The sequence below is a fragment of the Microtus oregoni genome, unplaced genomic scaffold, assembly GCF_018167655.1.
Source record: "Microtus oregoni isolate MIOR12 unplaced genomic scaffold, Mior012 000060F_ref0000265, whole genome shotgun sequence".
In the NCBI taxonomy this organism is placed as follows: Eukaryota; Metazoa; Chordata; class Mammalia; order Rodentia; family Cricetidae; genus Microtus; species Microtus oregoni.
Window position 1 is genome coordinate 197,029 of NW_024543870.1, and position 143,100 is coordinate 340,128.

Consider the following 143,100-nt stretch of genomic DNA (forward strand, 5'->3'; position numbering starts at 1 on the left):
AGAAGCCATTTGTTTACTTTTTCGTCTATTTATTTCTTCAACTAATATTTATTGAGTACCCACAAATTGACAGGTTTCCTCCTTGGAATGAGAAAGGAAACGCCCAGGGAAAGGCAGAGGTGAAGGAAGAATGCCAATGGACCGTCTTTTCACAGAAGGCCCGAGAGCGTAGAGGAGCAGAGTGACCCACTAGAATGCCAGGTCTTCACTGAGACAGCTGGCAGGGTGCCATCCCACCTACACCACTCTGTCCCCCGTTCCCATGGGAAGCTCCAAGTTCTCACACGGCCTCAGCCAGGAAGGTCAGGGTGGACGCTTCTGTGTGTGGCAGGGTGTGGCTGATAAGCACCAGCTGCTGGACCCTGCTTAACCCAAAGCACAACCTCCTCCATGTCAGCTACGGCAGCAAAACCGCAGACTGTCCCTGGACCTGACCGGAGCCAGCTCTTGAGAAGAAGAAAGGAGAAGAAGAAGATGGGGTTTCTTGACAACCAGGCTTCCCAGACCTGGTGTTAGCTACCAGAAGTAGTGGAGGAGAGGCTTGGTTCCAAGAGGGAGGAATATCTATAGCTTCTTCTTTTTAAAATTAAAATTATTAACACGTTAGTTCTATAAATGAGACGGACTCACTCTGACACACATTACACTGCATGTTGCTCACGGTGATATTTCATACATGCACATATGTGACACATTGATCATGTCCTTCCCATCCCTCTCCCCCTCCCTTTCCCACTGCCTGCTAATCTCTCTTCTACTCTCAGGTCATCTTTTTGAGGGGTGGAAGAAATACCCATGCTTTCACTAAACAGAGGAAACAATAACAAAACTTGTTATGTGTGTGTGTGTGTGCATGTGTGCATACGTGTGTGTGTGTGTGTGTAATCTGTACATATTAGAATTCCCATTTAAAAACTTTGTTTTTTAATGTCTAGAATTTCTTTCCGAATCTTCTCAGGTTTTATGTGAATTTAGCTAGCACACCACGTTGGAGCGTCAATCTGTTGTAGGAGGCCACTTGTTCATTCCTGGCTGCCCAGACCCCCAAAATAATCACTCAGAAACTATATTATTTAAATCACTACTTGTCCAATCACTTAAGCATATTGTTAGCTAACTCTAACTTCTAGAATTAACCCATTTCCATTATTTTATATTTTACTATGAGGCTCATGGCCTACTGGCAAAGTTCCAGTGGTAGCTTGTATCTTTCTCCTCTGGCAGCTCCATGGCTTCTCCTTGACTCTGCCTTCTTTCTCCCAGGATGCAGTTTAGTTTTCCCCACCTAGCTCTCTATTCTGCCCTGCCAGGCCCAAGACAGATTCTTTACTCATTAAGCAATAAAAGCAACACATATACAGAAGGACTTCCCACACCAGGTACCCAAGCAGCTGGTCCACGGACAATACTTTGAATACTAGGTTCTACTCCAGTCTCTCCTGGGAATGAAAAGTCATCAGGAAACAAGCTGGACCAAGGATAACACCTCCACCTCCCTGTAGAGCAAAGGAAGGTCACATGCATGCCCCTAGGGAGTAGTCATAAGGGTTTTTTGTAGTTGATGTTGTTTGAGGTTTTTTTGTTTTTTTTTTTTTTTTTTGTTATTGTTTTGCCCTCTGCCCCCACCCTTATAGAGGGAGCAGGTTTGAAACTGGGCAGGTATGTCCTCTTTATTCATTAAAGTGTAGGTCAGAGTCGCCACAATGCTTCTGCTCCCGGGGAACTGGTCCAAGATGCAACAGGTCCTTGGGAGAGGTGGAACAGAGGGCATTGACATAGGGAGTGCTTGTGGTCTCTAAGGGCAGCACTATCGGGCCCTTCTAGGGCTTTATTTTCTTTTGGGAAAGCAAATGACACTTCATTGGTTAAATCAGTGGTCCTCATCCTGCTACCGATGCCCCTCAGGTAGGGACTGCAATCCAAGGTTGGACTTAGGTCACTTTTTTTGTTTGTTTGTTTGTTTTAAAATTTTTACTTATTCTTATTTTATGTGCATTGGTGGGTTTCTTTGTTTTTTGTTTGTTTGTTTTTGTTGTTGTTTTGGTTTGGTTTTTTGAGAAAGGGTTCCTCTGTAGCTTTCGAGCCTGTCCTGGAACTCACGCTGTAGACCAGACTAGCCTCGAACTCACAGAGATCCACCTGTCTCTGCCTCCCAGTGTTGGGATTAAAGGCGTGCACCACCACTGCTTGGCATGCTTTGGTGTTTTCCCTGGATGTATGTCTGTGTGGGAGTGGAACCGAAACTGGGGTTATAGACAGCAGTTGAACCCGAGTTCTCTGCAAGAGCAGTCAGCGCCCTTAACCACTGAGCCATCTCTCCAGCCCCGATATAGGTCACTTTTAAAGGTTGGTGGGTGTTTCTAATATGCTGTTGAGATGGATGCCTGCGACTTCAGCTCATTCAAACTAGCAGTCCATTTGAGGACTACGAGGCAATGAGGAGGTCCACAGTGGGTTCTCAGGAACCATTCACACGGGAGAGAGGCAACCTGAGTGGGAAGGCTGGGGTGGAGGAGAGTCGGAGGACAACGTTCCAGCTTCAGCAAATTCTGCTCCCAATACTCTGCCATCAGATGGTAGTTCTCTGTCTTGTTTCGGTTTTTAACTGTTGCAGAGGGGTTAGTTCTTATTCCAGACTCTGTGTCCCTTATGGGCAGGGCTGGTTCAGGTACCGCTTTCATTTCTTTCAAAGCACCAGTCACTGTGCATGCCTCTGTTGGCATCCCCAACCACAAGTGATTGATGGGCATCCAAGCCTGTGCCACAGTGGGTTGGCTTCATCTTTCAGGTCTGAGTCTTTACGCTTCCTCCCAGCCGATAAAAGAATCTTTAAGGCAGCTCACTGGGCGCTCAGCATGTGTTTGGGAGGAGGGGAAGGGAAGATCCACCAACTGCTTATTTTATAGCTCAGAGCCACTTCTTAGTCAAGGGTGGGTGGGACGTGCCAAGAGTGGGGGATCAAGGGGTTTATGAACTCTCTTGCCACTTCAGGGTTAGCAGCTTGTTCTCATGAAAGAGAAATAACTGCCAGTTACTTTTCTCTTCAAGTTCAGGCCCTTTCTCAGAAATGCAGTTGCCTGTGGAAAACTGACACTCCCTAGCGAGTCCTTAACAGCTGTCAGCCCCCAGCGCAACAGTAATCACCCTCAGCCGAATTCCAGCCATGGTCCCTGCCAGGGCCAGGCAACAGATGCACCCAGAGTTGATGGAGCCTCCCCAAGCTCTCTGGGTGGTATCCTCTCCTGTCCCTCAGGAGGACAGGCCCTGGGCCGCTTCCAGGCGTATCTTCTGCCCTGAGTCTGTGTGAGGCATCCCACAGGGCAGGTGGGTGTAGATAGATGGAGTCCAAGGCAAATCACGGGGTTGCTTTCCCAGAGTGCAGAGAGACCCAGGCACAACAAGCAGCGGAGCTGACGGTCAATAGACATTTGCTTTGTCAAGAGAAATATGTACCTGGAAGTTCATCAAGACACAGAAAATCTGCACAACTATAAACTGTTTTAATTTTTTTTCTATGTTTGGCCAAGGTGGGAGCTATCGCTGTCTGTGACAAGTGAGAAACCCAGTTTTACTATGGTCTCCAAGATCTTGTATTGCCACTGTATGTACCCTGGGACGACTCAGTTGGCTTGTCTGGGCCTTCGGTGTCTCACGATTGGGTACCAGCCTTCCTCTAGCAATATTTTTACAGTCTGTCTGTCCGATTATTCATTAGTGAAGGTCAGTAACCCTCAAATGACATTGTGTGGGAACTAATTACAGTTATTGGAAAGAATATAGGGGGCAGTTTCCAAGTGACTTTAGCATACAAAGATGCCAGTTCTTTTATTTCATGGTGATTTGGCAGGAAGAAAAGGTTAATTGGGGAGAAATCGCTGCCTCCTAGGTGTAAGCTTGGTGTATGAAATGACTTTGCCCTCCGCTTAGTGAGATGAGTAAGATAGAGAATTTATTTCCTAACTCACTGGAGGTTTTCTGTTGACCTCTGCTCCTATCCCCATTTTCCCCTGAACATCATCAAAAACATATTATCGATCTGGAGGTCACTTCTGTCCGCACACCTGGAAAGGACACAGGCACAGAGACAGAGATGCACCGGCAAGCCCAGACAAGAGTGTGTACTGCCCTGGCTGAAAGGACAACAGGGCCATGACATGCCTGGCCAGAGTGCCCCTCCCAGGCCATTCCAGAGAGGAAAGATCCAGCCCTTTCTCCCAGCTGGCTCTGAAACCTGTTGCCTCGGTGACTGATCTCGCCATCTGACTCCAGTGGACATGCATGCCAGGGGTAATAGAGACATCTTTCAAGAGTGTGATAATCCCACTTCCTGGAAGGGTTTCCAAGCAGCCCTCGCCACACTTGTACACTTGGCTATAGATCTTCGTGTTGATATTCTGAAAGCATCCCTCCGTGTTATAATAATGTGGGCTTCTACACACACTCTCTAGAATGTGAAGGGTCTAAGAACATGGTTTACCTACATATACCTTGCTTCCTTCCACAGGATTGGCATTTGTGTATGTCTCTCTGTTGCCATGTACCGTAGTATACATATATATTTATTTATTAATGATTTCTTTTAGTTTCTGAAATTACGATTTCATCATTTCTTTTTCCCTTTCCTCCAAGCCCTCCCATATTCCCTCCTTGCTATCTTTCCAGTTCATGACCTCTTTTTCATTGGTTGTCACACACACACAAACACACATACACACACTTATGCACACGCACGCGCACACACAACACACACAAATGGTCAGCCCTGAAAACGTACATATAAGCAACAATATACAGACTGAGCAGGTTTTACTTATGTATATAGCATGTATTTTTTAATTATTATATGTTTAATTACGTAGGTGTGTGTGGGTGTGTGCATGTGAGTGCAGGTACCTGTGGATGCCAGAAGAGGCTGTCAGATTCTTGGAGCTGGAGTTACAGGCGGCTGTGTGCCATCTGACATAGGTGACAGGAACCAGCATGGGTCCTCGGAAACAGCGGTATGCTCCCTTAACTGCTGAGCCATCTGTCCAGCCCCCCACAGTATATTTTACTAGCAGGTAGTCCCTACCCTCCAATGGTTCAACTGCCAATGAGTCTGATCTTCAACTCTAAGGCAGTATGGAAGCATACCTATACATACCATCTGCTTTCAGTTTAATACGATATTTAATAAACCATATTAGATATTCAAAGCCTTGCTATCAAACAGATATTGTGTGGGGTAACTTTGCTCAACTGTAGACTAAGTAAGTGTTCTAGGGACATTAAGCTAGGTGAGGCAAAACTATGCTTCTAGTGAACTGAGCGTATTGGATGCAATTCTGACCTAAAGGCGGCTCAATTTAATGACGGTTTTTGCCGGCACACATCTCCATCGTCAGTGGAGGAACATCTGTTTGTGTTTGTATACTTCTCACTTAGTTACTATCAGAAGGGCCAGAGCAGTGCCTTACTTACCCTCACACACTTGGCAATTAACAGTGTGACATTCTTAGCACGCTGCAGGTGTTGTCTGAATGGTTGCTTGCACAGACAACATTGCAGACAGTCATTTTCCAGCAAAAGTGAGACCCCTGGGAGTCAAAATGTAAAGAACTATGGGAGTAAGAACTTAAGAGAGCAGTAAGAGAAAAATATTTGTACCGTTAGAGCTGGAGGGAGCGCTTGCAGCTAGAAGAACAGCAATTGTGATTAGATTAGCTTTGTGTCTTACAAATAAGTTTTCAAAGTTTTCTGTGTTGAGGTAAGCTGACCATGCTTAAACCGTGTGTGCACTCTTATACATATTTAATTAAAAAAAGTTCCATATTAAATAAATATAAATGCCCTTTAACTTTTTGAATTTTATTATATCAAACAAAGCTGTGTCTTTTTTTTTTTAAAGGTATTTATTATGTATACAGTGTTCTGCTTGGATGACAGAAGAGGGCACCAGATCTCATTCTAGATGGTTGTGAGCCACCATGTGGTTGCTGGGAATTGAACTCAGGACCTCTGGAAGAGCAGTCAGTGCTCTTAATCTCTGAGCCATCTCTCCAGCCCCAAAGCTGTGTTTCTTAATGAGTTGACACACACGTGTGACACCATGTAGCACATGAATGCTAGCGTTTTTGTTTTCCATGTAGATGAGAGTGCCGTTCAACATACATGACAGAAAATGCCAAGAAACCTTCCACCTTCTCCTAAATCAAGCGTGAATAAAAACCAGTCTGTGAAAACTTACCTAGTTAAATAAGCAGAAAACATTCTTGTGTTTCAATGACTTTTTATTTGTAGTCTTTAAAAAAAAAAAAAAACTGTGAATGATACTTGATTTGGTCGTTTTTGTTTATAATCGAAACTCTAGGAATTCAAAACTGATATTCTTTTTTTTTTTGTTTTGTTTTGTTTTTTTTTGGTTTTGGTTTTGGTTTTTCGAGACAGGGTTTCTCTGTGGCTTTGGAGCCTGTCCTGGAACTAGCTCTGTAGACCAGGCTGGTCTCGAACTCACAGAGATCCGCCTGCCTCTGCCTCCCGAGTGCTGGGATTAAAGGCGTGCACCAAAACTGATATTCTTGTATGCACCAGAATATCGACCTTGTGAGCAGTGTTGTTCCATGGTACTCTGTCTGAACCGGCCTTTCTGAGCTGGCTGACATCCGATTTCACAGGGCTCCTCTTACCCACAGTTTCACCTGGGAAGACCAAACTCTCAAGCATGAGGCCCCATGTACTGCAGTCAGCAGGCTCCTTCAGGCACATTTCTGCCTAGTTTTCATGTGGCTTTTTCAAGTTGGCTTCGGTAGACGTTGCCTCAGAGCAACAAAGACTCCATGCTTCCCAATGAACTTTTTCTCCAGTTCCCGTACTAGCTAGACCCAGATTTTTCTGGAAAGATTCCAGCTGGTACAAAAATCACGATAGCTTTCAGATCACCGCTGACTTCAGTTCGCTTGGCCGCAATGATGCTGAGCTCCCGCCAGCTTTGTTTCATAGTCTTTAAATAATTCCTTGATATGGCAAGGCAAGAAATAAGACATTGGCTCGGTGAATAAAGATGCTTCTCACCAACTGTGACGACCTGAGTTCCAGCCCCAGAACCCACAGAAGGGAGATGTCCTCTCTACTGATAACAGAACAAGTGGCAGTGCCTAGCATAGGCTCAGAACTCGGATTCCATCCTGCTGCCCCAGGGTGTGCATATGCTTTGGGAATCCTTCCCACCTTAATTCATACGTGTAATGGATTGTGGGCAGGACATGCCTGCATATGTATCCTCCCCTGATTTGGAAGGGCTGCTCCTTCTTCTGTTAGCCTGGGGCGGGGGGGCGAGGTGTGCACGGGGGAGGGAGAGAGGACTATCTGGGCACCTCATATCTCCTGGCTCACAGTTCTTTGTGAGTGAATTGGTTCATGTCGGTCTCCCCCAGTACCGCGAGTTTCTTCATGCAGGGATGTTGCCCTGCTGTTTCTCCCTAGTACCAAGCAGGTGCCTGGTCTGGGCTTGCTCAATAAATGCTTCTGGAATAAAAGAAGAAGTTGGGCAATGTTTTTTGGCTCAGGTAAAATATTTCTGGAAGACACTTTTTTTTTTTAACAGTGTTTTTGTTAGCATGAACTTTGTGCCAGAAATTCCTTACTAAGCCAAAAAACCAAGTGCTTTCTGTGAAAGCTAACTAGCCCAGTCTTACAATATTCCTATTTGTGAGAATCCAGCATATATAGGATCTGACCATATAAGGAAGTCTTAGTAACCGAATAGAATGCCTGTCACTTGAGACCATTATTTTATTGGCTGAAAGCTTTTGTTGACTTAATCGGGACCTTTGGGACAGACTTCAGCCCTAGCGACAGGAATTAGCTCAAATCGCAGGGAAGTCCAGGAGCCCTTTATTTCTCAGGGAAGGAGACGATAATTGATGGGGCACACATCGACCCACTTTGCAAGCCAGGTAAAGAAGAATGGCCCTGTGGCAGGCAGCTCCACCAGGAGGTCCTGCTGACAACCAACTGGTAGAATTCAAACCACAGGCTCTGCTGTGAGCGCACCATAGGGCTCAAAGAAATAGGGGACCTCCCACAGGCTTGGGTCACCATCCTGCACTGGTGGCCCAGGAAAGAAAAGAAAGCATCACACGTACCTGACCTGTGTATTCTGTCTTTACCCCAGGAAGGAAAGGCTCCCTCCCAGAAGAACGCAGCAAGCTCTTGGGGTGAAGGGGACCTTCAGTTACATAGTTCTGCATCCCTGGTCAGCCTCCCTAACTCAGCGTCACGCATCACTCATGAGAACATCACGGGAGAAGATTTTGTTGTTCAGACTGTAGGGAATCTTTCTGGAAGCCATCTACTTTCTTATTTCTCACCCTCCCCTTGGCTTGCTTTCCCCTTCTTTTTTATCCTCGGCTCCCTCGTTGGTTTTCATCACCCAGGGTGTGTCTCGGACTCCTGGTTAATAACAGCATCAGTGTGTGTGTGTGTGTGTGTGTGTGTGTGTGTGTGTGTGTTCGTGCGTGTCATTTTGAGCTGTGGCTATCTTCACTTGTCACTTCTGTGGGGCCTGCTTCTGATAAGCCCCCTGATGCACGTGACTTGGGTGTCTCCCAGGGGTGTTTGGCCAAGGAATGCCATGTCCCTAGGATGTGTCCAGGACTTTCAAATCATGAAGCATCTGCTTAAGCTGTTATCTCTGTCGGAAATGCCTTTGTCTTTCCAGGTTATACACATTCTCAAGTGTCTAGTCAGGCTTCACTTCCTCCAGGAAGCTCCCTTGTCTTCCACACTGGCCTAGAGACGGACAGGACAGACACTGAGGGGGCTGTGTGTACTGTAGGAGTCAGGACAGTGGACAGTCTTGAATGTTACCTGTGCTTTGAACCTCTGCTCTGAGCCTCATTGTCCCTATATGAATCCCTGTTGGCCATTACCAACATTAATTAATTAATTAATTAATCAGGAAATTGCTTGAAAACGAGGATCTTTCCAGCTCTCTCCCTGGTGTCTGGGATATAGGACGCCTCTAGGGGATGATCTATCCCTGTGCTTTGAGTCGCTGAAGCTTATCCTCGGGTCCCTGCTGTCCCCAGCACACATATCTTTTAGTGACCCATACCATCTGTGGATGTGTCTCACTTCCTCCTTACATTGCTGAGTTCCTGTGGTGACTGGCTGTGCCTTTATTAGTTTCTGTTACCATTTAGTCATCTAATCCAGTGCCTGGCATAGGCGGCTGGTGCTCACTGTACATAGCAAAGACCTGTAAGCTTACATCTCTTTAAAAAGACTTTTGAATGGAAAATTACTCCATGCCCTATTGTTTGTATCTCCCAAAGAGCTCAACTCTTTTTATTCTAATGAAAGCCACATGACTTTTGCCAACACTTGGCTCGGACGTTCTTTAAATATCCTGAGGTTCCAGACGACTAAGTAGCACAACTGAACTTCCTGCTGTTAAGATTAGGAGAACCAACCCGGAGTCGATGAACACAGTCCAGGTGTCTCCTGTATCCCACAGTCCTCTTGTATCCTGAGTTAGGTCTTCTTAGAGACTGGAAGGAGACTTGGAGCCCAAACCTCTGGTGACGCGAGGGAATGGGGCTGGTGTTTGATCCGGGAATGGGGGTCAAGTGGCATTAGGTCCACGCTGGTAGGGAAGAATCAGAAAGGAGTTCAAGAGGAGGGTCCGGATGTGAGAAGAAACCAGAGAGAGCCTGAAAGGGGATGCTAGAAGGGCCACTGCAGATGGAAGATACTGCCAGGGTCTCTGACACCTGAGCTGTGGAAGTGGGGAGAGTATCTGGGACAGAAAGTAGCTGCCCTCTTAGCTACATGCAGTGGCAGGCGGAGGACCAACCTCAGACACACCGCTGGTGTCAGAGGACTTCTGTAGAGAGACACCCTTGGCTGCCCACAGGGTTGTCTTTGTAGGACAAGATGGGGACTCCTCCTCACTTGGGACGGACGAGGCTGAATCCATTTCAAAGACTCTGGTTAAACATGTCCCTTGCCTTAGGGCTAAGGAACCAAGCTGAAGCTCCAGCCATCATCACCTGGCAACCATTCCTGCCCATGGAGTGGCTAGCACTCAAACCTGGCCCGTTACAGGAAGGACTGGGTTGAACTCAAGCAAGGAAGAAACGGGTCCAGGCCTCCACTTCTTTCTCAAGCGCAGTAGATTTAGCAGAAGTCGTAAGTATAGGGAAACCGGACTCAGGCCACCTTCCTCTAGGAAGGGGACACTTTCATTGCCAGGCAGCTGACGTCAGCGCAGAAGATGAGGCTTTGATAAAACAATGTCTTTATTTCCTATGTATATTTCTTTGTTCCAAAAAGAGCACTGATGTGTTTTCATGTTGGATTCAAAGAAGAGATTGTCCTGGAAAAACCGCAGCTCCTTTGGAAGGGCAACCAGGACGTGAAACCCTGCCTCTGCCGCCTGTCTCTGCTAAGCTAAGAGCAGGGCTTCCTGAGCCAGGGCAAGCTCTCCGGCTCAGGTGCTTTTTAATTAAAGCAATTTTGATTCAAAAAATGTGCACACAAGCTCAACCAAAATCAATGAAGCCAAGGGAGGAAACAGAAACGAAAATGTAACCAAGAGGCATTTACATGGAAGGGCAAAATAACTCTAAAATTTAGTTCTTGTTTATGACATTTGTGTATGCAGTGTCATTTTTAGCAAAAACGTGAAATAGGTTGTGCATTGTTTATAATGTCTGTCTCCCCAGTGCTCTTTGCCTACAAAATATTATTTTTCTTTCATTTAAATAAGTGTGCAGTCTGAGTGCCTAAGATTACATAAAGTTATCTACAGCCCAATGGGAGCGAGCGGGTATTAATAGGATTCCCCCAGCTTCCCCCACGCCCTGAACAAGTGCCTTCATCTGGGCATTTCCATGCAGTTTGCTGGCATATAAATATAACCCCACATTCTTTTATGAAATACATAAGTGCAATAAAATAGTTGCTTTGCTTCTTTTCTGGAGGCAGAAGGAGAAAAAAATGCCAAACTCTCATTGTTCAGTGTTTCTAACAGGCCTTCTTTGTGCGGCTGGTATGGCTTTCCCGCACAAAATTCTTAAGTGCAGATAATAGCTTAAAAGGCTATCTGAACTCATTCTGTTGTGTAGATGAAAGAAAGTCTGTAAAATTAATCTATGGCATCTCCGCAGAAAAAAGAGGGCAGTCATCCAACTCGTTTCCTTGGGCCAAAGCAGTGAGCAAGCGGAAGAAGAATGCCTGCGTCCCAGGCTCCCAAAGCCAAGGGTTTGACATGGCACCAGCACAGCAGATTAGGGACCCCATTTCCCGTTCTGACTTGTCGCTGTTCGGAGATAGGCACAGTTCACTGTCATCCAGCGTTATCACTGAACAAAAAGTCAGCAGTGACATTCGATGAAACCAATTCAGCGTAAAGCTTGATAACCAGTCACATGCCTGCTTTGTAGCACAATATTATTTTATGGAATACAAGCATTTAAAGAAAAGAAAATAATTCTTTCTTAAAAATAATAAAAGAAACGAAGAAGAGCGTTAGAGTGTCCTACGCCAAGGGAAACAACCGAGAAACTGTGTGTGTCCAATCAGGATACGTGTTCGGGGATAGAAGCCCGCGTGACACTCCAAGGTAGCACCTGTCAGAGTGTGTCTCCAGATATTTATATTATGACAAATATCACGTTTAAAATATTGAGTGCACGTATTGCCAAAATAAGTGAGTTAAAAACGTTCTTAGCAAATGACGTCATTTAAAATGGCTTTGTCCACTAATGGTGTTGGAGTGAAACGGACCAAAAGTACTCAATTCCCAGAAGGAACAAGCCACCGGAGGGATCAGTTGTGCAATGATTATGCAAATCAATATTGTTTCTATATGATGAAATAAAGTATAATAAAATAAAGACCCATCCATAGAATCTCTCTCTCTCTCTCTCTCTCTCTCTCTCCCTCCCTCCCTCCCCCTCTCCATACTTATTTAGTGTGATGCCCTGGTTTGATAGGGTTAGGTCTGAGAGCCGGGTCATGATGATTGCAGCCTCATGAAAGGGATTAGTGGCCTTAGCAAAGAGACCCCAGGGAACCCGTTAGTCCTTTCTTCTCTGTGAGAAGGTTCTGCCTGAGAGTGACAAGTTCTCACCAGATGTTGAACCTGCTAATGCTTTGGTCTTGAATTTCTGGCTTCTAGAAAAAGAAGTTTCTGCTTTCTGTAAGCACACTCTTGTCTCAGCACTCTATATGAGACCAGGACTAACAAGTGGCTGTGTTAAGCCTACGTGCGAGCAGAAAGCAATTATTTTGTTCATTATTCTGTTAATTAGTTTTGCTTTTTTGGCTGTAATATAAAATTTTAATACATGGGAAAACCATATACTATGGTTTTCACTTGTAAAACTGTAATACTACTAAGTCAACTCCTCAAAATAAGCTTTGGTTGGTTTTTTCTTTTTGTTGTTGTTTGATCTTTTAGACAGGTTCTCACTATATAATCTTGGCTGAACTGGAACTCACAGAGATCCACGTGACTCTGCCTTCTGAGTACAGGGAATGAAAATGTATGTCACCGTGCCCAGTTAAGCTTCGATTTTTAACACCTTGCTGATAAAAACACCCATAAGATTTTAGGAAGAACGCAACAAACATATTCTAGTATGCATTTGAAAAAAAATCCCTATCTAAAAAAGTGCTGAGATTAAACAGAACACCTGGCGCAGGGTGTTCCCAAATTTTACAATACACCATAACATTCCTTTGTTTTTCAACACCCTGTTGTTCTCTCTCTTTTTAAAAATATTTATTTGTTTTCATGCATACAAGTGTTTTGCCTGCATGTATGTCTATGCACCACATGCACGCCTGGTGCACAGGTCCCCTGAAGGAGCCCCCGTGCTCTTAACTGCTGAGCCATCTCTCCAGCCCCTCTCAACATGATGTTCTTACAGAAGTGGATTAACTGGGATGCTCTCCTAACATCTGCACTGTGCCTGGAATGTAAACAGCAGGTACTCAATATTTGATGAGTAAGTCGATGAACGTATGAAATATGTGCATTTAAAAAACTGATATTAGAAAAACCTATAAGCTTTAAATATCTGCTTGAAAGCCATCAAATGCTGCATGTTCTACCTCACATGTGGATTCCAGCTTCTAATTGCTATATATGTGTATTTATGTGGGTGTGAGTGGAGGCCAAGTAACTAGAAAGGGGCCTATGAGATGGAGGGGATCTTAAAAAGAGAGGGGTGGGGAGGATGATAGAACACACAAACACATACAAGCAGAGTAATAAAAATAAATCTTTTTTGAAATTTGCTGAGTTGTGCCTCTAGTCCAGCTACTTGGAAAGAAAGTATCTTTAAGTAGTTAACATAACATCTCTTAAATAAGATTAAATCCCATCCTATAAATCGATTCATTTCTAGAATGCTTTTAATGAAAAAAATCTAATTAATCCACCTAATAACTCAAATTGTTTTATGGATAACATTACTTAAATATAAACATAAAACTAGTTACATACCTCTTGGTTTTTTGGCTCTTGAATATAATACCAAAATCTATCTTAAATATTCGTAATTTTAGAACCAGTGAATTGAAACGAGCAACACATAACTGTGATCTAAGTTCTGTGAGATCTAAGTTGCTGGTGTCTGCGGGGCTGAACAATAGGAAGTCGTGCTGCTCTGTGCTTCAGCTGGTGATGCGATTCTTTTGATCTTGGGTACGATGGGCCATTATGACACCCTCCCTCGTTGTCCATGCTTATATTCTGGTTCTGTCTACCGATCTGCCGTGTTAGTTGTCTGGTCAATTTAGCATGTCCTGTACACAACACTGTGTACAATGTGGCATCAACGGGTTCAACACAATTTCCTTTGAAACACAAACGCAGATAATGAACTCCAGGCAGCATATGGTTACAAGCTGGCCATCCCATGGCCTAGAACGTTCTTGGATCGTTTCTCTCAGATCACAATCCAAAGGAAAGCCCCAGGTTTACATTTTTTCATTCAGAATGTATTTATCTCAGCTTGAGAAACGCCACTCTCCCTTATTTGAAGTAGTAATTGTTTGTTGGCTTTTGTTTAAATATAGTAGCCGAAACTAGGGAACCTTTTGTAGTTGTTCCAAACAAGACTTTGAGATCTGATCTGCATTTCAGTACCAGTCCTTGGCACTGCTCCTCCTGTTGGGACAGGCGCTGCCGGCCCTGTTCTGCAGGTGCATCTATTGCCGCAGACAGCAGTACTCCGGGGCACAGTGAAAGTGGTGATGGAATCCAGGTCAGAGGTCAAAGTTGTGCCCAAGATGGCGAATTGGTACAATAACCAAAAACTGCTCAGCCTTTAACTTGCTATGAACTTTGCCTCTTCTTTCCTTCCTTCCTTCCTTCCTTCCTTCCTCCCTCCCTCCCTCCCTCCCTTCCTCCCTCCCTCCCTCCCTCCGTCTCTCCCTCTCTCCCTTCTTTCCTTCTTTTTTTTCTTCTTCTTCTTTTGGGTAGGACCAAACTCATTTGTTTCTTGGGCCACAGTGAAAAGAGTGTCATCTGTGCTAAAGACACTCTCTCTGCTCCTCACTCCCTATGCCCTGTTCAACAACAGGGATCTGAATGGAAACAGATCATCGGAGATGAGGAGCGCCAAGCCTCCAGCTTGCAAGATGTTACCTCTGCTAATTACAGGCCCACGAGGGGCAAATGCTTACCGTGGGAAGCTTCTGGTTTTTCCCAAGTACAGCTGTCCCTCGGCGGCCTGTGGAGCCCTGCAGATAAATAGCACCTGAGGATACGTTGCCTCAGCTGTGGCATGTGGAGGCACAGCCCTTAGGTATCTGGGTGGGAACTTGTCTTACTCATAGGGAGACTGGAGAGATTGTTTTTCCAGATCACACCAAGTTCTAGGCACCTCCCTAAATAGCAAGAAAACATCGCCTTAGCCATAGCTACAATTCTAATCAAAAGAAGAGTACAGGGCGCCAGAGAGGTTGTGCACAATCAGTCTGTGAGTGTTAAATAAGATAGTAATGAGTACTAAATATATACAGCTTCCCTGGGCTTCAGCCTCCACAGCAACTCAGCAGACCAGAACTGGAAAAACATCTCCATATCTCTTACTAGTAACATCGCCAAGAGCTAGAGGCCTGCTTTTAAATGGTTAGATTTGCGCTGTCTGCAGGGCTGGGTTCACCTGCAGAAGCCTAGCCAGTTCATCCTGTCCTGTACTTGTTGCTTGTATTTTTCGGCTTGCCAAAGTGGGGTTTATTAGTACACTGTCAGGAAGAAGTTTGACTTAGGGTCTCTCGTAAGGAACCTTTGGATGTTGTATTCGTCAAAGCTGGGAAGCCAAATATTTATAAATATGTCCTGACATGTACGAAAGGGAGGGTGCAAACCCAAGCTGCCAACAACGCTTATCTCAAGGAAGTCGTATGGGGCACGGTAGAAAATGTCACTTTCTGTTTCATATACTTCTATTGTCCAGGTTGCCTTGTTTAAAAATGAATATGTGACTCATACCTTACAAAGCAACGTGGTTTTCCTTTAAAGTAATTTTGTTTACTTGTAAAAAATTAAACTGGCTCCACACTCATGCCATCGGCAGATAAGACCCAAGGTGCATTAGAGTAAGCTGATTTGAGTTGACAGATGAGAGCAGGGACCAGAGGAAACAGATGACACCACCCTCTATCTACAAACAGGAAGGCTGGTTTTCACGTTCCTTTTCATCTGAACCCCTGGGTTGAGAAGTATTATGGTACATTGCCTGACAAGGAACTCAGTCACTGCGCCCTGGGAAAGCAGAGAATTCAGTCTTAGTGAAGAGGCCCAAATGTTGACGACGAGTTGCTGCCCCTTCACCAGGCATTGCTTGGCAGCCTTCTGGTTTCTCGGCATACGCGTCCATGGTGATGGTCTACTAAGGACCCAAGGGACTCTAGGGAGTTGGGTTCCCGTTGAGAAGCAGGCATGCTACTTCCATCCTGATTGGGTTTTCTGGGGGAGGCATTTGCTGAGATGACAGAGACGAACTGTCTGGTCCTGACTCTGCTTGTCATTCTTTCTGGGCCTCAGTTTGCCCTCAAGGCAATGCACATGACACTAAGCTTTGGGTTATCTCCACAGCCCCTTGTAGCAGGAAACCTCTCTGACCTCTAAAATCCCTGAGCCAAAAGTTTTAAGCAGTGAGGATCATACAGTTCCTTTGTCATCCTAAAACAAAACCAAAAATAAACAAGCAAAAAACAGCAACAAAACAACCCCCTGAAACTGATTCAATACAATAACTCAGGTAGATAGATAGTTACATGTGTCTATCCTATGTATAGTTACATGTGCCTATCCTAGGCATAGTTACATGTGTCTATACTATGTATAGTTACATGTGTCTGTCCTATGTATAGTTACATGTGTCTATCCTAGGCATAGTTACATGTGTCTATCCTAGGCATAGTTGCATGTGTCTGTCCAATGTATAGTTACATGTGTCCTTACTATGTATAGTTGACGTGTCTGTCCTATGTATAGTTACATGTGTCTATCCTAGGCATAGTTACATGTGTCTATCCTATGTATAGTTACATGTGTCTATCCTATGTATAGTTACATGTGCCTATCCTAGGCATAGTTGCATGTGTCTATACTATGTATAGTTACATGTGTCTGTCCTATGTATAATTACATGTGTCTATCCTAGGCATAGTTATATGTGTCTATCCTAGGCATAGTTACATGTGTCTATCCTAGGCATCGTTACATGTGTCTATCCTACGTATAGTTACATGTGTCTATCCTATGTATAGTTACATGTGTCTATCCTACGTATAGTTGCATGTGTCTGTCCTACGTATAGTTGCATGTGTCTGTCCAATGTATAGTTACATGTGTCTATTCTATGTATAGTTGATGTGTCTATCCTATGTATAGATCTGCCAGAGTCTAACTTTCTTTACAGGGATGTACAAGGGAGAGCTGACAGACATGGTGTACTTTGAGTTTCTCCTGAACAAACACAGACTTTGGTATGGGTTCTGCTTCCTGCTTCATGTGGAGACAGGCTGTCAAGAAGTCTCTCTTCACCATCAGTAGTTGAGAAATAAGGATCCAGTCACTCAGTTTCCTTCAAATTACACCTTAGCTGTATGTGACCTCCAGTACTTCTGAACTGTGTGATTTGGGGGACTTTTAAGCCCCTGATGCTCCTCACTTTTCTAATGTATAGGATGAGACCACCAAGCATATAGTATACAGTACAAGACATTGTGAACACTTTATAAATCCATTATTTTACAATGTGAAGTGTTTTGAACAGCATCTACTCTGCAGAAAATACCCCACAGATATTAGTGTTTATTGTTATAATTGATTTCAAAAGTTTTTCTTTTCTGTAGAGATGGGATTCAAACCCAGGGCTGTGTGTGTGTTCAACCTGCCCTCTAATACTGGGTACCAGGCATATTGCTTAAACTGGTTTTAGATGGAATTCTATAAATGTAATAATATAGTGTTTGTTGAGAAAATACAGACGAATTTCTTGTGCCATTAGAAAAAAAAATAGGGTCTCATTTGTAAAGTCCAGACTCAAAGCCTCCATATTGCTCTCTCAGTCTCCTGGGTTCTGGGTTTGCAAGGATGGAGTGCCACATCTGCTCTCCTGCGCTACCTCCTGTGTGTGCTATGTACTGGTGCATTCAACTGTGTGTGCGTGTGCGTGTGTGTATGTGTGTGTGCGTGTATGCTAGGTACCTGTCTATTCACACATGTGTATGTGCTATATACTGGTGTATTCAACTGTGTGTGTGCGCACGCACGCATATGTATGCTATGTACCTCTTTATGCCCACATATGTGTGTACATGTATGCAATCTACTGTCCATGCCCACATGTGCATGTGCCTATGGAAGTCAACAGCAGGAGTCTGCCTTGATTGCTGTTCGCCTTAGTGTCTGAAACATGGTCTCTCACTGCATCTGGCGCCAACCAAATTGACAAGCACAGCTGGCCAGTAAGCTCTAGGAATCCTCCTGTCTCTGCCTCCGCAGCGCTAGGATCACAGGTGCATGGCACCATGCCGAGGTTCCTAGGTGGGTTTTGAAGATCTGAAGTTAGGCAAGCGTTTTGTCAACTGAGCCATCTCCCCATCCCTTCCGCATCACTTTCTACCAATCTATGTAACCTTTATCCTATTAAGAAAAGAAATGAGACCAGCTATTATGCCAAGGTCTCTACATAATAACACTGATAATTCCTGTCAAATTCATATATCTATTTGTGGCTTTCCTGCTATGATTATTTTCTAATTGGGATCAAATTGGGAGCAATTGTGTGGTTTTTGTTGTCTTCCAGAGTAGTAGAGACTTAATTTAATTTATTCCAGTCAAAATGTCCTTAATTCAATATGAAATATTTTCCAAAGCAAACGTTTTGAACCTTGTAGTGATTTTATTCTTCGTACACACACGCCCTTTACTTTCAGATACAATCACTTGAAACCGTCAGTTTAGTATACTGGTGGGAAAATCTGTGCCAAAATAGATACAGCCTGAATTCTTGGAGTCAAGTTCATGAACTGTCGACAGCCTGCTCGACAATGAAATGTGGTGTATCTGGTGGTCATCTTGGGCTCGGCTGCAAAAGTGCCACTCCCTGGTTCTGCTACACTAAATATATTCGTCTCACAGAGGATACATAACCGGTTCACTGTCTCTATTCAGGCAGCCACTCGAAACCCAGTGGTAAACATTTTGATTAGCGAGAAATATTTTCACATCTGCTTATTTCGAGGACATGTGCTTTCCCCTTTCTCATGGGGGGGGGAATAGACAAGGCAAATATTATCAGCCCCACTCACTTCCACTTGCGGCTTCGGCTAGTGTGTAAATACAAGATGCCCAGGGCCAGAAAATGCCCTACATTAGCACAGCATTCTAAGTGCCTTGCCCGGTGCCAGGGAGTGATGGGAAATTGGCATTCCTGATGGAACTGTGGTGAATATTCATTCATTTTTCCATCTGGAAGCTAAACATGTGCTATTCGAGAGATTGGAAACGAGAAGGATTCCAGCCCCGTAGTCTCCTTAACTTTCCACAGTCTTGAGAGTGAAATTCATACTCTAAACTGAAAGCAAGTCCACTTTTCAGTGGTAATCAGGGTAACACATTAAAAACAAACAACTCACCACTTCAGAGGTGCACAATCCGGCATGATACTTCCATCACTGTTTTAGGGGCTGTAAAAATTTGGGTAAGTTCTTTGTTCGTTTCTCCTTAGTATTCAAATTTCAAAATTTCAGAATCTCCTTAGAAATACAGAATATTGGGGAGATTGAAGGAATTGAAAAACCTAAAGAGGCGCTTTATCAGAATAAGACGCTGAAGTTGGAGCTGGACAGTAACACCCTCTCCCCCACCCCTTCCCTGGGGACCAGCCGCTCATTCCTCTGGTAGAGCTGCTCTCTGGAAATGAATGGGCTTGGCTTTATAGCGCCAACTGTTCCGCACAAATGAACCAAACTGGGAATCAGTTGGAGTCAGTGAAGCTGAACACAGCTCCAGCTATTGTCTCCATGGCTCCCACGAAACCCCTGTGCCAAACTGATTAGATTTACAGTTCATTCGATAAACTTGTCTGCTCATGGCACAGAAGAAGGAGAACCCTTTCATAAAATGAAGCTGGAGCTGGAGAGAGGAAAGCACACAGTTCATTTGACGAAGAGGGAGGCTTCTGTGGGGATCCCTGAGGGTTTGGGATAGTTGTCCCATGCTGGGATCCTTGGTTTCAGTGCTGAAATGACATTGGAGGATTTGCCTTCTTGTTTACTGCAATGTCAACTTAATACTTTGGAATCGTAGTATATGCGTGCATGTGTTCATATGTGCATGTGTGTGTTGCATGTATGTGTTTGTGTGGGTACAAACGTATGTGAATGCACACGGAGAACAGAGTTGGAAGTTAACTGTTTTCCTCTGGCCGCCTGGAACTCATGAGGTAGATCAGGCTGGCCGTAACTCACAGAGGTCCACTTGCACATGCCTCATGAGCACTGGGATTAAACATGTGTGCTAACACACACAGTGTGTCCATTTTACTTGCTGAGACAGGGTTTCTCCCTGGACCTTGAGTTTGGCTGCCTGGGTCCTGGACTTCAGGGATCCACCTGTCCACAGTCTGCTTTGGCGCTGGGATTACAGACAACGTGTCCTAATATCTGGATTTCATGTGAGCGCTGGGAAAATTTAAAACCAGGTCTTGATGCTTCTGCAGCGCGAGCTTTCCTGGCTGCGCCATCTTGCCAGCATGTGATCATGACTGTGTTTGACTTGGAGACAACTAAGGACAAGAAAGGATGCTTTAAAAATGAGGTGGGTTGGGGAGCCCTGTGCGGGGCTGCGGAAATCATCACCAACCACACACTGAGGCACATGGTTGCCTCTGTCTCCAGCCCTCTCACCCAACCTTAAACTAGAAACTGAGGGAAACTGAACAAAGCCTACCCCACTGGCATAGGCTCGGATCTATTAGTCATGCAACCACGAAATCAGCCCCTCCCCCACTCTTTCTAGTCACTTTTAATAAATGATAACATTTCTCAGAGAGCATAGTGCAATAGGTCAGTCTACTAATATAGCACTATGGACTTAATTCCTCTGTGAAAATGGCAGAGGAAAGGGCCAGTACAATAGAGGTTGATACCCTACCACAGAGAGGAGGCCCTTATGGGAACACGGCATACATCTGTTTTGGTTATCTACACCGCTCCATCACAGACAGCCATGGTAATTGGTGGCTTGAAACAACAATTATTTTATTAATACCTATAATTCTGTGGGTCTCAGATTCAGGTAGGGTTTGGCTGGGTAATTCTGCTCCATTTAGTGTTATCCATGGTTACACAGTGGTATTTAGCTGGGGTGGGGTCCAAGATAACTCCAGTTCACTGCCGGGATCCTGTAAGCTATGCTCAGCAGGCTTCCCCCTCTCCATATGGTTCACATCTAGTCAACCATGGGAAGTGGACCTCCTAGATGGGGGTTCAGAGTATAAGAATCAGTGTTTCAGGAGTGCTGGGAGTAAGTTATATAAGCCCTTTGTATATAAGTTATAAGGGACTTTACATTGTGGCTTTGAAAGTCTCTTTCATGAGCCCCGTGTACTGGCACACGTCATTAATCTCAGCACTCAGAAGGTTGAGGCAGGCAGATCTCTGTGAGTTTGAGGCCACACTCGTCTACACAGTGAGTTCCATGACAGCCAGAGCTACATAGTGAGACCCTGTCTTGAAAACAAAAAAAAAAAAAAAAAAAAAGAAAGAAAGAAAAAGGAAAATCTCCTTCATGTTCACTTCTACTGGTCAAGAAAATAACCAATGCCAGTTCAGATTAAAGAAGAGAGGTAGAAACAAAAAACAAAACAAAACAAAAAAAAGAATAAATAAATAGTATCTATGTTTAACTTGATTGTTAACAAATCTCTTCTTGTGGCCTGAGAAAAAGAATTCTGTGCTTTTCAAATCTCTTACCCATTAATGGGAAAAAGATAGAAGGAAATTCCTAAGAATCCTTTACATAGCCCCAAGGGAAAAAGGCATGTTTCTTTTTTCAAAAGATTCTATATTCCTTGCCAGACTTGGTTTAAGTTTCTCTGGGAACAAAAGCTCTAAATTTGGCTCTGCTGAGGCCCCTCTCCTGACATCATGGCTTTTAATCCCGATAAACACTAACTACTTAATAATATTTAGTAACATTTGCAAGAGCCATTAAGAATACATGACTCAGAGTAACCACACAGCTTTCTAATAGATAACATTTGCTTAGAATTGTTACTCTTGGCCTTGAGTAAATCACCAAGAAAACTGAGTCCGGATTAAACTCTGGGGCTAACACACTGCAAGCTCTTGTCACTCTTCTCCTTGTGGGGTACCATTTCATTCCCATGACCACACTCATGGCATGGGTCCCCGGAATTCTGTGTAAACTCCAGGTGTGGCTTTGAACAAGGTATCACACCGTAAGTGTGAACTGAAGGGCCTCTTCTGTCTTGTCGCTACACTAGAAAGTCCTTCAAGTTCAAAAACCTCAGCCACATTGCTCTGAGACTCCGCACATCTCTCCTGGAAGCCCTTTCCACGCTCCTTCCTTCTGCGGCTGTGCAGTGGTGATAGGGACCCGGCAGGATGCAGAGACAGGCCTGATTATTGGCTGTCTGGTAGGGTGACTATCAGGGGATGTCTAGGGAACCATTTCTTTCCTACATTGTGTCTTCTCTGCCGGTGATGAGATAGATGTATGTTGGAACTGGCAGCTTTGTGGGCACTCGGACAACAGACTCAAGATGGAAACACCGGCCCTCCCAAGAGCCTGCCGCTTGGTTCAGCGTCTGGATTTGCAGACATGGTGACCCTTTCTAAAGTACCCTCACCATCTCCACTCTCCTTTCAAACTCCCCAAACTCTGTGCTAAGAATGTCTGCTCCAGACTAGAGGTCCACTTCCGCTTTTTCCTTCCATCGCTGGCTGGATTATAGCTTCAGAGAACTGAGTCCCTAATGGCGCCTAGCAAGTTGGCTGACTTGATGCAGGGGCTTTCCACATCTTCGGGAACTACTGACCTGGGAGGGATGCAATGCCCTTCTGATACAGTGCACTGTTAGCTGTGTTTCATTTTCAGCAACGGTGATGCGTTTCCTAAAGCAGAAAACAGCCTCACCACCAACTTCAAAGAAGTTTTAGTGTAAATATGATTGGTGAAAACTCTTAAGTACCATAGTCTTCAATTTGAAAAGGCTTGTGTGTTATGTGCACATGATGTGTGCGTGGGTACATTGCTGCCACAGAGTCTGTGCAGAGCCAGAAGACAACCCGGGGAACTCTCTTCTTTCCTTCTACCTTTCCCTGGGGTCCAGGGACCAAAACCCCAGGTCATCGGGTTTTTGTAGCAAGCATTGTAACCAGTGAGCCATCTTACCTATCTTGTAGTCACTCCTTCTTAGGTGTAACTTTATGTTCTAGCCTAGCGTTTGGTACTGTGGATACAAAAATGGCTTATGTGATCCCTACAGCCAAAAAACCCAACATTTTTATAGCATGAAGCCACATGACTATATAAATCACACCACTCAATAAGAGGTACCAAGCTTGTCTATGACGACCTGTCTAAGAATGAAGAGTCTGGATAGATGACCTACATAAGGTTTTTCTCTTTGAATTTTTATCCGAGGTGAAAAAATAACTGGACCCTCCCTCCACCATATATATATGTGTACAGTATGTTGACGCTACTTGAATTTTGAAATGCATTTATAAAATAATATAGAAGACTATTTCTGAATTTTTAAAAAAATAATTTATTTATTTTTTATTTTATGTACATTGTGTTCTGTCTGCATGTATGTTTGTGTGAAGGTATCAGATCCCCTGGAACTAGAATTACAGATAGTTGTGAGCTACCATGTGGGTGCCGGGGATTGAACCCAGGTCCTTCAGAAGAGGAGTCAGTGCTCTTCACTGCTGAGCCACCTCTCCAGCCCCACCTCACCCCCTGCCCCTTTTCCTGGATTTTAATTATTTAAAATCTATGGATGGAACCTGGGCATAGTGACAACAGTCCTGTAATTGCAGCACAGGGAAGGTTCAGGAGGATCATAAACTCAGGGGTAACCTGGGCTACATGGTAAAACCCTGTCTCAAAACACTACACAAAGCAAACCCGGATAGGAATTGCTTATGACCACCAAAGCTATTATCCGTTTCCTGTAGCCAGCGCCTTACCCAAAACTCAGAGAAATAGAAGGCATTTGGATTCCTTACCGAGTGTAAATAGGTTTTTGTTTTGTTTTGTGTTTGTTTGTTTTTTGTTTTTTGGGGTTTTGGGGTTTTTTTGTTTGTTTGTTTGTTTGTTTTTCAAGACAGAGTTTCCCTGTAGCTTTGGAGCCTGTCCTCGAACTAGCTCTTGTAGCCCAGGCTGGCCTCAAACTCACAGAGATCCACCTGCCTCTGCCTCCCGAGTGCTGGGATTAAAGGCATGCGCCACCACTGCCTAGCTAAGCCCTTCAAACTCAAAGAGGTCACTGTCTCTGTCTTCAGTACTTTACTCCCATTTCAACAGATGAGTTATTGATCCAACCGTTTCCGCAACTGACAGCAACCAGGGGTGTGGTGGTTACTTAAGGAGGGTAAGGTTCTAGAATGGTGGGGTGGAGACTCCCTTTCCTAAACGGCCCAAGACTGAAAAAGTTCCGGCTTCTAGGATGGTGCACATCCTGTGTAGGCTTGCTTAGTTCACATGCTCCTCTGAGCAGGAAGATGGCTGGGAGAACTTGTGTTTCTATATAAACATTCCAATTTAACATGTTGCTGGTGGCTTTTTTTTTTCCCTGTCAGAAAACACACTGGATCAAGAACACACTTGGGAAGCGGGTACAATTCCATGTTTGGAAGCAGGAAATGGGGTCTCAGTGGACTCTTTGCCTGCCAAGGCTGAAGAGGGGCCTGAGGGAGTGGTCTGGGTTATGAAATCAGAACTCAGGAAATCCTGACTCTTGATTTGGTCAGATATAGGCAGTGTGTCTCTCAACAAAAGTTCCAGTTTCTCCGTCTCCAGACATAAACTGAGGACAATGTCTTTTACCTCACGGAGATGTACTAACCTGATGGCTTCTAGAGAGTATTCCTGATCCCCCCGGCTTCCACTTTCTAAGAGCTAGGGTTGCAGGCATGCACCACCGCACCCTGACTTCTACAGATTTTTCTAAACTCAAATCTGATATAAACATCAGAGAGCCAAGTTCTCTCCTTTGTCTCCAGGGGATGCCCAGAAATGCATCAACCAATACAGAAACATTCGGCCCTTTGCTTCTGGTCATGTGGTCGAGGACAGCACAGCCATTGTCACTGGGACATTCTTAGCTAGTCAGTGGGTCAACTTTCTGCATTCTTCCCCCTTTCCTTTGTTATTTGTTCTGTGTAGTTCGCATTACGGACTCCACTGAGTTGTTTTTGAATGTTTTGTTATCGTGCCTGGAGAAGAGATCCGCTAAGTATCTTCTGAGAACTCAATTGCTCTGGCAGTAAGCAACTGGCTTGCTTTCCAGATTCAATTCCTTTTTTTTTTCTTTAATTCTGGATTTGACAGAGGGTTTCTTATAGCCCAAGTGGCCTCACGCCATGGACTTGAACCCCTGTTCCTCCTGTTTCCAGCACGCAAGCGCTGGGATTTAAGGCCCTGTCTTTAAGCCCAGCTTCAGATTCAAAGGTTTTGACAAAATAGATATAAGGTCTAATCCCTCTGCCCAATAGCATGTTCTTTTAGTAGCATAAGCTTCTTCGATATCCGCAACAATATGTATTACTAACATAAATCTCCAAGGACAATATCGGCTATTTTTCAGTTGACAGCAAACGTCGCATTGTGTAAACTCTCCGCCCTGAGCGACTGGACTATGGAAAGGGGAAGAAGGCTCAGGAGGTACTTAGGAAAGTCCTTCTGCTTTCACCTCCTTCTCCCGGCAGGCCGCCTTGCCAGCTGGTCTCCTGGACCATTAGTCTCTTCTGCAGCTCCGGAGCCAAGTTTAGTGTGCCTTGCTGCTTCTGCAAACACTGGCAAGATGGAAGCGGTCCAAAACTCGAGAGAAACACAAGCTTGTTGCTACTCAACCTCAGGCGCTGAGAGACCATGTTGGACAGGGGCTGTTTGCGAGCTCTAACCACAACGAATGGGTTCTACTTAGAGAAAGTAAGCGTGGGCCTACGTGATCTCATTTCTGTATTCTCTCTGTTTAATGCTTGCAGCCTGAAGTATCTTGTTTTGTTTCCTAGGGTGTTTTCACACTACTGCTTTATTGCATGAGTATTTAAGAGAAGATGCTGGGCTACATATCTCCCATGCACAATCTCACTTATTTCTCTCACAATCTAGTAAGGTGAGCATTCCGAAGATTTTCAGAGCAGAATCCTGAGTCCTTGTGGGCTGGAGTGATGAGGTGGAGGTTAACTCTTCCTGCTCTTGGTGGCTCACAACCACCTGTCACTCCAGTTCCAGGAGATCTGACACTCTCTTCTGGACTCCACAGGCACAGGTGGTGCACATATACTTAAATAAATATAAAGAAAAATTAAACATTTCATCAAAAAGAAAAGAGAATTGAGGCTGAGACATGGCTCAGCAGTTAAGAGCACTAGCTACTGTTCCAGAGGTCCTGGGTTCAATTCCTAGCATCCACATGGCTGCTCACACCTGTCTGTAACTCCAGTTCCAGGGGTTCTGACTCAGGATTCTGCTCTGAAAATCTTCAGAATGCTCACCTTACTAGATTGTGAGAGAACTAAGTGAGATTGTGTATGGGAGATATGTAGCCCAGCATTGTGCAATCAAAATACCAATGAACATAAAACAAAAATAAATTATAGAAAGAAAGAAAGGAAAGAAGGAAAGGAAATAAAACTGGAAGCTAAGCTAAAGAAGTCATTCGTTCCAGGTTTTGAGGTGGGCAGTGGTGACACTGAGCTGCCCTCCGGAACTGACATACTTTACAGTCAGGTGGGCAGTGGTGAGATTTGGCTGTCCTCCCGGAGCTAACGCCGGCCGCAGAGATCGCTGCTTTCAGACTTAACTCACAACATCCTGTCTTTTACTTTTTCACAGCGCACACATTTGTAGACAGCAAGTGTTGGTTTGGCGCTGATCCCAACCCAGAGGCTCAGGTGTTCGAAGGCTTGGTCCCCAGCTCATTCAGTCATTGAGAAGTGAAAGGGACCTGAGACTCTAACTCAGTCACTGGATTAAGCCACTGATGGAGTGTGACAGAGTTCTTTGCAGGTGATGCAATCCTGTGGGGTGGGGTCTACTCAGAAGCAGGTCCCTAGGGACTTGTCCTTGGCACTAGTTCTTGTTCTGGACCCTTGTTTGTCCCACTTCCTGGTAGTCATGAAGTCAAAAGTGCTGCTCCCCATACCCTTCCACCATGACGCTTGGCCTCCTCAGAGCCCAGAAACAATGATGCCAACAAACTGAGGACTGAAACCTCTAAAACAGTGAACCAAGTTAAGTCCTTCTGGAGTTCCTCAAGCTATTTGCTCAAACTGTTTGTCACAGAGACGAAAGGCTGAATGACAGCAGCAAGTGATGTTTCCCTTCAATGAATTAATTTTAATAACTCACTCTTAGCTTTTTCAAGACTGCAATATGTATGACGTGAGATGTGTTTCTTCCTAGTGACGCCAGGGCTGAAGAACCAAGTTTGCCGCCTGAGGATCTCGTCTTGGAGTTGGGAATTCACTGTTACATTGAATATGATTTATTTAAGGCTTAAGTTTGTTCCTGGCTGGCAAAGTGTGGCTTCCTGACTTAGAAAAATTCTCTGGAAAAAAAAAAAAATCTCCCCCTAAAATGGCAGTCTGCAACATTTTAATGACCTCATTGTAAGTGAATTAGAAACATTCAAATGCAATTTACTTTAAAATAGATCTGGGTGTTAAAATAAGGGACAGCTGGCAGTTGGGATTCTTCTGACTTTAATCAACGAGGTATTTGCCCCAGTTAGAGATACACTGTAATTTAGAACACGTAAAATAACCTAAAAAAACGAAAACAAGAATTATTACAATTGCGCATGAGAAGATAACCTCCTAGCACTTATATAAAGAGAAAAACTCGCACCATGGGAAAACTTTCTCACAAACGTGTCATTGAGAATTGTCTCATTTGAAGCCGTTTAATGTCTGTTTTTATTTACAAAGTTATAATATGGGTCAGAATGCCTCGCTCCTGAAAACTGTCAGGTCGGGAATTCTGAGCCGAGTGGAGGTTGGTAGTGCAATGTTATGAACACACTGTGTCTCATCAACTGTTTATCCCCCCCATAGCAAAGCAACTGCGAGGCGGGCCATTCCCTCCGCACGATGAAGGGCCACGTGGTTAGTATAAGGCAGAGGCAGGATGTGAGGCAAGAACAAGGTCCCACAGACTGTGCTGACCTCTGACACTTGACCTCGACTTGAAGAGCTACCAGGAAATGTAAGCCTGGGTTAAGATGTTTCACCAAAATGCAAGGGTTTCTGTGTTGTCTAAAGAAGCAAACTGGATATTCTCTGATAGCAAAATGATTCAAGTTCCCAGGAAGTGGAAACGATATTGGGTATGGCGCAGATTGCCCATACTTTCTCTATGGGTGACCAATACTTTCAAAATATTTGAAAATTCCCCTACTGTGGTGGTTTGAAAGAAAATGCCCAATACTATTAGGAGGCATGGCCTTATTGGAGGAAGTATGTCAGTGTGGGGGCGGGCCTTGAGGTCTGAGTGTGCCCGTCAGTCAACTTCCTGTGGCCTGCATGTTAAGAGGTAGGACTCCCTGCTCCAGCACATCTGGATGCATGCCGCCATGCTCCCTACCATGGTGACAATGGACTGAACCTCTGAAACTGTAAGTGAGCCACCCAGCTTAAATGTTTTCTTTATAAGAGTTGCCATGGTCATGGTATCTCTTCACAGCAATAAAAACCTAACGAAGATGCCTGCTAACTATGAGATATTAAATAAAAACTTTCGTTTGGTAAGTATATGAGTAAAACTAACACACTGGTAAACCTAAGAATTCAAGAACGCTTCTTTGAGTGAACATCTCTACTAATGGCGCTCCCTGCCTTTCCGTGAAGGTTTTCAATTTGTGAAACTTTCTCCTGAGATACTACAATTAGGCTCTCATATTTCTTTGTGTTTTCTAAACCTTTTTTGAGATGAGGAGGGGTTGGGACAGGCTCCTGCTATGTAGCTTAGGCTGGCCTTCAACTCATAGGAATCCTCCTGCCTCAGCCTGTGAGTGCTGAGATTCCAGGTGTGTACCACTATACCCATTTTTTTTTTCTGAGCCTTCATTTAAACAAAGTAGTTTTTTACCAGGTAACAGGGTTTACAGAGTTTCTTCTTGCAATGTGCCCGTCTTGTTTTCTGAAGGCATGTACACACACACACACACACACACACACACACACACACACACTGGGTAGTTAGTAAGCCTTTATAACCAGGTTTGCATTCTTACCCCCCTATCTATCTCTTTTTGTCTCTGTCTCTCTCCTTCAGTCAGCTCTCTCATATAACTCAGGACTACCTGCCTAGGGGATGGCAACACCTGCAGGGGGCTGGGTACTATCACATCAATTAACAGTCAATCAGTGACAGATCTTCCTGCTACTGTCCGTCCGTTTTTACCTCATAATTTTTAGTGACCTCCATTCCTTTCATCCCTTTGATCCTAGAGATTGCCATGTCCTCAGAGGGCACAGAACAATCTCTTGGCCGCTTTATATATAATGCACTTCTATAAAATACCCGACTCAGTTTTTGAATGGAAATAATAATTGAGTCTCAAACTGACTGGAAAACTGGGGAAGAAGCCAGGCGGTGGTGGTGTACACCTTTAATCCACTTGGGAGGCAGATGCAGGCAGATCTCTGAGGCCAGCCTGGTTTACACAGGGAGCTGCAGGACAGCCAGGGCTACACAGAGAAACCCTGTCTTGAAAAATAAAAACAAAACAAAACATCACACTGCTGATACTTCCCACTTTACTAGATGGTCATTTCCAACAGTTTCTAACCCTCATGCAAATGTGTTTGCTCAAACCGTGATCTTAAAGTTCCTCTGCATTTGGATCCATCACCCCCAATGTGGGCTAGATTTGACTGGAGTTACTGACTGGTGAGGAGGTGGAATATCTCCTGAGGGACTCACTCTGGCAGCTGCTGCCACCGTGAAGACCCCTGATGTTGTTCGCACAGCTTCCTAAGCAGCTCTCCTCTGCCCTCTGCTTCCATTGCCAATACCTGGATATTCAGCTCCAAGGAAAGGCCACTCTCCTGCTTCAGGAGAGTCAGCACACTGGGATGTTGCCCTGCCCTGCACAGTTGGGCCTGGCTTCTAGGAGGGAGCTGGCTCTAAAGAGTCAAAGGGAGTACACCGGGAAGCAGCTTTCATCCCTGGTCTCTGCTCCAGGTTCCTGTCCCCAGTTCCCTCAGTGATGGGCCTGGAAATATAAGATAAAATAAACCTTTTCCTCTTCATGTTGCTTTTGGTCAGAATATTTCATTACAAAAACAGGAAGCAGAGTAGACCAAAGCCCCTTCAGTAAATTTCAGAAGACCAAGACCCCCCCCATGCATAACATATATGTTTTTAATTATATATAATGTATAATTAGAAAACTAATTATTTTAAAATATTAATATTAAAAATTAACATATTTTTTTGCAATAGTAATATATGACTTCTTTATTGACATACATCAGGATCTAGCAGGGGGGCTACAGGATAACAATCGCAATTTGAGATATCTGCAACAACCAAATGTCCTGGAGAAAACAATAATTTCTACTGATGATATACTCTCCTGCCTTTGTGGTTTTCTGCCTACATTCATAATGAAAAAAAGTGCTAAACAGCATTGGGAAATAAAGACGGGGCACTAAAATGTACATTATTTTGTTCTCAGTCAAGTTCTGAGTGTCCCAAAGCAAATTTTTCTATCCTAAAATAAGGACGCCTCAAAGCTACCACCTTCCTGGAAGCCCCACCCAATGCCCGGGAGGCAGAAGCCTTCTAGCCACCCACAGGGACTTAGGAGCTGTCTCTAGGCAGTTCTTCTAAACTAAATCAGGAAATTTGGGTAAGAAAAGGGGACAATAGCTGAACTCCAGGGTCCCACATTGAAGAACTTAGAGTCAGTAGGCTGAATTTCCACCCCCCCCCCACTTCATCTGCAAAGAAAATCCCACTTCCTAGGATTAAACGAGTTAGACTACTGTGTTTTTAAGTAGTACGGCCCTATCAAAGTACGCTAGTGTCACGTTGTCGACGCTTGGGTCCCTGGGGAGCCAGCAAGTGAGCAGCAGCGATCCAACCCGAAGAGCTGGGCACGGTGAGACGTGTCTTGAACTCCCGGAGAATGGATGAGCCAAGTAAGACTTCGCACAACGGCCCACAGCTACGAAAACTGCCAGCTTCAGGCGCCCGGGACCGCACTTCGGTGACAGGTAGGAAGACGCCTCGGGTAGCATTCCGGGGCTCCGGGACGCAGGGGGCGCTTCCGGGCAGGTGGCGGGACGGTGGGAGGGCGGCCGCGGGCTCGCCGCTGCGGGGCGGGGCCGGCAGGGAAGGTGCCCAAGGCGGGCCGGGCCTCGGGCGGGGCGGGGCGGGGCGGGGCCGGCGCCCTCGTCACTTGATAAAACGCCGGAGAGTCTCTAGAGAACAACGGGCTCATTGAGCTGCTGCGAGCTGCGGCCGTGGGGGAGCGGCCGGACCGAGAGCGCGAGCCGGCCGGGGGTGGGGCCGCGCGCAGGGGCCACCGAAGCTTAGTGGCCGCAGCGGCGCGCCAGGAAAGCCCGGCCCCGGCCCCGAGCCCGCGCGCACTGCGGCCGCTGCAGCTCGTCGCGTCCCTCCCGCCGCGCGCGCCCATGGCGGTCGCGGGCCAGCTGTGCCTGATCTACCTGTCCGCGGGGCTTCTGGCCCGGCTGGGCGCAGCCTTCAACCTGGACACCCGGGAGGACAACGTGATCCGGAAATCGGGGGATCCCGGGAGCCTCTTCGGCTTCTCGCTCGCCATGCACTGGCAGCTGCAGCCGGAGGACAAGCGGCTGTGAGTTTCCCGACTCTTCCCACCCCCACCGGGGCGCCGCGTTGCGCCGGGAGGAGCGAGGGCGCGTCCTGCTGCCTCCCGTCCCGCGTACCCAGAGCCCATCCGTGGGCCAGCCCTGCCCGGCCCTGCCCTGCCCTGCCTGCCCTGCCCTGCGCGCTTGCACTTCTCCGGTCCAAGACTTGCGGGGCCGGGCAGCCGCGCCCTCCGCGCCCGGTGCTCTGCGTGTTCCAGGAGCGAGGAGAACCGTGGGGAGACCCCAGGCCCGAACCGGGAGGACATCACCCCCCTTACCCCAAGCACTTTCCGCGGTTCTCCTCTCCGGGCTTATTTTGCACAGACCCCGGCAGGTGGCACGCTTTGCTGAGCCTCACGTGTGAGCCAGGGACAGTGGTGGGACGTTGGGTTACGGAAAGTCTTTGAGGGAGACCCAGGCCTTTCTCAGAAACTCTCCAGTCGTCCTGTCCCCTGCCTGGCTCGCGTGCCCCGCGGAAGTTGGGAAGCCACTTTTTCGCTGTCCGTTGTGACTTGTCCTGCAGAGTGGACTCTCCTACTTTCACAGGCTTTTTAAAAAGCACCTGTTCCACAGGGCTAGATCAGCTGTGAAAATAAGCATCTTCAGTGGTGTGCTAGGTCCCTCTCCCAGCTCCCTGGTCGCGCTGCAACACCCAAGAATCCTTGGGCCCCTTTGCTGGGTGGAACCCACCGAGGAATTAGACCACCGTGACCCATCTGAGCTGGGACTTAGCAAAGAAGTGACAGTCATCCCCCGACAAGCACTTCTTCAAGGAGAAAGCGACTGGTTCTCCCTTTTAAACAGTGTTGGCTCCTAAATGACCCAGTTCTTTTGACTGGAGAAGATTTTCTGGAGCTTAGTCGCCTCTGTCGCGGTGAGGCTGCATTCTTGATCCAGGCTCCAGAAGGTCGTTCTGACAACAAAAGGTCCTCCTCCCCTCTGGGGCCTTGAGTTGAACCCCGGTCCTTCTAGGACCAGCAGAGCAGAGAGAGCAGAGTGCAGTCAAGAGGGAAGGAGAGGCCGATATGATTTTAAACTGGAGAAAACCCCGATGTCAGCTAGTTAACAACTCTGGATTTTGTGCATATTGTGGACTTCAGAATTTTAAAGTCAGAGTTTTCTGATAACACCTGCTATGTGAAGCAGAGAAATCTCCTGGGGGTGGGATGGTCCCAGGCGGGGAGGGGGTCTGAGTCGGGGAAAAAAATTGTTGGTAGACTGTAAATCTGAAGTGAAAGGGTTTTGTTTTCTTTTTCTTTTTGTCAACCCAATGGATGACATACACGGCAGACACACATGACCTACATGGAGGATTTGAGCTTGTTCGTATAGAAGTGATCGTTGGTCCAACAGAGGGAAAGCATCCCTTCCCTTTGACATTCTCTGTATCAGAGACCCCAGAGACTGGCTTCCTGGACAGACGTCCTAATGGGGAATAAGTGGAGCAAGCAATGTCCTTGGGATGGAGACAGCACACTGTGCCTGTAGTCAGGAATCTCTGTTGTCATTAAGGCGAGCAGCCTCAGGCTTGCTAAGACTTGTCACTGCTGCTGGGCTGCTCTGCTCTTGCAGCTGCTCCAGGTCCTCCTGGGACTGAGGCCTGATGCCTGCTGAAAACTCCATAGAGGCTGGTGGAAGGGAGTAGCCGGCCAGACCCTCAGATGAGTAGAGACCCACTGTAAGGGATACTGTGGCATATCCTGGAACTTGGAGGCAGAAACGGCATCTGACCCAGGGGGCTGTGAATCGTGTCTAGGTCCTCTGACCCTGACATAAAGTGTCCCGGGTTGAAGAGCAGCATAGACCCTCTAAGGAGAGTCAGCGGAAATAGCCCATGTCATCCCATTGCTTCCTTTCACAGAAAAGGATGTGGGTGTAAATGACAGAGCCAGTGAGACTGATGGGACACTGGGCCCAGTTTCCAAACACTGGGAGCATCTGTCTGTCTCTCTGTCTCTCTCTGTCTCTCTCTCTCTCGTGTGTGTGTGTGTGTGTGTGTGTGTGTGTGTGTGTGTGTGTGTAGAAAGCTGAATTTAGGTTTCTTCTTGACCCTTTAAGCTGCTAACCATTTGCTTTAAACTGTGGTCTCTTCATCTGTAGAGTGGAGAAGTTTCTGCTTAATCGGGTTGATGCTCAGTGTCTGTCCGTCCCATCCCATCCCTCCCCCACTCCGCTCCCCCCCCCACACCCCGCATGGACACCTGCTGGTTAAATGGAACTATCGATGGTAATGCTATTTAAAAGTAGACACTGTGGGCCTCCTACAGTAGGTGTCAGGTACTCGACAGCATTTGTGATCCTATGACTGTCTCGTGTCAAAACCAAAGGCCCTTCCTCGGGTAATTAATATAATATCCTAAACCCTGCGTCATATTTATGAACTCCAAAGCGACTTGTCCCAGGCTTAGAGTCATTGTGGAAGCAAGCTTACTGAACAGGCGACTTTGAGACAAGGTCTGTGGGACTACCAGATAAATGCACAGTTACAGAAAGCCCGAAACCCTTTTCTTACCCCCTCTGTAATTTAAACTTTCTCTAGTGGGTATTGCTGAGCTTTGGATGGTCAGGTTGGTTAGGCCCTCTAGACATCATCCAGGGTTCCAGGAGATAAATTAGACTCCCAGAGGTTATTAAGCAGAGAGCTGAGTGACTGAGGTTGGGTGTGAGCGCCGCCGCAACCTTCAGTCTGTCCTGGGGTTGAGTCACCTCCAGAGGTGGAAGGTGCGTGGTGGGGACTGTGGGTAAAGCCGTCCTGTGACTCACTGGACTCTTTCTGGGCAGGTATGGATCCATGTCTGAGCCTGGGAGGAGGTGCGCTCCTGGAGAGATCCTCTGCCCTCCTAATCTCCCCATTTTCTTCTTGTGGGTTGGTCTTTTGGTCAGCCACTTGCCTCACTTTCCCAGGAGATTCCCAGGCTGACTGTTACTTCCATCTTCTCGGGGTATTGTTGGTTTTACTCCATCATGTTTTCTGAGCTAGATAGAGATTGTCTAATCCATTTGTCCCCTTTATAGATGGAGAAACGGAAGCTGAAGGCCACGAAATGTCTTACCCAGAGTCTCATGTTGATGCGCGTGTTTATGCTATCCATAAGAGGATAAATCAGAAATGTCCTTCAGATGCAGAGAATCTGGCAAGCTGCTGAGTTCTGGAAATGTATTCTAGTGTGTTGATTCATTGAGCTGCTTCCCATATAGGTCAGGGCTATCTATTTAAGTATCAGTACATGGACTTTCTTCCTATTTACCCTTAATTGCAACTGGCTATGGATCAAGCTCCTTCTACCAACCGAATGATGTGGCTGTCTCTACCCAGGGGTCAGAGGATGTATTCCCAAGCGCTGGCTTCCTTGCATTCAGTCCCTCCAACAGAGTGTCCCTGTGGCTCAGGGCCATCTCTAAGAACTGCTGTGTCACCTTGAGGCTGGGGAGAAGCAACCACAGTAGGCAAGGAGACTCAGAGGAACTATTAGGAACAATGCATTACTGTTTACGTTTTTTACAGTTGGGCAGTACTGGAATTCTGTGGTATGTGGATTTAAAGACTCGGAGTTAACATATTTCTGTGACCAATATGGTCAATAAATTCTGCACTTTATTTAGGGACAGTGAGGCGAAAACAAAAAATACTGTTAATTGCTTACCAGGTGTGCACAGCACAGTAATTTGTGCTGAGTCAGCCCATCTTAAGAAAAAGTCAGATGCCAAGAAATATCCTCCCCTCCAGCAGTTTCTTCATCCCTTGAGTGTGGGCAGCACATGTCTGGCAGCTCTGAGGTTTAAAGCTTTCTTCATCTTCAGGGGATGATGTAATCCCTAACTGGGTTATAGGTTCTGTGAGGGCAGGGACCTTAGGCTCCTCTTTGTAAGAGAGCACCTAGCTATGCCTTCCAGATACAAAGAGGTCAAATCATGCACTCAGTTTGACTTGTGAAATCAACTCTTCCTGCTCAAGGTAGAGAGAGGGAGCAATCTACTTTGCTGTCCTTGCTCAGGGCTCAGGGTCTGCAGTCTCTAGGGAAAGGGAAGCTATTGGCATGATATAAAGAGACAGAAAAGTTCTTATTTTCCAGTTTAGTGACCAAATCCCAGCTGAGGGATTTTCAAGACTAATTTTTTTTTAATTATATTTGTCTTTTGCCCTGAAGGCAGACTTTAGAATTTAACTTCCAAAGTCAAGCTGCTCTGGGCTGCCATGGACGTTCAGGGTTTGCTAAGTTGCCTGGTTGTTTGAATCTAGGCAGATGTACAACTAGAATCAACCTCCTGAAAGCAGCCTGAGACCAAATGGGAATGCCCATGGGGACGCTTGGGAATTAATAGTGAGGATAATGAAGCGATCTTGGGTATGTTTTATTAACTCCTTGGGTGCACTGTTGACTACCAGCTCAGTCTTTTTATGGGGCCCAAGAGTGACAGAACAGGAGTCTTGGGGTTGGCTGACACTGCCTTCAGGCTCTGGGGAGGACCGAGTGTTGTGTGAATAGGATATGGGCCAGCCCCGGTCCCTTGGGTTTGGGTACAGCCCTAGAATCAGATAGATAACTTTAAGTCTGGAAGGCACTCGAGGACCCTTACATGTCTGGTCACCAGGGTAACTCCTGGGGGCCCTTCGGTACAAAGTAGTCTTCTGAGATTGTCTCGTAGAAATGGCATCAATTTCCGTACTTGGGACCCTAGTTTCTGCTCCCACAGAACCCTGTGTGTGCGCTAGAGATGCATCCTTCTTTATTTGGAGATGGTTTGTGAAGAAGGGTGAAGAACAGGGCTTAGGGTTAGCTGGAACCACATCCTGTTCTGTCCTTTGCTATCCATGACTGCTCAGAATTTTTGACCTCTGTTCCTTTTCTCTCCTGTAATAGTAGAATCTTGGCCACCTGAGACCAGCGCTGGCCGGAGGAAACACTTTGTGCTTGTTAAATCAAGAAACCCAGGTTGTGAGAGGTGAGCGTGGCAGGTTAGGTAGAGCTGGCCTTAATTCCACGTCTGGGATGAGTAGGCACCCTTTGGGCTTTGGTTTGGCTACTGTTGGTGTGTTTGTGCCCCTTTTCTTCGGCTCGGTTGCCGTTACCGTGTGCTGGACCGCTCTCTCCAAAGAGCCCTATCTTGTAGCTGTGAAGCAGTGAACAGATCCCCGTGAGCTTTCAGGATTTCTAGGAGATGAGGGAGCAGTTGTGTGGGGAAGGTACAGGGCAGCCAGGTGACTACAGAGAACACCCGTGGAGGGTGGATTGGCCAGCAGCAGGGGTGGGCTCATTAGTAAAGGATTGCCAACTGTTTGATGACCAGGACTTAACAGATCTCTGACTGTGAAAGCCCCCTCCCCTGTTCGGTGTGTGGATTCTGGGCCATTTACACACTTCCTTGCCCTGGCCGATTTATGTTTCAAAGTCCTTCATACATCATTAATGTTTCGCAGGAAGGAACTTGTGCAAAAAAAAAAAAAATGCATCTAATTGTTGTCGTCCCAAGGTTGAAGGATGCGTGGGGACACGAGGAAGCAGCATTTTCTGAGATTTGTGGTCGAGCCTGGTATTCAGCCTTCAGACAAACGTGAGAGGCTCCCTGTGAATGAATTAGGAACTGGGGCAGGTGGGTGGGCCTGGTGTCCAGCTCGGCCCCTGGCAGTCTGATTGCAGGATGGAATAACCAGCATTTCATCCGCTGCTGTCTGACTCTTCCGTTTCGATACATAAGGCGAGATAAGCAAACCAACAGGAAAACCCTGTGTGGATGAGTCCATAGGACAGAGGCTTTCGTGGGGGCGGACCCTCCATCTGTCGACGTGGCACTGTGTTCTGCCGTTTGAATCTCTGGTCCTGCCGTTAAATCCCTAATTGACAAAAGCTGTCTAAACCTTCACATGGTTAAAAGACTGCTGAGAAACTTTTCAAACCTGTTAATTAAGAAAACAAGCTGTTCTCAGTTCCGGGGGAGAAATACCATGAAGGTCTGTGCAGAGAGCCAGAGCAGGTGATGGGGAACCAGGAGGGCTGCTTGCTTACATGCTTGCTTACCAACCAGGTGTTTTTGTGTCCTGCAATCTGAAACTTCACACACACAAACACAGATACACAGACCCCTATCAGACACAGTATAAGAAAAACACTTTAGAGAAACACTCTTTCTAAACCTAAGAGAGTAAAAGGGAAAATGATAGCTAGAAGTAATTTGAGAAGGTAAGTCAGGTTGATGACGTGGAGACCTGATACTAAAGAAAGCCTAAGGCATTGCCTATTACCGAAATCTGCCTTGCTTGCTGATGTCCATGGTTTCTTCTTGTTGACAAGCCTGTTCTTTGGTGCTAAGATTGATTGTCTTAACTCCTTGTGTGCTCCCCAGTGTCAAGCAAATCTGATAAGCACTTCAGACCTAGAGGGTGAGATGTCACTAACCTTGAGACTCCCTAGCCAGGTACCCACTTTAACCTTCTCTTTGGGACCTGCGCCTTTGATTAAGATCAGTCTTTGTGTTGTTTTTTTTTTTTTTTTTTTTAAATCATCATGCTGGAGGCCCTCAGTCTAGAGAATACAGATAGGCAGATAGGTGGGATGGGGGTGGGTCTCAGAGTGTGAGGTTCTTCTGTTGATCCTTTGTGTTGAAGCCACTCTGCTGCTTGCATATCCGTCAGATGTAGGCCTAACCTGCTTATGAGGAATACGGTGCTTGTTCTGTAGAACGAAGGTGTTGAAGCAGGTTTTCAAAACTACCAAGAGACTGAGAGGCGAGAGAGATTGGGGCCTATGGACATTTAAGATCCCGACTGTACCGGTCAGGCTGATGATGAGGCGTTACCTGACCTTGGAAATACAGATGGTTCTGACCCTTCTGGGCCCTTCTAGAGGCTCAGGAGCAGTGAGTCTTGGGAAGAGCGGAGTTGTTTCCAGAAATAGATGGTCCAAAGGTCAGCAGAACACCTTCTGGGTATCTGAGAGGCGTCCTGATGCCAAGGACACAAGGACACGGAAAAGCCACCTCAGATCCTGTAAGATAAGGCTCTTTAGAAAAGAAAGGCCTTTCAATTGCTTGTGCTGTGTTTAGAAAGGACTAGGGCTGTTGAGAAAGGATTGTGGGGTTTGGAGAGGCATCCTACTGCTGGGGATGCTCCCAGGAGGGAAGCAGGGACGACATTGGTCCATCCCTCTTAACACTTGCACACACGTGCACATGGGCTCACATCCATACTCATGTTCACACATACACACACATGCACACATTCATACATATACCCACTCACATTCTCTCTCTCTCTCTCTCTCTCTCTCTCTCTCTCACACACACACACACATACACACTGTAACCCTACCTTAGCAGCAACAGCTAAAGACTGACTGAGGAAAAATTTTTTTCAGTGCCATAGGATAAGAAAATAAGCTCTGTAAGGTTGTGTGTCTGTCTGTCTGTCTACACGTATATTGATTTTCATTGGTCTTCTGATTCAGCCTAAAAGTCATAGGGATTTTATCCTCACTGGAACATGAGAATCGGATGTGCTCTGGACCTGTCAGGGACGCCATAGCTAGCTAACCTGTGTGGATCTTTCCCTAGCTGTGGTTCACCCAACAGATGCTGAAAACTTAGGGTGTATCGGACACTGTTTGATTGATGGAGGCTGTAGCAAATGAAACAGGCAAAGGTCCCTGTGTATCTTCTGAGGGAAAAGAGAACCAATAAACATAAGTAGGTGTTTCGTAGGTGGTGATAAATGATAGAGTGGAGAAAGGGGCTGCTAGTCTGCTTGGAAGCCTATTGTGGGGCCTTAGGGATCAGTTTACTCTTTTGTAGGAAATCTTTTAGCATTCTGCTATCCATCTGTCTGTCTGTCTGTCTATCTATCTATCTATCTCCATATACACACACATTCATATAGATATATACATTCATATACACATATATACATTTATACACACATATATACATTCATATACAGTATGCTACATTGAGTATGGGCTGGGCGAAAGCGAGGCTGAAGATAGTGCTGCTGCGGGGTGCTACTACATACCCCTGTAATCCCAGCTCTCCTCTCGGGAGGTTAAGACAGGAACGTCAGGAGTTCAAGGGGCGCCTGGGCTACATAAAGAGACCCTGATTTAAAACAGCAAAAACCAAACAAAAATCAAAAGAAATAATACTAATTAGAAGGTGTCTGTAATAATACATAAGAGATGATAGCTTGGACCAGGGTAGGAGCAGTGAAGACAGTAAGAGACAGTTGTGCAAGGTAAGACATGCCTGTAATCCTGGGACTCAGCAGGCTGAGGCAGGAGGATTGCCAGTTTGGGCTGCATAGCAAGAAAACAAAACAAGCGGTTGGATTCTGACTAAGTTGAAAGTGGAGCTAGCGGGATTTCGGGATTTCATGTGGACGTTGAGTAAGAGACACAGAGGCTGGAAGAGAAGGTGTCCCAGGTTGGTGAGCAGCTGAAGAGTGAGGCTGTAGAAGGGTGTGGGGAGGATGGTGGGAAGGGTGGATTTGAGGGACAGAGCAGGAGTTGGTGTTGGCCGCGGTAGTTTGGGGTTTCTGGGCCCACACTTCCAGGTACTTTTAGGGAAGCAGTTGATGAATCTGAAGGTGGGAGGTTTAGGTGGTGCTCCCTAGAGATGAGGTACATTTGCTGTACAGGGGAGCAGAGGCCAGGAGCCTCTGGGAAATGGCGCCCCAGGGTTTGGTTTTGTGTTTTGAGAAAATTATAGTAAGCAGGGTTGTTGAGGACGATTCAAAAGAAAGGGAAGATGAATGCGGGGGGCAGCTTGCAGGTGTGATGTCTGCCACTAGCAGGGGAACATTCTGGTGTTGGGGCTTGGCCTTGTATTTGAACACCAGTGGCTCATTGTAGTAGGAACACAGAGTAAAAGGCATGGGGCGGGGAGGTGGAGGGCCCGGGATTGCTCAGCAGATAATCAGTTCATGAGCCTGGCTATGCAGTGCTCGCACGGAAATTTGCCTGGTGTGTAGGGTGGTTTTTTTTTTTTTTGTTTGTTTGTTTGTTTTTTTTTTTTTGTCAACTGGACACAGACCTGGATATCCCTGGGAAGAAGAAACCTCAGCTGAGAAATTGCCTCCATCAAACTGTAGGACATCTTCTTGATTAATGATTGATGAGGGAGGGCCCAGCTCACCGTGGGCAGTGCCACCTGTGGCCAGGTGGTCCCGATTCGATTAAGAAAGCAGGCTGAGCAAGCCGTGGGAAGCAAGCTGATAAGCATTGCTCTCCCTGGCTTCTGCTTCCGTTCCTGCATCCAGATCCCTGCCTTGAGTCTCTGCCCTGTATTGTGGACGGCGCTGAAACAAGCCCTTTCCTCCCGTGCTTCTGGCCGTGGTCTTTATCACAGCCAAAGAAGGCAAATTCAGACACTGGTAGGAGTAAGGACACATTGTACAGACCAATGGCCACGGACGCAGTCCTAGCTCCTTGCCCTTCTGTTGGTGTCCGTTGACAGGTCTCATCAATCAATTGTAGTGTGAGTCACCCTGCCTCTAGGATGGTGAATACCAGAGCTCTTTATAGCGTGCCTATCCTGTCCAGTACACAACAGCCTTCTTGTGCCTCCCTTAAAGTATAGATGTAGTCCCTCTAGAGGAGGAAGTTTTGGGAATCAGGTTAAAGATCATGTCGCCTCATGTAGGCTTGTAGCTAGAGGTGGGAGAAGCTCACAGGCAGGTGGGAACCCTCGCATTGTCTGCATGAAGGTACTATGGGACTGGAAAGATGGAAAAAATAGGAACATACTAAAAACATTTGCGGGTCTTCATTTCCTTAGGCTGTATTTGAGATACAGAGAGCCACAGCTTTCATTGTGCTGTTCCTACAAGAATCATTTGAGGTGTAGCAAGAACTTCCCCTGAATGGAGGCAGCTGTGGCCACAGCACCTGGCACTGTCTGGCCGGTATGGTCTGGTAGTTTCTTCAAGCTGAGGTAGTACCAAGGTGTACAATGGGGGCACATGGTGTGTGCATTGTAATGGGTATGGTAACTCTGTGTGGTCAGGCCCTCCAAGCCTTGCTTCCTGAGCTGCATGGCTCAGTTTGTAGTTGGCTTAGCCAATCCTCATCGCTGCCCAGCACATTGAAGGCCTCCCCGCCCCTGCGTGGGGGACTGTATTCTTACTGTTCTTTTAAAATGACATGGGACCTTGCTGAGTTGTCAGAGAGATGGAAAATAAGGACAGACCAGCCCTTGAGTTCTGTCCTGCTGTCATTTTCTTTTCTTTTTTTTTTTCAAAACAGGGTTTCTCTTGTACAGCCCTGGCTGTCCTGGAACTCACTCTGTAGACAGGCTGAGCTCCAACTCAGAGATCCACCTGCCCTCACCTCCTGAATACTGGGATTAAAGGCGTGCAGCACCACGCCCAGCCCTCCTACTGTCATTTTCAATCTCCTCATTGAAGTAAATGGCATGGGCCTTTAGTAATTCAAAAAGAAATAATATCTTCAGATTACACGAATAGTTAGGATATTGGCATCTACATTCCGGGGTATGACACAGGTCAAATATGGAGCATCTTCCTGAAGTGGCATAGTGCTTTGTTGGTTTTTATTTTTTGAAGCCTCTATCATAGTGCAGAACGGAATACGTGAATTTTTAAATGTGAAACATGAAGCTTATATATAACAACATTTCCAGCTTTTGAGAGTCCCTTTTTGCTGTCGCCCATGCATCTTCACCTGTCTTCACCATTGAGTCCTTGAGGGTTTTCATGAATTGAGTTGAGGAGCATTGGCCCGTCTAACCTTTTTCTGAGGACAGAAGACTCAGCCCCCACCCCAAAAGCCCATGGCAGGAGGGGGTAGTAATGAGCCCCCTGACCCAGAAGGCATCTGTCCGTCTTCTGATGGGAAAGCCAATCTTTAGAATTAAGCCTACCCTCTGTAAATCACGCAGTTAGAATAATATCTTAATTCTTCACGTGTCCCCACATAGAAGAGAGCTCAACTCCACAGGCAGTGTCTCCCTTGCCACTGCTGATGGGCGGAATTCAAGTGACCGCAGCCCTTTGCTCTGCTGAGTTGCAGGATTCCTCGGGTTCACACTGGTCAGCTCTGCTGGTGTGGAGAGTTTGCACAGAAGAGAACACTGCCCGCTTGCCCTGGCCAAAACCCTTGTGTGTGAAAAGTGCTCTGAAAATGTCTGCTGGATAGATGCTGTCCCTGTTAGTTTGTGAGCCTCGACAGAGCAAGGCCTGAGGTTGATTTTTGGTTCAAATCTACTAATATATCCTCAACTAGATAGTTCGAGGGCTCTTTGAGTTGGTTTAATTCCTCTCTACATATGTCTATTACTCCTAGAAAATGGGCTGACCAGATTGTCAAACTGATCCTTTTACCCTAGTTAAAAGAGGGATAAATGGAAGCTCATGACAAAAAGGTTTTTCACGTTAACTATTTCTAAGTGCACAGTTTGATAGTGTTGAGGATATTCACACTGTTGTATACTTCGGGTGTGCACGCACACATGGTGTATGTGTATGTGCAGATATGTGTGCTTATGCATGTATGTGTAGAAAAAAGTTGGTGTGGGTGTCTTCTGTCCCTTTGCACCTTACGTTTTGGGTCAAGGTCTTACTGAACCTGGAGTTGGCCATTTAATCCAGACTAGCAAGCCACCAGGATCTGTATCTGCCTGTTTCCACTCCCCCGCCCTTGCTGGTATTACTGGAAAGCACAGCTCCTGGCATGTATGTGAGTGCTGGGGATAGAACTCAGGTCCTCATGGTTGGGCAGCAAGCCTTTTACCCAATGAGCCACCTCCCAGTCCCCCTCCCTGATACTCCCTGTACTGTGATACTGAGAAATGATAAATGGCCACAACATACTAGCAAGTCAACGTTAATTCAGTAGAGGGTGTTGAAATTACCTCTTATCTGCTACTGTGTCTAATGGCGTGGCAGTAAAATTAACCTTGAGACGTTGATGGTAGAAGTTGGAATTCAGTCTCGTGCTTTACAAGGTATTCTGCCAAGCTGGTAAAGGTACCAGTTGAAGCTGACAGCTGGTACCTGGCCCCACCTGTGGAGGAACCCGGCATCCTTAGAGAAATTAGAAGATTTTTGTCTTAAGTTTTTTTTTTTTTTTTTTATTGTGTTAAGAGAATATTGCACTGGTAAAAAGTCTGGCTGTCTTAGCTGGGTGCTCAGATCTTGCTGTTACACTTTCCTCGCTCACGGCAGCTTTAAAATGAAACTGAAATGTGCCTTCAGTTGCACACTGAGTGCTTAGGCTAGGTACAATGTGACAGTGACATTTAGGGGTCAAAGGTCAAGAAAGTACCTGTTTGTTCAGGGATCGTCAGTTGTGCTGGCAGCTGTCCCTCAACAAGGCCATCTTTAGCCGACTAGAAGTACCTCTCTTACTCACCAGCCCCACCCTGCTTCCTTTAGGCTGTTAATTTATTACCTGGGAGGAGCTCTCTCTATTTTTTTTTTTCCCCGTTGGGTTCTCAACAACTGATTTCTCAGAAGTTGTTTGGGGTCTGTTACGAAAAGCATTGAGGGTTCCCAAACTTGAGGCCTCTAAAGACCTGCGGGGCTCGGGCTTTGTTTCTGTGTTTTCTTAGAACTTTAACTCGAGCTTGGCATGTGTGTCTTGCTCTTCAGAAATGAAAATGTAGCTTAAGACACGTTGAAGCCCAAGGTGCAAACCTCAGGTGCCCTTGTATGTTGAGCAGGCAGACTCTAGCACTGTTGCTCAGCTTCGGGGGAATTTGGTTACCTTTAGAAAGAGCCATCTCCTGCTCAGGTTGTGGGTGTAGCTGGGGTCTGCTCTAAGAAACGGCCCCAACACCCTTGTTTTATAGATGAAGAAATGGAGGCATAGATGTCTCCGGGCCATCGGTCTAGCTCACAGCAGACAGAACTGTTCCCACGATCCCCTTCCCACTCAGGCCCCACCCACCTCACTCCTGAGCAGAGGTGTACCCTTTGCCTCTCTGCCCTGTCTTTATGGAATGTCACTGTCCAAGCCCCAGTGAGCTTTTCCTTCTTGAGAGTCATGGAGATGACAGGCGTTTCTTACTCAGGAGGAGCCAGGCTTTTTATTCGCCTTAGGTTGAGACTTGCAGACATCCCGGGTGTGGCCTGTTGGGCACACCCTTTCTGCTACCTTTCTGACCACGGAGCCCCCCCTCCCGCCTTGCTTTAGATTAGATGGAAGGTGGACGAGGCCTCTGACTCAGGTGGTGACTCACCCTGTGCCCAGTAAACTCCGCTCCACCTATGGGAAGTGATGACCCTGGCAGCTTAGGCATGGTTTCCAACGGGAATACTTGGAGCCATGTTTTAGCTCCAAACACTGGGGCTCCCTGAACTGTCTGACTGCCCTGTCGAGGAGAGGTGGGGGAGAGGTGAGGGATGAGGAGTTTGTGTGGGGGATGTTTATCCACAGTTGAGCTGCTCTTCAGAGTGGTGGGGGTGGGGCTCAGACTTTCAGAAAGCCTCTCCTCACTGCCTGCCTGTGCTGCACCTCGCTTTGCTGCGGTGTACCACTGGGGTGCCTGCCCCTTAAAGCAGCTGCAGCTTTTGTATCTCAGTCTTTTCCAAGCTGTGCTTTACCTGTGCACATCACTGTCAGCACAGCGTTTGTGCAGAGTAGGTATGTGTTTATGTGTTCTTTGTTGGCTGTCAGGCCTCTGGATGGGCCATAAAAATTAATCTTTGACTTTTTTTTTTGTCTGTTGGTGACTCTCCAGAGATAACTTGTGTAAGCTTGTCTTATGCAATGACAAGGGTGTTACCTCTATGGCCTGTGCCATTTTTTTTGCAAGATTTCCAGTGACTCCTATGTCTATCAGCGGATGGTATATTTTAATTATATTTTTAATTTATTATGGTTGTGTGGTACAAAGAGTTTGTAAAGTGACAGTCATCCTCCTGTGCTTGGTGTAGAGCCAGTCATCCTCCTGGTGCTAGAGGTAGCCACTGCTTCCTGTTAAACACAGTCTGGATGTGGTTTGCCCCCCAAGGGTGCTGGTATTGAGAGGGTGGTGCTCTGCGGAGTGATTGGGTGTTGTTTCACTTGATCCTTGATGTAGCACGGATTCTAATTGTTCTTAATAAAAAAAAAAAAAAACCAACCCGGAGTCAGATATTAGGGGGTGAAAGCTGAGAGATCAGAGAAGCAAAGTGGGCAGCGACTAAAGAGACCTTTTACCTCTACCGAATCCTCGCGCCAGAAGAGCGATCCTGTCCTCAGACTGCGTCCTCTGACTGCTTCAGACTGCACCTCAGGCTGCAGGTGTCTCCACCAAACCTCAGACTGCCTCCTCAGACTGCATCTGAGCTCCTGTCTCCTCTCTGCCCAGCCACGTCCCTTCCTGTCTCCTCCTCCCTAGTGCTGGGATTAAAGGCATGGGACTGACTCCCAAGTACTGGGATTAAAGGTGTGGGCCACCACCGAGTGGCCTCTTGTGGCTTAGCTCTGCGTCAGACAAGCTTCATTTGTTAAAACAGGAGCAAAACAGCGCCTACTAAAAGTGTAGACCATTTCAGATGACCGCGTTGATCCCTAGCTAGCCGTACACATGCTCCTGGAACTCCTTGGTGATTATGGTCTTGTTCTACCTGGTGCTTATGGAGCTGTTACAGTCATGGACCGCATTATCTCAGTAATAACAGGCCCCCGGACAACGAGCTCGGGATATAGGAGTGAGAGTGAGCAGCACTGGGTGTGAAAATATGAGACTGTGTCCAGCCTAGTAAATATGCCGCAGACAGCCTGAGGGTCTTTCTGCACTGCTCTCTCCACGCTCTGCATAGTAAACCCCAATTCCGTCACCTAGGTCCCCCAACAACCCAGCAGCTAGAGGGGAAATGTCTGTCTGCAGTAGGTACTTGCTGGGTTTCTTAACTCGTTCCCAAACCACTCCGGTCCCTGAATATTTTGTGACTATCCAAGCGCATAGAGTAATGTAATTGTTTAGATACTATATTTGGGTTTTGTCACATTTACGTAGAGTTTAAATTTGCTCCTGTTCACAGTATTCTACTTCTAACTCTCTACGTTTAAGAGAAATGAAAAGGCCCAGCTGGGGATGTGGCAGAGAGGTAGAGCCTTTTTGCCTGCTGTGTGCCAGGCCTGATACCCAGCATAGCAAAAAAGAAAAATCCCGGGTCTTCAGTACTGGGACTCACTATCTAATCATTCCGCCAGTGGGCCTCAGCCTTGTTATCCAAGATGTAGCCTGTGTTATCTGGCCGGGGGTTTGAAAGGGACGAAGAGCAGAACTAGAACACATGCCCACTGTACTGGCTCTTACGGAAGGCTCTCAGAAGCGCCCATGGACTTCCCACTCAGCAGGACCCAATGTGGCGTGTCCGGTGGAAAAGGAGGACTTGGAGAAAGTTGTCCTCTGCGCAGCTTTATGCCCAGCTAAAAAGCCTTTTACCCTGGAAAAAAGAAACCTGTACTTGGCCCAGGCCAGCGGCCTCTGGCGCAGCTGCGAGCCTTGTTGCTTCAGTTACTGCAGTGAGAAAATCAGCTGTGTGATCCTATTAATTTCCTTTTGAAAACACTGAAAAATTTGGATTTCCTCAGCTCCTGGAAGATATTAAAGTGGGCACGGCACTCAGCCGGGTGTGAGCTTGTTACATAGACTTTATCTCTTCCTGGTTTTTCTTAAAAACATTTTACTGAAAAGTGGTAGAACTTAGTTATTTCTTCCTTTGCAAAACGAACTGCGAGCTGTTTGCTAGCATCTAAGAAAGCAGGCATGGACGATATTGCTGCGATGTGCCGGCATATATACAGACTTCCTGGTTACTGTGTACTGAATATAAGATATTAAAATGGTGAGCAATTATAAAAAGTAAATATTCCCTTGGCAGACGATTGCTAGGCTGTATCAAGTGTGAAGGTCACAGGCCCAGTGTCTATAGCTTTCCAGTCTGGCTCCTTGAAAGGAAAATTCAGAGTCTGGACCCATGTACAAAACAAATAGTAGTTACAACAAATAATGTGCTGCAAAGTCAGGCGCCCGATCTCTGGGACGTGATTAAATTCCACATTTGACAAGCTCTGGCAGCCACTTTATGAATGAAGTCCCAGGGTTGCTTGGAGACAGACTTACAACTGGGGACTTTCCGATTTTCCCTTTCCTGACTCCAAGAGACAGCGTTTCTACTGTAGCCCTTGGGTGGCATCTTGTTGCTCTGAGTGGCTTTGTCAGCCGGCCGGAGAACACTTCTTAGAGAATCAGTCAGAATACATATACTTTTAGGTCTGTGCTGAGTCAGAGTGGAAATGGAATTCTTACCACTTTAAGTGTGGCCAGCGGTTAGTGTGATGGTGTGTGCCTTTTCCTAGAGATGACCTCAGTCCCTACTGTCGGGAGATAAGGAGCAGGTGTTGGTGGTCCGAGGTCAGTCGCCTCAAAAACAGATGCGAGGGTAGAACCAGAACCCTGCACCGCCCCCCAGCCCCTTTAGTTGTGAATCACAGCGGTGGTGATCTAACCTTCACTCCCACGCAGGTGTGCGGCAGAGATTTCTGAGCAGGATATTCTTATAGGTAAGAGAAACACATTTGGCCTTGGGTGACCCTTTATGTGGGAGCTCCACAGCTGTTAGCTCAGAGATAATGCCTGTAGGCACCAGAACCGGCAGGCTTCGCTTATACAGTGTTCCATGGTCACTGGCCCCTGGGACGCGTCCCAGCAGGCTCTTTCAGGGAGACAGGGAAAGGGTTCTTAAGAATTTTTGGAAAGGCCACAGCAAAATTACTGGCCTTATGACGCAGTTAAAGACAAGTAACGTCTTGGGGTTCCTGGTGTGTAGGTCATAAAGCACTTAGTAGGCCTTAATTATAATCACCTCTTGTAAATAAATGTTCCTTTAAATGGTTAACTGAGCTTTTGAATGATGCTATCCAACCAAGCAAAAGTAGTCTAGTGATTTAGTGGCTCAGCGCAGGCTCTGAGAGCGAGGGAGTGCTGGGCACAGTATGTGACTGGGTAGGTAGGTTCACGTCCTCTGTAAACTGGGATCTCCTTTAGTGAATCCGTGAAGGTCTAAAGCGGGAGGCGCTAAGGTCCACCGGGTTCAGAGCGGAGCACCATCTGCATTGAAGAGCACGGACAGGATAGCTTGTGTTATTAGTGCAGGAATAGCGTCTTCGCTCTGGTTTGGAGGTGGGCATGTGTTCTCTGGGACGTTCTAGTGTTCTGATATGGGAGGCTGTGGCTCTGTTATCAGCTTCTGTGTAAACCTGAAAGCACACTTGGGGTGGGTAGATCTCCTCTGCCCTAAGTTTTAGCTCAGACTTGTCTAACTAGATCAACCAGTTAATGTAGTTTAAAAGGGCTTTCTTTTTTTTTTTTAATTGTTGTTGTTGGCCCTAGAGGTTATTAAAAACTAAGCCCAGATTCCTGCCCTCAAGGAGGTGATTGTGAGTTAGGAGGGTGGAGTAGGAGAGAGATGAGGGTAGGGTGTGGAAGGCAGGTTTACGGGTAAGGCTAGGAGCTGCAGCCTGGGGATTGTTGGAAGAGGCCACCTCTCTCTCTCTCTCTCTCTCTCTCTCTCTCTCTCTCTCTCTCTGTGTGTGTGTGTGTGTGTGTGTGTGTGTGTGTGTGTGTGTTAGTGGGTAGCGGACATCGGAAGCAGAGGCTCCGCTGCTAGGGTGTGTCTGGGAATTGAAGGGAGCAGGATGCCCCCGTGGATGGTGAGGTGTGGTTCGTGGAGGGACTGTCCCCAGGTGTAACTGGAAGAGTGTGGCTCAGCAGGAAGGGCCTAGGGCTTGAAGGCCTACCCACATCAGGAATGTCTGAGTCTTGGGTTCTTTATCTGTGAGACAGAGATGGCTACCCTCCAGCGGTTTAGAGATAGTCAGATAAAAATGCCGGTGAAAGGGTTTGTTGGTCGAATGTATCTGTGAGACAGAGATGGCTACCCTCCAGCGGTTTAGAGATAGTCAGATAAAAATGCCGGTGAAAGGGTTTGTTGGTCGAATGTTCTACAGATGTGGGTGCTTTGTACATCATTTGGGCTTTCTGCCAGTCATACCCAGGAAAATAGAGGGATGCATGAGCAACATGTACCTGCGTTCATCCCGGATGCCAAGGAAGTGCTCAGGGCCACCCTAGGTACTGTATCCAAGGGGCAAGAGTCCCTATGTTGTGGGACTGGTAGCATTCTAATAGAGGAAAGATGGATCATCTCAGGTATTGGTAAGGCTGGGATGATTATTCAACAGGAAGATAGAAGTACCCGTATGTAGGGGTGGGGGGCGATTGGCCAGAGCCAAGAAGGAGGGATCCCCTCTGAGGAAGGGTTGCTTGAGTTGTCCTGAGGTATCCAAAGGGGGACAGAGGGACACAGCATAGCTCTCCAGTCTAAGGCAAAGATGTTCTCGGCTAGAGGAAACAGTTGCTGAGAACTCAGTGCCCGTGAGGACGGTGGGCTCAGCAGGACAAGGAAAGTCTGCCTGGGTGGCCCGCTCACCTCTGTTCTTCAGAGCTGGAAGGGCAGATGAAGGGCTGCTTGCTTACAGCCTTCTTGAAGCCTCTGTGGAGAGCCTTTGGAGGGCTGTGGACAGAGCCCCAGTGACCAGTGACTGTAGGTGTAGGAAGAATAGAGCAGATTCTCTGTGGATAGTGAGCTAGGGCGGGGCAAAGGCGGGGCAAACTGACCAGTTCAGATCATTCTGCCTGAGTCAGGTTTGAGCTGGTGGCAGCTTGGATCCTTCTCACGGCAAAGCAACCCCTGAGAAAAGGGGGGTGAAATGCCAAACGAGGGGCAGCGAGTCAGAGCTGGCCCCTGGCTCTTGTCCTGAGGCCTGAGTGGATAGTGTGCGTTTGTCACCACAGGAAGACCTGGCTTGAGAAGAAGCCAGACTTCTGTTTTGGACAGCCTGAGGGGTGCCAAATGGGGGTACTACTAGGTTCCTGGGTGTCCGCGTATGGAGAGGAGAGGTTTGGGATGCAAAGAAGGATTGTGGCTGAATGGTTAGTTAGCCACAAGAAGGGCCCAAGGGAGGAGACTGTACAATGGGAGAGAGGCTGCCAGTGCTAGCCAGGGTGAGGGCTAGTCTGGCAAGTATTTAATGTGCACATCAGCCTTAATAGCCTTCCTCCATCACCCAGGCTAGTTTTCTTTTCTTTTCTTTTCTTCTCTTTTTTAAGATTTTCAAGTTCAACTTTTTTTTTTTTTAAGATTTATGAGTCCTCTGCCTGCACATACACCTTTCTTCCATAGAGGGCATCAGATCCCACTATAGATGGTTGTGAGCCATCATGTGGGTGCTGGGAAGCAAACTCAGGACTTCTGGAAGAGCAGCCAATGCTCTTAACCCGTGAGCCGTCTCTCCAGCCCCTGCCCAGTCTAGTTCCTAATTGAATTGTATTGTGAGGTCCAGTTGAACTCGATGGGAAATGCAAGGTTAAACCTGGAGGTCTATTCCCTCTCCAGCGTGGGCTAAATCTCTTCTCGTGGGGTTCAGTGGGAATAATCAAAGGGGACAGGGTATTCTCATGACAGCTAGTTGGGCTTTGCATTGGAGAAGGGGACAGAGAATGGAAAGGGTACTGTGGGTCACCACTTGGAACACCAGCAGTGAAGCCACACCCTGACACTTGTTCCCAGTACCCTCTTCAACCTGGCTTACCTTGTTTGTTCCAGGGGCTTGCCACTGCTCTGAGTGTCAGCAAATGCATAATATGCTAACCTTTTTTTTTATTTTTTAGGGATTAATTTTTTAATTGATTTGTACATAAACTACACAAATGCCTTTCTGTAAGTAAAAGGCAGCGTATTAGATACGGAAAATTAAAACCAAAAATAGAGAGTAGGCATTGCGTCTTCGCTGAACCACTGCCTGTAGCAGGCCGGCCTTGCCCAATTCTGAGACAGTGAAGGGGACTCCCCACCCCACCCCGGTCCAGTATTTGAACATATTCACATAACCAGTTATATAGTCTAGACCTAAAGTCAGTAGGTTTTGAGGTGGGATTTCCATCCTTGTGAAAAGAGAGATATTCTTGTAAAGATCTCTCAGAATTTTAAGTCTGTGAAGTATTAAAAACAACTTTAAAAAAATTGTTTAACTTAATTGGTTTGCTTGCTCACTGAGTGTCCTTGGTGTACCAGACACTCAGCTGTGTGCTGGGGACCCGGGAGTGGGCAGCATAGATGGCCTGTGGCCCATGGACGTGGCCTTCTGGGGAGGGAGGAAGGACAGCGGGCAAGAGTTGTCCCTGGTAATTGCAGCGAAGGGAAGGGAAATGAGAAACAAGAGGCGGGGGAGGGTCAGGAAGGTTTTATACAAAGAACGGGAGGATGCAGGAGGATCCTGGAGGAAGGGGAGCCAGTGCAGAGTCCCGGGCTAGCAGAGAGCTGATGGCCGCAGGAGCCCAGTGTGGTTGGAGGGTGAGGGCCAGGACCACAACCCTAGCATGCCCTTTAGAGGTACTGAACCTGAAATGTCTTCTATTAAGATCATTATCAAAATTCAAGTTCTTGGTATCAGAGTGGAAATCAGTGTGGATCTGAGAAAGGGGCCATTTTAGAAATTTAGGAAGGGTAGGCTGATTCCCACAGTGTCCGTGTCCTGACTCAGCCAAGACAGTGAACATGCTTGGTTAATGCCTTCGGATTAGCTGCCTTCAGTTAGGACAATGACCCAGATAGACTCAGTGATTGCAGGGAAGGACCGTCATAATGGGAAGAAGGGGTCAAAGAGATTTGAAACTGTCCTGCTGGCCCTGAAAATAGGCAAAGAGGGCGGGCAGCTTAGAAAATGGAAAGGACAAGCCAGTGTGTCCTAAGCCACACAGCTCCACGGAAAACAAACTCGGTGTCTCCTTGAATATGCGTGGTCATCTGACTCATCCCAAGGGCGGCAAGGGGGTAGGTCCAGGTCTGCATGCCACACTAACAGAAGTCACTGCTCCATAGCTGAGAACAGCTGTGACTTTTCCCTGGCAGGAAAGCTTGAGGTTTGCAAATACACATGCGGTTAGTCCCCTTTAAGCGGTTTTGAAATGATTTCTTCGGACTGATAAAATAAGGAGAACTAAATGAAATGATGGACATAGGCGCATATCTCTGTGAGCGCAGAGTTCTCAGGTGTACCTTCAGACTTCCAATAGACAGTCACCAAAATATGGGGGTAATCGTTATTCTGTGGCCCTTTCAAAAATAAGAAATGTGGGATTTAGATTTAAAGTAAATATGTGAATATATACATGGATGTAGATGGATGTGTGTGTGTGTGCACACATGCACAATGCCATATAAGCAGGAAGGGGACTATTTTGGCAGTGGAAAGGGACCTAGGAATAGGGAAGGACGGGGGAAAAATATGACAAGATAAAATGACATATGTGTGAAAATGTCAACATGAGACAAGTTCTTAAAGTTAAAAATAATTCAAAAGTAAAAGTTTAATTAAAATATGTGTGATAGCTGGGAAACCTACTGTGTGTGGCTTGGCCAGGGCAGGCTTTAGTGGCTCCTTTACCTCTCCCTAGGTGAGAAAGACTCTGGCGTTACGGACTAAATTAATTCTAGAGAGGGGGCAGTAATGGCAAAATTTCCTGTTGCTCTGGTTAGGCTAGTGTATATACAGACGGACAGTGGCCATGGGTTGGTGAAGAGATGGGGTCTTCCTTGTTAACCCCCGGTCCTTCTTGTGCTGGACTCCTGAGGAGCCCTAGCTGTGGGAGGGCAGATACCTACCAGGTCAGTGGAACTTCGGTGACTGACTAGATAAACCTTGGGTGGGTTGTCTGGTCATGGGAAAGCCTGGCCATAGGACTCCTGGCAGAGCATGGCCAGTGCCTGTGAACCCACAGCCAATTGCTATCACACAGTGCCTGGCCTTGGGCATGGTGCTCACTATAGAATAGATGTGGGGGGTGGCATGTGTCACAGCCAGCTTTATGTCTGAGGCTGGGCTGACGTGACCGTAGCTAGGCTTCGACCTGGTACTTTTTGGAGTGGGGGAAAAGAAGGGGTGGTAAGTATTGAACTTTCAGGTGTGATCAAGGCCTGCCCAGGTAAGACCTGAGCATACAGACAGTCCTGGTAAGGCCTAGGAATAGAACTATTTCACAGGACAGCTTGGTGAGACCACAAAGGAACTCAGTACAATGTGGCCCCTTCCTAACATGCTTGCTCACACATGGAGAGCTTCTAGAAAGGTCTTGGGAAGTGTCTTTCTTTTGCCGTCGAATAGCACATAGAATTTATATTTTACTCCCAAATCTGCTCTAGTGCTTACAGAGTTGTTCTCTTAGGAGAATTGCCCAGGCTGACCACAAAAATCATAATTAAGATCCTCCTGCCTCAACTTTGTAAGAGCAAGAATTACTTTTCTGTGTCATGACTGTCATCTGGATTACTTCACTTTGAATCATGAAGTTCTTTTTGTAATGAACGCATTAGCTCCCAAACATCTCAATCATTTTTAATTGTGTATAGTATAGAGGTTAATTTTAAATAAAAATTAGTGCCTCAGAATTGACTCGGAGGAGACTCATGTTCAGATTTAGTTTGCAACCCATACTAATTCCCAGGGTTTGGACACCATAATTGTGAATCTTGGATATAAGCTGCTCTAGGAAACTGAGCTAGACAATACTCTCTGAAGTGATGTCAAAGAAACTTATGGATTCTGAATAAAATTAATTCATAAGATACAAGTGAAAGTATCAATAAATGAATATGGTTTTAAATGTTTAAGTTGAATGATCAATCAGATGGTCTCCATTGATTATTGTATCTACATTCAGTGTTGGCCAAGATGCCATTCTTGGTATTTTTCCCATCCCTTGGCGTTCATTTAGATGTTTGATTTGCACCTACTGTGAGACAGAAACCGACCTTTAACCTTGGGAAAAGGCTGGAGGGTCAGATTCCTTACAATACGAGTGTATCGTCGCCTGTGGTCTGGTAGCTAACTGGTTGTCCAGATTTGTCCCAGGCTCCTCAAATCCTGCCGAGGCCTCACAAATACTAAAAAGGCAGAAACAGATGGCATCTGGTACCTTCACAGGGAAGAGCCTGGTTAAGTTTGCACCCGTCATGCAGAGCCTGGTTAGAGGATGAGAGTGGTCTGCTCTGCAATGATGCTATAGGAGAGGAGCTGGGAACGAGGAGTCAGAGTCCATGCGTGCCAGATGTCATTGTCCTTCCCACTCTGTGCAAAGTTTAGCTCCTCGTGGTTAACAGCAAAGGCCCCTGTTGCTTTGCTAAGAGTGGGCGCAGCAGGAGAGTATTCATCTATGGGTTCTGCCAGGCGCCGTCTCTTCATTTTCTCTTGCTGCGGGCATTAGTGACAGATGGGCTGTTCTTTCCATACTGGCTTTGTGTGTCCTAGAGGAGGTGTGAGCAGTATCAGCAAAGCTTCGCTGCAGTCAGGAGCACCTCTTGCTCCTTGACACCGTGCAGCTGGACCTTCTGGAAGCTACTGTGCATGCAGCGTGAGCTTTGATTTCTTGTTGGCCCCAGGACCAGGACTGAGCATCAGGACGGGACCCTCGAGGCTTCTTGCACCCTGTGGGCCGTACCTCTTGAGTACTATCACACTTACGATTTATCAGTCTGGTGCCGGATGAACTTCCTGAGAACCTGGGGGTTAGCCATGATGCAACAGGGGCCAGGTGGAGCCTACATGAGTATGGGTGACCAGTGACTGATACTGGGTAGGAGGTGGCCAACAGAAGGTAGGAAGGGCCAGACAATACCAACAAAACCTGCATGCTCTCACGATGCACACGGTGAGAGCTAGGAGCTTTTAGCAGTGGCTATGGGAAAGCGAGGGAAAGGGTAAAGACGCCATCTAGAAGCACAACGGCAGCTGCTTCAGGAGAACTCGCAGATGAAGCTCACAGAATTTTGAGAACATAACACATGTACAAAAAGTAGTTAAGTAAAAAAGCACACTTCAAAGAGAAGGTGCTTCCAGGGGTTACAGGCCTGACTGCAGAAATCTTCAGGTGTCAGTAGAAACTCAGGGAGAATGGTTAGAAGCTGTCTAACCACAGAGAGGAAAGGTTGATTACCCCTGATGCCTAACACCTAAGTAGCAGGGATTCCAGAAAGAGGATGGAAGAGTGGACTGCGGAGTGATTCGGGCACGATAGGGGGCGTGTCCTGAGAGTGAGTATGTTGTCCACAATGTGAGCGAGGCTGTAAGAACTTAGGCTTTGATAAAGGCTTTTATACAGATTACTGCATCCCGGAATGCCCCGGGGTAAACTGGGGAGCTGAAAAGCCACCCTCAAAGGTTTTCAAGAGCCGCATTCTATGCCCTGACTCCATCTGAGGTGAGGGCCCATAGAGACTGTGTATCCATAGTCTTGACTTGTCCTTCATGTACTGTCAGGACAGCAAGAAAGTCCAGCCAAGAGAAAAGCATGGGATCCCAGGTCAGAGTGCATCACCCCAGGCAACAGTGATGGGGAGTCCAGCATATCCTGTGGAGCACGTCTGGACCAGTGACGGGAAAACAGGAAGAGGGGTCTGAGCCAGGGCAAGGTCTTGATTTAATACAAAGCACCATCGGGAGTTTAAGAGATCTAGACTCCAATAATGGTAAATGATGTCAGGAGAAAGAAAGGCGCCGAGAAAGTGCACCGAAAACAGAAGTCGTGGTCTGAACATGAGGCACACCGCACTGATAAAGCAGGGGAAGAGCCAGTCTGTTTGACCTCAGTGTTAGGCACAACTTCCACTGAGGAAACTGACGTCTGATTGTGATACTGGTCCTCCGTCCGTGTGTAGTTTGGTTCAGCACTGGATGGTACTTACCTGGCTATGTGGAAAGGAGGGAATGAATTGGGGCCATAAGAGGTAACTCGGCTTTGCCTGGTTGTGAGAGACAGCAGATGATGGGACTCGGGGAGAGAAGAGGATATTTGGGAGGAAGGGTCAGTATGCTCGTAGCCTCATTGCTCTAACTGGAGAAATTGAGATTTTAGAGGCTTATGAGATTCCCTTTCTGGCCAACATAGCCCAGAGCTGGTTGATTATTCAAGAAAGAAACATCATATTCTAAATTTGAAGAGAAGTTAAATCTAAGAAAAGTAAGAGAGTTGCCCAGTTTCGGGGGCTTGGGATGAGTTTAGAATCTGCTACGACCCGAAGTTCTTTTTTAATTTCTTACCATTGTTATTTATTACTTTACTGTTACTTTGACATTGAATTTGAAGATGGGCATAAATGTTGGTGACACAGGTCCTTGGGTAATGGCCATTGCCTGACTCTTCGGGTCTTCATTGAAACGAACCGAGAAGGCTGTGTTTTCAATTAAGCAATAATAGTGCCCTTGTTCTTATGAAGCAGAAGGTTCACATTTCCCAAGACAGAGCTGAGTAGCTAGAGGCGCAATCTTCAATCCTCAAGGAAATGAATTATTGCCAAAGACAATGAAGCAAAGCTCCAATTGTCTTTAAAGTTTAAAGAGAACCCCACTGTTTAGAACACTTGATTGAAATAGCTGTACGAAAGTGGGCCAGCTGTTGGTGGGGGAGTTGTGAATACGAGTGGCCGTGTGGCTCACTTGGTGGGTTTTAGAATAGCTTGTTCAGACCATGGTAGTGGGTCCAGAGCCCTTTGCCTGGAACCTCCTTTGGAGACCTTGATTTATGTCGTATTCTGAGATACCGGCAGCCTTTTTGGCATTACCTTTCACTATGACAAAGCTTATTTCTTACTGTTAAAGATGATGCTGTGGTTTTTACGTCTTATTTTAAGCTTTTTAAAAAAATTAGTTAATTTTTATGTGTATGAGTATTTTGTCTTCCTCTGTAATATGTATGTGCCTGGTGTCTTTGTGTAATATGTGTGTGGCTGGTGTCTTTGTGTAATATGTGTGTGCCTGGTATCTCTGTGTAATATGTGTGTGCCTGGTGTCTTTAGATTCCCTGGAACTGGCATTATGGATGGTTGTGAGCCCCCAATGTGGGTACTGGGAACCAAACGTGGGTCCTTTGGAAAAGCAGCCAGTGTGATTAACCACTGGGCCATCTCTTTACTTGAGTCTTGTCTTTCAAAGTTTTCCAGTATGATGAAATCTTCAGGGAGTTATTTCAACACAACTTTAGAACTTTGGAGGAAGGTGACCATGGTGGCTCAAGTCTGATCCATCCCTGGGAGGCTGAGGGAAGAAGATGGTAAAGTAGAGGACAACTGTGTCTCAAAAATGTTATACACCCACCTACCTCCCCTCAGAAAAGGGGGAAAATAGTAAAACCCAGTAGAATTAGCCATCTATGGGTTCTGGGGCAAGCAGTTTGAAAAGTGACTTCCTAGTGCCAAACTAAACTCTTGCACAGTGTTTGTAGTCTTTCCTTCTTTGGACCCAATACAGGAATAGACTTCTGGATGCTGGTCTGTCAGTTTCCACCACTTCCCTCCTCCCTACAAGGCTGACTCACTTCCCCACCCCCACCCCCAGCTTCAGCCTGTCTGTCTGAAGGCAGAGCTGTTCCTATAGGTCAGTCCTGCAGCCCTGGCCCTTGGAGTTGACTTGGTCATTGTAGTGGTGCCCAAAGAGCACTTGGTTCTCGCGTTGAACCATCAGGGCAGTTTGGTGCCCAAGCCCTTACTGGGAGAAATCGGGAGGAAGCCGGGATTATTGCAAAAGCCAGATTTTTGGCACAGGTTGAAGGGTTGATTGGAACCGGCTATCCCTCTGACACCTACAGGCACCTGGCAGCTCAAGAATCAACATGTGCTTAGCATTTAACCCACACTGTGACCTAAAAATGACTTAGATTAGCAGTAGGCGGTTGTCCCCTGGTGTCATTGTTTGCATACTGGTCTGGTTTTGCTCATTTATTTGTTCTTCGCGGACATAGCCTTAGCTAATGAACTGTGACCTTCTACGTTTAAAGTTGATTCCAAGAGGGATTAAGATTAGCCTCTTTTGCTAATTTCTGAACCAGGCAGGGACTGTGAAAATGAAGCCAGTTGGGGTGATTATATTCATGAATTTTTGGGAACCATCGCATGAGATTAGCACACTGCAGCCTGGAATACAGAGCGATGCAGAGGGCGCCCTCTGCTGACGAGCGTTCCCTCCTGCAGCCTCCCATGATCATTGCAAGGTCAGCCCCTCTCCATCTCTCCCCGGATGATAGAATGCTATGGACTCACGCGGGCAGAGCTTCGTTTCAGGTGGCATTAGCCTTCATAGACACACATCTCTTATTTTGTGGTTTCTCTTCAGATTCGTCTTTAATTCCCCCCTCTCCCCCAACAGCTCTGTTCCTTCCTTCCTTCTTCCTTCTATGCAGTCCACTTCCTCCTCTGTCCAGGGATGAAGGAGAGAAGGGTTGGAGAAAGCTGGTGGCTGAAGGCAGCCTCTGCAGTGTGTTGTTATTTCTCTGTGTGTCGTATGTGTATAAGCCTCATGTGTGCGGGTGCCCACGGAGGCCAGAGAAGGGCTTTGAATCCCCCGGAACTGGAATTGGAGATGGTTGATTTGGTGCTGAACTCTGAACTCTGGCTCTTCTGGAAGGATAGACTGTGCGCTAGCCCCTGAGCCATCTCTCCAGCCTCGCTACAGCTTTTCACGTTGCAAGAAACCTTGGGGTTCCTGTCCCCTGTCGGAGCCCAGAAAGGCTCAAGAGATGGCTTTCTCCTGAGGCTTTGTAGGACCTCCTGATACCTCTCCCCTGAGCCAGTCTTCCACAGGACCATCTCCTCCAGCTCCACTCACATCCAGACCGCACTCCCCTACAGCTTCTAGCCCAGTGGTTCTCAACCTGTGGATCGCCACCCCTTTTCCACCCCTTTTGAGGGGGGCTCCAAGGACCCTTTCACAGTGGTCATGAACCAGATATCCTGCATATTAGGTATTTGCATTATGATTCATAACAGTAGCAACATTACAGTTATGAAGTAGCAATGAAAATAACGGAATTTAAGGGTGGGTGGGGTCGCCATTACGTGAGGAACCGTATTAAAGGGTCGCAGCGTCAGGCAGGATGAGATCCCTGGAGGCAAAGCGAGTCTGCCTGTGCTGTTCTGCCTTCCCTGTCACTTCCTGGTGGCACTCCTTCCACAGAGCAATTGTCCACTTGATGCCTCTGCCTCCATGTCCTTTTATGAGCTGCTTACGTTATGGATCAGGCGCTCCCACACCTGAGTGTGAGCGGGAGGTCATTGCTTATGTGCTCTGGATGGAGGCAGAGTTTGTTGAAGGAGTCAGGCCCTGAACTGAAATGAAGGAGGAGCGGGGTAAACAGGAAGCAGTCTACCTGCCACACTTAGCCTCCTTGGGTGTGTGTAAGAGGAAGTGGTTAGAGAGGAGGGAAAAAACGGTCCAGGTGGGCTGAGCTGCCCTTCAGATTCTCCGCTTGGCGGTTGGTTACCTTTACCCACCAGCTGTGATTGGGCCTGGGTTCTTTCTCCCTCTGCCTGTTGGGAATCGGTCTTGACTCTGTCAGTATACGGAGCAGGTTTTATCTCAGTGTGTCCACTTTTAAACTTCTCCGGTGTTGAGCTTTGCTTCTTGGGAAGTGTTCTGAAGGATCAGTGACACGGCTGGGTGGTTTTGTCCTGACTGGCACCTAGCTGCGAAACCCAAAGGGTTCATAATTAACCCCTGCCAAGGCCTCTCTTTCCTATCGAATCCGAGAGTGCAGGCTCCTAGCTTCATCTGGGCCTGTAGCTCAGCTCATTGCTCGCTTCTCCTGCTCCCTAGCACGGGGTCCATCCCATCTGGCAAGCATGTAAGGCTGTTCACCACCAGGAGCTGGGACATTACTCAGATAGATATGACTCGCAGTGGGTCCTTACAGACCCCTGCAACTTGGCCTTCCTCATACCCCCTATTGATTGAGACATTCTAGGAACCTGGAACAGTTGCTAAGTCTCTGCTTTCAGTTCTGTGCCTTGGTGTGTGCTGTTCCGCCTTTTCAGGTCTAGGATAGACTTGCAGGTAGGAGCTGGCAGTGCCAGCTGCCTGGGGCTATGGGAGGAAGGGCAGCCGGCTGTCCCCACGGAGGCCACCATTATTCTCCTGGGCGGATGTGAGTCCCTTCACTCTGATTGCACCTGCAGCAGTGGTATCCGCTAGCACATTGGCTCCTTTTCTGGGATCCATCCCAGCTAGGAAGAGGTGGGGGGGCGGGGGGCAGAGGGTGTTTGTTTTGTTCCTTCTGCACCTGGCTCTGCAGGCTTCTTGGGCCAAGTGTGACTTGTGCTCTCTTCACGGGGGTCTGTTGTTTGTATTGGCTTCTGTTCCCAGCCATGTTTTCCACTCCCAGCCTTGTACCCCCAACTTCCAGCCTTTACTTCTCCTTGTGGTCAGGTGTGTGTTCTTTCTCTCTATCTCTCTCGCACTGTGTGTTCCTTTGTCAAGCAGACCCCAGAGGTTGTAAACCTGACACAGGGCCAGCCCCTCTGGGGGTGAAATAGCAGAAATGAGGATGTGAGATTGACTTAGGCGCTGCTCCTTGGGAAATCTGGGGTGAGAAGGAAGCTGCATTTTCATCCCACATCCTGGGTGATAGGGCAGAGCTTGTATCGGGCACCCGTGAGGCGAAAATATTGCCATTTAAGTGACCCAGGATGTCAATCAATAAAGCTGAGGAAGAAAAATAAGGGGAGAGACAGGGTGCAGGAGTCACTGAGTTATGCTTTTGTGAGAAGTTGGATTCTGAATCTGTAGATCAGCCGCTGCAAAGCGAGGTGTAGTCAGAGATACCTCGTGGCTCAGGTTGGAAAGCAACGTGTACTTACAGATGCAACGTGATGGCTGCTTCCCACCCAAGTTGGGAGTGTGAATTGTTTGGCTGCGGTCCGTGTTCCGTGCTTGTTCCTTGAAGAGTGTCTTTGGACACTGGAATCGCACCCAGCTACTGCTGCTGATTCTGGGAGGGACAGGCTCCCTCTCCCTTTGTGGATATGGGGTGTCATTGTGCCCCAGTTGCCAGGCCTTGCTGCCTGTGCTGCAAGAGCGGTTTTGTCCCCAACTCCTCAGCTGCACGGCAGAGGATAGCGCCCGTAGCTCTGGGTTCTGGCTGAAAGTATAGTATGTGCATGTCTCTAAATTCTTTGTTTTATCTCCAGGCTGCTTGTGGGGGCCCCTCGGGCAGAAGCACTTCCACTGCAGAGGGCGAACAGAACAGGGGGTCTGTACAGCTGTGACATCACCTCTCGGGGACCTTGCACGCGGATTGAGTTTGATAATGACGGTATGTTCTCTCTCTCTCCCTTGTTCATTTGGCCAGCCTATCTGTACCGTGCTGGGACAGGAGCCACAAGAATTTATTCTTACAGAAAGGACCACTTTTAGTTTTGTCAGTCTTGACTGTTTTATTTGCCCTGAAAATACTTCTCTAAACCACACTGAAGTGGGCCAGTTTGCTACGTTTGTTTAATCTGGGTTAACTACATTGACGTGTTTATGTTGCCACCTAGTGGTATGTTGAGACGGTTGCAAAATTCAGTTCACAGCTGTGAAGAAAATTAAACGTGCCTATCATGTATTTAAGCAGTCAAAACATCACCTGCTGTTAAATTTTTAGGGGAAAGACTGTTTTGTCTATTTTTATGTATTATTAATTTGATTCATGTGTTTATTTTGTTTGTTTTAGTGATGCTAGGGCTCTAACTCAGTGCCTGTGGGTCCTAAGCGAGCTCTCTACCCCCAGATTGCATCTCTGGTCCTGAAAGGATTTAAATATGAGAAAACTCCAAAATGAGAACTGACCAGCTTGAATAATATCTTCCCTAAAGACCAAGCTACATTCATTGATGAGAGAGGGTTCAGTCAAAATAATTTTCAAAAAACTTTAGGAGCAGCCAGAACCGAAAATGGATATACTTACTAATCATGTAATGTGACCGTTTCCCCACATGGGGTGTTGAAAGGGTCACATGTTCTGCTGTTGAGTCCCATACATTGTCGTTGTTCCATGGACAGGTCTTTGAAACACCAGGCTCTTACCCAACTAAAACCAGTGACTCCAAAAGACAGGGCTATTTCCCTCTTATTTTAATATCCCGTTTTAGAAGCCTCCGCGTAGCGAGAAGATGCCATCATGGAGTCCAGGTGTGTCACCAGCTCATTTACCTGGCTTCCCGTAGATTGAACAGAGCCATTAGTGTTCCGAGAAGCTTCTGAGAAGCCAAATTTGATTATTGGCCTAAGTAGAGACGCAGGCTCGTGCTTCCGTTCTCGTCTGTATCCTTTAGGAATAGCGTGCTGGTCTTCCGATTAGGAAATATTACGTGTTAATCACAGAAAAGTTAAAAAAAGAAAACTTAAAAGTAGAGATATATAAATAAAGAAGGCAAACTGTCTCTGGGAATCTTAGTATCTGGACATCCCCCCTGGCATTTTGGTTCTTGTTTAGAAAGGCAGAAATAAGGGGTTAGCATAGATTGCGGCTGATACTGCAGTGAGCGCATGGTGGTACCTCTGCGCATTTTCTCTCCCTCTTTCCCCGCTAAGAAGAGAACAGTTCGCACTGTCACAATGAATGGGGGGGGAGGCAGAGAGAGCCCACTCCCTGTTCGTTTAGATGCCTTGTCTCACACTGCTGCATCAAAGGGGTTGGCTCCGTCTCAGTTACACAATTTTCAAATGTCTCATTACAAAATTTTTACAAAAGATTCACGCAACTGTTTCTGTTTCCTTGAGATAAGAAATTGATCTGGAGTAACTGAATTTCCTGAGTAGCTAGGCTTGGGATCTATGCTGTTTGAAAATGGCTTCTTACTGGGTTTTTGGTTCGGTGTTGTTACTGTGTGGGTTTGGATAGTCGGTCAGTCATTCAGGCATACTAACTGTCTGCATAACCCATGTCACTTCCCGCAGCTGATCCCATGTCAGAAAGCAAGGAAGATCAGTGGATGGGAGTCACCGTTCAGAGTCAGGGTCCAGGAGGCAAAGTGGTGGTGAGTGTGGGAAAGGGTGTCCTTCTCCGTACTGGTTACGGGGCCTTCCTCGGTGCTGGTTGTGAGGCGCCCTCCTCTGTGCCGGTTACGGGGTGCCCTCTTGGATGCTGGTTACGGGGCACCCTCCTGGGTGCTGGTTACAGAGTGCCCTCCTCGGTGCGGGGGCGCCCTCCTCGGTGCCGGTTACCGGGCACCCTCCTCAGTGCCGGTTATGGGCATAGAGCAGTGGACAAAACACAGAACCCCTGCCTCGGTTTACCTCTGAGAACAAGCCAAACCTTCACTTCTCCTGTGAGGGCTGCTAGACTGTGAGTTGGTCCAGCAACCCGTATGTCTTTAAAACTTCCAGAGCCAAAGAACTTAATAAACATGTTTTGAATATCCCTGAGACTAGCTGCTCCTCAGACAAAAAGAGCAAAGCCAAGTGGACTGTTTTTGCTCTGGGAACTTTTTGGTTTTTATAGACAAAGTTATTGCCAACCATAAAAATGATTATAGACAGTAACATCAATTTTATTCTCATTCACCCCTACCCTCTCCAGATAGGAGGCGGCTTGTTGGGTAGACTGGCCTGGAAGCGCTTTTGATTGGAATATGGTCATCTTTTCTTGCCTCTCTTTCCCAGACTAGTTGCTATAACAGAGTTTATACAGAAACTTAGAAAAAAACGAAAATCTTGATGAACACTGATTCTTACACAGGGGCAGTAAGTGAAATGGACTTGGAGGTACTGTCTCCAGACACCAGACTGGGTTACGTGGGAGGTAGCATGAAGATCCTATAGAAAACGGAGATTATTGTCTCTGCCTTTAATCCCAGCACTTGGGAGGCAGAGGCAGGTGGATCTCTGTGAGTTTGAGCCTGGTCTACAAGAGCTAGTTCCAGGACAGGCTCCAAAGCTACAGAGAAACCCTGTCTTGAAAAAAACAAACAAAAAAGAACCAACCTCTTTATTATCGCTATATTGCTCGGCGCCCCAATTTTGCAAAGGTTTAAACAGCAAGGCTTTGCCGTTTGCACCCGTTTGCAGACATGCGCGCATCGCTATGAAAAGAGACAGCACGTGAACACCAAGCAGGAGTCCAGGGACATCTTCGGGAGGTGCTACGTCCTGAGTCAGAATCTCAAGATAGAGGATGACATGGATGGGGGAGACTGGAGTTTCTGTGATGGCCGACTGAGAGGCCATGAAAAATTCGGCTCTTGTCAGCAAGGGGTAGCCGCTACTTTCACTAAAGACTTCCATTACATTGTGTTTGGAGCCCCGGGTACTTACAACTGGAAAGGTATGGCATCTGTATTTACAGAAGCATATTAAAATGTCAGATAAATTCCTATAATAAGCCCCATGATTTAGTACATTTTAAGTGGGCTATAAGGTGTTTATGAAAGTGGGTGGGATATTAAAATTTCCACTGTGAATTTAACAGTAATGCAAATGTTTTAGGGTTGAGTTTTTTGCTAAGAATATAGTAATTAATATTTTTTTCTGTTTTATGTTTGTTACTTGAAAAACTATTCGTTTTAAGCCAGTGATGTGAACACTGAGTTGGTATAAATGGTATATACAAAGAACTGTGTTAGCATGGACATCCCATTGTGTAGTATCTTAGAAGGCCATGTTCTGCTAATAACATAGTAAGCTCAAAGAACAGATGACTGGCAGATTGGGATTTTTGAGTCAAAAATTAGAGGCAATTTGAGGTAAGGTTGGTTGGCAGTATTATTGTGAGAAAAGGAGACAGAGAAAGAAGAGGGAAAATGACCCACGTTTCGTGATCAGATGAGTCTGGTCAATTCCTTTAATAAACCTAAGTTTCTCTGAAAAATTAATGAGATATATGGCAAACTGCTCTATCACAGGGTAACCTACCTCTAATCCCCGATGGAGAATCCATGATCATTTGGAAATAAAACTTTTTGAGAAATAAAAATAAATTATATTTCCATAAGTCAGGGAAAGATGACTACATGGAAGGTTGAGGCATGAAAACCAAAATTTCAAGGCTAGCCTTGACACTTGATGAAGGGCCTGTCTCAGGAGAAAGCATGGAGGTGGAGGTGGGGTAGGAGCTGAGGATGGCCCGGGGCTTAGGAGCACATACAGGCCCATGTCTTGCAGAGAACTTTCTTAGCACTCACACTGGGCAGCTTCGGGGACCCAGTGCCTTCTTCTGGACTCTTGCTAGCACCTTCAGTTGTGTGAGCATGCATGCCTGCACCATGAGCGAGAGCATGCTTGCATGTGTGTGTGTGAAAAGAATTCTTTTAAAACATTAATTTTGAAAAGAGCAGGGATGTAGCCCAGTGTATAGCATTTGCATAGTGTGTATGAGGTGCCAGGCTCAATCCCTTTCCAGTGTCTCTCATGCACACAAATTCAGCTGTTATTGAAAATGGTTCTTGAGAGCCTTCTGTGTGGCAGTCCTTGTGACACCGGAAGTTATTTCCTTTGTCTCCACTCTGACTCTGGCAGAGTCTTTTCCTAGAACCAAACACATCAGGCTATTTCGACCTCACTGAAAGAACATTTTGTATTTAGAAAGAGTTTTATTCTTAGCAACACTGACTTGAAATGACATGTTTTGTTGTTTGTTGTTTGTTTTCTCCCCAACACAGGGAGAACAGTTACAGCCCTGACTGTCCTGCAACTAGCTCTGTAGACCAGGCTAGCCTCATGGAGATCCGCCTGCCTCTGCCTCCTGAGTGCTGGGATTCAAGGCAAGCACCACCATCGCCCAGTGAAATGTCACTTTTCTTTTTAGTTTTTCAAGACAGGGTTTCTTTGTGTAACAGTCATGACCGCCCTGGAACTAGCTCTTGTAAACCAGGCTGGCCTCGAACACACAGAGATCCACCTGCCTCTGCCTCCCAAGTACTGGGATTAAAGGTGTGTGTCACCACCGCCTGGCGAAATGTCACTTTTGAAAAGTTATATTGTTATTTGGGTTTTAACAGGACAGAAATATTTTTAGGAGGTATAGAATTTTCGAAAGATGAAATTTTGGTTAAAGCAATTAGAAGAGCAGATGGTTATATTAATTTCACTGTACATTACAGGAAAGGAAACCTGATAGGATCAAAGGAAACAAAATAATCATTTATTTCAAGTTCATGTCATTCAAATTTAGGTTTCTGCAGATTTTTGTTGACTAAGCAAACATTCCATTTTCCATCTAGTTTCCTGGTGTTTTAAAGATAGTTCATAAAATGTGTGGGTCATTTTTAGGATTCCTAGAGCAAATCTCTTTCACTTAAGAACTTGCATGCCCGTGTTGAGCAATCTCAACATCACTTCTTCCATGTCTGTCTCATCTAGACTTCTGTTGTCCTGGTAACACGAGGGGTATTTATTAGGTGCCATCTATTTTATTTTGTTTCATCTTCATTTTTTGTTGTTGTTGTTGTTGTTTTCCATTTCATTCCTTTAGGGATTGTTCGTGTAGAACAAAAGAATAACACTTTTTTTGACATGAACATCTTTGAAGACGGGCCCTATGAAGTTGGCGGAGAGACTGACCATGATGAAAGTCTCGTGCCTGTTCCTGCTAACAGTTACCTAGGTAGGAGCCAGCAGAGGCCCCGTACCTGCCCTCTCAGACCCTGCACTGCGCGACTCTCCCTCCGAGGGCCCCCAGGCTGAGAGCAGGCCAGGTGGGAGCCAGGGGCCTCGGCGCATGCTTCAGCTGGACAGTCTGGTGAAGTGACAGCAGACTGCCTGCCGTCTGGCTCCTCTGACCTGAGCTTCCGCAAAGCCAGGGAGAACCTGCCGTCACCTGGAAATTTATCCCTTTTGCAAAGGCGCTGTCTCCTGAGCTGGTGGCAGCCATTGGAGCCTGCAGCAGGCCCTTCATGAAGCCCTGAGGAAATGCCTGGGTGTTCATTGTTGGCTAAGTGGTCCTTCCTCTCCCTTCAGGGCTTCTTTTAGCCACCCACTTAAGAGTTCCACTTGCAAAGTTACTTTTAAGTGGCAGGTCAGGACTTCCAGGTCCTCCCTTGGCGACTGCCACTCTCTAAGGCCTGGCCCTGCGACTGCACTGGGGCTCCATGTCAGAGGGCCCAGTGGGTGGCACAGGGCTCCCAGATGAGGCCAACCAGGACTGCTAACACGCCTTGGAGGACACCCGGATTGGATCTAAGTGCCGGTTCCTTAACTCCCAAGGCTTGTTTGCATTACTAATGGTGTCCTAAATTATTCCTGCACATTATGGTAATTACACAAAGGCTTTTTAAAAGCTTTAATTCTTGGTGTGAGTTGACATAAAGAATAATTACTGTACATTTCTTGGAAAAATGTAAAAAATCTTCTAAACCTACATAGTAACCTATTTTTAAAAATGATGTGGGGGCAAAACACGCGTGTACTAGAGAGTTATTACTGGAACAATGGAAGGTTAAATAAAAAGGAAAAAAGCAGATATGGATAAATAAATAATTCTAAATAGTATGCTAGAGTAAACATACATGTAAGTTATTCTAATTGTGTAAATACACATGAACAGTACTGTTTATTAAGAAAAAGCAACCCTTTCCAATTCATGCACCATGCCCACCCCCTGTACAAACTTGATAAGGCAGCATGGAACAGAACATTTAGAGCAGCTACTTATTAAACACCTGTCGTGTGTGAGTCAGGTACTATGTTCAGTGTACTGGTAAAGGTTGTCACTCCTCCCTGTGTTTACCGAAGGAGCTTAATTTGCTAGTTCAAGGTCACACCGTTAATAATTCCCCAACCAAGAGAGAAATATTCATGGAAGTGATAGGGTCTGGATAGCGGCTGGGTGCATGCGGTTTGTTAGTGGCCTTGCAGGACAAGGAAGGATTTCCATGCAAGGAAAACAGCAACAAACCAGTACTTTCCTTGGGTATATATTAACCAGCAGCTTCTGTTTCTCATATGTGCTGTTTAGGGATTATTTTATGATGGGATATGTTTCATTGCTCTGGCGAATACACCAATAGTTTGGCCTTTAGATGCCCTTGGGGTCTATAAACACAGCCACTGGTAGAGCACAGGGAGCTGGGAAGGGTTTTGTTTGTTTCCTCAAACACCTTTACCTCTTTCAGAATGGGTTTCCTTAAAAGTGGATGTCTGAGAAAGAAGTCAAATGTGTGTTGTTAGTTTTTGCTGATCGGTGCTGTGAGGGTCTCATTTGAGAAGATCAGTGGGCGTGGAGTCTAAAACGATATGCCTATGAAAGCCAGCGAGGGGTGCGGCCCTGCCTCTTACTAAGTGTAATCATTTTTCTCCCATCTCTCCTGTCCCGTGCATGCGTACAGGCCTGCTGTTTTTGACCAGCATTTCCTATACAGATCCCGATCAGTTTGTTTATAAAACACGGCCTCCCAGGGAGCGGCCTGACACATCCCCTGATGTGAGGATGAATAGCTACCTAGGTTTGTGACCTCTGAGATGACAAATAAATTGCCTTGGTCATGGTCATTTAAAAAAAATTTTTTTGATTCATACAGAGCATAAATCTTCCTATTTTCTATTTCATTTCAAATGAAACACATACAAAAAGCATGCCGTGGTCGAGTTCAGGTGCCAGGTGGTTTTCAGCCCTGGGCTCACTTATATTGCCTTGCTCTAAACTTGGGGGCTCATCATATTTTCAATTCACCTCACGATTTGAGAACTGCAACAGTAGTGGTGACACTTTTTTTTTTTTAATAAAACCCAATAAAAGGGGTGAGCTTTATAAAGAGAAAGACTGGCTCATTTGAGGAGTTTTGGCAATGGGTAATTCTGTTTGCTTTTCTAGCAAATCCCAGTGTTTATAACCCGAAGGGCTGCTTCATGCATGACAATTGGACATTCCAATGTTGCCTACCCTTTGAACAGTATGTAACTGATCCAAGTGATACCTGACTCACCTCTATTGTTGAAGTGAGATTCTCAAATAACAGTGAATCACCATGCATGGATTTTTTTTCTTTTTTGCATGTTTGTGTCTGAGAACTGAGTTGATCCAGAATAATTAGATGCTCCCCAGGGTGTGGTAGCAATATTGGCATTTGTTCTTACCTGATTGCCAATAGACTGGTAAGAGTAGGTGCTCTTCATGTAAACTGCGGTCAGCACAGACCCCTGTAACTTGCACTCAGTAACAAGCGTCTATGGCATTCCCAGGAGACTTTGGGGTCTAGCTCGCTCTCCCTTGGCCATAGTTTGAATGCTTCTCCATAGTTCAAGCTATCCAAATACTAAATAGCATAAATTGTTCTTTAAAAGTCTTGATATCCATAGAAAGCGGTAAAATAGCTGTGACTTTGTCCTTCTGTCCTTCCGCTAGCACTCTGACTGTGGCAAATGTGCAAGTAGACAGGAGGACAGGAGGAGAGGTGGGTGGGTCGTCCCCCGAGTACAGGATCCATGTGCGAGACTATGTTTTGTTTTCCTAGGCTTTTCATTGGACTCAGGGAAGGGTATTGTGTCTAAAGATGACATCACTTTTGTGTCTGGTGCTCCACGAGCCAATCACAGCGGGGCTGTAGTCTTGCTCAAAAGAGACATGAAGTCCGCACATCTTCTCCCCGAGTATATATTCGACGGAGAAGGCCTGGCTTCTTCGTTTGGCTATGATGTGGCGGTGGTGGACCTCAATGCAGATGGGTAAGCAAGTCTTTGGTTATCATATGAGGCTGATGTTGCTGTTGGCTGGCTTCTGTAGGTCTAGAGGAGCGCTAACTACAGGTTAGTTGATTCAGAAGTTTACTGTCCGGTGTTGTCTTCCTCACAGCTGACATTTATTATCCTCCCAGTGACACAGGATTACCTTGTAAATGTTATGTTTTTCCCTCGTGTTTGGGGATCACTGTTTCTTGGAAATTTAAATTTGAAAAGCAAAAACATTCAGAAAATGGCATTAGCTCCATGACAGTTCTGTGGTGTCTTGAGGGTGGGGGCTGTTGGAGCCTCCAGAATGTCTTATGAAAAGTAGGAAGTGGTGACCACATCAGTGCATAGAGGACTCAGACCTCTTGGTGCCAGCCGGAAATAGTGCTGGAATAGCAGACCCTTGCTGGCGGTCCTCCTGGGCTTTGGCTCTGACTCTAGAAACTGCCTTTGAATTGCTACCTTCACTATTTTCCTTGGCTTATTAGGGATCTTCTGTTAAGTATTTTAATTGACAAGATGCAAATTCTTGATTTGAGGCCCCTTGTGTTGTGCTTGTATTGAGCCCCGACTGGTGGTCATTTCCCTCAGCCTGCTGGCATTTTCGGCAGAGGTTCCCACCTCTTTCCTTCATTGTGTTTTTAGGTGGCAAGATATAGTTATCGGAGCCCCCCAGTATTTTGACAGGGATGGTGAAGTTGGGGGTGCAGTATATGTCTACATTAACCAGCAAGGCAGATGGAATAATGTGAAGCCAGTTCGTCTTAATGGGACCAAAGATTCTATGTTTGGAATTTCGGTAAAAAATATCGGAGACATTAATCAAGATGGCTATCCAGGTGGGTAGGAGCTTGTGATTGTGATGTGGTTGTTACTATCATAGATCGGTTGGTAGGGATAGACTAATGAGTGTTTGTGACATCTTTGAGACACTGGAGTTTTTAAATGATGGTTTTTTGTTTTGTTTTTTAAATGTGATATCAACAGATATTGCTGTTGGAGCTCCCTATGATGATCTGGGGAAGGTTTTTATCTATCATGGATCCCCAACTGGCATAAATACCAAGCCAACACAGGTAACCAGATCCCTCGCTACAATACTGTCAGCTTTTTGCCTAGTAGCGTGCTATGTAGGTTTAAGTATGTTTTCATGAGTATTTCAGTTCCAAGTATACAATAGTATGAACTTTTAATAATTATTTTTATTTTATGTGCATTTGTGTTTTGCCTGCATGTATGTCTGTGTGGTTCCAGGGCACCAGATCCTCTGGAACGGGGGCTACAGACAGCTGTGAGCCACCATGTGAGTGCTGGGAATTGAACCTGAGTCCTCTTAACCTCTGAGCCATCTCTCTAGCCCTGTCCAATAATATGAATTTTAAAACATATACTTTTAATTATGTGTGTTTGTAAAATGTGTGTGTATGTGCATGCACATGCACAGGTGACCAATAATGCTTCAGGAAGCTAAAGGTGTCAGATCCCCTGGAACTAGAGTTACAGGAGACGTTTGATATGGGTGTTGGGAATGGTACTAGGGTCCTCTGGGAGAGCGGTCCATGCTCTTAGCCACTGAACCATCTCTCAAGCCCAGTGAATTGCAGAGTATCACTGAAGATGGCTTTGACTCACACACACAGATGCAGGGGCCTGATTGTTTCAGCTGTAAAATGTCTTAAATCCTAAGCTGGGAAATCCACATAAACCAGAGCGAAGTCAACTCTTCTCAGCTGGGAGCGGGAGGGGGTGGCCTGTGCTCCGCTTCCCTCAGCCGCGCGCTTACTGGAGTTAGAACTGGGCGAACAAAGTAGAAGATCATAATTACCCAGAGAATTGGGACCCCAAAAGTTCTGACTGGTTTTGAAAATAAGACTTTGGGGGGGGGCAGTTAGATTGGTTTTAAACTACACTGATTAATTTAATAAACAAAATAGGCTTTTATCCTTTGGAATATTGTGTGAATCAGATGGCTTTTATGAATTGTGTGAAGTAATAGATACTATACATTTATACTATATTATAATTTTTATAAGAACTGAAATTTTGACTCAGAATAAACTTTTCTTTGTTTTATTTTCTTTTCCTCTGCTTGGCCTCTCACCCACCGTTTTGTCCATGCTGGGGAAGTGCTCTCCACTGAGCTTCATTCCTCACCCAAAGTGCAGGTGGCCAGCTCACTTAGTGGCCCCGTGTTTACGCTAATGCCCTGTGTTTCAGGTTCTTGAGGGCACCACACCTTACTTTGGCTATTCGATCGCCGGAAACATGGACCTGGATAGGAATTCCTACCCTGATGTTGCTGTCGGTTCCCTCTCAGACTCAGTAACGATATTCAGGTGTGTTGCTATCTTTGACTCCTGTTGAGCAACTTCTTGAGGCGAAGGATTATATGAATTTTGAAGACTTTTCTTTTGATGGGTTATATGATAAAAAATTGTGTAATCTTGCTAATGTTGAACTAATTTGGAGTAAAAATGTGTCAGAATTAATGGAAGGTTTTGTCTCTTTTAAACCTTTGTGAGAGACTTGGGGAGATGACGGAGGGCTTCATGGCACTCGCCCAGCAGAACCAGCCATGTGTGGTGATCCTCCTGGAATCCCCGCCCAGGAAGGAATCCCAGAGCCAGCTAGCTAGTGAGACTACCTGTCGGTTGCTCTGGGTTTAGTCAAAGACCCTGCCTTCATGAATGAGGTGGACGAGAGATCAGGGACTCTCGGGAGTCACTCAGAGTCAGCCGTGGTCCTCCACACGCACAAACACCAGCATACACACACACACACACACACACACACACACACACACGTCATCCGTGCACACACACATAAAAAGAAGCAAAATGGTATTTTTAAAAACAACCTTCGTTCAGATGAAAAAGCAAAACACTTAAAGAAGAAAACCTCTTGTTATTTACCATATTTTCCCCCTTTTGTTTTGTTTGTTTGTTTTACCTTCCACTCTTTAGCTCCGAAAGATGGATTTTTATCTCTGTCCCATGTTCATACTATAAATTCTTCCCAATACACAGAGCGTTTGTAACCTGCTTTGGTCCGTGTGTGGTCTCAGGAGGCTTGTGCCTGCCACTCAGTACTTAGCTGCGGATAAAAGGGTTAGAGTTTTATCTAACCAGCTACCCTATTGTCGGTAGTTTTAAGTGCTCCTGTCCCTCCAACCCATGGTACAAAAAGCAGTGGTAAGCACTGACACTCAGAAGTCCTTCTGAGACTTCCTCCGAGGTGCTTTGATTATAGGAGTACGCCACCACACCTGTTTGGGTTTTGTCTTGAGTTTCTTTTTTCTTCTGTCTTTTAAATTATTTGGCTTTAGAGTAATTTTTATTTCTTAAAATGGCCCATAAGGTGTAGTGAAACTGTATGCTTGGTCCTGCCATTGCCCTAGACCTTCAGAAGAGAGGCCGGTGTAGAGGTGGACTCTATTTCTGACCTTCAGAAGAGAGGCTGGTGTAGAGACAGCCTCTATTTCTGACCTTCAGAAGAGAGGCAGGTGTAGAGACGGCCTCTATTTCTGACCTTCAGAAGAGAGGCAGGTGTAGAGACAGTCTCTGTATCTGACCTTCAGAAGAGAGGCAGGTGTAGAGACGGCCTCTGTATCTGACCTTCAGAAGAGAGGCAGGTGTAGAGACGGCCTCTGTATCTGACCTTCAGAAGAGAGGCAGGTGTAGAGACGGCCTCTATCTCTGACCTTCAGAGAGAGGCAGGTGTAGAGACGGCCTCCGTACCTGACCTTCAGATGTCCTCTAGAGCCCGTGGGAGGGAAACCCATCACTGGAGACTCTCACTGTTGTGACCCGTGCTCACAGGTGCTGCCCAGGCTGGTCTTGAACTCCTCCACTCAAACAGTCCTCTGCCCTGGGCCTCCCAGGCCCTTTGAGTAGAGGTGCTCGCCATTTACCTGGCTCCCAGGACACTGGGCTAGATCTCTGAAAGCCGTCTCACGCAGAAGTTAGTTACAGGGAGATAGCCATGTAAGCGGAGAAGAGTGCCTGCGATGAGCTGTTGATGCGGCCGAAGGAAGAAACTTACGTCAGGTTAAGTTTACCAGGTACTTGGTAGTTGAGCATGTGGTCACCAGGTGACAGTCCCGTTAGTGCTGGTTCTTGCTCTTGGCTGCACTACGGCCCTTGCCTTCTGAGCCACCGCAGGGGGCCGCTGTGAGGCACAGTGACCCTCCCAGGTGACACAGTCAGAGAGGTTTCTACAAACACTGCCTTTGTATATGTTTCAACTCCTTGGTGTTGAAAGTGGTTGGCCATCTGTAAAGGCTACAAACTTTCCATCAAAAGGGAGTTGGGGTTCTAGTTTGAGACACAGCTCTGGAGTATCAAGAAAGCTTGACTGCCCCTACTAAAATATCCGAAATTTTGTCTTTTAAATAAGTGAGTGCTATTTTAATGCCGTGACTTTTCTGTTCTAAGTATGTCTTTAGATTTCACAATCTTGGTAACAAGAAAACCAACTCAGCATTGTTTTACAGATGAGGAAAGTGAGGCCAATTGTGCTGTTAAGGCTAGGTCCCAAGTCCTAGGTTTCCCCCTGAGTCATGACAGACCTTCAGAGTAGCTAGTAAAAGACCAATTTAACCATGAGCAGATAAGCCAGTAAGTACTGCCTTGTGCGCGGAAAGACATTTTCCATCCTGCTCAATACTGTGTCCCTGTATGTGTTATCTGCCGAAAAATGGAAATTCAAGCAGACACACAGCCAAGGGTGTTCAAATGTTTTGAAATGTATGTATTAACAGATTAATACTACAATATGTAAAGCCCCATATGGCAACTTATTTTAAAATGCATAAATAAGTACAATAAGTGAAAAGATACAAATTTTTAACTTTGGGGGTATGTTGTCAAAACTCAAGTTAAAAATGTGTCTACTTAGTGTCCTAGAAATCCACAGCTGTCTAAATATACCTTAGAAGCAGAATGATAAAAAAGTGGGGGATGTGGGGATATTTGCCCTGATACTGGTGCCCACCTTCCCCATGGAGGGGCTTGTATTCTCGCCAACAACTAGTGGATTGGTTCCAGAAGGCTGAGGTCTGGAAGACAGTTTCCTATTAAAAGCATGTTCTTCAAGATGCCAGTGTTTACCATAAGCTCCCCAAAGTACTGGCTGGATCCTCGTGGTCGTGAAACTCTATACCCACTCTCCGTTCTGAAGGGGAGCAGTAGGGGTGAGAGGTGAGCCAGAATCGCCCCACCGTGCCTCCCCGCCCCCCAGCCCCTCCCCCAGCGCATAGCCACCATATACTGGTGTTCTTGTGGCTGTGTCAGGCTCGGGCCAAAGGCCTCTGGTGTCTTCTTTGCCCCAGAACCAGGGAACACATCAGGGAAGAAAAAATGTTTTCATGTAATGAGCAGAGCCAAAGGGTAGGACTTAGAATTTTTTACTTTTTATTTGCTTTATTTATTTATTTATTTATTTATTTTTGTGGGCTTGGAGCACAGCAGCTGGGGAATGGTTAAAGATTCAAGTTTACAGAGACACTGTAGGGGAAAAAAGCCTTACTTTTATTAAAGACACGTATAGAGCAGAGCAGACTTAAGCTTACAGCAACCTCCCTGCCTCTGCTTCCTGAACGCAGTGCTTTGAAGGCACACGTTCGTAGACTCTGAAGCTGTGCTGCTGGGGATTTATTATAAGTAAGCTCGGCTGCCAACATAGATTTCTGTGTGGTGTTGTCAACATGGCTGCTGGTGATGACTGAGTATACGGAGGCCATAACATTGTCACAGTTCAGCAACAAACACTACAGGTGGAGGGTAATGAGTCATATTTCTGTGATAGGAGGAGGAGCCTTCCGAATGTTCAGGAATGAGACATACCTCCCCAGAGAACAGTCGACATAAAAAGCTACTATTTAGTGGAAACTGTAGATACTTGTAACAGAAACATAAAGAGATAACGTGTCTGAAAAGAACATACAAGATTACTTGGCTATGAGTATTTTGTAATGGAGAAAGTATTTGCTTGAAGATATTGCATGCAGTAAGTCTTTTTTTTTTTTTTTTTTTTTTTTTTTTTTTTTTTTTGAGGCAGGGTTTTTCTGTGTAGCCCTGGCTGTCCTTGAACTCACAGAGATCAGCCTGCCTCTGCCTTCCGGAGTGCTGGGATTAAAGGTGTGTGCCATCCCTGCCCTGCAAGTCTGTTGGTTTTTAATATAGTACAATTTTAAATATTGTGTAATTTAAGTGGCGTTAAGTTTCTACCCATTAGTTGTGTGCTTTGTTTGCACAGTGGAGGAAGAAGTTGTAGCTACACACATTCATTTTCCCGTGTTTAAAAAGCTGCTTTGGACTCCTCAAATGCTGCCTACTGTGTGCACGACCTCAATGCTCCAGATAGCAAAAGGCTTAGGTTCTCCATTCCTTTTGTCCTCAGATCCCGGCCAGTGATTAACATTCTGAAGACTGTCACAGTGACCCCCAACAGAATTGACCTGCGCCAGAAGTCCCTGTGTGGGTCACCTAGCGGAATATGGTGAGTTGGCTTTGTGATTCTGGGGGCAGTCTCGGTTCTCAGCTTTGTGATGACCCACTTGACCTGATGGGCCACAGGGAAGGCTAAGGGCGGGCTGGACAAAGGAACCCTGTTATTTACTCATCAGCAGGCAGTGGGGATCTTAGAGGGCTGGGGGACAGGGTGGGAGTTTTCCCCCCACGACAATGCATCTTTTAAGAAATTTGTGTTTAATTTTATGCAGCCTCAAGGTTAAAGCCTGTTTCGAATATACTGCGAAACCCTCTGGTTATAATCCTTCAATATGTAAGTACCTCATACTTTTAAAAAAAACAAAGTTTTCTCTCTGCCAGGTTGAAAGTTTTGCATAAATAACAGGAAAACAAAACCGCAGTGTGGCCAAAGTGAGCTCGTAAATTCTTGTCTAGAGGACGAAGTTTATCCATGCTCTCCCCCTTTAATCAGGAGGGCACACTTGGCTCCACTGGGATTTTCCAGAGCAGATGGTTTGGGACAGGAAGACTTGGAAAAGCACTTATCTCCTGTCACAATGGCTTCTTCCCGTTCCGTCTTTGAAAAGCACTGTGGAAAATTGCTTGTGCAGTTCTGAGGTGGTGGGTGGCGGTTGTGGAGAGACAGCACTGAGAGCCAGTGCACAGCTGCAGCTGGCACGCTCTCTCACTCGCTGGCCAGGTTAACTAGCCTCACTATCCCCCCCCCCCCCCACCACCACCACACACACAGAGGCTCTGGCCCCATCCCCCAAGCCGTGCTCCCAGGTACAGGACCCTGAGCCCCTGAAGGCTCACCCAGAGGGCAGACACCTAGCTGCTACTCCTGGCTTCAGCACAGCTCTGGTTGACCTGCAGCAAAGGACAGGTCCTTGCCCTTTAAGTTTACTGTTCCTGTCTGTTCAAACAATGCCTCTAAGTCATTGTCTAGGGTTGTGACTCTGATCGATGACAAAACCAGATGGAAGGCACTTTGCCTTTTAAATTGTTCTACTTCCTTTCTCTGGTACCCAAAGCAGGATTTCCGTGTGGTGTGTGTGTGTGTGTGTGTACATACTTGTCAAAATGAGTATGTGCACATGTGTATAAGTCTCTATGTGTGTGGTGCCCAGAAGTCAGCTGCAGGTGTTCTCCTTGGTTGCCCACTGTCCTTGAGAGAGGTCTCTTGTTGAAAATGAAGCTCGTTGCTTTGGCAAAGCCGGCTGGTCGGTGAGCCCCAGGGCTAGGGTTATTAGCACAGGCTGCCTGCTTTCTTGGCTTTTCATGTGGATTGTTGGGATCCAAACTCTTGCCCTCAAGATTGTACAGCTAATGCTTTATGGACCAACTGAGCCATCTCTTCATGTCTCCACCTCTGGGATGGCAGGCGTATCCCCACTCCTGGCTTGGCTTTTCATATCAATAGTCTAGAGGTTGAGCTGGTCCCCATTGTCATGTGTGCACAGCACTTTAAAAACTGAGCCATTTACCCAACCCCTTGTTGCATGTCTTTTATTTGTTGTTGTTTGTTTCTGTTTTTGTTTTGTTTTTTGGGTTTTTTTTTTTTTTTGAAATATGTTTTCTCTGTGTAACCCTGGCTAGCTGGCAACCTGGGTGGCCTCGAACTCACAGAGCTCCCCCTGCCTCTGCCTTCCGTAGACCTGGGATTGAAGGCGTGCTCCCAAACCGCAGCTGTTACACGGTTTCTAATGAAAAGAAAGCACACACTGTCCTCACTGGGACGCCAGGCCTTTTATCTGTATTTGTAATGACTTCGAGAAATGAGAGTAGACTGGATTCTTGAGCCTGGAGAAGAACTGTGAAGACGTTTTGTCTCTGTCTGAACTGTTTAAGGTAGATGTCAGGTGTCACTGGCTTGCTCCTTCCACCCACTGCCTTGAGTCGAGAGAATGCGCCATGCATCTCCTTTGTAGTATGTGTACCCAAGTGTTTCTTGATGGCCTCTGATGCGGGGACCTCCTCACCTGGAAGAACTCTTTCATTGTTCATTCCTCTGCAGTACCCGGAACTTTAAAATGAAATAAAATGATTTCCACAAACTTGCCGAAGTTAATACATTCAGACTCGTCTCCCAGTATCCCACAAGTGAGCTGGCTGTGGGGCCAGGCTGTTTTAACCCTGCAGTCCTCACTTGCAGTGTTACGTACACACGGGTATTTCTAATTGGGCCTTAATGAGTCTTCTTGGCTTGCCCCTCCGAAGGCCAGCAGAGGTGACCTGCGAGGATTTTAAGATGATGTGAGTTGTCTGGAGGGTTACAGGAGGTTAGCATGGGTTTGGTAGATAAACGGTTTTAATGTACCCACACCCTCCTGTGTTTCTGCCGTGAGGGGCACTCAGCACGGCAGCCTCCCTCCGCTCCACTGTGAAGCTAGCAGGTCACTGATAAATGGAAGATGTGAAAGCTGCAGAAGGGCCAGCAGAGAGCATTCCATTTGGCAGCTGTGGCATTTGGAATATTTTAGATGGACAGAGAAATTGCGATTGAAACTGTCAGTGCTCCTAAGTTCTGGTCTCGTGTCTCTGAATAACGACCATTTCCATGTAAAAGTTACATCACACCGTGTACATGTGCACACGCATCGCGTCATGCATCCAGCAGCATGGAGCTGGTTACCCATTCATTTCATCCTTCCTGCAGAATGTATGTCTCTCAAGTGTTGTGGTAGTTGCTAGGGATACAGTGGTGAAGGAGGGTGATGCAGTCTTTGTCCTTAGTTCCTCTCTACCCTGTGGAAGACAGGCAGTGCCAGTGCAGTGGCTTCCAAGTGGCTCAGGAGGAGCTAGGACAGGGAGTCTGGATGAAGTGATGTCTGGGTCAGGCTCTGAAGAGGGAATAAGAGGGTCAGAGCTGGGGAAGAGAAAGGACAGCAAGAACAGAACCAGTGCTGAGGGTGAGGGGCAGTGTCTTTTAAGCCATTGTATAAAGCAGTAAAACTCTTGTGTTTTACTTAGGTAGAGTCTTAGGGCTGTGGATACCTCTATGCCTTGCTGTATGGTTCTGAACCTCCTTCATTTACAAAGAGAACGTGGAACAAACATCCTCATGGCTAGGGGTGTAGGTAGCTCAGTTAGTACAGTGCTTGCCGAGTATACACAGAGTCCTGGTCCTGTCCCAGCGCTGTGTCATCATAAAGTGCTGGTCCGATGATAGCACCGTATAGAACCAGGTCTGGTGGTGCATACCTGTAATCTTAGCGTGTGGGGAGTGGAGGCAGGCGGATTCATCCGGGTCATCTCTACTTCATAGCCAGTTCCCATCAACCCGGGCTACATGTAATCTGTCTCAAACAAGCCACAAACTCTCTAAAAGAGTTCTTTCACCCTCACTTGAACAGTGAAGTGTGAGGTGCTCATTTTCTAGAGCGGGGTTTTTCCCCTGTAGGCTGTTTTCTGACCCTCTGTACATGCCTCTGTGTTTGCTTTCCTCTGATGATCTCCGAGTGTGCTTAATGAACATCAGTAATTTAAGAATTGGCCCATGAAAAGCATAGTTAGCAGCCTCATCCAGTGACCCAATGAGGAATGCATTCCGGAGTCCAGAAGTGAGCTTCTGATGGTCCAGGTTTTGGCCGGCCTCCAAGCCGCATTAGCAGAGATAGTCCAGGCTGGAAACTTCCGTATAAAAGCTGTTAGTTAGGCTGGCAAACTGGCTTCCAGCTACGGAGAGGAATGTCAGTCAAATTTATCTATCTTCTATCTGTCTATCTGTCTGCCCATCCATCCTTCCATCCGTCTGTCCATCCATCCACCTGGTGTTTCTGACAGACTCACACTGTAATGGAAGCTGGCCTTGAATTCATGTCAGCCCTTCTTCCCTTTGCTCCCAAATGCTTGGGTTACGAGTCTTTCTTATCTCCCTTTAACGTGTGTAGCCCTTGCTTATCCGCACTAATATCCACATACTGGTTCAGCTGCTGAGACTGCTTTCCCAGACAGACACCTTTTTAGATAACAAAGACCCTACATCACGAAGCACAGGCTGAAAGAGGTCTGAGGGGGCAAGAGCTTTGGGTATTTCCGGCTATCTTTAGTATTCTGTGAGTTCCTGAAATTCAGCCAGAAGCTGATTGATTCCCAGCTGCTGTAGAAGGTTCTAGCTTGTTCTCGAGCTCCCCCAGGTGGCCCAGTGAAAATACAACTTAAAATAGTAACAGCAGTGGGAAGAACAATTGGCTTTAAAACTTCATGGTTAAAGGTCCCTTACCGGAAGTAATAAAAAGATGCACAGGCAAAAGGGGCCAAATGCTGTTGTGTGGACTTTAAAATACCGGAGAAGAACTCATTCTATTTGTCGTTCAGGGGGTGATTAGATGCACTTTTTAAATTAATCCAAGTTTGTTAATTTCAACCTAGCGATTTTGGGCATACTTGAAGCTGAAAAAGAAAGAAGAAAGTCTGGGTTGTCGTCGCGAGTTCAGTTTCGAAACCAAGGTTCTGAGCCAAAGTATACTCAGGAGCTAACCCTGAACAGGCAGAAGCAGCGGGCGTGCATGGAGGAGACCCTCTGGCTGCAGGTGAGCAAGCGTGTGGCCTCTGTCGAAAAGGACGGAACTTGGTGTGTGTGCTCACAACGCTTCGGTTTCTGAACTAGAGCCCGCTCATCAGAGCACTGCCGTTGTCATCTTGGCGGTCTGTCTGCACCTTGGCCACACTCACCTGCATCGCTTCTTGCCTTGCAGGAAAACATCAGAGACAAGCTGCGCCCCATCCCCATTACAGCTTCTGTGGAGATCCAGGAGCCCAGCTCTCGCCGGCGGGTCAATTCACTTCCTGAAGTTCTTCCCATCTTGAATTCGAATGAAGCCAAGACCGTCCAGACAGATGTGAGCCTTCCTGGCTTCTGGTTTACCAGTGTTTGCCATATCTTAACACGGAACCAAGTGTCTCTGAAGGCAATAGAAACAGGGATTTGTTTTACAGGCCACTTACTTATGGCCAGGTGTGGTGGTATCATATATGCCTTTAATCCCAGCACCCAGGAGGCAGAGGCAGGAGGATCTCTGAGATTAAGGCCAGCCTGGTCTACACAGCAAGTCCCAGGCCAACCAGGGTTCATGATGAGACCCTATCTAGGAAAAAAACAAGCTAACAAGCAAACTTATTTCTGCATCCATAATTGACCTATGAGATGGAATTTAGGGGTCAAGAAGTATTTGGGTTCATTGTTTTTGTCCCCTAGACCTTACTGAGAATATAATTAGCCAAACCTTTATTCTCCTATCATTTCCTCCTATAGTTGACATACTTTATTTTACTACTGAGAACAGTACAGTGTGAGAAATAGGTCTTAATGAAACATTAAACTCAAGGAATAGCAACACTTAGCAAAGCAAAAGGCTATTCACGATGACAAACTTTAGTGTCTAATGCAGCCTAGGTCATTGTAGGAAGAAAATGAATATTCTGTAGCCTGCTGGACCTGTCATGTAAGGTGAGATCTGTATGCTGGGACACGGTGGAGAGTCTAGATGAGCCTAGAGAAGTATGACCGCTTGATCTGGAATCAGTGTCATTATTATTTTGTTTGTTTGGTTGGTTTTTTGAGACAGGGTTTCTCTGTGTAGTCCTGGCTGTCCTGGATCTCAATGTAGACCAGGCTGACCTCGAACTCAGCAATCCACCTGCCTCTGCCTCCCGAGTGCTGGGGTGAGAAGCATGCACCACCACCGCCCAGCTATTATTATTACCTTGAATACTGTTTTGGTGTTTGGAATTCTATCCCACTGCCTTGACCTGGTCAAAGTGTCTTGATAGAGGACAGGGTAGGAGCCAGGTGTGTGACGGAGGAGGGTCAAACACCACAGGGAAGCGAACTGTGAAGACCGTTAGGAGCTCACCTCTCTGCTTTTGATTCCTTACAGGTGCACTTCTTAAAGGAGGGCTGTGGAGACGACAATGTCTGTAACAGCAACCTTAAGCTGGAGTATAAATTCTGTACCCGAGAAGGCAGTCAAGACAAATTCTCTTACCTTCCAATGTAAGAATCATGCGAAGTCACTCTGACCTCCAAGTAGTTGGCTAGAAAGGGAATTGCACGTATGTTAAGAGTCTCTTTTTCTTTCTTTCTTTTTTTAATAGTCAAAAAGGCATCCCGGAATTAGTTCTAAAAGATCAGAAGGATATAGCTCTGGAAATAACAGTGACCAACGGCCCTTCTGATCCAAGGAATCCCAGAAAAGATGGTGACGATGCTCACGAGGCCAAACTCGTTGCGACGTTCCCTGATACGCTCACATACTCGGCGTACAGAGAACTAAGGGCTTTCCCTGTGAGTGTTTCTTGAGAACCCAGCAGGGAGGGAAAGAACAGGACCGCTCAGCACATGAACAAACCGTGATCCCATGCCTTTTCTGCCCCCAGGAGAAGCAGCTGAGCTGTGTCGCCAACCAGAACGGCTCCCAAGCTGACTGTGAGCTCGGGAACCCTTTCAAGAGGAATTCCAGTGTAGGTGATACCCCTTCACACTCTGTCATTGTGTGCTAAATACCGGTGCTGTGCCCTGAGGCCTGGCCCTTGGTGACGCCTGTTTATGTGTACCTTTTAGGTTACTTTTTACCTGATTTTGAGTACAACCGAGGTCACCTTTGACACCACAGATCTGGATATTAATCTGAAGTTGGAAACGTAAGAGTTACTTCAACTTCCCATTTATACTTAATTTCGTGAGAACCCTGGAGTCACTGAATTTAGCACTGATCCAACTCATAAAAGAGATGTAATTGTAATGAGAAAACTGACTGTTTAAATAAAACCCCATTGTTTCCCCTTTCATTTTCAGAACAAGCAATCAAGATAATTTGGCTCCAATTACAGCGAAAGCAAAAGTGGTTATTGAACTGCTTTTATCGGTCTCCGGGTAAGTGTTGTATTTGGCATAACAAATCAATGTTTGAAAGAACCATTTATAATTCGCACTAAAATGGGTGTTTTTTTTAATTTGACAGAGTCGCAAAACCTTCGCAGGTGTATTTTGGAGGTACAGTTGTCGGTGAGCAGGCTATGAAGTCTGAAGATGAAGTAGGAAGCTTAATAGAATATGAATTCAGGGTGAGTCGGAGCCATCTGTCCGAGATGCAGTCTTGATATGTCGTTTTCATCAGTGACCAATCACAGGCATCATAAGAAAATGCTCAGTTGTATGTGATTGCCGGTTTTTAACAGTGAAAACTGAAAACTTTATCTCCCAAGTAGAGAGCAACTGTCACTCAGCAGAGACTTGGTTCAGAATCAATCTTTTTACCCTTATCGTGGAACTGTAGTGTGCATGTAGTGTAGACACAAAGTAATACTTTTTTCCTCAGAGTCTAGAAAACAGACTTGCATAATCTGTAGTCGACCTTATAGACTGTGTAGTTTGTTTCCCCTCCGTTAGGAAGTCATTTTCCCAGTGCCCTCGCCAGGCTGAAAGACTGTCCCCATTATTCCTTCCCTCAAGCCCAGTCTGGGGGTGGTGACAGTAGACCTGGTATATGCCTGCAAAGAGGGCCGGCAGTGAGCACACTGCAGTGACTCTGGGTGCAGTTTAACAGACTTGAACACGGACTGTGACGTCTGCCTATGTATTGTGCATATGGGTTTGGTCTCCATGGTGCAAGCTGAAGTCCTGAAATTTGAGCATTGAGGCTAAACCCTGAAAGAGCAAGAATGGGCGTGGACTAAAGAGGCAAGTTCTCTCCAGAAATGCCGGCTGGTCTGAGCTCTGTGCGGCCAGTTGGGTGAGGTTCCGGAGCTGTGCACTGTAAAAACCCTGCACCGTAATACTCTTGGCCCTGTTGTACAAAGTCACTCTGCTCCCAGCGCTCACTCCGAGCTGTCCTGTGGTTCTCCGCAGTCTCCCTGAGTACAGATGGCTGAGACTGCTTCATTTTCAGAGTAGGGAGGTTTTCCAGAAGCAGGATATGGGTACTACTTGCCGAAGCAGAGGCTTTGTCGTCTGCCAGGCAGGACGCTCACTGAGTGGTTCATCGGTGCACCCGGGACTTCCCCTGTGCTGTTGGGAACATGTCATACCTGTGCTGTGGGTTTATTACATATGGTAGTTACTCCTGGATTGAGCTAGAGATCCTTTCTTTTTGACCTTTACTTTTTTCTTTTATTTTTTATGACAAGAATCTTTTTAAAAATTCCAGCTATTTTGCACACCCTATTCCTGATCCGTTTTGGAGACTTACACTGCTGTGGTAGGATTATGCTGGGTATTTAGCCTATAGGCAGTAGGAACTGCTACTTAATTTTATCTTTAAAGGATTATATTGTAGCAAAATGTGCTGTTTCCTGACAGGTGATTAATTTAGGTAAACCTCTGAAAAACCTTGGCACGGCGACTTTGAATATACAGTGGCCCAAGGAAATCAACAACGGCAAATGGTTGCTTTATCTGGTGAAAGTCGAATCCAAAGGTTTGGAGCAGATCATTTGCGAGCCACACGATGAGATAAATTACCTGAAGCTGAAGGTACGTAGATGCGGTTCTTGCTGCCCCCCAGGTGTGAGCTGCTGACCTTTGAGGGGTAAACTTGACTGTGCTAGGGAAGCCGCTGCACTGACATGTTGACTTCTCCTTTGGTTGTTATGGTTTCCTCATCCATAACTGAGTAACTCAGTCTGGCTAAGGCATTTATGCCTCCCAAATGCTGCCGTTACAGCATGTGCCACCGTGTCTGGTCTATACTATGCAATGCCAGAGCTCACACCCAGGACTTCATGCATGCTAGGCAAGCCTTCTACCAATCCAGCTACATCCCCAGCCCTCTTTTATTTTCAGTTCCCAAGTACCTGGGTATCATGGTTGTTCACGTGCTCTATGACTCATTGACATTGAAAAACATGATGACCTGTTATCCTTACTCTTAAAATAAGTCAACCGTCCCTTTCCAACAATCCTAAATCCAAAATGCTCTAAAATCGTAAGCACATTTCTAACAAGGGATGTAGACAGTGACTGCATTTTAGTTTCCCCGGGCACCCAGACCGGAATAATAACACAGAAACTATATTAATTACAGCATTGCTTGACCAATGACTTAGGTGTATTCTTATTTAGTGCTTATATCTTAAATTAACCTATTTCTATTAATCTATGTATCACCATGAGGCTATGACCTACCAGTAAGGTTCCAGCATCTGTCTCCTTCCTCAGCTACATATCGTCTCTTTGACTCCACCTTCTTTCTCTCTTTCTCTCTGTTCTGATTTCCCGCCTGACTTTACTCTGCTAAGCCATTGGCCCAAACAGCTTTATTTGTCAACCAATTAAGGCAACACTTATACAGAAGTACATCCCATATCATCTCCCCTTTTCTGTCTAATTAGAAAGCACAGTCTTCGTTTACAAAGGGAGACTCAACCTGTATAAGGAAGGCCTGTGTTAAAAGTTTTTATCTGGCTTAGTCTTCCGTGTGTCTCTCTGAGTTGGTAATATAAAGGTAATACACTTCCTTTTTGTCCTTCCTGTCTTGTCATCATTCCTGTGTGTCGACTGTCTCCTGTGAGTTAGACACTGAGCTGGTGCTGGGATCGATCTCTGGTCTCAGTCGACCAACAGTTTGATGCCGTGTGTTCGTAGTTCAGCGCAACACAAGAACACAGGAGGTAGCTTTTTCTTTCCCCAAGTTTCAGCATCACACTAGGAATAAACGACTTAAATAAGCAGACTTATGAGTCTATTGGTGAACCTCAAATGTCCATAAGGTTGCTGTTTTAGACTTTCTCTGCTTTGCGGCTGGGAAAGAAGATGTGATGGCTGATTATAGCCTTGGCAGAATTTGGGATCTCTGAGACACTACGCACACCTTGAGGGATTACTTAGCCTCTGGGCAAACCTGTGAAAGATTATTTTGATAAATTTCTTGAGGTGGGAAGACCCACAGTAAAGGCAGGTGGCACCAGTCCCTGGGTTGGGGTCTATATAGGAAGGAGAAAGTGAGCTGAGCTGCGCACCAGCCCTGTTGAGTGTGTGTGCCCTGTGACCAGCTGCCTTCAGCTCCTTAACTTCCTCGCCATGATAGACTGTAACCTGGAACTGAGAACCAGAATAAGCCCTTTCTCCTGTTGGGCTGTGCTATCACAGGGCAAGAAGAGAAGCTAAGACAGAAGTGGATATTAATTGACGGTGTGAATTTGGCTTTATTTGTGAGGCTTATGCAGCAAACGACGGACGTTTGCCTAAAGTGGGTCTGTTTTGGATGTCACTTTTAGGAGTCACACAACTCAAGAAGGAAACGGGAGATTTCTGAAAAACAGATAGACGACAGCAGGAAGTTTTCTTTATTTTCTGAACGAAAATACCAGACCCTCGTGAGTATCTCTCTGGGCTGCGAGTGGGGCTCTGTGTAAACCAGAACCAGCTTCCTGGAGCTGCGGGTTCTCACCCCCACCCGTCTCCTCTCCAGAACTGCAGCGTCAACGTGAGGTGTGTGAACATCAAGTGTCCGCTGCGCGGGCTGGACAGCAAGGCCTCCCTCGTTCTGCGCTCCAGGCTGTGGAACAGTACATTTCTAGAGGTGTGACTCTGCCCCCTGGGAGAATTGGCTACGCCAGGGACACCCACCACTTCCCTGACGCATCTCTCGTCTTCCACAGGAATATTCCAAACTGAACTACTTGGACATTCTCGTGCGGGCCTCCATCGACGTGACGGCTGCCGCTCAGAATATCAAGCTGCCTCATGCGGGCACACAGGTGAGCTCTAGGTCCCCAGAGTCGGAGCTGGCCTTGTCCACTAAACCGTGCCACAACCTGAGGTCACCTTCTTCCCTGTTGTTCCTTAAAGGACGGTTTAGGTCCTGCCGCACAAAGCTCTATTTTAATAGAATTGTTGAAGATAAAAAGTGACCCTGAGCCAGGCCTAGTAATGCAGGCTGTTGATGTGCTAACTACTCTGGAACCTGAAAGAAGGGGGTCTGGTTTAGTCTGTCTGGATTTCAGAGTGAGTTTAAGGCCTGTCTGGGCAGTCTAGTGAGGCCGTGCTCTGAAAGGAAAGGTTTGAAAGGCCTGCTAGGTAGCTCATGCCTCCTACTGCTGCACAAGGTCCTGGGTTCAATCCCAAGGTCAGCATACACACCAGGAAAAGGAAACCTAGATAAAGCCCTCCATTCAGCAGGGCAGTGGACAGGATGAAAAACCACACAGGGGGATAATAGTGTGCAGCCTGGTAGAAAATGAAGCCAGCCCTCCCCTGACGCGGCGACCATTCTCAGGATGCCTGTGCTGTGTGTGGCCGATAGCAGTTACTAAAAGAGATATTTCTCTATAAATCTGGAATGTCGATGTGAGCCAAGCATGGTGGGAGACTGAAGCAGGAGGATTGCTGCAAGTCTGAGGCCAACTGAGCTACATAGTAAGCCCCAGGTTAATATGGACCACAGTGAGACCCTATGTCAAAATCCCTGTGAATGAATGAATCCATCAATCTATCTGTCTAGAATTGAATTTTCTTTTTTTGTTTTTCGAGACAGGGTTTCTCTGTCGCTTTGGAGCCTATTCTGGAACTAGCTCTGTAGACCAGGCTGGTCTCGAACTCACAGAGATCCGCCTGCCTCTGCCTCCCTAGTGCTGGGATTAAAGGCATGTGCTACCACCGCCTGGCTTAGAGTTGAATTCTTTTAAATAAATTCCTGGAACAAGCATTGACCATGTAGCAGCCTTTCCAGTGACAGAGAGGAACTGTCCTGCTCCTTGGATACCTTCAGGAGGAAGGTTGTATCCTCTTAACTGTCCTGTGACTTGCCAGTGGATCTGAGACCAGATCTCAAGTTCTCTTCTTTTTCTGGAAGGTGGTAGACCTGAGGGCCTGATAGCAAGTCTGACTGCTGGTCACAGAGGGAACACCTTGTCTTGGGCGTTCTGTCTCATCCAGACTCCTAATGGAGCTGGGGTCTCCACCTGATCCTGCTTTGCTTAATCCTTCGTAGTCTGGCGAATGGTTTCTAGCCTGCTATCTGGAACCCATTTCTTTTGAAAGCGGAGGCTTTTTCTTGCTGCTAGTCTTCCAGCGCCTCCTGTTTTCTGTGGTTTCTCTGATAGCTCGGACCCCATGCCAGCACTTTTCTTGGGTATCTGAAGGCGCAGGGTTTCAGCCTGAAGACTGGAGCTTAATTTCAGTGTCAGGCTGGAGAGTCTTGATTCCCTCACTTACTGTGGGCTACATTTTCATCTTCATCTCAGCTCCCCCTTTCTAGTCTGAAGATCATTTTCTTTGGCAGTAGAAGCAAAATACATTGTGCAATTCAGTCCTTTAAAAAAAAAAAAACAACTCTAACCTCACTTTTTTTTTTTTTTTGAAAAAAGAAAAGAGAGTAAGTAAAAGCCAGGTAGTGGTGGCACATGCCCTTAATCCCAGCAGGCAGAGGCAGGTGGATCTCTGTGAGTTTGTGGCCAACCTGGTCTACAGAGTGAGTTCCAGGACAAGGCTCCAAAACTACACAGAGAAACCCTGACTCGAAAAACCAAAAAAAAAAAAAAAGCAGCTAAGAAAAATTTATCTGTTTATTTATTGCCCAATTTCAAGAGTTTAGTGTTTCGCACTCAATACGACACTTTTAAATTTAGACTGCATCAAAACAAGTGAAAGCAGAAATCACACAATCGAGGTGTGATTTAAATCTACATGGTAAACCAGTACCTGTTAAAACACATGGATTCCTCACAAACACACACATGCTACAGTGCTGGAAGCAATGCTGAGTAAAGTTTAGTATCAAGAATTTCAGATTAGTCCAGGAAAGAAGGGAATGTTGTTATGTGTGTGCACATGTCTCATCTTAGTCCTAAGAGTCAGGCAGGTAACTATCCAAGTTTCTTGCCTACTGAAGATAAATTATAATGGGTAGAAATAAGTACCCCGTTCTTTGGGGCAGTGAGATTTTTCTGCCTGGGGACTCTAAATGCAGAGAATTTGAGATGTGTGTGCCTTTAGAAGATGACTCTTAGGTGCAGAGCACTCACCGGGTGGGTGATGCCTTTGATCCTGAGTTTCATAAAAGGTGACGGCCCCTTTGCTGAGTGACTTATACTGCTGTTCAGTAAGAGTGGGCTTTATAACGCATAGTAATTTGGGGCAGATGTTTTGGCCGTTGGCAAGCTGCTGTGGTCTCTGCTGGTCACAGGTGATGCAATTGAATGTACCTGTCAAGCCGGAGCCCTTTCTGCCTTTTCCCGCCTGATGAATGAGGTACCTATGGAAAGCCGCCACCTCCATGAAAATGCATGAAGTTTAATGACACCGAAAGGAAACCCTTGTCTTAGGGATTGTAAAGTTCTATGGACATTCTACTGAGTTGTTAGAAGTTGCGGAGGGAACTTGTTAAGTTTTGGAAAAGGCACTTGGCGGCAGCTGTTTGCAGCGATCACATGCTTACAGTTTAGGCTTCTCATTGCTGCAGCTTAAGCTCTGAGCTAAGCTACACTTTCTTGCAGAGTATGGCCACAAGCCATTTCAGGAAATCGTATTCTTATGAGGGTCTGATAACCTAAGAAGAAGAACGAACGGCACCTGTCTGTGATAAAGCTCATCCCTACTTCACCGCCTTTGGACTCTGAGGCTCGTAGAATAATTGTACCTTGTGGAAATTTAACTAAAAGATAGTGTGATCGTTTTCAAAAGGACCTAGGTTGAAGGCTGGAAGTGGAACGTGGAGGTACAATGTTTACTACACATGCACAAGGCTTGAGCCCAGCACAGCAAGGTTAAAAAACAAACAAAACAAATCGTGTAATTGTGGTGAAACATATTTATCTGCTGCTGCTGTTTAGATTGACAAGGGAAGGATGGATACTTGGTGATTCATTGTTTAGTTTTCTCCAATTTTCTTTAAAAGCAAAACAAAACAAAAAAAAACATAGTTTAAGAGTTCAATTTAGCAACAAAGTACAACCTAGACCTTTCCAGTTTCCAGATAAAAAATACGTTGAAGCAGAGTTCTGTTATTGAGAAAAAGGATCTCTCTCAGCAGAAAGTGACTTGTCCATCATGCGCTTTTTCATTCAGAATGTGTTCAGAAGCAAAACTGAGCAGAATTGAAGCCATCCATGCCAGCTGACAGTACCTGGTTTATCATGGTCTCTCTTTTGTACCCTGTAGGTTCGCGTGACAGTGTTTCCCTCCAAGACTGTAGCTCAGTATTCGGGGATAGCTTGGTGGATCATCCTCCTGGCTGTCCTTGCTGGGATTCTGATGCTGGCTCTGTTAGTGTTTTTACTATGGAAGGTAAGTCTCGTCTGTCGATTGAGCTTTCTCATATAAGCTTTACTTCATGTTTTTAAAAAATTGAGGATTGACACTGACATTTGCATTTTCCTTTTTCATTGATCCTTTTCCCCCCGATATTTTATCATGAAACTTTTCCAGTATACACCAAATCTGAGAGAATTTTACAGGGAATTATCTGTTTATCGACCTAATAATTTATATTTAGAGATTCTTTGTTGATATGTATGAAGTGTCTTAAGAAGTAATTTTGAGGTCTTATACATAATTCAGCATGTTTAGTAAATAATAAATCTGAAGATTGCTACCTTGTTTAGCATTTTCTGTACCTAAGATCAACCCCGAAATCTAAGCCAAATGGACAGATCGCAGTTTATTCTGAATGTAAGTTCCTACTAATTCCCCCTTCTGTACAGAAGCCTTCATGACAGCCACTGGGAAGCATTGCCCTTCTAGCTAGGCTGGGAGCAGAATAGGGCACAATGAATACTCTATCTCAAGGGTCCTCGGCCTGTAGCAAGCGTGATGAACATCCGGGTTCAGTATAATGTTCCCATTAGACTTTGGTCTTCTGACTGTGCACAGTGGGTGATACCTTGCCCTGCCTCCTCCCTGTAGAGAGGCCATGTCATCAAAAGACCAGGTGGTAGATGGTTATGAACATTAGTCAACAGAGGACAACCTCTGTAGGTCCAAGGTGAGTCCCAGGGAGTAAGGGAGTCCCGCAGTCTTTATCTGTAATTCCAGACTGCAGAAATCTCTGGGAACTGAAAAGTTTGACTGACTTGGCAGAACTGTGCCGTGGAGAGAGGATATTTACAGTCTCGCTCTTTTAGTTCATGGGTTTCACTGCAGAAATACTAGCATTCCTACCACAGTACCAAATATGTCATTCCAGAGGGTTTGGGGTGAAGTAAGTCAGAATGTGCTAGGCTCAAACCACCCTTCCCCTCCCATCATGTCCTGGAGTACAACAGAGGACCAGTGTTGTTCCCGACATGCAGATTTTAGTCAGCTTTCCTCGGGTGTATCGCAAGCAGAAGGTTTATCTGACAAATGCAGGCAGTTGATATAGAGTTCTTGCCACAGTTATCTGACAGGAATAAAATTAATTTGCGGTTTTGAGACCTGAGGATGAGCTTGCATTCTCTGGAAGAGTTCACAAGGTCAGTCTTTCCCAGAGCAGGTCTTATTGGCAGTCCTGAATCCTTGTGTAGTCATGGCGAGAGGCAGTGTTAAGATACCTGAGCTGTATATAACATTGGGCAAATCGTATCAGCTCCCTGGGGCTCAGCTGCCAATAATAAGATCAGATTAAATTATTATTGGGTTCTTTGACATTCTTCATTTTCATAGTCTGAGGTGGATTCTAAACAGGCCCTCAAACTCCATGTGGAATTCAGCTTTATTACTTCGTATTCTTCTTTATAAATGAAATTATTGGTATTTAAAAATCTCGGAATGTTAGGATCAGAAAGGAGTTTAGGGTCCTCAAGCCGCTTTCTAGAATGGATGAGGCCCTGGATTCGGTCTCCAGCACCGTGGAAGGAGGGAAAGATGGAATCTAGCTCAGCCGTCTTTAAATTGAGCTTTGTCCATCTACAGCCGTGTCAAAGCTGCAGCGGAGAGTTCCACTCTAACCAGAGGAACCCTGCCTTTACCTGCTTTTTAAACAGTGGCTTTTACATAGGGGCTCTTCTGAAATTAAAGGAGAAGTCCTCAGACTCTTATGTCATTTTTGGTGAACTTTTCTTCCTGCCCTGTTTACTAGTTCTCATTAACCGCAGCCTGGCTGTGCGCACTCACTGTGTGTCACCTCGATAGCCACCATGTTTATGAAGTAGGCTGTTTCAGTGCAAACCTGGTAGAGGGCGCTGTAACACGGAAATATTCTCGAGTGGCACTGTCCCACGATCGCCAGGAGTCACCTGGGGCCCGTACAGTGGAACAGTCGCGTTTTCAATGGAAATTTGTCTGAACTTGAATAACCCTGTGGTGGGAGGATCTAGATCTTCTTCCTTCATGAGTTGCCAGACTCGGAGACACAATTTTGCCAGGAGATTTATTTGATCCGATTTTATTTCAAAAGATAGTTCCCACAGCCCATGAACTAGATGAAGGAAAATAGGGAGAGTTCGCCATAGTTGAATGAAGGAAGTAAGAGCAGAGAGTGGGATTACACATTGTCACTCTTTTAGAGTGACCTGAGCTGAGGAGCACGGGTTCCTGCCATTTAGGGGTTGCATGGTGGTTCAGAATTCAGGGGAAAGGACAGCACGTACCCCTTCATTCGAACTTATTCTGTAATTCACATTACCAGTTGCTCGGAGGCCTCCAGGAGAGAACATTGTTCCTTACAACTTAGAGCAACAGCAGATAGATACACTATATCTGTGTTTTATTTTGACTCGGGCTGAATTTTGCAGGGTTTATATTTCTATCCCTTGTCTCAGTAACCTGCAGAAGTGAATGTGTAGACTTTTCAAATCTGTTGTGCAAGAAAAAAAAAAATTCACCGACATTCCAGTCCAATGTGCATGCATTTTCCTTTTAGGGTGACCTCAAGACTTCCGCTACAAATAGAAACGTCAGTCAGCCAGTGTGTGTGTCGTCTTTGTAGAGATGCCACATGACAGTCTGTTAAATGCTGGCCCCGCGCGGCCAGCACAGCAGCTGCTCACTTGGGTTAAAGCCTGAGGTGTGCTTTTCTTTAGCTTCCGAACAAACACAGAACTGTGCAACTGACTGACTACCCTGCTTCCTTGTAGTGTGGTTTCTTCAGGAGAAATAAGAAAGATCATTACGATGCCACCTATCACAAGGCTGAGATCCATGCTCAGCCGTCTGATAAAGAGAGGCTCACTTCCGATGCATAGTGTTGATCTACTTCCGTAATTGGTAATTGATTGGTGTTTTTCCTCGCTAGCTGTGGGACCTGCTGTGGTTGTGGTAGCTAACTTAAGAGCGACAGCTTGCTGTGTGTGTCCCATTAACAGATGTTTCCAAGTGTCCACACTGGCTTGCTTGCTTGGATTTATTCATTTATTTATTTTGTCGTTTTACTTGAACGCTCAGTTGTCTGTTAATGCTCAGAGAATCTTTCGTGCAGGTGAGTTGTTTTGTGTTCTTGTCAAGCAACACCCACAGCAATGAAAACAAGCACACTGTTTGTCTAACTAGGTGTGAGAGCTCAGTAGCAGCCCAGTCTGCCGTGTGTTGTTACTTTGTATCCCACTGGGAATTTCAAAGGTGCATGAGAAATCACTCCAGATTTCTTGTTCATTTTGGAATTTCCCAGGGATAGACGCCTTGTGGACTGCCTGCGTAACCTGTTGCATGTGGGAGAGAGACCTTGGGTTTCTCCTGTGCAGAGGCTTCCTTCTACCTGTCATCATTTTGTTGTCCTGGCTCTGGAGTGATGGGCAGGCTTGGGGTTGCTTCGTACTGCCGCTTGAACGTGATTTCTGCTAGCTGAGCATGCAGCTTCCCTTTTTCCCTTGTATTTCTTCTGGGCCAAAGACCATTACAACAGTAACCCTTGATGTGAAAAAAAAAAATCTAGTCCAAAGTGTCGTGGGTAGTACAGTATGTTGTAATGGAGTTTGCCCGTGTTTCACATTCTAGAGACTTTACTCCACCTTGGTTCTCAATTGATTTGAGTTCATGTTTTCCCCTACAATTTGTAAATCCATGGAAACAGGAATCAGTAGTTGGTGATTCCCTCTTCTTTTCTGTGGGCAAGAGGAGTGCAGTGACTACCGCAGCTCCTTTCCGTGGCGTTGACACAGTGATCCCAACATGGCCATTTTGACTTGACTTCATTGCCTTCTGTTTTTAGATGGGGCAGACCGCAGTCATATTTTATAATTAGCATTGCAAAAGAGTCCGTATAGAAATGGCCTCAACAAAACCTCTTGGCCCATTTGGCCTATTGATTTGTGATTTTTGTCTTGCCTCATGTATTGTTTTAACACAACATTCTTCAGTATAAACGCTCCATTCCTGTTGCTGTCACACAGTAAGGACATTAACCAACCGTTCTATGTAGCTCCTTCTCCTAAGCTGCATTTTTACATTTGAAAAGACTCCTTTTTAAAAAAATAAGAAGGAAAAATGTCTTTCTTATTTATAGATATTTTTTAATCTGGTTCAAAAATTTCTGGTATATTTTTAAAATGTACTCCAGTTCAAATTGAAATTTTTCTCTAAGTAAATAAGCTTTGATAATTTGACTTCTCTTCTCCCTCCCCTCAGCACCTCCCTTCTTTCTTCTCTTTTCTGTTTTCAAATGAAGAGGAGAGATTGGCGAGTGCTCCAGAATTCAGTGTGGTGATGCCGCCCTTGAGTCCTGGGAGGTTCTTGACTCACTGACAGTATTACACAATACAATGAATTACTTTGTAACTTATTAACGAAGCAGTTACATTGGAAGCACCCCAGGGAGTCCGGCCAGTGCAGTGATGCAAAGCCCCTAGAGGAGGGAACAGTCTAACATGGACCCATAAGAACATGGCATGCCAAATAGTATTTGTAAAATGACTTGTGATCTGATTTACAGTTTATTAATGGGAGACGGATAGAAAGTAATTTTTTTAAGCCTTTAGAGAAATGCTCTTAAGCTGAGTGTGGTATACACATGCCTGTCACCCAGAACTAGGGAGGATCAAGCAGGAGGCTGTTGAGTTCGAGGCCATCCTTGGCTATATAGCAAGTTCCTGTTCCTTACACACACATATAAGTTGTTTTTATGATGATCTAGTAATATGAAAATTATATCTTTTATTTATATAATGATTTTTTTTTACATAAAGGCACTGTTTTACAAAATGCTTAAATCGCTAGTCAAGACATAGCTCAAGTTGTGAAAGGTAAAGAAGATGAAATAGACTTTTCTTCCAGTCCCACATCTGTTCCCCTTGTCTATCCCTACTGTTTGTTTCTTTTTCAACCAGTTGTTTTCTTAAAGAAAATAGTGTTTGTTCTCGGCACTCCAGAAGTAGACCTAGCTGAACTGAACGCTTAGATGTTCTGGTTTAGTGCATCTGGTCTTCAGATTAACTAACTTCCGCCTTGTTCTTCTGTTCCCCCTCCCCTTCTCCAGTGTGGATTCTTTAAGCGCTCTAGGTACGATGACAGCGTCCCCCGATACCACGCTGTTCGGATCCGGAAAGAAGAGCGAGAGATCAAAGACGAAAAACACAATGATAACCTCGAAAAGAAACAGTGGATCACAAAGTGGAGTGAAAATGAAAGTTACTCATAGAGACCCAGGAGAGCTTCGCGCTACCCAAAGTCCCTCTTGTTCTTCCCAACTCAGAAATTCAGGTGGGCCCGAAGGCTTCTCAGCACCTGAAGTACGATTCCAGACTGACAGTACACAGTGGGGACCCGCGGTTTCCACTGTGGATATTGTTACACCTGAGGCTCCTGTTTTGCACAGCCAAATTTAAGACTCTCAGAGGGGAATTTTCTTTAACTGCCTTAATTTAACTTTCCAGATTGCCTTTGTTTTTGGTGTGACTGACACATTACATACATGCGCTGGGACAGGGCCTGCCCACCCGCACTCCTGGGACATTCTCTCCTGATAGCGCAGGAAGAAGAAGACCCCCACCGTCACCCTTGCGAATAGAGTGGCCATCCCCGCCTGCCCCGACAAGCGTCCTCATAAGATTGGAGAACCTGCAAGTGACTTGCCCCTTGGCTCAAGACTCTGCCGTTGGATAGCTGTGTCTCTCTTGAGAGTTCTGTCTTAAATGTGCAATAGGAGGTGCTGCTACCATCTTGCCTTCTCCATTTCCCACAAGTGAGGGTCCTTGCCGACGCCAACTCACGCAGGTTCCCGCCTCCCCCGTGACTAAGCACAGGCGCGGCAGACTTGAATGCTAGTTACACCTTTTTATATGTATTTATTTTTTTCCTTCAAGCCATCTTGCTATTGACTAATAAGCCAAAGATGCTTCAGGATGGTTTAAGCAATCAGAGTGAGAACCTAGGAGGTCATTTCTTCTGACCCTGAGTATTTACCGCAAAGAGAACGTTCTTTATAAACACGCAAGGATTGTTTTTTAATAACTTCAACTTCTTCTGTAAATGACACCATCTCCTCACTGGCAGGCTCTCCCTCAACCCAGAGAGTTTAACAAAGGATTAACTGGAAGATGTTTCCTCCTTGCCCGGCCTTGGGTGTTGCATGGTGTTGAGCCCTGTGTGGAACTTCTTTCAGAACTCTGAGAGGAAGTGAGCTTGCTTCTTGAACTCTAGGGTCTGTGTGCTCGCTCACTGCTGTCAGCACAGTGGATTCAGGACTTGACGTGAGTGTGCGTGTGGATCCAGACCAATCCAGTGTGAGACTACTGAAGAGCATCTGTCGCCAAAACAGCCGCACCAAGGCAGATGCAGAGCCATGGCGCTCAGCTTCTTAAACACATCGGAACCATTCAACCAGCGAGTCCATGTTCGATTTTTTTTTTTTTTTAAATTGTTCACCCCAATCTAAATTCCTCCAGATGACTTTGGGCCTAGAGCAGGAGGGTTAACTCATTGCTAAAGTGCTTGCCTAGCAATGCCTGGGGTTTTGTTTGTTAAAATCATAGGAGGGGGGAAACCAGTTATTTTTCTATATATTCAACAGAGATTGGATATATTATCAAAGCTGATTTTTTAATTGTACTTTAAAATAATTAAGTTATATGAAGCAGCAGCAAAGAGGTGCTAATTTGTTTGGAGATTGTAAAAAGCAGTTCTCTGTCTTCTTTTAAGACTGGGTCTCAAGTAACCCAGGCTGGCCTTGAGTTCCTTAGGTAGCTAGGAATAGTCTTGAACTGCTGACCCTCCTGCCTCCCGCCCTGACCCCCCATCCCCAGGGCTGGAATTACAGGTGTTTGCCACCACACTCGGTTTTATGCAGCGCTTGGGACCGAACCTGGGGCTCTGTGCATGCTAGGCCAGCGGTCTGCCAACTGAGCTACATCCGAACCTGGGGCTCTGTGCATGCGGTCTGCCAACTGAGCTTCATCCCAGCCGTTTCTCAGTCTTTTAAAAGAACAAAGCATTGCTCAATGTGCCGTTGTTGCTTTGGAGGTTTAAGCCTTTTTTTTTCCTTTCTTTCATAAAACATTATACCCTTAAGATATTAAAAACTCTTATTCTGGTTCTACTTTGGCATTTTCACTCATAAAATAATTTTACAAATGATACCTTGTTTACAAATGTTCTCTACCACGGGTCCTAATAGCATTTAAAAGTCTCAGTTTCTTGCTTGGGTAACTTGAAGCCGAACATACTGGCTTTGAAGGACACGACGAAGAAGCTGATATCTTGATAGTGTTTGTAGACCTCTGTTATAGAAATGAATGTCCAGAAGAGGGTGGGGAGGGAGCTTGACAACAGAGAAACAAGAATGTCATGTTGCTTAAATTTATAGTTGTTAAAAAAAAAATGTCATCTCAAGTCAAGTCACTGGGCTGTTAGCATTTGGTAGGTTTTTAGACTAACTAGCATTATAAGATTATTTCATAATTGGAAAATACCTGTGGATATTTGTATAAAAGTGTGAAATAAATTTTTTATGAAAGTGCTCATGCTTATTAACCCAGCATTGTGTATGCGAAGCAAACTCTAAATTATAATTGACCACCTGAGTTGCCTTTCTTTGTATTTTATCAAAGCCAAAGTAAAAGTTTGCAATATTTTTTAGTGTCCCATATAATTTCAGAACAGCCAAAGGTACCTGAAGCGGTACAATAGAAATGAGATTGAAGGTTTTTAAATGGATTTGCTTTAATGTGTGTGTGCGCGCGCATGTGTGTGTGTGCATGTGTGTGTCGGTGTGTGCGTGCAGGGTGTGTTCGTGTGTGAATGTGCACATGCTCACACAGGTGTCACAGAGCACGTGCTGAGGTCAGAGGACAAATTTTGGGGGTTGTTGTTCTCTCTCCACCATGCGCTACCCTGCTTCAGGGGAAAGTTTGCCAGGAAATTTGAAGATCTCTTATGCCTGTACTGGCAGAGTTCATCAGTTGCTTTCTTCTGTATCCTGCAAAATGTCTGGCAGTTCTTTCATAAAACAGGAACCCTAAAGGACTCTCTGTGTACTTTCTATCTTTATGTGGCTTATTTTTATTTACTCCTTTAATCTGTGACTGTCTGTACTCTTTTATAGTACTTTACTATCTCTTTAAAAACTTTACTTCTTATAACTATCTATACCCTTTTTCCTCTCTCTCCCAAGCCTTCTAACATTTTTAAACACACTGTGTCTTGCTTGGAGGTCTTTCATGTCTGAATCTGTCCTATTGTGTGTCTGAAATCCTTTTCTGACAAGGAGCATTTTAAAATGGTAAGCAGTGTGGTTGTGGCAGCCCTGGATGCTGGCTCCACTCCTCTTGGCCTTTCAATATGGTGGAGGTACATTTTCCACCAGCTCTGGACTGCTGGGTAGGAGCTGCGCTCACCACCTTAACTGTGGGAACCACCAAGCAAAGAGAAATCTGACTTATAGCACCAGCACCCTCTGCAGAGTAAAATTTCACTACCTAAACACACATATCTCCCCTACTTCTCAGTATAATTACAGTCACAACTCACTTAAAAATCAAAGCTGGAAAAAAAATCAAAGTTGACTTTGAAGTTGGAAAGTGGCTGTCCTCTAAATCCAAGCAAGCGGTTAAAAGAAAAAGTCAGTGTTTCTGTCTCATATCAGGAGCCACCTCTCGACTTTTTGAAGATGGTTCTGTATCATCTGGTATAAATTCAGCTGTTTCAATATGCAAAAACAACTCTTTCTGCATATTGCAAATTAGTAACTATATTGAGAGGTTCTTTAAAATTCCTTAGTACCATGAGAATAGCATATAATTCTGACTTTTGGACAGTATCATAAGGGCCTTGTTCCACCCTACTTAAATATTCTGATTTTGCAACCTGTTTTTCCTGATTTATTTGCATCAGTATAGAATGTAGGGGCTCCGGTTATTGGTGTGTCACGTACAATGCAGGGAAGAGTCTAATTAGTTCTCTTTATAAGGTTAATTCTATCACTTTTGGGATAATTATTATTTAACTCTCCCAAAAAATTAGTACAAGTTCATTGCTAGGGTTTATTGTCTTCCCATAATTTTTTTTAATTTCATCATTAGTAAAAGGTACTATAATTTCTGCTGGGTCTCTTCCTGCTAGATGACAAAGTCTCAATTTTCCTCTTATAATTAATTCAGAGACCTTTTCCACATAAGATTTTAATTTTTTACTCGGTTTATGTGGTAAAAGGATCCATTCTAGGATAGGATAGTATCTTTCCTCTGCATTAAAATTCCTGTAGGGGAATGTTTGGAGGGTAATATGACCAGAAGGTAGTTAAGATCAGGAGCCACATGTTTGGGCAGTCTTTTTGCTTGTATCTTACTCGTCCAGTTTGGCCATTAACACTCTCTCTCTCTCTCTCTCTCTCTCTCTCTCACCTACACACACGCACACGGTACTTGCAATAAGCAAAACGAAAGCTGCAGCATTCTTAGGGACCTGAAACAATGCGTCATCAACAGAAAGCAGTGTCGGATGCAGGGAAAAGACTTCCAGTCTAGGGCTAGCATTATTGTGCACAGCAAATGAGTAACAGATCAAAGCCGGTTAGTAAAGTTAATACAGATTCCTCTGGTACCACCTCCACACTGGTTAGACTGCAAAGCTATTTTTGAATTCACATCTGTTTTGAAGGCTTGACAGGCTGGCTAAGTGGCTAGAACATCCAGACTGGGGAGAGATCGTGGGCTAGTTACCTTGGATGATAGTCAGCCCTTTTAACTTTTTACATGTGTGTGGGTGCATAAGGTGGCCCAGAGTTTATATTGGTGTCTTCTTGGTCTCCCCACCTCCACACCTGCCCAGTGTGCTTTTGGTTGCTATGATAAACACAATAATCATCAGCTGTTTTAGAATATTATTTTAAGATATGTTACATTTGTTAATGCCGTGGAACATTTATTTAATGCTGCAAAGATGTGTTGCATTCTTTTATGCTGCATTTGTTTAACTCTGAAGCTGTGTTACTGTGCCTGTCTAAAACACCTGATAGTCTAATAAAGAGTTGAATGGCCAGTAGCAGGGCAAGAGAAAGGATAGGCAGGGCTGGCAGGCAGACAGAATAAATGGGAGGAGAAATCTGGGAAAGAAGGATCCAGGAACAAGAAAAGGAGGCGAGGAGAAAGGCAGGGGCCAGCCACCCAGAAACATAGCCAGATATGGAGTAAGAAGTAAAGAAAAATGCACAGAAATAGAAAAAGGTAAAAAAAAAAAAAAAGTCCAGAGGCAAAAGGTAGATGGGATAATTTTAGAAAAGCTGGCTAGAAACAAGCCATGCTAAGGCCGGCATTTATAAGTAAGAATAAGCCTCTGTGTGATTTATTTGGGAATTGGGTGTCAGGCCCCCCAAAGAGCCAAAGAGTAAAAACAACCAAACTACAATCAACAACTTGGGGCGGAAAGGGTTTATGTGGCTTGCATGTCCTGATCACAGTCCATCACTGAGTGAAGCTAAGGCAAGAACTTAAACAGAGCAGGAACCTGGAGATAGGAACTGAAGTAGAAACCATGGAGGGATGCTGCCTAATGTCTTGCTCCCTCTGCTTTCTTAGATACCCCAGGACTCCTGCCCAGGATACCTCTGTATATGCCCTTACAGCCTTATAGTACTAGGCAAAACTCCAGAATGTTATTAAACAGCCCCTCTCTAGCTCCTACTACTCTAGAGCCAAGAATGCTATATATTGGGGCTAGAGAGATGGCTCAGTGGTTAAGAGCACGGTCTGATCTTCCAGAAAACCATGGGTTCAACTCCCAGCACCTATATGGCAGCTCACAACTGTCTGTAACTCCAGTTTTTTTTTAATATTTATTTATTTATTATGTATACAATATTCTGTCTGCGTGTATTCCTACAGGCCAGAAGAGGGCACCAGACCTCATTACAGATGGTTGTGAGCCATCATGTGGTTGCTGGGAATTGAACTCAGGACCTTTGGAAGAGCAGGCAATGTTCTTAACTGCTGAGCCATCTCTCCAGCCCCCTGTAACTCCAGTTTTAGAGGACCCAAAAGTTCCCATGGAAAAACACTAATGCACATAAAATAAGCCTGAAAATTTTTATTTTTTTTTTTAAAAGCCAGGCAGTGATTGCACACATCTTTAATCCCCCAGCCCTCGGGGGGCAGAGGCAGATGGATCTCTGTGAGTTTGAGGCCAGCCTGGTCTACAAGAGCTAGTTCAAGGACAGGCTCCAAAGCTACACAGAGAAACCCTATCTTGAAAAGAACAAAAACAACAAAGGAAAAAAGTTGACTGACTGATTTGACTTCCGCGATGGGGACAGGGTGGAAAGTTGTAGGTCCATAGCCAAATATCTTGGGCTATTTTTAGCACCCAAAGAGCCACTTAATTCCCACCTCCGAGCGGCATAGTCACATAATATCCCATGATTAATTCCAATCCTTTTGGAATCTATGAACAGACCTCCTGTCTTCCACCAACTCAAAAGCTGGAATGTCCTCACACAGCATCTGAGGGAGACGGTAGCACAGGTTTCCCATCTCTGCTATAACCCACCTTCCAGATGACTCCACCAATATGTTTTCCTAAATTTATTTTTATTTCATGTGCATTGGTGTTTTGTCTGCATCCGTGTCCGTGGGAGGATGTCAGAATCCCCTGGATATGGAGTTAGACAGTTGTGAGCTGCCATGTGGGTACTGGGAATTGAACCTGGGTTCTCTGTTGTATGTTGTTGCTTTTGCTCTTTTGGCTTTTTTTTGGGGGGGGGGGCGCCACCTAGCTCCCAGATAAATCACACAGAGAGGCTTATTCTTAGTTATAAATGCCCAGCCTTATCTTGGCTTGTTTCTAGCCAGTTTTTCTTATCTTTGGGCTTTTATCTTTCTTACTTCTGCATGCCTTATTTTCCTTCTTACTCCGTGTCTGGCTGGGCGGCTGGATGACTATCGCCCAGCTTCCTCCCCTTCTTCTTCTCTCCTTTCTTCTCCTCTTTCTGGGTTCTCCTATTTATTCTCTCTGCCTGCCAGCCCTGCCTATCCTTGTTCCTGCCTCGCTGTTGGCCGTTCAGCTCTTTATTAGGCCCATTAGGTGTTTTAGACAGACACAGTAATACAGCTTCACAGAGTTGAGCAAATGCAGCTTAAACAAAAGTCACACACCTTAAAATAACATTCCCAACAGTTCTCTGGAAGAACAGTCAGTGCTTTTAACTACTGAGCCATCTCTCCAGCCCTACCAAAACATTTTTTTAAAAGATTTATTTATTTATTATCTTTTTTCTTTTTCTTTTTGGCTTTTCAAGACAGGGTTTCTCTGAGGCTTTGGAGCCTGTCCTGGAACTAGCTCTGTAGACCATTATGTATACAGCGTTTGTGTATGCCTGCAGGCCAGAAGAGGGCAGCAGATCTCATTACAGATGGTTGTGAGCCAACATGCAGTTGCTGGGAATTGAACTCAGGACCTCTGGAAGAGCAGTCACTGCTCTCAACCTCTGAGCCATCTCTCTAGCCCCCAAAACATTTTCTAAAAATATTGATTTATGAGTTTCCTTCTTTTCCTTTTTTTTTATTTTTTATTTTATTTTATTTTTTTTGTCAGTGGAGCTGACCAGGAACTCTCTCTGTAGGCTAGCCTCAAACTCACAGAGATCCACCTGCCTCTGCCTTGAGTGCTGGGATTAAAGGCGTGCGCCCCCACCACCTGGCTTCTGGCTTTCTTTTTTGACAATAAAAAATTTTAGAAAACTTGTTATCATATTGGAACATGGAATTTGGGGTAACTTAAAATCTGTGTTCATAGACCACGATAATTCAATATTTGGCTCTTGAATAAACTCTCTTTTATTTTCTTTGAGGTAAGAACTGCATTTTTACATTGATATTGAGCAGCGGTTGTCAACTTTCCTAATGCTGCAACCCTTTAATACAGTTCCTTAACCATAAAATTATTTTCTTGTTACTTCATAGCTGTAAATTTGCTACTGATGAATCTAATGTAAACATCTATGTTTTCCAATGGTCTTAGGTGACCCCTGTGAAAGGGTCATTCGGCCCCCTAAGGGGCAAGGCTGTGATGCATTTTCTTGATTGATGGGTGATGTTAGAGGGTCCAGCTCATGGTGGGTGGGTAGTACCCCTGCGGGCTGGTGGCCCTGGGTGCTGTAAGAAAGCAGGCTGAGCAATCCACGAGGAACAAACCAATAAGCAGCACCCCTCCAGGGCCTTTACATTAGTTCCTGCCTCTCATTTCCTGCCCTGCTTCAGCTTCTGCCCTGAGTTCCCTCCCTGATAGACTGTGAGACAAACGTGTAAGATGAAATAAACCCTTCCCTCCCTAAGTTACTCGTGGTCATGCTGATTTATCACAGCAATAGAAACCCTAACCAAGTCAACCAGCAAACACAACCCAACCCAGGATAAACAGTAACCCAAAGCATAGGGCCTAGTCAATAAAAAAACTACCGATTGACCTCTAGCTCGGGTCTTCCCACTGGAGTAAACCAAATAAGTCACCGTTCCTCTTCAACCGATGTCTTCTCCCTTCTGTCGCTTCTGTGGAGCCTGGAGCTGCATGTAGAATGGAGCTCATGATCGTTTCATAAGCAATTCATAACCGTTACCTGCTCGAGTCAAAGCTTTACATTTTTAATGTGCCCAAGCTCGTGGGTTATTTATTTTCATTTTTTAAATTGAATTGGCTTCTTTATTTACCTGTTTACTTGTGTGTGTGCGCATGCAGATGCACACGCAAGCACACGTGCCTCAGCAGCTACGAGTAGGCCAGAGGGACAACTCTCAGGTCTCTCCTTCCTCCAAAATTGGTCCTGGGGCTTGAACTCAGGCCAGCAAAGGTGGCAGCAGGCGCCTTCACTCACTAAGTTGTCTGACTCGCTCCCCGGGTTTCTCTTTTACCAGCACCTATCCCAATGTGTCTAAGTGCAGAATGCTCTGGATCTGTGGCCAGCTGTCAATTCTTTTCTTTATTATCCCCCTGCCACACCTTCACTTAGATGCCTGTGCAGATGTCCCTATTGGCTTCAGCTCCTAGGCATGAAGGATCTAGTCCTAACAACTGCTTTTTAAAAATTAAAAAAAAAAATTAACTATTGAATGTTGGCATTAAAGGATTGCTTACAACCCAGCGTGGTGGTACATGCCTTTAATCTCAGCAGAGGCAGGGGGACCTCTATGAGTTCGAGGTCAGCATAGTTCACGTAGCTAGTTTCAGGTCAGCCAACGTTACACAGAGAAAAAAACAAAACAAAACAAAAGGACTTAAGCTGTGAACCAGCCTGTTGGCAGCCTTTTGCTGCCTTTCTTTCCTCTATTGCTTAGCAAAGTGTATTCTTCTCCTGGCTTCCTGCAGGCCTGCTGCTGGTGAACCTTACTGGGAGGAGGATAAAGGGAGGGGAGGAGTGGGAGCTAGGGGTTGTGCGTGGGGCTGAATAAGGAATCTCCCCTCTGCATCAAAGTGCTTTCTCCAAATAAAGAGCGATGTTTCCAAAACCAGTGCGGTAAGGCACGCCTTTAATCCCAGCACTCTGGAGGCAGAGGAAGGTAAGTCTCTGTGAGGCCAGCCTGGTCTACATAGTGAGGTATAGGGCAACTGAACTACATAGAGAGATTCTGTCACAAAACAAAAGCAATGCTTCCCCTGAAACAATTCCTGATAAATGGATAGCCTCCACACCACCATGCTTGCATTTCCTATTAAGAATGCTTATGCTGGCCAGGACTTCTGCAGGTCCGGGTACAAATCTGGAACCGCTGAGAGAGTAGGCCTGAGCCAGGACCTCTGCCAGAGCAGACCCAAGGCAGCAATCTCAGCAGAAAGAGCCCTAAGCAAGCAATCTCTGTGGGTGTAGAGTAAACCCCCGGGTAGCCAAGAGACGTCCAGGAACACGTAGTGACCAACGGGGTGACTGGAACTGTGGCAGTCATGCACCATGAGGAGCAACCATCTGAGCCTTGGATTCACTGGCACCTGGAAGATTGAGCACCAGAGTCACAGACAGCCCCAACTACACCAACCAAAGGAAAAGACCGGTAGTTTAAAACACACACCACACCACAAAGAGCAACACAACACCAGTAAAAATTAGTGACCCTAGAACTGCAAGACTTGAACAACTAAATATATATGAAGCAGAAGAAAATGACCTAAAAAATAACGTTAGGAGAATATTTGAAGCCCTTAAAGAGGAAATGAAAAATTCCTTCAAAAAAATGGAGGAAAAGACAAACAAAAGATTGGAAGACATCAACAAATCCCTTAAAGAAAATCAAGAAAAAGCAGCCAAACATATGAAAAAAACTATTCAAGACTTGAAAACTGAAATAGAGACAATAGAGAAAATACAAGCCAAGGGAATTATAGAAACAGAAATTATGAGAAAATGGTCAGGAACCACAAATACAAGCATAAACAGCAGACTACAAGAGATGAAAGAGAATCTAAAGTTCAGGTTTATTAAGTAACTCTTACATCTTAAATTAACTCATTTCTATTAATTTATATTTTACCACAATATTTGTGGTTTTTTACGTCTTTCTTCTTGAGCTGCTACATGGCTTCTGCCTCCTTCAGCAGCCTTCTTCAGCTGCCTCCTTCAAAGTCTCTTTGACTTTGCCTGCTTTCTCTTCTATCTCTGCTTAGAATTCCCTCCTTTCTCTATTCTGCCCTGCCATAGGTCAAAGTAACTTTATTCATTAGCCATGGTAACAAAACACATTCACAGTGTACAGAGGGGAATCCCACATCATACATGTACTTTACATAATTGATAAACTTCATATTGAAAAGGTTTTGCAGCCCCATAAGACTCTCTGCCAGCGCAATAATCTGAATCAGACCAAATCAAACTGAATTAGAAAAAAACCCAAGTTTAATGGATACCAATGCTCCCGGATGGCTTTCCATTCCCCAAAGAGGAGCCAGTGAAGGAAGACTGGAAAACCATTTATTTGTTCTCTGGTGGGGACACATTAAATACTCTGGAGGAGTGGTCTTGAGCATCTCTAGGGAGGGGTCATCTTTTGGTGAGTTTTCTCGGAGGTGGAGTCTGGATGAGCAACTCCCAGGGGAAGGGGCTTGGGATGGAACTTCCAGAACCCAAACATTCCAGACTCTTTGGATATATGGATGCCAGGGGCTGCGGTGAAGTCTTAATTCAAACATTTCAGACTCTTCAGGTATATGGATGCCAGGGCCTGGAGTGAGGCTTCCACTTAAACACATTCCTGTCAGGGTATTCTGTGTAGTGTGAGTTAGCTGATGAAAGAAGGCACTCCAAGATGATATTTTAAGGCTTATGTGGCAGCAGGAAGGCCCAGCCTCTCTGATGGACTGACCCCCCAACAGTCGTACAAAGGTGTATTTATTGATTGTTACACAAAGTTGTTTTGGGGTAAAGTATTTCCTCATACCAAGGTCCCTAATTTAATCTATATGCCTTTATAAAGGAGAGCATCACACGTCTTCATGACATTAGTCTTTACTGTGTATCCTTTGCAGTGTACAGTAATCCAAGGGCCTCAAGTGTGCCAGAGGGGTTTTGTCATCAAAGTCATGCAAAGGCTGCCACGCCCCTTCAGAAAAACAATTCTTCAAAACGATCCCTGTTTTCCACCAAGATTCTTTACTGTTTACCACAATGATTCTTCAAGGCCAAAGTATTTCCAGAAAACAACTAACGTCTACCCCAGATACAGCGACTCTGCTAAATTCCTACAACACACACCCATGACAGAGTAATTTTCTTGCACCTAATACACAGAAAATGTTGGGGTATTGTATGGGGAAGTAGCCATGGAGAAGACAGAAATTGATTTTTTTTAAATGAGGAACTGCAGACTATGCAGTTTTGTGGGATTAAATGTTAAATATGCTCTAAGCCTATATTCACTACTTCTAGACATTGAAAAGATGGAGCAGGCACACTGACTTTAAGACAATGAGTTAGCAGAAAGGCATAGAGTGGAGAGGTTTTAAGCACTGTACAAAATTGCTCGCAGAAAGTGAGCAAGTTGGGCTGCCAATGTGCTCTTCCGGGGACTGTAGTCGTTGTGATATTTTTTAGAGCCATGTTCCCAAATTCAACTCTTGTTCCACTGTTTGGCAAGGGTGAGCTCTTGTAGCTCTCCGAGACTTCACACACTAATCGCGGGACCTGCATGATGCAGGGGCGTTTCTGGAACAGGCTCACTGCCGGTGACCCCCGCACGTCCTAGAGTCTTTCGGCTGAGACTGGGAGGGCGGAGAAGTAGGGAAGTGGGCGTGCAAGGGATACACCATAGGGCGAGCTGGACTGTAAGATCCGGTTAGCCACTCGCGGGCTTCCTGGGAATTAGCAAAATCTTCACCGAGCCTTGTCTGAGTGCCAGTCAAGACCCTGGCTGCTTGCTCCGGGTGGTTCCAGCGGCCCCATCCTTCTAGGCTGAGCTGCTTTCTTCTTTTCCCTTTCCCCGCCTCCGTCCTCCTCCCGGGGATCCGCCCAAAGGGGTGTGGCTTTAGTGAGGGGCGATGTTTAGCCCGCCCCCTTTTTCCTCTCCCGCCACCATCCTCTCGGGGCCCCGCCTCCGTGGGCGTGGCTACAGCGAGGGGGCGGTGGCCGCGGTGCTGACAGCAGCTCCCCGCCCCCGCGGCCGGCCACGTCCCGCACGTAGCGACCAGGCCGGCGGCACAGAGCTGCAGGCTGGCGCCGGGGCCTCCGGCTCCTCCGGCGGGGCTCGGGATGAGGCTGGCGAGGCTGCTCCGAGGCGGCCGGGGCGTCCGCTGCGCGGTGCCCAGTGCCAGCCGCAGTCTGGCCTCGGGCTTCGGGCCGGAGTCGGAGCGTGGCGTTCCGGGCCAGGTGGACTTCTACGCACGCTTCTCGCCGTCGCCGCTCTCCATGAAGCAGTTCCTGGACTTCGGTGAGGGCGACCGGGCCTTCGTGTGCCGGCCCCGTCCTCCCAGACTCTCCCCCTCCTCCCTCTTGTCGCCTCCCCTGTTGTCTTAGGTGTTTCCTTCCTCCCCGGAGGTTGCGCGCTCTGGCAGGCCGGGCACGTAACCGGGACTTGAGACCAGGGTGTGCGAGAAAAACAAAGCAGGGGCAGCAGCCTTCCGCGCACGTGCGCAGGTGCGCGCTCGGGACCCGGTGTCTTCTGGGGAGCTTTGCTCAGGTTCAAGGCCAGAGCGCACACGGCTTCGAGGGTGGCGTTCTGCCGAGGCGAGATCAGTGCCAGCACAGCGCTGATCCTCTAGAGTGGCGTGATGGCAGGAAAACAAGTTACTACTGGCCCAGTTCTTTCCTCGCTAGTGTTTCCACCGAGAGCAACTTCGTTTCACGAGCTGTCTGCCCCAAGCACGCGTAAAGTGCATGATCTTGTCAGTGTGTTACAGATTGGAGAAGGAACTGTAGAATTAGGCCTTTGACTTCTCATCAGGAGTAATGCGGGGGTGGGGGAGTATGCTTAATATATATTCTAACATTGAAATCCAGAAGTTCTGGAGTAGAAAAAGTCATCTCCGTGTCGTGTTGTCAGATTATAACATGGTTAAAGGGCATAGGAGATAAGTGGCGTGGCTGGATACTTTATCTTAAAATTGTGTTTTGCAGTGTGGTTTCCTTGTATTTCTTTTTTAAGGAGCTGTGAAAGCCCCCCCCCCCGGTGGCTTTATTTATTTATTTATTTATTTGCTTTTATTTTTAAATGCCTGTACTATAGTGTTCATGGATATTCTATTAAACTTTCGCAAGATGTTTTCCTTAATCATATACCTACTGTTGACAAGATAGTTTCTACTAAAGTTTCATCTGCAAGGTTGAATTAGTTTCAAATGGATTGCTGAAATAAAACTTTAGTTCAAGGGAAGCTACTTGTCAAGGGATGGATACTCATCAACTATTCTGCCAGACATCTGGATACAAGAGTGGAGAAGGGGGCAGGTGAATTTCCCAGGCATCAGACAATTGAGTAGGTTCTTCTTGATGGTTGTTGACGCGGTTCTGGTAGTCTTTGCCTCCTGTTGCCAGAAAACCTTGTGTGTACTAACTCTATCCTGGTGATTCATATTTGTATCTAGTCAGTCTTGACATACCTGGGTCAAAATTTACCCAGAGTCAGGGATCAGAATTTCTAAAGGGTAGCGGCAGTGGGGCATATAGAATGGGCTTTTCTCACCTCTACTCATAGACCTCAAGCCTTAAAACAGACCCACTTAGTTTATCTTAATCCTAAAATAAATAGTAAATGTGAATTATAACAAAGTACCTATGTTGTTGTACTGATCCATTGGAATATCAGGAATCGGAAGGTCATTCTGGAGTTAGGGTTACTTTGTAGACCACTTAGCTCAACCTTGCCTGGATATATGTTTGCTTCCCAGTCCCTTTCTCTCAGTGTGATAATTCAACCATCATGACCTTACCTAGTGACTTTCTCCTTTCCCCTTGCTTCCTGCTCCTGGCAGCTTCTGCCTTCTACTTACTGCCTTTCCCACTGTGCTTGGTTTCAGGATCAGTAAATGCTTGTGAAAAAACCTCATTTATGTTTCTGCGACAAGAGTTGCCTGTTAGGTTGGCAAATATAATGAAAGAAATAAGCCTCCTTCCAGACAATCTTCTCCGGACCCCATCCGTACAGTTGGTACAAAGTTGGTAAGAGTCCCATCTTGTGTTTGCAGTTTCAGTGGACTTGTGGACTTGGTTCAAGGTTAAAGAAAATGCTTCTAACTTACTACTTTATTTTTATTTTTTGAGACAGAATCTCATATAGCTCTGCCTGGCCTGGAACTCATTATGTAGACTAGGATGGCCTCATTCAGAGAGGTCATCTCTCTTCCAAGTGTTATAGACTAATTTATTTATTTGAGATAGGGTCCTACTATGTAGTCCTTGATGGCCTGGAACTTTATGTAGGTCAGGCTGGTCTCAGACTCAAAAAGATGTGCTTGATTTTTTTCTTCCCATGTGCTGGGAATGAAGGTTTGTACCACTGTGCCCTGCCTTTATATATGTATGTATGTATGTATGTATGTATGTGTATGTGTGTGTGAGTATAGATGTACCACACATGTGCAGGTGCCTGTGGAGGCCAGAAGAGGGCACAAGATCCCCAGGAACTATAGTTAAAGGCAGTTCTGAACTGCCTTCTGTGGGGGGTAGGAACCCAGTCTGTGTCTCTACTAGAGCAGTAAATGCTCCTAACTATTGGGCACCTCTCTTGCCCTGCACTTGCTCTTCAGTAGAATTTTAAGGCACTCTTCGTCTCCATGTGCCTTGTCTTCTCAACACTGAACTTGATTAAAATTCCTTGGCTTTGAGAAAACCAATCACGCCTGCCCAGAAATACTGATACTAAATTTAAGATTTATGTTACAGTCTCTGCAGGAGTGTTAGGTTCTAACGAGAAAAATATCTACCATTTGCCGATGGCTGCATACTTACATACATTTCTTTTTATTCTTTTAATCATACCTGGTAGGTGTGATTCACTCCTTTTACTGGTGAGGAAGCTAAGATACTATACAGTCCTTTGTCCAGGTGTGAACGCAGACAGTGGAGCCCTTGGAAATGGAATTACGGGTGTTTGCTACCATGGCCAGCTAAAAGCCAATTTTTTTTTTTTTCTGAGACAAGGTCACTATTCCTAGCCATCTTCTTGCCCTTGGTCCTTGTTATTTTGGGACACTGTCCTGTGCAGCCTGGAGTTCACTGTACATACCAGACTGACATTGAACTTTCAGAGATTCTCTTGCCTCTTCCTCCTTGGAAATGGAATTACGGGTGTATGCCACCATGGCCAGCTAAAAGCCAGTTTCTTTCTTTCTTTCTTTCTTTCTTTCTTTCTTTCTTTCTTTCTTTCTTTCTTTCTAGACAGGGTCACTATTCCTAGCTAACAGGGAACTCACTACCAGGCTGACCTTGAACTCTCAGAGATCCTCCTGCCTCTGCCTCTCCGGTGCTAGAATTAAAATTGTGAGCCACCATGCCAGGGTGGAAAATATTAAGCAAAAGTTCTGTTTGTATGCATGGACAGAGTCAAGTATTAAGCAGAAAAAAAAAGTAACTTCAAAACATTTGCCAAATGTGATTAATGGGGTTGCTAATTTTCTATTTGTAGGTATTGTAGTTCTGGTCCCAGTACCCACACTGGGGGTTCCCCATTACCTGTAACGCCAGCTGCAAGGAGTCCAACATCTTCTCTGAGGACCCCTGTACGCACGTGTGCGCATACTCCCCTAACTTATGTGTACACATAATTAAAAATAAGTCATTATCAAAAGATAAGCAGGAGTATGGAAAGTTGGCTCAGTGGTTAAAAGTGTTCACAGCCCTTCCAGAGCACCAAAGTCAGGCCATTCATAACTGCCTGTAACTCCAGCTCCAGGGCATTTGTCAAGGTCGCCCTGCCTCTGAAGGCACACACACACACACACACACACACACACACACACACACTAGAAGAAAAAAATAAAAAAAAGGAGAGTGAGGTCCCCGGAGGTCTGTTAGTTCATGTAGTTGAGTGAGAAAGTGGTTTAGAGAGAATCATGGGATACACAGGAGACAATTTAATCTTCCGAGACAGCCTTTCCGGTTCCCTACAGCTCCTCATGAAAACTAGCTTATCCTGCTTTTTGAAACCTGGTTTTGCCTCACAAGGGGCAGAGATTTAAATATCTTCTAAAAATCATTTTTGTCTAAAAGACTTTTTCTTGCCAGTGCAGAGAAATCTGAGGCTAAATCAGGGTGGTAGCTATGACGATCGCTGGGCTTTGAATGCAGCAAGACCTGTCAAGCTACCACGGGGATTTCCAGATGTGGACGGTCCTTCCCTTGCCCCATCCCTGCACAGCCCTTCCAGGCATGCAGGATTTATACTGTAAGGATAACTGAATGGCTGTGGAGGTGTTTTCAGCCCTGGCCCTCTGGTGCCATTGTGTTTAGCTGTGTGATGCTGAGAAAGTCATTTGAACTTTCTCATTTTGTCTGAAATAAGTACTCTCCTACCTTGAATTGTTGGGTAAATTAAGAAACTTAGATTTTAATTGCTTTTGTGTTTTGTGTATGGTAGATTGTAGGCTTTCAGTAAATGTAAGTACTTGTTGGTTTGACCTAACCATTTGCAATTAAGGTTTTAAAAGTACACTTACACTTAAGTTAGTTCTTAGAGCAAGGTGTACCCCTCTTTTTGCTGTGACTAAGGCAAGCATGTACCCATGATCACAAGAGTGACAGTTCAGTTTTCATGATGAAGTTTTTATAATCTAAGTGCAAAGGGATGTAAAAGATTAAAAACTTGTAGGGTCTAGAATGTAAATCTTAAACTCTTAACTCAAATTTGGCCTACTGATCTGTGTTTGTGTGTGTTGAGGGGCAAATACTGGGCAAATGCTTTACCACCAAACGACACCCTCCAGTTCTTGCCAGTTTGTAGTTGGATTTTTCTTTGGGCCACCAGGTCACAAATAACAACACGGAGATTTATTAATTATGAAAGCTCAGCCTTAGCTTAGGCTTGTTTTCAACTAGCTCTTGTAACTTAAATTAATCATTTATATTGACCCACATTCTGCCATGTGGTGCTATCTATTCTCCTTACTGTACGTCCCGTTCTCCCTGTGTCTTCTGGTGAATCCATGCACCTAGATTCTTCCTTCCAGTTTCTCTCTGCCTGGAAGTCCCGCCTTTTCTCTCCTGTCTAGCTATTTGGCCATTTAACTCTTTGTTAAACCAATCAGAAGGTGCCTTAGGCAGAGACACATCTTTACAGTATAAACAAATATTTCACAACATCTGTTTTTTGTTTTGGGGACGGGGGTCTCACTATTTAGCCCTTGTTGTCCTGGAACTCTCAGTGTAGACCAGACTGGCTTTGAACTCGCAGAGATCTATTTGCTTTCCAAGTGCTGGGGCAAAAGCATGAGCTACCATGTCTAGCCCTTATTTGTGATTTCAATGGTAAAACTATGCATGTACTTTCTTTTATTTTAAAGATTTATTTGTGTGTGTGTCTGTGTGTGTGTATGTTATGTGTATGTCTACATGACTGTATGCAATGTGTGTGAATGCCCATGGAGACCAGAAGAGGGTATTGGGTCACTTGAAGCACTGATGATTGTAAGCCGTCCTCTGTGGGTGCTGGGAACTGAACTTGTGTAGTCTGGAAGAGTAGGAAGTGCCCTTAAACACTGAGCCACCTCAAATGCTAATGGGTGTAAAAATCCTATTTCAGGACTGGCGTGTAGCTCAGCTGCTAGAGCGCTTGTTCAGCATGCACTTGACGCAGGGCTTGGTTTGCATTCTACTCTATCTAAAGAGAGAGAACGAAAACAATAATCCTACTTCAACCATAATTTATAGGAGTATTCTAAATTTAAGACTATAAAATATGAAAAGACCCTTTGTGTTAATTCTACAGTATGAATAAACAGCTCTGATTTGTGTCTTAGGTATATCCAGAGTCTTCAGGAGCTGCTTGATTTTAAGGACAAAAGTGCTGAAGATGCTAAAACTATTTACGAGTAAGTATAATTGTATGATCCTATTCTGAATACAGATTATATATATATATATATAAACATAAACAACAAATATACATTATATATACAGATTATATATATAAAACAATATATAATATAAAAAATATATATATTTGTTGTTTATGTTTGTTTTTGTATTTTGAGGCATGGTTTTTCTGTGTAGCCCTGGCTGTCCTGGAACTCATTTTGTAGACCAGGCTGGTCTTAAACTCAAAAAGATCCACCTGCCTCTGCCCTGATTTTATATTCTTTAAACATCATATAAAAGTGTAAACGTGATTAGCTCAGTTTGCCTGTGCCCACTTTAAGGAGACGGATTAACATCTTTTACTTATAGCACAGTTACTGTATTCATTTATAGCAACCCACACAGGCACTGAAGGCAGCGAGACAGTATAAGCCGCAGAGCTGGCCCAGATGTAAAACACACTCCACATCCCTCTTGACTGTAAGAAGAGGTGGTTCAAATGTGACAAGCAGTGACCATCTAGATGTGACGTGCATGCCACCTGGTCTGTTATCCTGGGGAGGGGATGCCAGTTCCAAAGGGACAGTCACCCTCTGCTCCCAGTGTTCACTGTTGTGTGCAGATGCCACCCAGATAATCAAAAAATTTATTTTTAAGGGAAAGCTTACAAGTCTATTTTCCATGCAAGATCTCTGGTTTTGAAACATGGCAGCTGCTAATGCTGCTTTTGCTTTATAGAGGAGCTGTTAAAACTAGCTCTGGATTCCTGTGGTCTGTGCTTCATAAGATAGCATAAATCCTATGCTCAGTCTCATAGCCCAGACAGCAGAGTTGGTAAACCCAACTGGTTACTTAGGCAGTTATCTGTTTGTAATGAATGTTATTAGAGTATAAAGACCATTGTCCACAGAATCTATATGCTTTTTTTTTTTTTTTTGGACCATCTTTTAAAAGGGTGGCGTAACTGCAGTTCTCAAACATGTTTTTGTTTTGAAAGTAATATTCATCAAAAAAATCACTCTCTGGGTGAGTGATGTCATTTAGTGTTTGAAACAACTCTACTGAGATCTTGCGTTTATGCACAGAGAGGGTTGTGCCTTGGGGTCTTGTAGCCAGTAAATGGCGGGACTAGGAACAAGGCAAAGGGAAATGGTGGAATATATATAATATATAAATGGTGGGCTAGGAACAAGGCAAAGGGAAACGATAGAATATCCTATAAATGCTACTGTGGAGACTTTTGAAGACATCTGTCATCTATTTTTTTCCCCCCTTTGGTGGAAGTTTCTCTGTGTTGCAGCTCTGGTTGTCCTGGAACTCACTTGTAGACCAGGCTGGTCTTGAACTTGGAGAGATCTGCCTGCCTCTGCCTCCCAAATGCTGGGGCTAAAGACGTGCGCCATCTGTATTCTAACAATTATGTTTGCGTGTGCATGTTCATGCATATTCAGGTTCCCGTGCATGTGTGTGAGTCCAGAGGACAACCTCAGGTGCTGGCCTCTAGAGTGCTTGCCATCCGCCTGCTGTGAAATGGGATCCATGGCTTAGTCAGTTCAGCTGAATTGGTTGGACGGCGAACTCCAGGAATCCTATCTTTTTCTCCAGCACTGGGATTACAAACATGTGCTACCATGCTTGGCAGTTTTACACAACTTTGTGCGGACTGAACTTGGGTCATTTATGCTTATACAACAAGCTCTTTACCATCTGAGCTGTCTCCCCAGACCAGTTTTTGTTTTCTGAGACAGGGTCTAATATGTGGCCCAGGCTTTCCTGGAAATCACTCTGTAGCCCAGTCCACAGTGATTTGCCTGCTTCAGCTTCTGCCTGGGACTACAGGTGAATTACTATACCCCGCTCAACAGTTTTTGTTTTAAAGAGAGAAACAAATAAGAAAGGGATTGTAATTTTTGTTGTTTGTTGTTTTGAGGAATTTTCTAAAATTATAATTTGTCTTAATAGCTTGCCTTTGAAGTTTATTACTAAGAATTTCAAAAGTGTTTTTAAGTGATGAAAAAAATCATTGGAGTAAGTTAAATAGTCCTTGGGAAAGCACTCCTTTGGAAGTGTGAGTCCTAATGGCTAGGTTAGGAGATTGGTTTTGTTATATCACAATTAAGACTTCTGTCTTTTATCTTATTCCTTAAATTGACAGAAATAAGAAGATAGTATGATTTGAAAACTCTTTTAATCCAACAGTTGTTTTTTTCTCATCTACTTTGTAAACTCAGGGTAGGTGAAGTCAGAGTTCTTTTCTCACTTTTCTGTACCTAGTGGTTCTTCTTTCTGAACTCTGGGGAGGAGATCCACAGCCGACCTTTTTGGTTTTACCCATCTTGCCTCACTGTGGAATGTTTCTCTAGAAGCAAAGGCCTTTTCATTGGCAGCGTTGGCAGGTGTCTCTGGAATGCTGGCCTCATTAGTGAGCCTCAGATGCTTAGATAACAGTGGATAAGGGAAACCTGTTCACTGTTCATAGTAGTGTGGCTGCCATACGGGTGTTTTACTTGGAGATCCTTGTACCTTGTAGATTCGTGTACCTTATGATCCGAAATGTATTTAACCAAGTATGGGAAAGCCTTCATAGATGCTTCTTTCTCTGAACTAGGACTTTTTGTAACTGCAGCCTGTATCTTAAAGTCACTTGTCAAAATACTTGGATGTTTTGACAGAGAGGTTTGTTTAGATTCACAGACACAGTGATAAGGATCAGAAACCGGCACAATGACGTCATCCCAACCATGGCCCAGGGTGTGACCGAATACAAGGAGAGCTTCGGGGTGGATCCTGTCACCAGTCAAAATGTCCAGTACTTTCTGGATCGATTCTACATGAGTCGAATTTCAATTAGAATGTTACTCAACCAGCACTGTAAGTGTCCCACGGTTGAAAGAGGTACTTAGTTATGTGTGTAGTCCTCTTAAATTTTCCTAGACAGTGTCCCTTTAACACGAACATCACTGCTATACAAAGAAGGCATTTTACTGACTTTAAAATGTCATCTTTACGTGTTAGAAAAATGTTCTGCTGTTTGGTACCGTTTAGAGAAACATCATTTAGATCTGGAAATGTGCTTTCTTTGGCTTTTCACTTTTGATAGCTTTATTGTTTGGTGGAAAAGGAAGCCCATCTCATCGAAAACACATTGGAAGCATAAATCCAAACTGTGATGTAGTCGAAGTTATTAAAGGTAAGTGCATTTGTCTTTTCTAGAAGGATGTGAACGCCACCAAAGTATTGAGTGTCATCTCTTCCCTCATAACCACTGCGTGTGTCATGAGAGAAAAATGTTAGGAGCAAACACGTTTGGTTTGGAAATCACTTCATGACATGGATTATGCAGTGTGTAAGGTAGATGCCCTCCTGATAGAATCCTCTGTTAGTAAAGTTTGGTGCTGTTAGTAAGTATATTTTTCTGTTTTGCTTCAGAAAATTCAAGTCTTTCTCCATCCACCCTTAAAAAGGACCACTGAGATGTCTCAGTGTGTAAAGACACTTGCTGCCAAGTCTTAAAGCCTGACTTTGATCCCCAGAATTCCCTAGTTGTAAGGAGAGTACTAACTCCAGGAAGTTGGCTTCCATATGTGCCCCTTGGCGTGCACATACCCACAGATGTACACACACAGTAAATCAGTATGATAAAATATTCAGGTTCTGACCCTGGCCTGTCAGTGGTAGTAGTGAAAGTTCATAACAGTTTAATTTGCATCTTACCAAGCATTTTTATTGAAATCACGTGCATATGCATATTGTATAAGTTTTTTATGGTTTTTTTTGTTTTTAAATTTTCAAAAAAAGTTTAAGTATATGGGTGATTTGCCTAGAGTTTTGTCTATATATCATGCGTATGTCTGGTGCCCTTGGAGGCTGGAAGGCGGCATGTGAGCTCCTGGGATTAGAACTAATGAGCTGCCATGTGGATACGGGAACTGAACCCAGGTCCTCTGCAAAATCAGCCTGTGCTCTTTTTTTTTCTCACTTGAGGCAGGGTTTCTCTGTGTATCCCCAACTGTCCTGGAACTCAGAGATCCAGCTGCCTCTGCCTCCTGAGTGCTGGTTTTAAAGGCGTGCGCCACCACGCCTGGCTAGCAGCCTGTGTTCTTAACAGTTGAGTCATCTTTTCAGCCCCCGTGTTTGTTGCTTTGAGAAAGTGGAGTGCTTCAGACGTTTTGCTACAAACTCCCAGCCACATGGACATAGCCCACAGCTTTGAGTGGCTCTGTAGACTGTATCACAGGGCTCTAACCTATGCTTCTCGTAATGCACTTAGGTTGTGTGCGTTTTTCTCCTTCTGTTACTCACAGTATCTTAGTGAACATCCTTAAATATATGGTGATTTGCTAGTATAAGGCAGGATTCTTAGAACTGCACACCCTTAATCCCAGCACTCAGGAACAGAGGCAGGTGGATCTCCTTGAGTTCAGGGCCAGTCAAGGAATTCGAGATCAGACCAGCTGGGGTTACACATTAAGGCCATTACCTCAACAACAATAAAAAATCCTGAATTAACAACATTTTTGTGTATTTAAATTTTTAATGGTTCCCAAAAAAGGTATCAAATAATAAAGGTGTCCACTTCCTAAACCCTTACCAACTGTTTTTGAGATGTCTCAAAAACAAACATACAATGTAAATATATATTTAATGTATAAATAATAATCTCTTTAGCCTGCTGTTTTTCTTTTGCTTTGTATATGGTATTTTTTTTTTTCATGCCTACGTTTTCAAGTTTTGTGGTCCTTTTTTGGTCATTATTTTTTCATGGCTCAGAGGGCTTTGTCACACAAAGAGCCTTCCCCTCACTAAGACTGTTAAAGTGTATCTTCTTCTGCAGAGAATTTTAAATTTTCGTTTGTCATTGCTGTTGGCCTCTTGTTGCGTAAGACGGAAGTAAATTTATTTAATGCTTCTTTGTTTTGTTTGATTCACACTAGATGGCTATGAAAATGCTAGGCGGCTTTGTGATTTGTATTATGTTAACTCTCCTGAACTAGAACTTGAAGAACTAAATGGTAAGCCTGCCTGGTGGTGTCTGTCCTCAGTAGTGGGTGTTCTGACGACCAAGGAGTGAGTTGAGATTGGCTCGAACAGTAACGGACTCTTCCATCAACTTGTTCACTAAGTGTGGAGGCAGAAGATACACGTGTGCAATGCACATCATCTACACGTACCGAATTTAGTTTGATTCTTAGGACAGATAGTTTGGTGTTTTGTTTTTGCTCTATTTTAAACTGATAATTTTGATTTGTTGCTATTTTTTTTTCAGAGATAGTGAGATAAATAAATAATACCAAGAAAATTATATTTAATTTTTGTATATTCCTCATAGCAAAGTTTATCCTTTTTCTACTTCCTGAATTGTGAGTCAGTTTTTATTGTTGTAGTCAGAGACCCGGTCCTGTGAAGGACAACGGGAGCCGCTGCCCATCTGTGTGAGAGTCCGGTTCTCTCTGATGGGCTCTTCCTGCCTTTGGATAAAGGGTTCAGGGTTTTGGAAGGAGACTGATGATGGTAGTTTAACAAGGAAAACCTCTCCTGGGTTAAGAAAATTCAGGAAGGTGATGGGAGGAAATACATTTTAATAGGCTTTAGGCCGCATTCTGGATCTCTGAAAGGGGAGTAGTAGCGTAGCTACCCAGTTGAGGGTAGAATTGCTTGTGGTTTCCTGCCACGCTGATTATTCGGATGGGTGCTACCCAGTAAGAAGAATCACACTACAGACAAGAGTTTGGGAACTTAAGCTGTATAGGCAATTTCAAGATATCCCATTCGTGTTTCCAAGTGGGAGGTTTTTAGATGAGAGTTGGCTTATTGTTTGAATTAGAGTCCAGTTACTTATTGGTCAAAGTACTCTAAAAGTATGGTGTCTTACCCCTTTGTTCTCCAGAGTTCTGTGTTACCTATACCCCTTGAGAAAGTTCTAAGACAGTGTTCTACATGGGTGAAACATTTTTTCCCTAAGGTGTCCATCTTAGGAAGTATAACCCTGACTGACATAGGAAAGCGTAGGAGGATGGGTGGTTCTCATTCCGGATTGAGGAATAGCAGCAGGACTCTTGTCTCCTGTGAGTGTGTACAGGGTTCAAACTCTCAGACAGTGAAGAAGTGGTGTGAAAGCCCCGCCCCCCAGTACCGTGCTCCAAAGCTAATGTCTCCCCGCCTCACTCCAGTCTATTCTGAAGGATGCTGTAAGCACATCTCTCTGTACTTTCACATTTTTCTCTTCTGCTCTGTAGCGGTTTCACCAGGACAGACAATACACGTGGTTTATGTACCATCCCATCTCTATCACATGGTGTTTGAACTGTTCAAGGTTTGTAAAATAGTATCGTGTAACCTTTGCTAGTCCCTTCTTATCTTAGGAATCTGTTCTAAGACCCATGTTCCTGTGGACTTCCTAGTTCACTAAGATATGCCATTCCATGTCAGTATTGTGCCGCTTGGCTGGAAGTGAGCCTGTGTCTACACACATGGGTGCCCTCCATACATAGAGCACATAGACCCCAGAGTCAGTCCTGGGGTTGAGTTTTCATTCTGTTGCTTAACATGTGACTTTGGCCCTCTTTGAATCTAAGGTAATTTTCCCCAGGGAAACTTATGAATATTGGGAAAGACATACTATATATAAATGCTCATAATAGCAGAGCATGCGATTGGTGCTTAGTAAAGTTATATACATATTTTCATAAGCCAAAATATTTGGAACAGTAATTTCCAACTTTCTACCCTTGGGCCAGCCCCACTTATATGCCTTTGTTCTGTTTCTTTTCTTTAGAAAGTTGTTTATATTGGACTTAAAGAACTAGCTGCTGATTGTAACAGATTCAGAAAACTCAATAAAAGCATGCTGGTTATGTTGAGAATCCAGTCCCTCACCCCCGACCCCCCACTTGTTAGTGAAAAGAGAGTGGTTGGTAACTGTGTTTGGTTCCTGCAGCTGACCATGACTCTCCTAGCTCAGGCCTGTACCGCCTCCTGCTTTAGCTGCCCAGTTTCCAGCCAGTGGCAGACCAGAGGAGCAGAGAGATGTCTGGCTATTGGATAACACAAAATATCAGCAGGCCGGCCAGGTGTAGCGGCACACACCTGTAGCTCCATAGCCCAGTGCCTTTGAAGTGGAGGCAGGAAGGTTGTGAGCACTAGGCCACCCTGAGCTGCATGGCAAGACCCTGGCGGAAAATCCAAAGGAAAGAAAATAAGAAAGCACAACATACTAAAACACAGAAAGCTAAGAGAGGAAGTGTGGAAGAATGTGCTTTGTTTTGACAAATTAAGAATTCACCTAACACCTACAGAAATCCATTAGTGGCTAAAAGCAGTTGGCCCTTAATGTGTTAGAATGGTGTTTTCCCCTTGAAAATTCAGTCATGTAAAGATATATTTAATAAAGCTTTATATAAGCTGTGACGTGTTTATATAATACCCATGACAGTGGCTTTTGTCTGGAAACTTGGTTTCACAGAAACACCGCAGCCTCCTCTCAGGGCAGCTCAGTCTTAGCGGCCAGGGCTCTCTTAATTCCACGTTCAGTCGCAGCTTCCTGTGGGCGCTCTCAGATCTACTCCAGTGCCCGTGTCCCGTTACTGTCCGTGCTTAGGAGTGCCGGCCTTGTGTGCCTCACCAGCTTTGAGAAACTGATCAAAACATTGTGCTGTAAATTCCCCTAGTGACAAACCAGTGACAAAGAAAACTTAAAATTCAAATAATGTACATATGTTTCAAAATTATAAGTGTATTGTTTTTTTTAATAAGCCGTGCTTTAATGTAATCCTAATGTATTTCAGAATGCGATGAGAGCAACCATGGAGCACCATGCCGACAAAGGTGTCTATCCCCCGATTCAAGTTCATGTCACACTGGGCGAGGAGGACTTGACCGTGAAGGTAATTTTTTTAATGGATGTGTAGGCATACAAAAATAATATAATAAGTCTAATTTCTATAATACTTAATTTATTCTCAAGGGAAAGAATTTCAGTCAGCTAGATAATAACCTCTTTGCTTTGTTTATCTGGCAAATTATAGAATTATCTTTTGAGTCTGTTTCTATTCTGGTCCTTAATCCAGATGATTCCGGTTGAAGGAACACCTGGAGACAGACTTTGATCAGTGCCTGTCTCAAATGCTGTGCACTTTCTGCGTGACGGAGCGTTAATCTCACCTCCGTTTCCAGCAGAGCTTCTCATCTGTTTTATTTCATTTCATCACCGCTTCCCAGGAGCACGTGCACTTTTACTTTATAGTTGTGGAAACTCAAGGGTCAGAGATGAGCTTAGGGTCACACAGAGTCAAAGCTACAGGCCCTGAGATCCAGCCCTCTGGTCCACTGCTCAGCTTTGCTGCCTACCTGCTCTGATAGTGCAGTTTGCTTAGATTAATTTTGTGGACCAGTCAGCTGTCTGATCTGGCCGTTTGTGCTTGCTGCTCGCAGCGTGTCTTAGCTGTTCTGGACTTACTTCTGAGGAGTGTTCAGGCATTGCCAGTTCTGAGGGTTTTACACCATGAATAGCACACACTGGCTTTCTGTGCTGGCTGCTTGAGGCGTTAGCTCTTTCGGATGTAGCTGTAGAACACTGTGCCTTCCGTACTCAGCCCCAAGTGCCTGTGATAGGATCAGCAGGCACCTACAGAACTCTGAAGATAATTGTTTGCAACCTGCAATTCCATGTATGAAACCAACACTGGAAAAAAATGCAAATAATCGTTTTCATAGTTCTCATTTATATGTCACCCAGGTGCCATTCGCCCTCCATCCTTAAACTGCAGTTTCTCAGGGCAAGGTAGTCTGAAAAACCACTGTTTTACACAACATGAAGTAACTTAGCGCAGTGTTTGGGCTGATCTCAGCCCACTATGGTTGATAGCTTAGGCCTTCTGAAGGCTCTCTTGGATGGTGGCTGAGCACTCAGATTATTAGTCTCTCAGGTCCCGTTGGAAACAGTTGTCAGGAACAATTAGAAGTAATGCTCAGAGGGCTTTGACGACGTGGGTAAGCTAGAACAAGTAACAGGCTAGCCAAAGAGTTTAGAAGACAGCGAGGGACTAAGACAGCCATGGGGCTTTGCTAACTCCAACCCTGGAAATCTAGAAGACCATAATCTGAAAACCCCAAGTGAGTGGTACATCACAGTAGACATTCAGATACGGAAGAGAGGTGCTGCAGAGATGGCTCAGAGGCTAAGAGTACTTGTTGATCTTTTGAGAATGTTTATAGTAAATAGAATATAGGCTGGGAAAATAATCCATATTGACTATAAAGGGAACAGTAAAAATAATTTGTAAGTTAATTACTAATTCAGTCTGCCAGATGGTTATTTGACTTGAAAGATGATAGACTAGTACAAAGTTCTGTATCCTTTAACTCGCTAAAATGTTGTCTGGGGTTCTGTGTTACAAAGCTGCATTTATTTATGTATGTATGTATGTATGTATGTATGTATGTCTGAACGTGTTGATGAGCACACAGGTGTGGAGGTCCAGGACAGCTTGCAGGAGGTGATTCTCATTCCACCATGTGCACCCAGGAGTTGAATTCAGGCCATCGAGCTTGGTGGCAAGTGTCTTCCCTCACCGAGCCTTTTCACTGGCCCGTACTTTTGTTTTTTTTTTTTTTTAAAGATTTATTTATTTATTAAGTATACAGGCCAGAAGAGGGCACCAGATCTCATTACAGGTGGTTGTGAGCCACCATGTGGTTGCTGGGAATTGAACTCAGGACCTTTGGAAGAGCAGGCAGTGCTCTTAACCACTGAGCCATCTCTCCAGCCCTGGCCCGTACTTTTGTTTTTCTTTTTTCTTTTTGATTTTTTGGATTTGTTTTTTTTTTTTTTTTTTTTTTTTTGAGATAGGGTATTACATTATAGCACAAGCTGGTCTCTAATTGTGGCAATCCTTCTGCCTCAGCCTCCTATATGCTGAGATTGCAGGTGTGTATGCTCAACTTCTGAAAAACAAAAAAATTTAGTTTTTATGTGTGTGTGTTTATAGGTTATGTGCACTAAGTGCAGTGCCCGTGGAGGCCAGGAGTAGGTGCTGGATTCCTTGGAACTGGAGTTATTGTTTAGAATTATCATGTAGGAGCTGGAAACCAACCAGGTCCTCTGGAAGAGCAGTCAGTGCTCTTAACTGTGAAGCCATCTCTCCAGCCCATTTCAAACTTATGTTGTATATTTACAAAATTAGAATTATTAACATTTCTAACTTGTTCTTTGTTGCCTGAATTTTTTTTTCTTTCTTTTTTTTGGGTAGAGATCTCTCTTGCTAACACATAGAGTTCTACATAATAGTTAAACCACTATGTAGTATTCTGTTTTAGAATGTACTTTACCTAATTCACTATGTGGGCACTCTCTGATTTTTCTTAAAACTAAAATGGATACTCTCATGTATACTTTTGTTTTTATTGAGCTATATGCTTTTCTCTGCTCCCCATCCCTCTATCCTCTCCCAAGGTCCCCATTCTCCCAATTTATTTACTCAGGAGATCTTGTCTTTTTTTACTTCCCGTGTATTAAATCCATGTATGTCTCTCTTAGGGTCCTCTTTGTTGTCTAGGTTCTCTGGGATTATGGATTGTAGGCTGGTTTTTCTTTGCTTTATTTCTAAAAGCCACTTATGAGTGAGTGCATATGATATTTGTCTTTCTGGGTCTGGGTTACCTCATTCAATATGATGTTTTCTAGATCCATCCATTTGCCCGCAAATTTCAAAATGTCATTAATTTATTCCCCTGTGTAGTACCCCATTGTGTAAATATGCCTGCCACATTTTCTTTATCCATCCTTCAGCCAAGGGGCATATAGGTTGCTTCCAGGTTTTGGCTATGACAAATACTGCTGCTATGAACATAGTTTGAGCACATGTCCTTGTGGTCTCTCATGTATACTTTGCATACTTTGGTTTCTTAGGGGATAAGCTTAGGAGATGGCATTGCTGTGTAGCATGTCCTTGCCTTTTATATTTATTTTTCTCCTGATTATCATATTGCCCACCAAGAAGGATTAACCTTGTGTTAGCTGCAGCGTTGAGGGCAGGGTTTGCGCTCACAGCCTGGACTGACTTCCGAAAGCAACCTTCTCCCTGAAGCACTTGAGTCGTGATACTGTGATGTGTGGGACTTGCTCAGAGTGTGATCTTTTTCCTCTCAGATGAGTGACCGGGGAGGTGGTGTTCCCCTGAGGAAGATTGACAGACTCTTCAACTACATGTACTCGACTGCACCCCGGCCTCGTGTTGAGACGTCCCGTGCGGTGCCGCTGGTACGTGAGGCAGGAAGGCCATGAGTTGGGCAGCTGTCATCCGACTGTGGCTTCCCAAAACCTGTCAAGCCAATTTCAGAGGAGCTCACGGGAAAGGAAAAGGCTTTGAAACTTCAGAGACAAACACTTCTGTCTAAATTTAAACAGCCCTGGGATTAGTTTTTAATTGAAATAGGCACAAAACAGATTATAGTTTAAGAATCTTTTTCCCTGCTACTCTTAGTAGTGACGTCACAGCAGTTTCTCTGTGGTAAACCATGTGATAGTCTATTTCAATATGAAAATTAAAGTAGGGATTGTAGTAATAGTTGATTTTTTGATATTTTAACATCATCGACTTTGATATTTACCCTGAAGTATTCGTATTTAGAAAGACCTCATTATGAGGCACAGGCTGGCTGGCCTTCAGTTCGCAGGGAGCTGCCTACCTTTGCCTCCAGTGTTCTGGGGTTAGAGTCTTAAGTCACCATGCCCACCCAGTGTTTTACATTTTTTTAAAAAAATATTTTTATGATTGTATGTGTATGAATGTTTTGGTTGCATGTATGTAAGCACACCAGTGTACAGCACCTACAGAGAACAGAAAAGGGTGTTGAAGCTCCTGGAACTGGAGTCACACCCATGGCTGTTAGGCACTCGCTGGGGACTGGGAACCAAACTTGGATCACCCTTAACTGCTGAGTCATCTCCCCAGCATTCAGGGTTTAATCTCTTAATTTCACTGGTCCGAACCTCAAGTTATAGTTGTTTAGGTGCTGTTTACTCTCAGAGGCTCCCCTTGAACAAGGGTGAAGACATGGGGGTGACTGCCTTGACTTCCCCTGCAGTCCTCTGGCTCCCAGTGCAGGTCCCTCTGAGAGCTGAAAAACTCAGTTGCAGCTCAGCCCTGGGCAGGGAGGAAGTTGGAACTTGGGTAGTTGACTTGGGACACACACAGAGTTTAGGATATAAAATATTTAGAATTAGTGGGATGGCTCAGGGGAAACACGCTTGCCTTAGCACCCTGATGATGTCGTTTGGTCCCCAGATCCCATATGGCAGGAGAGAGCCAACTCCTGGAAGTTGTCCTCAGCAGCACACATACAACATTGTGCGCACATGCCCGCACTCGTAGACACACAAATAACAATATAATAATCAGCGGGAGAAGAGGCCAGAGCCTCTGCGTGTGAGCGCAGTCAGTGACTCTTCTGTTCACACAAACACCGAAGAGCAAGCCCACTGTGAGGAACGCCATTGAAGGCGTGATGTGGAGAGGGAAGCCATTTAACTTCCCAAGTGTTTGTGGGATTTTATCCAGGTAAAGAAGGACCAGATACTGGAAACGGGTTGAACAAAGACCCAGGAGTTCTGTGTTTAAGGAGCTGAGGGTGGGAGGTTGGTTCTGCTAGGCAGGAGAGCAGTGGGCAGAGACCTGCTTTGGTTTTCTGTCTCTAGGGCGGGGTGGGTGGTGGAGCAGTGGCTGGCTTTGAAGACTCTGGAGCAGGGAAGTGATCTGTCGGCGAGCACTAACAAAGTGGACTGTTGTAGGTTATCTCCAGGTTCAGAACAAAGAGAGGCTGGTCATCCATGGTGTGAAGTCCTGAGCTTCCTGTCTATTGCTATTAAAGCTACAGCGAGGCATTTCCTCGTCTGGCTCCTAACAAAGCAGTGTGCTTTATATGCAATTGCCAAGAGCTGTATTGGGAGCCTTGGAGCACGACAGCGAAGGAAAGCAATGTGTCTTCTCCAGATACCACAGTCATTTTATAGACAGAATTGATGCACTAATGGGCTCAGCCGAATTCCAGCTTAACCCTTCCTTGTGATTGAGTTTTACAAGCTCTCTTGGATGCGTAGGTTGGTGGGTCTGCAGTACTTGGTGGCATTACCTTAGTCAGAAAAGTGTTTAAAGATGTGGGGCTCTGAACAGAACTTTGTTTTTCATTGAACAGGCTGGTTTTGGTTATGGATTGCCCATATCACGCCTCTATGCACAGTACTTCCAGGGAGACCTAAAGCTGTATTCCTTGGAGGGCTATGGGACTGATGCTGTTATTTATATTAAGGTAATAACTGAAGCTTCCTGGTTTAACTGTATATGTATGTATGTGTATGTGTGTGTATATATATTTAATTTTTATATGTATGTCTATGCACAGTGATTACCTAGTACCCTCAGAAACCAGAAGAGGGCATTGGATCCCCTCGAACTTGAATGACAAGACAGTTGTAAGCCACCATGTAGGTGCTGGGAACTTAACCTAGGTCCTCTGTAAGAGCAACCAGTGCTCTGGACAACTGAGCTATTTCCTCAGCCCCTTGCCCAGTTTGAAAAAGTATAATGGGAATTTACTAAACCTCATACTAGTTAATAAATGTAGTGATAGTTACACGGGTATGCACCCATTTGGGTAGCTGAGGGCAGTAGGGAAAGAAATAGAAAATTAGGTTAAAGTAGAAAATCCTGAATGTAATAGAAAGACCCTGGGTTCACTCTACAGCACTGTAAAAAAGGGAAAAAAAAGTGAATTTAGTTTTAATGTGAAACATATGACCAGTCATTGATCTGCTTTTTAAAAAACAAAAGCCCACGTTTGTTTGTTTGCTTGTTACATGTGTGTTCATGGGCTTGTGCATGCATGGTGGTCAGAGGACAGCCTTCCAGAACTAGTTCTTCCCTTTCACCATGTGGGTTCTGGAGTTTGACCATGGTTGTCGGGCTTGGTGACAGCTGCCTTTAACTGCCAAGCCATTTTGCCAAGCAATAATAGCACCCAGCCTTCGTGTGTGTGACCCCGCGGCTTGCACATGTTGGGTTAGTGCTTCCCATCTGCCAGCACATAATTATCCTGTTTCTAATAAAGACATTTATGTTTGTTTTATGTGCATGGGTGTTTTACGTGCATGTATGTGGACCGCATATGTGTCTGGTGCTCATAGAGAAGACAGCATCAGATCCACAGATGATTGTGGGCCACCATGTATGTGCTGGGAATAAGCCCAGGTCTTCTGCAAGAGCAGCAAATGCTCTTCACTGCTGGGCCATCTCCCCAGCCTCCTAAACTATTTACAGTGTGTTGTGTGGGGGTCAGAGGGCAATGCTGGAGATCCTTCCTCTGACCATGTGGGTCTTGGAGATTAAATTCAGTTCTTAACTTGATGACAAGCATCTTTACCTGCTTGAACCATGCACACAACCCAAATAAACAGCAATACTTTAAAAGCACTGATTACGTAGTTGGTGCGCTAGTTTCTTGTTCTGGCCACTAGATGGCACCCACTTTACAGGCTATGCTTAAGAGTGTTGTGAGTTAGCCTGAAGAGACTAAGTGCTTTATAGCCATGTTATTCTTTAACATGTCTTGGTGAGGAACTTAGATATGACAATATTTGTGCAGTATTTTTTATTTAAATAACATTTTTTATTTATTTTACAAACCGACCACAGTTCCCTCCCTCCTCTTCTCCCAGTCCTCCCATTGCAGTCTTTTTAACACTAAATGGAGCATTCTGATAGATGTTTAGACTATTTAGAGCACAGAGATGGAAAGTTTTTCTATATGGGAAAACCTAGAATACAAGCATTTTAATGGGGTCATCACACCTAGTCCCTTAAAGACCATATTCAGAATCATCAGGAAATTCCTAATTCTGGATTGTCGACATCTTGGAATACCAGTGGCCTGTTGTCAAAATAATAAGAAAGTGTCCACCGTTTACAGGAAGCTGTAGAACAGTGAACGGTGTGTACAGGAAGCAGAAATTCATTTCCAGCGGGAGAAGCAAACACGGTATTTGGATTGTAATGTTGCTCAGTGACAGAGTGCTTGCTTCACCTACAAATGAGGCCCTGTGTTCAGTCTCCAGCACTGGGTGCAGGGAGGGGAAGACATGAGGTCAGACAAGGGCCGCGCACTGCTCGGGTAAAAGCCAACATGTCTTAACTTCAGCTTGATATTTATTGGTGATAATATTGGTATGTCCAGTTTTTAATTTTTTTAAAGATTATTTTATGTGTATGAGTGTTTGCCTGCATGTATGTCTGAGTACTACATGCCTGCTTGATATGAGTGGTGCTCGGAAGAGTGCGTTAGGTTCTTAGAGTCACAGGTGGTGGTGAGCCATCATGTGGGTGCTGGGCCTGAACTTGGGTCCTCTGCAAGAACAAGTGCTCTTAACTCTGAGCCATCTCTGTCCCTGCGCACTAATGTTTCCAGTAATACATTGCTATACAGTGAAGAAGACTGGGGTTCTCTAATTAAGTCTCTGTACACACATTAGGGTGGATACCTGATTATTATGCTCTTACACTTAGCCAGCTTTTTGAGCGGCTGACTCCTGGCTGGGTGTGTACTTTGCAAGAGGTGTTTGTTCTGTCTTGGTAAGTGTTTCTGGGCTGGTTAGGGGGGTGGCCGAAGCATCAAATCCAGTCACTGTGCTATTGGTGCCACACACAGATGTAGCAAATAGCACATTTCAAATATGTCCGCCCTGAAGACGATGTGTGGTTAGTAATTAGTTGATTAGACGCCAGTAGAATGCTGTGGACTTGTAGTTATGGTTTGCCGCCGTATATTATCTCAGATAATGAATTCTTAAAAGTGGCCAACTTAGAGGACTTCTTTTCGACTCCAGGCCCTGTCAACAGAATCCATCGAGAGACTCCCCGTGTATAACAAAGCTGCTTGGAAGCATTACAGAGCGAACCACGAGGCCGACGACTGGTGTGTCCCCAGCAGAGAGCCGAAAGACATGACCACATTCCGAAGCTCTTAGATGCACATGGGACGGCTGGAAAATCCAAATGTGGTTTATGCCGAGTTTGGAAGAGATGTGGTTGGAGCCACATTGTACCAAATATGTCACGTGTGATTTTCACAGTTCCTGTTTGCTAAAGCTCCCGAAGGATCAGTTACACCAACTTTATTCTGATATGTTTGGTTAATTGGACCTATTTTTAAACACTCATAGTTTTGGTCAACTTCCCTCTGTGCGGTAGACGTATGGAGTGTGAAGTCTCTGGGTTTCTGTAGGAAGTTGAGTATTTTTTTTCAAGTTTTCATTTATGTCTGCTAGAAACATCTAAAGGTTAGCCGCCTGCTTTGGAGTTCTGTCATCTGTTAGTGGTAACACCTAGTCAGATGGTTTTCTCATCCCCCACAAAAGCAGAACACAGTGGTACCAGTAGCACCTTTCGGCGTTTATGCATTGTCTACTGAAATTAACTGATCATGGCATAGTTTTATTGCGGTGCATGGTAATGGCTGGTTCCTCACAGAGCTAAGTCCGGATCATGGGTAGTGGGCTCAGGATCAGTGCAAGGGTTTCCTTTGAAAACAGTGTCTCGCCTGTAGCCCTAGCTGGCCTTGAACATAATGCCCTTCCTTAGCCTCCTGAGTGTTGCAACAAGAAGGGTGTGTCTGGCTTATAAGAGAGATGTTTATTTCCCAAGCAAGCAAACTAGCAGAGAGAATAAACTAGGGCAAAGGCACCAAGTGCCCTGACTGAGCCAACGGGCTGTTGAGATTATCTGATGGAGCTTCTGAAGAACTGGTTTCTCTGGGTCCTACTCCAGGGCATCCAGGGGCTGAAGACCAGAGATGAGCTTCTCCAAGTAGGTGAGGCTCACGGCGGGTCTGGCTAAAACCACAGTTCAGAGTGAAGAATGACACCACTGCTGTTGCCAAAGTGACAGAATGGATCGGTAGAACCTTTGGTTCCCTGTTTCTGGACTTTAGGGGACATAATCCAAACCTCAGGCCCGGTACAATGGAAAGCAGAATCATGAACAGGGAGACTAGGGTGACCCCAGTCACCTTGGTTTTAAGTGGTGACTACAGATACGTATTGTTCAAAAAGTGCCCGGTTTTTTTGTTGTTTGTTTGTTTTGTTTTGTTTTTTAATCAGAGAAAAGTCAACTTAGATTGGCTACAAAAATCTTTCACGTCTGTGTGGTCATTTAAAGTTTGCGAATGCTTTGAAATATTAGGACGTTATTTGTGTTACAACACAGAGCCATGGAGCAAGTAGTGACACCTTGGTTCTCACTCAGAGTGACCCGAAGTCACACAGGATCGGAGCCACAGCCTGAGCTATCCCTGCTCATCGCTGTCATCTGTCAGGATGTCCTTACTGGATCTGAGTGATGAGAAAATACTGTGAGAATGTGCTTTCCCACTTAAGCTGGAGGGATTTGGGGATTTGGTTTGGAAAATGCTGTGACAGGATTTATCAAATTTCACTGTGTCCCATAAATATATACAATTTAATACAAAAGCCAAATCATGCAACACGGCACAAAATAGGATTTTTGTACCAAACGATAGAAACGTTGTAGATTGAGGATCTCCATGGTGGTCAGCCCAGAACCCTCATGGGAGGGGTGAGGGCCTGAACTCAGGTCCTGTTGGCCCAGGGCTTAGCTAATATGACCAAATGTTGGAAAAGACACACCTCCTAGTGTTCTAATTGAGGACTTTGTAAGAAATAGACTGCGTTCCTGAGTGACATTTACTCCATGTGTTACACTTACTAGCTTTAAATTACATTTTCCTGCAACGCTGAAGTATTTTGGAATCTTTTGTACAATTGTCAATAAACGTACTATTTTTACTTGTGAAATACTTTTCCCTCTCCAAGGAATTAAAAAGTTCCCCCTCTGACTTAAGAGCTAAGAAATGTTTTCAGACAAGAAGTAGAATTATTTTACTTCAGCCCCCCTTTTTAAGGCGTAGCACCTTTTTGCTTTGTTGTCATGGTGATGGATAGAAAAGCGTGTGTGGAAATGTTCTGGGGAGGGGGTGCTTTCTCAGACTGGCTTTTAAAGATACCTAAAAGGCTTTTAGATTCTTAAGGTGAGCTGGTTTGTCCGCCTGCATTAATTTTATGTGGTATAGGTATAAAAATAGATTGATGGTCGGGGAGTTGATAGCAAGGGATTTTTATAACCTGGGAAGTTAATGAGTGTGCCAGTGCATTGTAGGAAAGGGATTGTAAGAATATTCCACACTGAAGTTTAAAATGCTACTTGGTTTCCATGTCTTTATACTTAAAAATGGTCAGTGCCTTCCACTGTGTAGTTTCTACATGGAGATAGTGAAGCAGAATTTTATTGTATTTTAAGAGGCTTTCCCAGTGACAGTGAGCTGAAAACTTGGATCAGACCTTTTTAAATAAATTTGAGTCACGGGATACACTCATGTCTTTTAAAGAGTGATCTCTCTCATCATCAAGGCTCAACATTCTATAAACATCCCGGAAATTGTAAGTAGGTGTCAGCACACCGACTCGGCAGGTAAAAGCAGTGGCCGCCAAGCCTGGCAACCTGATTCTTTTCTCAGAACACACATGGTAGAGTAGAGAACCAACTAACCCATCAGCTGTCTTCTACATGTGTGTGGCAAGGCAGGCATCCCCTATACATACCACACAAAATAAAATGAAGCCGGTTGTAGCTAGGTGTCCTATACTCTGTTACCTATCTAATAGTCAAGAGGGGTTTGAGGCAGGTTTCCACTGTGTGTGGTCTAGTGGGGAAGCAGGTGGTAGAGTTTGTGTGGTTTGAGTGACTCTAGGTTCTCGTTATCTGATACACTGCCAATGATTGATGTTTACTGCATCAGTGGAGAACTGATGTAAAATTTGAAAAACCATATAAATAAATCCAGGTAACTTTCTGTAGTACAAACAGTTGTAGGAAAGGGCTTAATTTAACCAGCACTACCTTCCACCTAATACTAATGGAGTGTCTAAACTCTTATTGTCAAGATAGATCACATCCTAGTCCTCACAGATAGCACGGAAGTACCGCATCTTCCCCTCACTGTTAAAATTAGTAAGTTCCAGCCAGCATGATGGCATATGTGTGAAGGGATCTCTTCAGTGTGAGCCAGCCTGGTCAGCAGAGGGAGTTCGGGCCAGCCAACTCTACATAGTCCCTGTGTTTTTTGTATGTTTTAAAATCAATAAGGTCCGGAGCAATTACAGAGGGAGGGGAAAGAGTGGTTTGGCCCTGGTGTGGCTCTGTGAATGGCCAATTAGGGAGGAAGCCCAGCTGATACACTTTGAGTTTACGTCATCAGTTTTACAAGGAAATGTGAAGCTTCAGAGGATAGATGGCCAGGTTAAATTTGGTTGTTTTTACTGGAGGAACTTATCATTATATCTGATTAACTTTTGGTCATAATACTAATAATTTTCTCACATTCGAATCCAAGACACTCAAAGAACAATGTTTTGTGAAGGATTTTTAAATGTCAGAAATGAATGCATTCCTATTTTACTTAGTCCTGGCATTTGCAAACTGCCATTCATACCATTTGTCTACTTTTGTGTTTGGAAAGAATTAAACATTTTACTGCCCACTTTTTTCCCCCTGTAGTCTTCTTATTTCTTTAGCAAATTTTAATAATAGATTTTAACAGGAAAAGACAAGATTGTCTATTTTTGTCGGCTTCCAAAAGTTTTTACTCAGCTAGGGACATAGAGTGTTTGTCTTATATTCATGAGGCCCTTGGTTTAAGCCCTAGCACCATATAGGTGGCATACACTGCTAATCTAGGGGCACATGCCTATAGTTTCTGGGTTACAGGGGAAGTGCGTTGACAGAGGTTTCTGTCCCGCTTGGTCCCGTAACTGTTCAGTCCCAAAGGAACACACAGGTCTATATTATAAATGGGTTGGCCTATTAGCTCAGGCTTCTTATTAGCTAACTCTTAGATCTTAAATTAACCCATAATTCTTGTCTGTGTTAGTCATGTGGCTTGGTACCTTATATTAGTGAGGCATTCTCATCTTGCTTCCTCTGTGTCTGGGTGACAACTGCAGGCTGACTCCCTCTTCCCAGAACTCTCCTGTTTTGGTCACCACGCCTATACTTCCTGATTGACTACTGGCCAATCAGCATTTTATTAAACCAGTACAAGTGACAAATCTTTACAGCATACAAGACCATTATCCCATAGCACCCCCCCCCCCCTTTTTTTTTTTATCAAATCAAGAACTCTATCCAATCTCCTTTGGCTAGCTTTTTTCTTCACCATAACAACTTGTAACCAACACTTTAATCAAAGATAAACATCTATAATCCATTTTTTGGGAATATGGGTAGAGTTTTCTAAGCTACTTCCTTCTGATTGGGGGAGCTGATAATCTTACAGGGACCTAAAGAAAATTTAGGATTATGGTCAAGTCCTGACTGGAATATTCTATGAGGCTTGGTCATCTCAGTCAGCAGTCTTGAGGCTGTTCTGGATGTAGAACTCAGAGAAAACTCCAGCAGAGGTCCTCTGAAATGTTGGATCATCTGGGCCGTCTACTCCTACCAGAGATTTCTCAGTGGGTCTTGATCAAACCTGACTTTTCTTAACCCAGAGTGAATCCACAGCCTCTCATTTCCTGTGGAAACAAAAACAAAACCTCTTCTCCAAAGTAAAATTTTTGGCTTAAATTTTGAAGTCAAGCATTTTCAAAATATGTTGGATTAATCCAGCAGCTTTTATAATCAAATGTCTTTTAGCAGCTGTTGCTCCTTCCTCAGCTGTCAGACAATTTAAAGACAACAAAATAGCATACCGTATCCAGATTCTCTGTGTATTTTCCATCTTTACGTGGCTTTATTTTAATTTTTTTTAATTTGTGTGTGTGTGTGTGTGTGTGTGTGTGTGTGTATTTTTCTTTTTTTGAGGTAGGGTTTTTCTGTGTATCTTTGCCCTGGAACTCACTTTTTAGACCAGGCTGTCATTGAACTCACAGAGATCCACCTGCCTCTGCTTCCCAAGTGCTTTGTGGCAGAGCCTCTTAAGAGGGCTGCAAGATTTTGCAGCTAAACCTGAGTCAGGAAGCCTTTTTAAAATGAAACGTGTTTGCCTCTAGCAAACAGAGCTCACCTGAGAAACTGCTGCTACCAAGAAGCCGTGCTTAACTCTGTTCTTTTTGTGTCTAGAATTCATTCCCAAACTCTCTCAGGTTTTAAGTGGATTTCGTTGTCCACATTGGTGCCAAATGTTGACAAAGGTGTTGGCCCTGGCAAGATGGACTCCAGGGGTGAGCACAGACAGGACTGCAGGGAGAGGCCATGTTAGCTTGGCTTCTGAAGTTCTCCAATAGCTCTTCTTCCTGTACTCAGGGTTGGCACCCTTGTTATTTTATAAACTTTCAAGTCAGAATTGCCCTCAACTGAAGCAGTGGTGGCTATGAAACCAGAGGCCGTGGAGGTGGCTGAGGAGGCAGAGGCGGCATGTGCAGAAGTGATCATGGTCAATCTGGGATATTTTAGACCCTGTCTCAAAAGGGGGGGGGGCTGTTACCTTATATTAGTGAGTAGTGACAACTGTCCTTTTATATTGTTAACTTAGGGATTCTTGAGCAAGAATTTTTTAGTTTTACCTTAGTAATAGAAGCCCAGTAATCGTTTTCTCAGATTCTGGAAGTTCCTGCAGCTGTCACAGAGTGATAGACCCCATCTCAACAAACAGGAGGTGAGCGCAGTGGTCCTCAACCTCCCTAGTGCTGCGACCCTTTAGTACAGTTCCTCGTGTTGTAATGACCCCAACCATAAATTTTTTTTCTTTGCTACTTCATAACTGTAATTTTGCTACTGTTATGGATCAGAATGTAAGTAGCTGATATGTAACCCCAAAGGGGTCACGACCCACCAGCTGAGAACCTCTGTGATAGAGGCAGATACGTCTGGCAACTGTGTGTGTTACATAGGTGCGCACACCCACGTACACACATACACATACACACACCTAGTACACATACAATCTCACGCGGTCACATTACACTTACAGTCCTACTCTGTATCCACAGGGCCTAGAAAGAGGTACTGAACGCTTGTTTTGAGGGGGTCACAGTATTCACGGGGCCTTTGATGCCTGAAAAAACTCTGTGACTTGCTCCCCCAGGACTGCTTAGCTGCTGGAACAGGGAGTATAACCTCATTGTGGCCAATTAGAAACAAATGCCAGGCTGAGGATAGGGAACCTGAAATGACCCTATCCTATAGCAATACTGACGAATATCTTGCATATCACCATAGAATCTTCATCTGGTGATGGATGGAGATAGAGACAGAGACCCACACTGGAGCACCGGACTGAGCTCCCAAGGTCCCAATGAGGAGCAGAAGGAGGGAGAACATGAGCAAGGAAGTCAGGACCACGAGGGGTGCACCCACCCACTGAGACAGTGAGGCTGATCTATTGGGAGCTCACCAAGGCCAGCTGGACTGTGACTGGAAAAGCATGGGATAAAACCGGACTCTCTGAAAATGGCGAACAATGAGGGCTGATGAGAAGCCAAGGACAATGGCACTGGGTTTTGATCCCACTTCATGTTCTGGCTTTGTGGGAGCCTAGCCAGTTTGGATGTTCACCTTCCTAGACATGGACGGAGGGGGGAGGACCTTGGACTTTCCACAGGGCAGGGATCCGTGACTGCTCTTTGGACTGGAGAGGGAGGGGAAGAGGAGTGGGGGGAGGGGAAGAAGAGTGGGAGGAGGGGGAGGGAAATGGGAAGCTGGGAGGAGGCGGAAACTTTTTTTCTTTTTCTCAATAAAAAATTAAAAAAAAATAAAAAAAGAAAAAAAGAAACATCTGCCAGGCAACACAGGAAAACTGTGTACTTTGAGAAATTCTGACTTCAGGGGCATCGTAGTTGCAAGGTCAGTCCGGTTCCTGATACAGAAGGAGCACTGGTCCTGGAGTTCAGGTGTTGGTGACGATGGTATAGCCTCCTCCCCTGCCCTGCTTTTTTTCTAGATTAATCTATATACTGTAAAGAGAACCACTTTACAATGTAATCTGAAACAACAAATAGTGTAATTCAAACATTATACTTTCAGGGATAATTTCTTCTATAATTTAATTTTTATTTATTTGGATACACGTGCATGCATGCCATGGTGTGTGTGTGTGTGTGTGTGTGTGTGTGTGTGTGTGTGTGTGTGAAGACAACGTTCAGGAGTCAGTTTTCTCTCCACTGTGGGTTCCAGGGATTGAACTTGGTGGCAAGTGCCTTTACCTGTAGCCCTCTGGCTGGCCTGCAGGGATGATTTCTGTGGTTAGAAGTATGATTTGGTGGCATTCGGTACATTCACAGTGGAGTACAACCATACTTCTCCTTTTTCCAGACTCCATTTTTCTAAGTAACCCCCAAAGTAACCCTGAACCATTGGGCAGGGTTGTTGTTGTTGTTATTTGTTTTCCTTTCTGTTAACCATGCCAGTTTTCTAGCATGATATAGTCCTGAAAACAGTACTGCAGGCTCTTTCTACAGTAGCATAACATAAAGGCAAAAACACAAAAAAGGAAGCCTGTGGAACCAAGGATCCCTAAACTATCTCTAGGACATCCTTTCTTCAAAGGCGTCTTCTCAACCTGCCTGAAGTCAAAGTCAACCTGCTTATGTTTTAAGCTCCTCAAATTGAACATTCAAAATAGAAAATTAATTTTTTTTGAAAAATGAGACTTGGGTAAATGACATGTTTCTTTCCCAAGCCATCACTCTTCATGTATTTTGAGCCAGCTGGGCATTGTAGCTTCAGCATTGCCTCCACTTGCTGGCTATCCCTAGACTCGTGTCAAACTCAAATAAGACTCACCGTTACCCCAAGACACAGACTCTGTAGTGACATGGTCACCACTACAACCCCAGCCTGTGCCCTGTGCCAAGCTCTGTTGCTAACTGCTGGGATGGAGTGGGATTGAACAGCCATGTGATGGTCAATCCCAAACCGACTGTAGAAATGAGGTTGACCCAAGTCAACATACAGGTAGTCCTCATGAAATAAGGAGAGGGGTCTGGAGGACCCAACAGGCATCTGGGGAGGAGGAGCAACCAGAGAACAGAGATTGACAGCTGGCATCTGGATGCTGAAACTTAACTGTTGTTCAGGATGTCCTCATAGGCAATGTGTACCCTCCAAGGCGATATTTAAGAATTTTTAATTATCCTTAATTGGCCCATAATAATTGCTCACATTTATGAGCTATGGTACTGTCTCGATACATACATACAAACACACACACACAAACACACAAACAGGAAAATTTTACAAAATATCAAGATCTTATCATGTGTGGTAATCCAGATGGAACTGGGGACATATAAGCTGGAAACAGAAAGACAAGCGCTTCACCATCTCACTCACCTGTGGATGTTCTGTCAGTTGATCTGAGAGCATAGAACTGAGGTCACCAGAGAGGTTATCGTGTGTGTGTGTGTGTGTGTGTGTGTGTGTGTGTGTGTGTTTGAGAGTTGATCAGGTCAGAGTCATCAGCATAGCCACGCTCCCCAGCGTCTATCATTTCTTTATTTTGGGAACACTCAAGATCCTATTTTGAAGTCTATAATATGTTACTACTGTCTGAAGTCACCCTGTAGCGTTGCCCACCGGTATTGTTTCCTCTGCCCACGTGTTTTACCTCATCACCAACCTTTCTCTGCCCTCTCTGGCCTCTGATAACCTCAGTGTTCTGTGTGAGTGCCAGAATGAGTATACATAGCTTCTGGAAAATTATTCTGAAAACTGGGCTCATTCAAATGAGAGATACTCTGATTTGCCTTAGGGGACTATTGGGTGCTTTGGGCCAAGTGCTTTTAAATTAATAAGGTGAAAACTTTTATTGCTCCCTCAGTGCGAACTGGCCTTTCCCCAGTACAGGCATGCATCATTAAAGAAAGTGTCAGTATGGCCCCATGAGATTGATCGTACCAACCTGTAAGCCTGTGATGTCATAACCATTGTAGTTTGTGCAAGTAGTTTACAATGATAAAATCATCTAACGATGCTTTTCTCTTATCTCCATTCTTGAACCATTATATTATTGTATATGTAGTAATAGGGGCGGCAGGGCTGCGTTCCCAGGCACCCCAGCCGCCTGCCCGGCTAGCTTATGCCCCAAAATAATTACACGGACACTGTATTCTTTTAAGCACTGCTTGGCCCTTTAGCCCTAGCCCTTACTGGCTAATTCTGTTATCCCGATCAACCCATCTCTAATAATCGGTGAGCACCGGTCTTACCGGGAAAGGTTCAGCATGTCTAACCTGGCGGCTTGCTTCATGGCGTGTGTCTGCCCAGGAGCCGGGAGCATGGCCTCTCTGCTGAGGCGTCTGCTCCGGAGAGCAGAGCTGTGGAGTCTGACCTCACTTCCTCTTCCTCCCAGCGTTCTGTTCTGTTTACTCCTCCCACCTATCCTCTAACCAATAAAATGGGCCAGGGCAGTGCCTTTATTAGCCAATGGCCTTCCTCCATCATTTCCCCTTTTTCGGTTTAAACAAAAAAAAAGGCTTTAACATAGCAAAATTACATATAACAAAACAGTTATCAAGTAAAAGTTACAATAATCTTTATCATTACTAAGGAAAACTATAACTATAACTAACAATTCTTAACTCCATCAAAGACTCCAGAAAGATATATTACCTAAGTAAACAAGAACTAAGAAACTTCAAACTCTAGAAATGACAAAGACATCTCGCTGCCTGGACAGTCACCCAAAGTTCTTTTGTACCGTTGGGGCATCCATCTTCAGCCTTCAGGCCCATGGTATCCAGCAGACATTTCCATAAAGCAGGAAAATTCAAAGTCAGTTCAGTCACTATCTGTTGTGTCCTGCAGAATGTCTCCCAGACTCTTTCAAAATGAATCAGGAACCCCGAAAGATCATCTCACCTTAGGCAAGTTCAGTAGTCCTCTCTCTGCGGGTTCTCTGTGTCCAGTTTATGCAATAGTCCAGGCAAGAGCAGTTTCTTGCCCAAATGGCTATCAAACTCCATAAAGATCCTCTTCGATGCCCATCTTCTTCCTGAAGTAGATTGGTGTTGCCAGGAGCAGAGTGTCTCATTGTCATGAAAACCCTAAGTTATTAAAACATTAAATGTCCTATTCTGTAATCTTTGAAAGACATGAAGAATGTCTATCTAAAATATATCTCTATATATCTAGAAAATCTAACTAACATGACTACAAGCTTTACTATTATCGATGATCATCTATTAACAACCTATATTTCTTAATTATACAGTACATATTTAAATGAACTACACAATCACAATACCTTAATCAAAATCAGAAACACTTATACATATAACAAAATTGACCTTAAATCTCTGTCAATAAAGCAAAATCTATACTAATGCAAATTATTCATACCTATATCATATCCCCCTTTAAATGTAAAAGAACATTTATAAACATTTTTTGGGAATATGGGCGCAGTTATTTCTCTCCAAACTGCTTCCTGCTGAATGGGGGCGTCGTTAATTAGGTCTTTTATGGTATAACCTGTGTGCTAGTTTCATCTCAGTTGGCAGTTGAGCGAAGCAATTTTTTGAAGGCGTGCACAGGAACCATTCAGGAGGACGTGGTCCATCATACCACATTGGAATAGAAGAAATGAACAGCGTCTCATCCTCTGTGAAAACAAAATAAGAAACTCCTTTCCAAAGTATCATATCCTTAGATCCAAATTTATAATATCTATGTTGGATTAGTTCAGCAGTATTTATAAATAAATATCTTTTAGCATCTGTTTCTCCTTCCTCAGCATTTAAACAATTCAAAGAGAGCATAATAGCATACAGTATCAAAATTCTCTGTGTATTTTCCATCTTTGTGCAGCTTTGTTTTAACCTCTATTTTGTTTATTTTTACTTTTAACTCTTTGCTTTTTGAGACAGGTTCTCTGTATCTTTGACCTGAAGTAACTCTGTAGACCAGGCTGTCTTTGAACTCTCAGAGATCCGCCTGTCTCTGCCTCCCAGGCATTCAGGATTAAAGGTGTACACTACTACACCTTGAACTCACAGAGATCTGTTTGCCTCTGCCTTCTAGGCACTGGGATTAAAGGCGTGTGCTACCACACACAACAACTCTCTTCCTTTTTTTGTTTTTTACTTTAAGAACTTTAAATTTTAGTCTGCATATATTTTTAACACACTTCAAACCATTTAGAATTTTTCTCTGTCTTTGAATCTCTCTTTACTGTATATCTCTCTTTTTCTGACCACATGTGTCTTTAATTTACCAAGCTATCTCAGTAGGACTAAAGGCGTGGCTTTGCCAGCTAGATCCAGTCCATTCCTTAGCTTTCCAGCCTCATGGCGGATATACAGGCTGTAGCTATGTTTACTGCAACAACTGTATGGCATTTCAAGGTCCCTGCCAGCAAGTGAGCTACAACAGACAACACTGAAGTCCTCTCTCGGTAGCCGGCCCTCCTGCCTCAAACAGTCAAAGTTTGCCCTGGCAGGATGGCCCAGAAAGCCGGCATTTTTAAACAGTGCAGCTTTTTTCCTGCTACGGCTGAAACCGAAAAGCATGCGTTCAGCTTTTCATCAACACCGTTTAAGTGTTTAGTGGCAGGACCTCTTAATGAGCTGCATGTATATGCTATAATTATATCATATTAAACACAATCCAAAGGATACGTTGAAAGCCTGAAAACTGAACATACAAGTAAAAACTGTTAGGTTGGGAGCATAGGCCCCAGTCCCTGGCATCTATCTCAATCCCCAGGCCTGGTCTGGACTTCAAATCCCAGCAGGCCAGGTCTTCCCGCGGCTTCCTGGTTTTCCCCTCGGCGCCACCCGAGAGCGCAGATCTCCCATTAAACCTGGATATTTCTTAATTTGGCTTGACTGGAAATTTTTGCGTCGTCAGAGAGCTCACTTAGGAAATATTCCTAACATTTGGAGGTTCCCGCCAAGCTAGGGAAGGCCCTTTCCACGTGGCAGGCCTCATGTTGAAAGGCCCCTAGTCTACCTTTCGAGCTCTCTACGCCACGCTTAAAACCGGCTTCTGGGCTACAGCGGCTGCATCTTGTGAGTCTCTTTTCTTGTCTATGCTATAGGGTTTGGGGGGACCCATTCGTACTTATTTTTGTCATTTTTGGATTTCCATTGAAGTCGTGAGCTCACGCTGGGAATTCGAGTCAGGTTGCAGTCAATCCTGAGGCGGAGATCTGTGTGTACCAGGACGCTGGGCATTCAATCTCCGCGCCCCTTTGCACCTAAGAGCCATCTTGGTGGACGCACTAAGGTGGACTTAGGTCATATAGGTGGGCATGGACTCTAAATGGGCACTTACAGTTCTTGTCACACCCAATCTAAAGCAGTATCTAGGATTTATTTTTTTTTAAAGTGGAGCTGGAGAGCTGGCCTGACAGTTAGGACCCCTCACCTCCTGCTCTTCCAGGGGACTTTAACACCCACATCAAGTGGCTGCCTCTTACCACCTGTCACTACAACGCCATGAGATCAGAGATCAGATAAGGTTTGCTGGCCTCCTTGGCACCTGACACACATGTGGAGTGTGCATTCATACACACACTCACATGCGACGAGCTTCTTACAAACAAAAGCCTTCCAGGTGACGTTTGTTTCAGGAGCTCCGCCAGGTGCACACAGAGAAAGCACGCTTTATTCTTGAAGACCAGTTCTTCCTTCTCAGCAGAGGCCTACGGGCTGGCGACTGACTTCCCTTAGTAATTGCGGCTGCTCTCCAGTTCCTCTGCTGCCTCCCCAGCACCAAGAGTGCCAATGCG

The 143,100-nt window shown here is 45.1% G+C and overlaps 2 protein-coding genes across 4 annotated transcripts; both read left to right on the forward strand.

Moving 5' to 3' along the window:
- Positions 1-31,416: 31,416 nt before the first annotated feature.
- On the forward strand, positions 31,417-98,454 carry LOC121439279 (integrin alpha-6). 2 transcript variants are annotated; one of them, XM_041639751.1, is made up of 26 exons: positions 31,417-31,598; positions 61,622-61,746; positions 63,375-63,454; positions 64,485-64,740; positions 66,886-67,017; positions 69,863-70,073; positions 70,722-70,915; positions 71,064-71,152; positions 72,294-72,412; positions 76,476-76,574; positions 76,798-76,859; positions 80,921-81,081; positions 81,247-81,390; positions 82,429-82,544; positions 82,646-82,835; positions 82,928-83,011; positions 83,112-83,191; positions 83,346-83,423; positions 83,512-83,614; positions 84,849-85,022; positions 86,765-86,863; positions 86,959-87,069; positions 87,149-87,247; positions 90,648-90,773; positions 93,542-93,671; positions 95,875-96,008. In XM_041639751.1, the coding sequence occupies exons 1-25, from the start codon at positions 31,417-31,419 to the stop codon at positions 93,647-93,649; spliced, it is 3,222 nt and encodes a 1,073-aa protein (XP_041495685.1). In that variant the 3' UTR covers positions 93,650-93,671; positions 95,875-96,008. The 2 variants fall into 2 exon arrangements, with proteins under 2 accessions (XP_041495685.1, XP_041495684.1); XM_041639750.1 differs by lacking the exon at positions 93,542-93,671 and having other exon boundaries at positions 95,875-98,454.
- A 9,966-nt stretch (positions 98,455-108,420) lies between these two features.
- On the forward strand, positions 108,421-133,905 carry LOC121439323 (pyruvate dehydrogenase (acetyl-transferring) kinase isozyme 1, mitochondrial-like). Of its 2 annotated transcripts, XM_041639809.1 has the most exons (11): positions 108,421-108,730; positions 110,316-110,457; positions 114,252-114,323; positions 116,996-117,180; positions 117,410-117,499; positions 119,244-119,321; positions 120,546-120,622; positions 122,094-122,192; positions 125,456-125,566; positions 127,501-127,614; positions 130,184-133,905. In XM_041639809.1, the coding sequence occupies exons 1-11, from the start codon at positions 108,553-108,555 to the stop codon at positions 130,322-130,324; spliced, it is 1,287 nt and encodes a 428-aa protein (XP_041495743.1). In that variant the 5' UTR covers positions 108,421-108,552; the 3' UTR covers positions 130,325-133,905. The 2 variants fall into 2 exon arrangements, with proteins under 2 accessions (XP_041495743.1, XP_041495744.1); XM_041639810.1 differs by lacking the exon at positions 119,244-119,321.
- The last annotated feature ends 9,195 nt before the right edge of the window (positions 133,906-143,100 follow it).

Excerpts from the sequence above, each read along its gene's own strand:
- LOC121439323 (XM_041639809.1), top strand. The coding sequence starts at position 108,553 with ATGAGGCTGGCGAGGCTGCTCCGAGGCGGCCGGGGCGTCCGCTGCGCG. Across the intron at positions 117,181-117,409 it reads AATGTTACTCAACCAGCACT|CTTTATTGTTTGGTGGAAAA; the intron begins GTAAGTGTCCCA and ends CACTTTTGATAG. Across the intron at positions 120,623-122,093 it reads TGGTGTTTGAACTGTTCAAG|AATGCGATGAGAGCAACCAT; the intron begins GTTTGTAAAATA and ends AATGTATTTCAG.
- LOC121439279 (XM_041639750.1), top strand. The coding sequence starts at position 31,417 with ATGGCGGTCGCGGGCCAGCTGTGCCTGATCTACCTGTCCGCGGGGCTT. Across the intron at positions 81,082-81,246 it reads AGGAGACCCTCTGGCTGCAG|GAAAACATCAGAGACAAGCT; the intron begins GTGAGCAAGCGT and ends CTTGCCTTGCAG. Across the intron at positions 87,070-87,148 it reads GGAACAGTACATTTCTAGAG|GAATATTCCAAACTGAACTA; the intron begins GTGTGACTCTGC and ends CGTCTTCCACAG.